This window comes from Paroedura picta, chromosome 11, assembly GCF_049243985.1.
Source record: "Paroedura picta isolate Pp20150507F chromosome 11, Ppicta_v3.0, whole genome shotgun sequence".
Classification (NCBI taxonomy): Eukaryota; Metazoa; Chordata; class Lepidosauria; order Squamata; family Gekkonidae; genus Paroedura; species Paroedura picta.
Window position 1 is genome coordinate 39,419,934 of NC_135379.1, and position 144,179 is coordinate 39,564,112.

A 144,179-nucleotide genomic window follows, 5' to 3' on the forward strand; every position below is an offset into this window, starting at 1 on the left:
TTTTTTAATGGTACACATAAAGTGCTCTAGCAGAAGATTAAGAGGGTTTCAGAAGACATTGCTTGCTTCTGAGCATCTGCAGAATGAAATTCGGGGATTTTGTAGAACCTCCCCCTCTTCAAATTTCTCGTTTGATCAAGGCGGAATTAATTTGAACACTCCAAAAAAGAGGGAAACAAAGGGATTGCTGGATTTCAGGGAGAAACTAAGTAGTTTGGGGGTAATGGTTCAGAGCAATGATCTCTAATCTGGAGAACCAGGTATGATTCTCTACTCCTCCACATGCAGCCAGCTGGGTGACCTTGGGCCAGTCGCAGTTCTTTCAGGGCACTCTCAGTAGACTTACCTACTTCACAGGGAGACTGTTGTGGGGAGAGGAGAGGTAGGCAATCGAAAGCCACTTTGAGACTCCTCTGGGTCATAAAATCCAGGGTACAGAATCAGCTGTTCTTCTAAAGAGGAAGAGAATTCTTACAAATGCTAATCAGAAGCTTGCACATTTTCACACTGCCCATGTTCTATGTGTTTTTGTATCTGTGGCTTGTTTGGCTTTGTTGCTTTATTTGCTAGCTTGGGCATTGTGCTTAATAATTTTCACTGATTTTGGTCAACTAATGATCTTCACTAATGTTTTCTTCACTGGTCAGTGTTGGACTCCTGGGGCAAAAGAGGACCCAGACTTTCAGGTGGCAGCTGTGAGTAATGAGAGGCGAATTTAGCCAAATTTTGTCACTTTCAGGAAGGGAAAGAGAGGGTTAAAGATGCCTTTGCGCATATTTTAGCTCATGTGGAAGACAGCAGTTAAGGTGAAACATAATGAGGCTGGGTTCCAAAATTCCTGTTCCTGAGGTCAGATTGAACCAGCGTTCATCATCTCTAATCAAGACAATTTCAGTAATGTGGTTGTGTTTAGTGTAAAGAAGAAATGTTTGTCCCATTCTAGACGGGGGCTAGCTTAGTCTGACCTTGACTGTTTAATCCCATAACATCTGTCTCATTGGGACGCGAGGCTAGAACACAGATGCTTGTCCTGTATTTACTCACATTTAATCCTGTGTTGTTTTAGTTAACATGATGCATAAACTCTTTGAACTCCACATAGTTTAAACTGCATCTTAGTGCCCTATTTTCACAGATACTCTAAACAGCAGTCTCGATAATTTATAACATCCTTTTTGAGGCAGGGCCATGTAGGAGAGCATTTGCTCTGTAAAATTCAATCTGGATAAATGTAGGGACTTTCATTCTGGTTGCAGTTAAACTTTGAAAGCAACAGGATTTGAAAGTGTTTGAAACAAAATTTGTTCCATTCATTTCAGTGGGATGTCATTGCAGCTCAGTATCCCTTGACTGAGACCATAAATTTGCAAAAATAGGACCAAACAGAGAAATTTGGCTTTCCAGTATTCAGTATGTACTTGCCGGGATGGATCAAGAAAAGAGAGGTCAAGAATAAAACTAAACAGTTTTAGGTATATATATTACATCCCCCCCCCCGATTCCCTTGAAATTTTGTAATTGTCATGCTTGGTTTAAAAAAAAATAACTGCTGGTTCACACCAGCGTTTATTACGTTTACAGAAAGAACAAGAACAATTGAGAGAATTTATACAGATTACAAAACCAGTATAGCTTTGCTATACTACTAATACAGATTTAACTATAGATACCATGTAAGATAGCCCCAATGTTCTTTGAATTCTTCTGTAGATCTGTTGTTGATCGAGCTGGTAAGTTTTACCATTTTCACTAAATCCCCTAGTTTTTCAATCCAATCTGTGATTATTGGAACATCTTCTTGTTTCCATCATCTTGCTGCTACCATCCTCACAGCCATAGTCGCATGGAAACAAGAAGTCTCCTGCTTTTCATGGCAGATTGTCTGGAATTACACTCAATAATATAAATTCAGGACAAAGCAGAAATTTGATATTTAACATTTTCTCCAAAATAGTATGAATCTTTACCCAGAATTTCTGAATTCTTACATAGCTACCACATATGGTAAAATGAACCTACCTTATCTTTACATTTCCAGCATTTGGGATCATAACCTCCAGATATAAGGCCCAATAGCTTAGGTGTTACATACCATCTATAAAGCATTTTATACCAGTTTTCCTTTGAGTGTTGACATTTCGTATGCTTAACCATTTTATTCGACATTAATTCCCACTCAATTCCATTGAGATAGTTTGTCCCAGATTAAGCATCCATTTCACCATACAGTGCTTGCACGCGAAAGCTCACGCCCTGAATAAATCTTTGTTGGTCTTAAAAGTGCTACTGGACTCTGATTTTTAACCTGTTTGACTTCAGTGTCGTATTTTAACAACTGCTTATATATCTGGCCCTGTAAATGTGGCTTCATTGAAAACAAAATTATTTCAAAGTCTGTTAGAGTCAGAATGGAGCCAGTCTGGTTCTGAAACTCAGATTTATATCTGGATACAATTTGAGGATATTCTAACCACGAAATGTTAAACCCGTCATTAATGAGTATATCAGAGCTTTTTAATTTTCCCGAGATCGTCAGCATGTCCTTGTGTCTAAGACAACCTATTTGTGATTGTTGGGATTTGTCAAAATATGTCTCTACAGGAGACTTTAGCAATGATGTTTTCGGAGTAAGTCTTTATTTGTATTTTTCCCAAAAGGACATTAAGTTCTTAGCCCAGAAGTTTAAGTCGGTCTTCCGCTTCTTTTTGTCTGTTGGTCGTAATCGATCATGGAATCCTTTTGTTAATCCATATTTTTTTCAGAAAGCCAACCCTCTGATTGGGTTTTAACCACACTGTTTATTTATTTATTATTTATTTCTTGGTTTTTTTACCCGCTACTATCCAGAAAATCGTCTCGCGGTGGTGTAAGAGTGCTCATTGAAATGAACAGGTAAATTTCTTTAAAAGTAAGTTCCTTTATTCATAGACATAATCATTACAAAGGCATAGACAGAAATGGCAAATCTTGAGAAAGACTCCTGTGATAACCCAAGCACACCTCATTTCCCCCTCCCTTGGGAAGATGATGGCCTGCGTTTCAAAGGAGCCCAAACATTTGGTGCAATCTAAAACTACAGAGGCGTGGGTGGGATAGGGAGGCTGGGGAGGATGAGCTAGACTATGGGAACCGAAGGCATGTTTGTCCTTGGGGCACCAAGCAGCTCAGGAACTGGGATGCATCACAGGCTGACAAGGCAGGACAATAAATCACAATTATCATGGCAGAATTCTGGGGGATTCTGACAGGGGAGTACAATAAAAAAACAAAACAAAAAAACCCCCCCAGATACATAAAACATTAAAAGTCATTAATCATGAAGAGTGCTTGCACCTGAAAGCTCACGCCTTGAATAAATCTTTGTTGGTCTTAAAGGTGCTACTGGACTCTGGTTTTATTGTGCTACTTCAGACCAACATGGCTACCCATTTGAATCCAATATACGCTGGCAGTGGCAGTGAGCTCATTTGCATATTTAAACTCTGAGGAGCCTTCTAGGCAGCAGAGCCCCCTCCCCATTAAATGGTCGGACCATCTCTGAATCAGTCTCACGCAGCTGTTGAGATGCAGTGCCCCAGGCCAAGCACAAACGAACCATTGGCACCACTGCAGTTGAGGCACCAGGTATAAAGTTTCTTGGCAGGTTTTCGGAGAACTGATTTATTTATATTTATTTATTTATTAGATTTCTTACCTGCTGCTCTCAGAGTTGACTCACTGTGGGTTACAGCAAGAATAAAACCCTGATACATAAAGTATAACAACCATAAAACCCAAATCCCAATCTATTCCAACGATGAGAAAAATAACACAGATTTTGCGGATGTTGCCACTAACAAAGTTACTTTGATATGGCAACTTTAATAATAAAGCCTTGATTACGTGTCTAATCTAAGGAGGCTTTCAATATGACTTCTGGTATGAAAAGCATACATTTCTAAAGTTTGGGGGAAAATGTTTGGGACAAAACAATGACATTTATACAACATTGCCAAAATCTTGTATGACAGCTTGTCCTTAGATCAGTGATACTCATTCAGTTGCTTGGGATCCATACATAGACTCTCTGGCATACCACCTGTGGTTCTTCTGAGCACCATTCATCAATGGGTTGTCTGTCCCATGTTTCAGGGAAGTAGGAAAGCTCCATGCCTGGTGGTGCTGAAGAAGCCCTGATGCAGGCTAGCCCAATTTCAATGGCAAATGTAAAGAAACTCTTCTGAATTTGATGCCCTGGTCAAATCATATTGACAGTCAAATTAAGAAGACCTTATATGGTAGTCCTTTTCTGATTCAAAAGATTAAGGGTCGGCTTTGTTGGCAGAGTTTGAATGTGCAGAGAGAGGGTAGAGTACCAGGCTGCTTAAAGAATAACATATTTTTTATTTATGAAGAGAAACAACTATGTATAGAAAAAGCGACACAGTCTGCAGTCATGCTGCTGGTGTTTATTTATTTATTTGATTTCTATACAGCCCTTCCATATGGCTCAGGGCGGTTTACGTACAACATCACAGGGGAGATACATGGAACGAATCAACATACAACATAGTCAAATACAACAATAACATTCCAACAGTGGTTCTTAACAACACAACTTCAGTGATCCCAACAACAACAATATAACAAGAACAGAAACTTAGCTAAAACCCCTAAAGAGGTCAGACTGGTTCAGGCCATGGAGGGGATGTCTGAGGGGCACCTGTGGTCAGTCTCAGACAAATGCATGATGGAGGAGCTTTCTTTTGCAGGCCGTGCAGAACTGTGGGAGTTCAGGCAGGGCCATGATCTCTTCAGGGAGCTCGTTCCACCAGGTGGGGGCCAGGACGAAAAAAGCTCTGGCCCTCGTTAAGGACCGACATGCTTGTTTGAGATCACCAGCCAGTTGGCGGTGATGGAGCGTAATGCTCTTTTGGGGTTGTAGGCGGAAAGACGGTCTCTTAGGTACACTGGGCCCAGACCGTGTATGGCCTTGAAGGTAAGAACCAAAACCTTAAGCCTGATCTGGAATTCAATTGGGAGCCACTTGAGTTGTTGAAATATAGGCCTGTTTCTCATGCAATTCATCAACTGTTCTGGAGGCAAACAGGGGGAAGTGTGTTCACAAAGCAGGACACTGGAGGAGATAATTTGAAAATTATCAGGAAAACCACCGTCAGGAAAATTATACTAACTATGCTGAATAAACATCTCCTCTGATGCCCCCTGCAGGACCCCCTTTATATTCCACTCATTTATGCACACTGCAGATCATAGAATCATAGAATCATAGAGTTGGAAGGAACCTCCAGGGCCATGTAGTCTAACCCCCTGATGATGCCCCCCCCCCAAAAAAAAACCTCTTCAACATCCCTGGCCAGTCTAGCCTGGAGGAAATTCACCTCCTGACCCCAAAGTGAAGATCAGCTTTCCGCTGGGCATGCAAGAACTGGCATATTGATCTTACATATTCCAACAGGCTTAACTCACAGAGAAAGTTCCCAGTAGGATGCTGCCATGGAGGTCCACCAGCAGCTAGGAACATGCACAATAGCTCTGCCACTTAGCTTCAGCAACACATCTGGCTTCAGAAGCCATCAGTATTGATTTACCTGTTGTCACTTTCTGTACTAACACAGGAGGATTGAGCCTGAGGTAAAGATTTACACGGAAAGATAGAGTTAAGAAAGATGGCCTTCTACCTCCTGGTGGTATGAGAAGAAGACACTCTTGTGGTGGTTGTTAGAAGGCTGCTGGAGATATTGCAGGCCCAGATTGTATATAGAACCTGTTGAGTTCCTTCACAAGAAGCAGTGATCGGTTCTTTGTGGAATTCGGAGGGATTTCCCTAAGATCCCATTATAAACAACACGGTGTTGGTGCCGCTGTCCATGTCTGAGATAGTGCTGGTCTCACTTCTACAGGGGCCATGCAATGAGGCCTACTCCAGGGCCATTGTAACCTTAGTCCATCCCTGCCGAGGAATTTGCCACAGCCTGCTTACTGACTTGTAGTAAACCAGTTTTATACAGTGGAAAGTGAACCATAGTGAGGTAATGTTGTTGAAGGAGTCAAATGAATCTATAGATATGGATTTGATCTAGAGTAAAATTTCCTTCAAACGACTCCATATTAAGTCTAATTGTACTCCCGGACAACCATTATAGGTAGCATTTTATAAAAACGTTATAAAAACGTTTCCTTTTGGGGAAAATAGTTTACACAAGAGTCTAAGTTCAGTCGGGGAGGGATTATCAGCCAAGGAGAATACTGTGCAGGGAATGTCTTGGGAGGAGTTACTCCCTGTTTCTAGGAAGAATAACTGTCCTCACACAGCTGGGCTGTTTCATGCTCCTGGAGAAGACAGATTGTGTGGACCGCTAGACATTGCTCAAATGGATCTTCAAGCAGTCAGTGAGTCCAACATGTCAAACTTCTTTCATTAGTAATTCACCATTGTTTAATTTGAGTTTTAGTCCAGAAAAATGTATCCTTCCCATAATTCCTTTTTTTTTTAATTGGAGACTTTTTCATAGTTTATCAGTATATCAACTCTCCTAGTGGATAAAGAAGTTTATCTCTGTCTCCAAGGAGAACAAGTGTGATGTACTGGTTAAATATTGGTGGACTTTAATCTGGAGAACTACTCCTCCACCTGCAGTGAACTGGGTGACCTTGGGTTAGCCAAAGTTCTGTTAGAGCTGTTCTTGCAAAACAGTTCTCTCAGAGCTCATTTAGCCCCACTTATACCACAGGGTGTGTGTTGTGGGGGAGGAAGGGGAAAGTGTAGTGAACAGTGGGGTATAAAAAGTCTGCTCTTTGTCTTCCATTCAAAGATGTCCCATCCTTATAGAATCTTTAGACTGGAGTTTCATAGCAAGTTCAGTGCAGTTCTTAGTCATGATTTATTCTAGAATTCAAATTAAACGTTGTCTAGAATGAAGGGATGGGGAAGAACAGAGACTTGCATGGAGTTGAAGTTTTGCACATCATTCTTTCAGGGTTCAAGGCTTAATAATTGCTTGACGGAGAAAGGCATCTCTGAAAAAAGTCAGACTGCAGGAGGAAGAGTGGGTCCAGGTAAGAGGAAGAGTCATAATTCAGCAGGATTTGAATTTGCCTCAGATAGGATGATACTCCTTGTTGTTCAGTTCACAGAAAATGAAATGAAGACTAGATGCAAATGTAAGCCATTCGTGACAACACATGATAACGCTAAATGTTACCTCTAAGATGTAGTCCCAGGTGCTTCCCATATCGCCCTTAGATGCAGTTTTGGAGGTACTGGGTGCACAATAACTATACTTCTTTTAGAGACAAAGCAGGGGTACTCAAAATCTAGTCAGCGTGGTTCCTCCCAAGAAATTGTTCTTAAAATTGCTAATCTCATAATTACTTGTTTTCACAGCTGAAAATATTAAATGTTTTTAAAAGTTGTTTTGTTGCAAAAGCTATTTTTGTGAGTAACATGGACTGTTACAAGGGTCACATGCAATCTAAGAAATGATTTTCTCATTTCTTTCGAAGGATGGGAATTTGGTTTTGAACAGTTGTGCAAAGTGTTTAAAATCAATTGTGAGATCGAATCATGGTGCCCAAATGTGTGTTTTTATCTGACTATTATGATGCAAAGAAGCATTGTCCATCTTGGTTATTGTACTGTTATGTATTTGTTACCCTTTGATTATGGAGGAAATTTCCTCTTCAAGAAAGGCAAACTCTACAATGTTGAGAACGAATAACACAGGTAGCTGCAGGGAACTACATGTCCAATGTCCCTGTCTATCAACAAGTGCCAATGAAAATGAGCATTATTCAGGTTTAGTTAACCTTAAGGACTTGGAAAATTAAGTATGGGTGTTAATCTCCCCTCACTGAAATTGATGGAATCTAAATTGATTTGCTTGGTTGATGCCTACGCACCGGGTATTGCTCTAGCAGAAACATAAAATATCTTCAACCGTGAAGCTGTCCCTTGAATAAGATTGTAATGCAGAGGAGTGCCGTGTTTGGCGTCTGACTTCAGCTTGCATCTCTGCCGCACTGCTGCAGGAGCCACTTAAGAAACTTTTGGAAATCGAACTTTAATAAGACGGTTCCCTATTTCGTGCATAACAGTCGTGTTGCTTTCAACTCTCGAAAAAAAATGTTCTTGCAGAATGGCGTGTTTATGAAAAACTACTTGAATGTGCAATCTCCCCAAACAGTGGGACCATCTGCCACCATCTTTTGAGTATGTATCAAAATGAACAATACCCTCAAAGTCTGGTGATACCACCAGCTCGTGTGTGTGTGTGTGTGTTTGAGGGGAGGAGATCTCATTTTTGCCTAGATTTTTATTTAATGAAGCTTTTGCTGTGAAATTTGAAGAAAAAGAGTTGGTGACCAGTTTGCACTGATGGAAGGATTCCTGCTTTCAGAGTGAAACATTCTGGAAGGCAAACTATAAACATGGGCTTTATTGTCAGCTTAGACTGGAAGAGAGCGGTGATGCCCAACCATCACAAGACAGCCACTGTTTGTTCACATACTAAAAATCCTCAGCTCTACTTCCTCTCCCTCCTCGTTTCTCCTCTAGCACCATGAGCCAAGTTTGAATTCTTTCTGGTTTAAAAGACTTGGACCGAACCAAAGTTAGTAGCGACATCTGAATATTGATGCTTCAATGAACCGGGAAATATATCTTGCACATAAACTGGGATTCTGCACGATGATTTAGAATCTTTGTTTGTGAGTGAGAAAGACGCCCAGTCATTGAGACTCGTGAATTATTGAATGTCACAACAAATTGTGGTTAGATCAAAGACTGTCTAAAGCAGGAAATCTTCGATCTTGGTTTGGTTTGGCAAGGGGGAGGAGAGGAAAGAGAGGGAGGGAGAGCATAGTAGCTGGAGGGCTGCTGACTCATTCACGTCAAGAACTTGGTCATGATAGCTGAGTGCAGTTTGTAAGTCAGCGTCTGAGTGTATTATACTTAGCACTCTTTTAGGGGAGTGTTTCCCATATTTCCCCTTGAAATCCCTAAAACAAACCTGTGACTGGGCGTTATCCTTATGTTGTGGGAGAGGGAGTGGCTTGCATGAGGTCACTGGGGCTGAATTTGTGCTACTTTTCAGGCTTTCCTCACTCTTTTTATTTATTTATTTGTTCTTTGATTTCTTACCCGCCACTCCCAAATAGCTCATGGCAGGTTACAACAGTCTGCATAAAATCCCCAATAAAACTCCCCTTAAAACACCAGACATAAAACACAAATAAAAAAAGATAAGATGAGGTGAGATGCGGCGGGAAAAAAAAACAATTGTATAACAATGTAATCCCATTTTCCCCAATACAATCTCAAAGAGGGAGGAGAGAAGAGGGGGCAGATGGAACCCGTGGCCACCATACACATAGCTCTATCCTGAATATTAATGTGTATCTTTAAAGACAGAAGGGAAGAAATAAATGCATGTGGTATTTGCCTGATGTGTGAAAAATAGGCACTTGTAGGGGCTTGTGCTGGGCTTCTGAATCAATGGATGGCAAAGTTGGAGGCTGAACGATAATCATATTTTCAGCCTACCTATGCCTTTGCAAAGCATTTGTCATTTGGGTATTTGTGACTTCATGACTGAGGGAAAATTTGGTTCAGAGGCTTTTTGATCCAAAGCTCAGCCTTTATGCCAACCCATTCACAGAGAAGAAGAAGAGAAGAGCTGTTGTGGTGTACCCTGCTTTTTAGGAGAAGAAGAACTGGTTCTTACATGCCACTTTTCTCTACCAGAAGGAGTCACAAAGTGGCTTACAATCGACTTCCCTTTCCTCTCCCCACAACAGACACCCTGTGAAGTGGGTGAGGCTGAGAGAGCCCTGATATCACTGCTTGGTCAGAATAGCTTAACAGTACCCAGTCAAGCCCAAGGTCCCCCAGCTGGTTGCATGTGGGGGAGTGCAGGATCGAACCTGGCTCGTCATATTAGAAGTCCGCACTCCTAACCATTACACCAAACTGGTGTTTACTACCTGAAGTTGTCTCAGAATGATCTACAGTCACCTATACTTCTCTCCATAGCAGGGGGGAGAATTCTGTGATAACCCTCTTTGGGTCCCCACTGGGGAGAAATTTATAAAATTTAAAACAATTGAGACTGAGGTGAGTAGTCAGCCATTTTATTCGACATCAGCTCACTTGTGTGGTCCTGAACTTTCCCGTCCACATTAATTGAATTACTCATCCAAGTTATTTTCCTGAAGTAATTGTTTTAACATTGTGGTTTTGAATGTTTATTCAATGGCATTCTTGCTCTGAAAGCAGTTCACAAATACCATGCGCATCAAATGTAATCCACAGCATAGACTGCAATAGAAAAAAAGCTGACTGGGGGAAAAAATTAAGTGCTTAGGATGGTGTGATACTGATTGCATTGCTTCACTAGCAAAATATAAGTGTGTCTTCACATGGATGTAGTTCTTTGAATGTTAATCACCTTGTATATAAAAAGAGGGTGAGATTGTGTCATTAATTCACTTTTTAATTATTAGACTTCCAGTGAAGTGTGGCAAAATCTCCATAATTAGCAAAGCTTGGTAATTAGCACCGTGGTAATTAGCAAAGCTCTGAATATAGATCTGCAACCCGTATCTATTTCACCAAGGTTTGTTGAAGCTGGTTATGGAAAAAATCGTGACAGTAGTTGGCTACCAAAAAGCTGAACAGATAGCCAGCAAGAACAGCATGGTTGAAGATAACAAGATCTCAGCCCCGGTATCCCAAGAGCATGCCACTGAACTGGAGTAGCTGAGCAGCTAAGAACACCCAGGAGGTTGCTGGTTCAAATATTATCTTTGTCATAAAATATTAGGTAACATTAAGTATACCACATGTCTCTAGGACTTTGACCTCCACTTCCAATCTGGGGATAGCAATATGGGCCTACTTGACTAGACTATTGCAAGGAAGTCAACAAGAAAAGTCTTCATCTGCTGGTGGAAGGCAGTGATAGAGGCAGACAGACAACTCTCCCTGAAAACTGGAGCTTCGTCGTTTTGGTGCCAGGAACAAAAAAAGGGCTTTACTTTGGGTCTTTGAATTGCTATCAAGCAGGCCCATGACTGGACCAGCAAAATTTCCCTTCAATGCATGCTTCCTGTACCTGGGGATTCCCCAGGATTACAACTCTTCTCCAGGCTATAGAGATACGTTCTCCCAGAGAAAATGGATGCTTTGGAGGGTGGACTCTGTGGCATTGTATCCTACAGAGACCCATCCCCAAATCTCTAGGAGTTTTCTTACCTGGGTCTGACAAGCCTCCCTCCCCCACATGACTAAGGAGGATCTGACAACCCTAATTTACAGTCAAGCAGCTAGAAGGTCCTGCATGTTCACGAATAGCTAAACATTAGCTGATGTTATTCGCTCCACATCTTGCTTGCCTCTTACATCGAATCACATTATCTATCTATCTATCTATCTATCTATCTATCTATCTATCTATCTATCTATCTATCTATCTATCTATCTATCTATCTATCATCTATCTATCTATCTATCTATCTATCTATCTATCTATCTATCTATCTATCTATCTATCTATCTATCTATCTATCTATCTATCTATCTATCTATCTATCTACCTACCTACCTACCTACCTACCTACCTACCTACCTACCTACCTACCTACCTATCATATTTATATACCGCCCTCCCTGAAGGCTCAGGGCGGTTTACATCAAACAGAGATAACTGTACAAATAACTCCGTATATAATAACATAATAACTATAACATTATGAACAATAGAACATTGGGGAGAACAATAACTCAACACTTACTGATTGCCCAGTAGGTTGGGTGAGCCTGCAATCCTAGTTGGAGGAGAAAGGCTGAGGGGGGACGATTAGTATCCAATTGACTCAGAAGATCAGATCTGAGGAGCTTCTGAAATGCACGAATCCTGTTTGTTTGCACGTGTGTTCCAGTGGTTTCACATCTGGCATTAACAAACATTGGGAGGGAGATACTGATCGTATGGCTCCCTATAAACAATTTTAACTTTTGTCTGAAGGGCTTCATTAGGCATGTTTACTTCTAAGACTGCTGTTTCCTTTCTATCAATTGCCAAAAATATTTGCTGTAAACGTTGTATTCACCAGCTGGTCTCATATGACCAAAACACCAAAAGCAGATCTTAACGACTCTCCTGCCTGGTTACTGAAAGGATTAACATATGCATGGTGTTAAGGTCCATCTACAACAAACACACTGCATAAGTCTTAGAAAGAAAGATGTAGACCATGAAAGTGAGTGCTATAATACATATGTGATAATCTTGAATATTTCCTTGAGACCCCTGTCTTTTGGACAAATCTGACCGGGAGCACATTTTTCAGTGTACCTAATGGGTGCCTGTTGTTTCTAATTATTTGACTTTATTTTATTTTATTGTCTAGGGGAGCATTCAGGATGGACAACTGGAACCAACTTTTCATCCTTGTGTTTTTGACCGCATTGTGCCCCATTGATGCGCAAACCACTGGTAATGAAGCATTCCTATTATTTCATCACCCAGTAAGATCAATGATACAAATAACAGAATTGCAGCCCTAGATTAGGTTTGCTTTGTCCTTGCTCATGTATATGTTCTTATACTTTCATTGTACCAGGAAAGGCAATATTCAGACTAGATTGATAGAAGGTCACCCTAAAGAATGGTAATAAAACAGATATGTCTAAAGAGTATTTTTAAAAGGGATTTGAAAACAATACATTGCTTACTAGATACTACCTTTTTATAACACCATTCTTTAATACTGTAATCTGGTTTATTGTCTCTATCATCCCGTAATCTACCATCAGCTTCAACCAAAAGTAACTGAAGGACATGCATAAATAAAGGTTTCTTGAGATAATATTATTCTGCCAATTCAAATAAATGGAGAACCACAAATGGAGAACCACCCTGCTGTGTTCTGTAAATTATGATAGCATTTAAGATAGGGTTTCATTGAAAACTGCTGGGAGAGCTAAAGTATTGGGATAAAAATCTTTTAAGTCTGAACTTTCTTGAATGGAATCTATTAATTTATTGACGCATTTATATCCTGCCATTCCATTGTGGCTCAAGATGACTCAGAATCCCAAGATTAAAATAAGTCCAATAAAACTCCAATTAATTCTCTTCCCCAAGAAAACAATTATAATTTATGCTCCATTAAGAGCCTTTGCAAATAAAATGACCTTACGTCATCTCCTAAAACCTTTTAAAGGCAGTGTCTCTGTTACCTCTCCAGGGAATCCATTCTGCATGGTGGGGGCCCCGATAGAGAAAGAGTAGTTCAGCAGTGGAATAGGCTGCCTAAGGAGGTGGTGAGCTCCCCCTCACTGGCAGTCTTCAAGCAAAGGTTGGATACACACTTTTCTTGGATGCTTTAGGATGCTTTGGGCTGATCCTGCGTTGAGCAGGGGGTTGGACTAGATGGCCTGTATGGCCCTTCCAACTCTATGATTCTATGATCCTGCATTGAGCAGGGGGTTGGACTAGATGGCCTGCATGGCCCCTTCCAACTCTATGATTCTGTGATTCTAGTTCAGCAGTGGAATAGGCTGCCTAAGGAGGTGGTGAGCTCCCCCTCACTGGCAGTCTTCAAGCAGCAGCTGGACAGACAATTTTCATGGATGCTTTAGGCTGATCCTGCATTGAACATGGGGTTGAACTGGATGCCCTTCCAACTCTATGATTCTGTGATTCTAATAGGATTTTTAAGCACAGAAGCTAAGGCAAAATTAAGGCAGGAAAACCTTTCACTAAAATGGCAACCTGAAAGTGGAAAAGCTCTACGAATCCTTACAATTTTAAAAGACACCTCCTGCCTGAAACTGACCAATAAACAGGGACCAACCAGTGGCACCCAGAAAGAAAGAAAGAAAGAAAGAAAGAAAGAAAGAAAGAAAGAAAGAAAGAAAGAAAGAAAGAAAGAAAGAATGTGGCAATATGGTTTTCTCATTAGTATGCAGAGTTATACTCTGCAATTTGGAGGAGAAACATTTGAGAAAAAAGATAGGTGCGGAGTGCAAACAGGATGCAAACAGGATGTGAATTAAAGGAAGCTGCGATTCAGTAGAATTGAAATTAAGCTGGATATATCTAGTATCAAATCAAATTTATTTACAAATTCAGACCAGAATTTGAAAGTATATTTAAAATATCAGGCAAAAACAGAAAGATATTTAAATATAGAAATGTGTTTCAGTTAACAGATATAAAAATTGTCGTGATTATGAGTTATCATTAAAACACCATTACTGAAGTAATGAGTCATTATAGCATTCAATTAGGTGGGGTGGGGATATTTATTGTCATATAATATTGTCATATATTTATTGTCATAAATATATATATATGCTACCCAATAACAGCAGGACAGAATTTACCAATGCAGATAGTATTTGCCTACTTTTATAATTTAGAATATACCAATTTACCAATGCAGATAGCTATTTACCTATCTACCAATGCAGAATTCACCAATCTACCAATGCAGAATTTACTAATGCAGATAGCGATTTGACTACTTTTATCATTTAGAAGTTTCTTAAACTTGTCCATTGAAGGAAGTCTTGGGTATCTATATAGATTGGCTGGATTAAATTGCCCCTTAGAACACATTTGCTAGTTTTTAACTGTCTGTTGGAATGAGGACATCATCTCTGTGAAAAGGGGATTTTCTTATAGCGGCACTCCAGAACAGCTGAACAGACCTCTCTGTTTGTCCCCAGCATGTCGCTGCTTCAGAATATGTTAGCTAGTATTGACTAATAGGTCTTGAAAGCTCTATCCGCCATAAATTAGGCTCTTAAAATTAATTAGTGGCTGCCATTTCCATAAGTCTACACAGCGTGTAATGTAGCACTTTCTTTTGCTTGTCCTGAAACTGCTCACTACCTTTATAGAAGAACTAGAGGTCAAGCCCATTGCATTCAGGAACACAACGGATGCTAGATTAGGGGGGTAGGGTTGAAAACTCTATGCATGGCCTCCCCCTCCCCACAGGATCTGGAAAGGCTGCAGGCAGCTGTTAGGGAACTCACCAGCAGGGACAGCTCTCACGCAGCAAGGAACTGCAGCCACTGAGCCTTGGAGGGAAATGGAAGGAGGAGGGGGTGGTCAAGGGTGTGGGATGGAAGGTGATTGGCTGGCCGCTGGACAGACAGGCAAGCTGGTTGGAGAAGGAGGCACTCGGGTGGGGCAGCCTGAGTGGGTGTTAAGCTCTGCATGGCACTTAAGCCATGAGACACACTCCTCCTCCAAGGCCTTACCAGAAATATATTATGTGGAACAGATGTTGTAACCTGTGCTTTCAGTCTGCAGGAAAACTTCGGTTGCAGACCTTGTGTTCCTGGTGGATGGATCATGGAGTATAAACCAGGAAAACTTCAGAACCATTCAAGACTTCCTGTACACCCTGGTTAATAACTTTGATATTGGTGAAGATAAAGTCCAGATTGGTCTGATTCAATACAGCGATCAACCCCGCAATGAGTTTTTCTTAAACACTTACCAGCGCAAAGAGGACATCTTATACAATATACAAAACTTGCATTACAAAGGCGGGGGGACTAAAACAGGGGAGAGTTTGCAGTTTATGCTGGACACTCAGTTCAATGAAATGGCTGGGAGCCGACGTAGCAAAGGCATCCCCCAGATTGCAGTGGTGATAACAGACGGGCAAGCTCAGGATAATATCTGTGAGCCAGCAGAGGCAGTCAAGAATGCGGGCATCACGCTTTATGCCATAGGCATCAAAGATGCTGTTTTGTCTGAGCTTCAGGAAATTGCTAGTGATCCAGATGAAAGGCATGTTTACAGTGTGGAAGATTTCGTGGCTCTTCAGGGTATCTCCCAAAATATACTTCAGGTGCTATGTACTACAGCAGAGGAAGCTGCTCAACTGATCAGCCAGGTTTCTCCAGGTAAATCCACAAGGGTCTGGGGGAATTGTATTCTCCTGCCCGCTCAGAGGCAAGGTGATAAACAGATCACAAACTCTGAGTTAATTGATCATTTACCTATACTTTGTCCCCTTGATCTGGTCGAGCCAGTTTGGTGTAGTGGTTAGGGAGTGTGGACTTCTAATCTGGTAAACTGGGTTTGATTCTGCGCTTCCCCACATGCAGCCAGTTGGGAGACCTTGGCAGAACTGATAAAGCTGTTCTGACAAAGCAATAATATCAGGGCTCTCTCAGCCTCACCTCCCTCATAGGATGTCTGTTGTGGGGAGAGGAAAGGGAAGGTGAATGTAAGCTGCTTTGAGACTCCTTTGGGTAGAGAAAAGTGGCATATAAGAACCAGCTCTTCTTCTTCTAGTTCCCTAGCCAGTATTAAAAAAGGGGGTTGGAACCAAACTAAATTTCCCACTGAAAGAAGGTACCTTTTCTGCCTCCTCCTGCAGCCTATTGATCTCACTGAAATGCTGCTTTTGCGGGGCAGAGGACGCCCAGGAACAGAATAAGGGACTTTCGGGGAAATGCAACAAGATGGGGGCATTGGAAGGAATTACACTTCCCTTTCAATTAGTGGAATTCTTGGCCTGGATCTAACTCCCTGTCTTTCAAACGATGCTAGTAATAATCAGATGTGAGATGAATGACCAATAAGGGTGTTTTCATAGCTTACCCTGAAAATGTCTTAGTTTTGGTTGTCTCTCTTGTGAACGTCAATAACACATGGCAGAAGTGGAACCAATTCAGCTTAAACCAAATGTGCCTTTTGGAAGACTCCTCTGCAGAAGTGCTCACGGATCTATTTGGGTGAAAGCAAAGCAAACAGGACAGGGATATCCATTTGCAGGATTAAAGCAAGCTCTTCTTCCTGTACCTTTCCTTAAAAGCCCACGTGAATGATCTCCAGTGCCACCGGTGACATTCCGAAAGCATTTCCATGGAGTGTCTTCCGCACAGCAACAGTCAATAAGTCTGTGTCATCTGGTGCAAGGCAGCATTGGCTGCTGTGTTGACCAGTGGTGAGATCTTGTACAACATAACAAGAGCCATTAAAGCATTGTTAGAATAATTGATTAGCATGGTGGCAGTTTGCAAATGAAGACACACTTGCTTTTTTGGTGTAAACACGGCCACAGCCCTTTATTGAATGCCTCCCCTAAAGAAGGGGGTTGGCTTGGCATGAGCGGGGGCCTGACCTCTCAGCCATCTGGCTGCTTAGCCTGAGGGTCCATAGATGTCTGTGGCCCGCTTCTTCCCAGCCCGGAGAGCAGGCCCTCGTCATCTGTCTCCCCCACCGGGGAGCGGCCATATTGGGGCCCACCAGGCGTCCACCTCAATTTGGTGCCCCTGGACTCCCAACCAGGTAGGCTGCGCTCGTATCCCTGCTGGCCTCGTTAAGGAGACCCCCACACCTCCAGAGCTTCCAGAGTGCAGACTGGAGCCCTGCCAACAGGCCCCTGCCATGCCTCCACAGAAGCTATGATGTAGACCCACAAACACAATGCCACATCCATAACCACAGGGCGGGAGGGAGGGGAACTGTTCCGGCTTAGGCCCTGGCCAAAGGGGACGCAGGCTGGGCTGTGTGGTGCCTTAACAAAGGCACCAGTACCCCGCCCCTTGCACATGTTGCTGGACAGTTTGCCCTCACTCGCCTGCGTCCTCCTTGGCCCACCCCCCACCGCAACAACAGCGGCTGCGTTGAATCCCGGGCACTAATTAGTGCTGGCACAATGAGTAACATTGCTCTTTTAAATAGGAAGTTGTGCTGGTGCGTGACTCTACTAAACTTAGCTGGGACAAGATGCTGTTGTGGCCTAAATGTAACCCCACCCAAGTTCTATTGACCAAGGAAAGGTCACTCCCCCCCCCCCCCGAATCCTGAAGTAAAAGGAATAAGGAGAGCTAGCATGGTGTAGTAGACTACTGTAATCTGGAAAGTTAGGTTTGATTCTTCTACGGGCTAGGGCAGGGGTAGTCAAACTGCGGCCCTCCAGATGTCCATGGACTACAATTCCCATGAGCCCCCTGCCAGCATTCGCTGGCAGGGGGCTCTTGGGAATTGTAGTCCATGGACATCTGGAGGGCCGCAGTTTGACTACCCCTGGGCTAGGGGATCTCAGGCTAGTCATGGTTCTCTTAGAGTTCTCTCAGCCCCCACTTACCTCACAGGGTGTCTGTTGGGAGAGGAAAGGTGCTTGTAAGCCATTTTGCAGCTCCTTCAGGTAATCAAAAGCAGGGTATAAAAAAAACTGGCTCTTCTTCTTAACAGCCTTTCCAATTGTTGCTTCTTTTTCTCATTTAGTGTGCAGAAAAGCCACTGTGGCTGACATTGTATTCCTGGTGGACAGTTCATCCAGTATGGATAAGGTTCATTTTCAGAAGGTGAAAGACCTCCTCACCATCCTGATCTCCGGTCTCGATGTTGGCAGTGACCAGGTTAGAATTGGTCTGGCTCAGTACAGCAATCAGACCTTCAATGAGTTTCTGCTTAATGAGCATTTGCTGAAAAGTGACATTCTGGAACGTATACGGAATTTGCACTTCCCAGGTGGCAAAACATACACAGGTGCTGCGCTGAATTCTATCAGGTCAGAATACTTCACTAAATCTGCTGGAAGCAGAATACAGGAAAACATCCCCCAGATGCTCATTCTCATCACAGATGGGAAATCTAGTGATAAAGTCAAAAGCCCAGCAAGCAAACTGAGGGCAAAAGGAATCTCTGTTTTTGTGGTGGGAATTGGTGACCACAACACTGCTCGGATCCAGGACATTGCCAGCAGTCCTCCTGATAAATTTGTGTTCCGTATTAGCAGTTTAGATATCTCTCAAGACGATTTGGATAGCCTCGCTGGAAATTTTCTCCAAATCATGTGCTTGGAAGTGGAGAGCCAAATTAAAAGTAAGTGGAATTGTTGTACATCTTGACATTTGGCAGTCACTTAGAGGAGCCTTTCTCAACCTTTTTACCAGGGGTAGTCAAACTGCGGCCCTCCAGATGTCCATGGACTACAATTCCCAGGAGCCCCTGCCAGCGAATGCTGGCAGGGCTCCTGGGAATTGTAGTCCATGGACATCTGGAGGGCCGCAGTTTGACTACCCCTGCTTTTTACCATTGAGAAACCACTGAAACATCCTTCAGGCTTCAAGAAACCCCAGAAGTGGTGTGATTGTGCAGAATATGGTTGGGAAGCAGAGCTGTGTACACACATACCGGGGCCCCTGCCCCTACCTACACCCCACTTTGGGAGGCGGAGGCAGGTTGATATGACCATATATAGTCATACAACCCAACAAATGTTTAGATTTTTTTTAATTCTAAGAAATTAATTAACTCCCACCCATTTGAGAAACCCTTCCAGAGCTGTCAAGAACCCCCTAGTTGAGAAAGCTTGACTTAGATGCTTCATCATGGTTAAGTTTACCGTGAGAATATGAAGCTCCAAAGAGGTCAGTTGCATTCAATGTTAGCCATGTTGTTTTCCATGATGCTGTTCATAAATAATGAGACTGAAGGAAGGACCGGCATTCAAAACACAGGGGGATAATTTTTAGGAAATAGACTGAATGTAAGCTCAAGGTGAAACACTTACCCTAATTGTATGGGCTGGGGCAGAATGCCCCATCACTGTTACATGTAAAGTAGTAAACCATGTCCAGGAATATAGCTATTTACCCTTACCATTTGTGCTCTGTGGATAAGCAAACAAAAATACCCAGGGGAGAAATCCTTTGCAAAAAACACAATTTGCCATTGAGTTCATGTAACATGCTAGGGTAAACAAAAATGTCCTATAAGGTTCCCCCCCCCGCCCCCCGAAACCCTGCCTGAAGACACCCTTTAAGGCAGGGGTAGTCAACCTGTGGTCCTCCAGATGTCCATGGACTACAATTCCCATGAGCCCCTGCCAGCATTAGCGGTTTAAGGTGAGAATAGGTGTGCAGGCTCCACACACACCCTGGCACAGAAACCACTAGAGAAGTCACGCTCAGGAGGGGTGAGGGGGAGCAAAGGAAGTCTATTAAGACAGGAGGGGAAATGCAGGGGACCCCTTCCAGAGCTCCCGTAGACTCCTGCCGGTCCCTGGACCCCTGGTTAGGAATCCCTGGTATAGACATTCCTTTCCCAATGTGAATGTCTGTGTGTTCACAGCAGCAATAGCTGAGATAATGGAGAATCCTTGTTCTGTCAAACTGCTAAACCGTGAAGGCCAATAGCTGACTTCTGACTGGCAACTACTGGGAACTGGATAATAAACGACAATTAGATAATAAACTCATGATTCTGTTGACCTCCCTTTAGGTTCTTACAGCTGGTCAGCCTGAGGTGGTGGTCCAGCTCTCCAAAGATCTTCTATTCTCACTGCTTTTTAAGTATAAATTCTCATCCAAAAGCTTTCAACATACTTTGGTAGTATGTTGAACAATCATTGTGTTTTCAGACATTCAAGGGGAATTATACATTTTAGCAATACCATGTGTACAGTTTGGCAATAACAATACTTTCAGTGAAAAAAATAGTCAGTAGATTTTTGAATGAAACAGAGGATTTGTAATCTCTTTTTCTACAGGTTATCTAGAACAGTATGGTGATGTTGTTTTCCTTGTGGACTCTTCTGGTGTTATGGAATCTACCTTTGAAAAAATAAAGACATCCATTGCCCAAATTGTTGAACGACTGGATGTTGGGGTTAACAAATTCAGAATTGGCTTTGCACAATACAGCGGAGAAGGACACGTGGAATTTCTGCTGAAGACTTATGAGAATAAAGACGATGTTCTCAGACACATCCAGCGCATCGTTCCCTTCCAGAGAGGCCCTCTGCAGACTGGAAGTGTCCTGAGATTTCTACGTGATGCTTATTTTACTGAAGAAGCTGGGAGTCGATTGAGCCAAGGAACTCCCCAATATATTGTGGTGGTCCCCTCAGCGACATCTGAAGATGACATCGCAGTAGCTGTTCAGGAGCTGAAAGTAGCAGGAGTAAATGTCATAACTCTGGATGTCTTAAATTCTGACAGGGAAGGATTGGCTATGTCTCCTCCCTCTGTCGGGGTTTCCCAAACCAACAATGAGCAGATCGGTCAATTTCATGTGCCTGTAGTGGAAGTTTTGGTTGGATCAACCTACCAACGGTTTGCGGATGATCTAGCTGCAAAGGCACCCAAAGGTATAGTTGCATTTATTGATAGAGAACGAAATTCATTCACACCCTTTCCTCTTCCAATGGTATAAATGTGTGAGGAATAGACGTGTGCATCAGGTTGAGTACATGAATTTGCCTGAATCAAAACGTTGATCCATCAAGGTCAACATCATCTACCCTGTCTGGCAGCGGCTCTCCAAGCTTAGTTGATGGACAATGCTGGACGGGAGCTTCCACCCAGCCACAGCCCCACCACACTGATGAACAGCATGATCCTGCACCTACTACGGCATTTGGGCTCAGGCACCTGGTCTCTGGGGATGGTGGTGGCTCCCATCAGCCTAGCATGGGGGTGAGGAGCACCCAGTGCTTCTGGGGGGACAGTGATTCTGGACCCCTATCCTGGCCTTTTGCATTACCCACTCTCTGTTGCCAGTCAATGCAGACAACATTGAGCTTGATGAGTCTGTGGTCTGACTCGGTACAGGTAAGCTTCACATGTCTGTTTTCAGAGTTATCACAGTTGAAACAGTCTGATGGCAATGGGTTGTTTCTAAATGGGTTTATGATTACTGTGGATCTTAATTAAAACTGGTGTATTTGACAGTTACTTTTGCTTCTTGAAATATGGTTTATCTATCTGACAACGGAGTTTGTTGCTGAACACGAAAATGGAAGAATGAAAGAAGATCTCTGATAGACCAGATCAGTGGTCCATTTAGTTCGGTGTCCAGTGTTATACAGTGGGTAGCCAGTTTCTCAGGAGGGCCAGCGACTGGCAAATAGGCCTCTGATGGCATTGGTATTCAGAGCATTACTGCCACTGTACTTGGAGGTTCCATTTAGTCACCATGGCTATGTGCTGTTGATAGACCGATCCTCTGTGAATCTGCTATTCCTCTTTTAAAGCTGACTGTGCCATTTAGCCACATTTTAACCACTTATCATGTAAAGTAGTGTTTCCTTTTGTCTGACCTGAATTTACTGCTATCAGTTTCACTGGATGCCGTTGAGTTCTACAATTTTGGGAGAGCGAGAATTTTTTTTCTTTGTCAGCTCTCTCCATGCTGTGCATAATTTTATAAGTCTCCTTCATGTCCCACCCCCATTAGTCATCTTTTCTCCAAACTGAAAAGTCTAAGATGGTTGCTTTAATCTGTACTTTTTCCATCTCTGCAAAGTCTTTTTTTTTTTGAGATACAGTGTCCAGAACTGCAGAACCATTCCAAATGAGGTCCTCTATTCTTGGAAGTTACTATTAATTTTGGAAGAGGAGCTTTTAGTAATATACTCAAGATGGATGCAGTTCACACACGCCAAAGACCTAATGTGCATGCACTTTGTGTTCCTGTACATTCACAAAGGAGCCCTCCCCCCCTACAGAGATTACAGGATCATGCACCTTGCCTGCTGTGTGATATATTAGAAGGCCCAATAAAACTGATGCTGATGCTGATGATGGTTATAGCAGGACTATAGCAATGTTTTGAAAATGCTCAGGAAGAGCAGATTGGGCTGCAGAAGCAGTACTGTCTTCTGCCTTCCAGATTAATCCCTGTGCATTATTCATTGACAGCAGCATGCCCTGGAGTGATAAAATCCCTCTGGTTTTCTGTTCTCTCTGTTGTTATGGAAAGATTGGCCATACCCAAGTAATTAAGGACTCAAAGTCTCTTGACCAGAGTTGTATCACATGACTCCCTCTACCAACTCTTCTTCCACCAGCGAAAGACTGCCTTCAACAAAGAAAGATTTTCTCTATAGAAAAAGTCACTCTCTTTTGATGGATGTCTTTTTCTCTTGAATTTCTCAATTAGAGGAAGTTTTTGCAGAAGGATCTAACCCATTCTTTTCCTACCTTCTTTGGCTTTTGTTCACAGTTTGTAACATTGCATCACTAGTGGACATCGCCTTCCTTGTGGATGAATCCAGTGCAGTTGGTGAAAAGAACTTCCAGCGGATCAAGGCTTTTCTGATCAGGTTTATTAATTCCTTGACTATTGGTCCCAATATGGTACAAGTTGCCTTGGTGCTCTACAGTGATAAGCCAACATTAAAATTCACTCTGGATACATTTGAAGACCGATTGGAGATTCTGAACTATCTGCTTAAGTTGCCATATAGTGGTGGGCAGCCATACACTGGTGCTGCTCTAGACTTCCTAAGGGAAAAGGTTTTCACGAAGGAGAAAGGTAGCAGGAGGGATCAAGGAGTACAGAAAGTGGCTGTGGTGATCACAGATAGCTACTCTGTTGATGAAATCAGAGAATCTGCATCCAAACTTCGGCGGGATGATGTCATCGTGTATGCTGTGGGCATCAAAAACTACCCAGAGAATACCCTGCTAAAGCAAATTGCATCTTACCCCCCGAGGAAACATGTCTTCAGTATGGATTTGTTTTTACAGCCATTGGAAGATAATTGGAAGATAACAGACCGACTTTGTTACGAGATTGTGGAACAAGCATTAGCAGTCCCTGCCTGGACCCGTAGCGTGAAAGAAGGTAAAGGATTTATGTCAATGTAACTCCCAGAATATCATCTAAATTAACTTGTGTCAACTCCAACTGATGGCTACCAGATGGCTCAGTGGGTTGACACAGTGATTTTCTCATATTTTGTGAGTGGTGATCTCTGCCAGTTTACATACTTTGTCCTTCCCATTTCATCCACCTTGAGCCTTCAGGGAGGGCGGTATATAAATTTAATAAATAAACAAATCTTTAAAACAACCTTGTTGGATAGGTTAGACTGAGAGTGTGTCACTGGCCAGAGGTTCAGTCAGTGAGCTTTCGTAAAATCATAGAATCACAGAGTTGAAAGGTGCCTCCAGGTTCATCTAGTCCAACCCCCCTGCACAATGTAAGAAACTTACAAGTATCTGCCCACCCACAGTGACCCCAGTTCCATTCCCAGATGATTCCCCCCCCCAAACCCCCTCCCCCCAAAAACCAGAATCCCTGGCCAGCCTACAACCCCACAGTGGTAATTTGCATTTCCCTGGACATGCAAGAAAGGGGACACAAGTGCAAAACATGGAAACAATCCTTTCTGCCCAACCACTCACAATCTATCTAAGCTTTTTGCCATTGGAGTGGATTTGTCCAGTCCTTTGACTTATTTATTTGTTTGTTTATTTATTTATTTATATTTATATACCGCCCTCCCCGAAGGCTCAAATATATGTTTATCTATCAAATATATGTGTGGCATTTGTGTAATGTACCCAGATCCTAAGACTGCCTGGCTGCCAGGCAAGAGACATTCAGAGGAGATTTGTCATTGCTTGCCCCCACATCACAACCCTAGTATTCCTTGAAGAAGAAGAAGAAGAAGAAGAGTTGGTTCTTATATGCCGCTTTTCTCTATCCGAAGGAGTCTCAAAGTGGCTTACACTCACCTTCCCTTTCCTCTCCCCACAACAGACACCCTGTGAGGTGGGTGAGGCTGAGAGAGCCCTGATATTACTGTTCAGTCAGAACAGCTTTATCAGTGCCATGGCAAGCCCAAGGTCCTCCAGCTGGCTGCATGTGGGGAAGTGCAGAACCAGCTCCCCAGACTAGAATTCCACTACACCAAACTGGCTCTCCTTGGAGGTCACGCTTACAAGTCCTAGCTAACCACACTGCGTTACACTGAATTTTGTGTAGAATCCATATAAAACAGAAGGATAATGGGGGCCATATAAAGAACAGCACAGGTAGGCAGAAAGTGAGGGGGGGATGTTGAATCCTTTTGCTGCTCATGTTCCCCCCCCAAAAAAAACCCCTGCTAGTTTTCTGTTGTTTTTCTCTTGATGGGACAACAAGACTGAAGGCCTTCCCTTGGGAAGGAAACTGCCTGGAAAGAAATTGTTTCAGGGAGGAAATTGTGTGGGGGAGGTGAAGAGTTGAACATTCCTCCTGCACCCCTTCTTGTATAATAACTATATCTTCTCCCCACGCACTGTTGGATATTTTGTGTAAAAGTAATGTTAGTTAGATGAGTTCATATATAAATGAAGACAAGGCAGTGTGATAATATAAAAAAGACTATTTTATTAGGTTAACATGGTAGGGAAAACTTGGAAATAAAATAAGAAAATATGTAGCTTCCTTCAGCTCATGATGGAGTTGTACAGTTCTCGCTGTTACATGGCTGAAGTCCAAGATGGATCTCTCTCTCTCTCTCTCTCTGCCCAAAGCAGAGACAGTTTTATTTCTGATATGTCTTTGTGAACTACAAATGGGTTCGAGGGGTTTGATTGGCTGGTTTGGCAGAGAGTTCTCATGTGGCTGTGTGTGGATGCTGTGACACAGTTTACTAATGCAGCAGGATTAACGTTTGCTTATATATTCCTACTGTTATGATGGTCAGTTCTTAGTCTGATGAAGGGTGCTTGCACTCGAAAGCTCATGCCTTGAATAAATCTTTGTTGGTCTTAAAGGTGCCATTGGATTCTGATTTTATTGTGCTACTTCAGACGAACACGGCTACTCATTTGAATCTGCCCAAAGCAATTCAAGGAACAAAAGCAGGAAGGGAATTGCTTCTCTTCTGGTTACTTGGGTGCATGCAAACAAGCGTGTATTAAATGGTGTCAACATTTCTGCATAGCAATAAACATCACATGACCCACATGGCTTGTTCCCATAGCAACAAGTGTTCAACAAACTGTTAACCCTTTTCCTGACATTCAGTGGCCGACTGTTCCTAAAAGACAAAGTCTAACACACACTCACAGTAGTCTAGACCAGGGGTAGTCAACCTGTGGCCCTCTAGATGTTCATAGACTACAATTCTCATGAGCCCCTGCCAGCAAATTTGTCAGTTTGCAAGTAGCTTTCTTGTTGTCCTGGAAATGTGACCAATATTTACAATCATCTCTTTAACGGCATCTCCCCACTTTTTTGCATGCTGACACTCAACATTAATTTTCAGTGCTGTAATAAATGACTATTGTCCAACCTTTCACTTCTTGTTTCTTCTGTCATTAGCCTGTGAGAACACCGACGAAGCAGACATTTATTTCCTGATTGATGGATCAGGCAGCATCCAAACAGAGAGCTTCAGAGACATGATCATGTTCATGAATGACATGGTCGACAATTTTCAGGTTGGCGCCGACAGAGTTCGATTTGGAGTCGTTCAGTACGGAGATGCTCCACAAAAGGAGTTTGCAATCGGCCAGTACGAAACAAAGGCGACATTAAAGAAAGCCATTGATGCGCTCTGGCAGCTGGGTGGTGGTACTAATACAGGAGATGCTTTGAAGTTCATGAAGGATCTGTTTCGGAAGGCTGCCAGGGACAACATTCCAAAGTACCTCATCCTTATTACAGACGGTGAATCTGATGACAGTGTGACTGAGCCAGCAGAGGAACTGCGAAGCGAAGGGATTAAGATATTTGCAATCGGCGTTGGGAATGCTAGTCAAGAGCAACTGGTTCAGATAACTGGAATGGAAAACCAGACGCATCTTGTGAATGCGTATGATGCACTAAACAACTTTGGACTTACTGTGGCACGTGACATCTGCACTTCTAATGGTAAGGAGTTTTCTTAAAACATGGACTTGCAAGCTCGGTGATAGCAAACCTCCGAAAACCTCCTTAGTCAACTGCCCCTTACAGAGAGGCAGTGATACTAGTGGAATTTTTTCACCAGTTGGACACTCACTTCTAGGCATGTAGCTGAAGGGAAGTCAAGGGAAGCATCTGTTTGCCTCATAAACCTGACCCTTTTGGGGAAGTAGTTACAACATGTATAAACCATCTTGTGGTCTAATATCACCCTTGGTACATTTGCTTTGTTCCTGCAGGGAGGTTCCAATTCCGAACATGATTCTCTAAGCAGGCATCCCCCATGGCACCCCAAGCTCTGTCACCTGGCATCTCTAGGCACATGAGTGCCTGCCAGCTGGCCAACTAGTCACTTGAGGTGTATGTACTCCTGCTGGGGTAATGCATCTGGCCCTAGGGAGGGATGCCCAGCCCACCAAAGGAGTGCCCAGCTTGGCCTGCCTAGAGCACCTAAAGACATTTGAGCTGGTCCTGTACAAAGGGACAAGCTTTTGTGATTTCTCTGTTGCTGCTGTGGCTGCCAATCCAGTACAGCAGCAATGAGGTGTTCAGGTGGCAGGTTTCCCCACATTTTTCCTGCTCCACTCTCTCAGTGACTTTCACCTCTGCCCTAGTCCCCTAGCAGCCGCTATCTTCCCCTCCCCGGTCTTTTTCATTTATTTGTTTCTTTTTAAAAGACAATGTTTTATTAGTCTGTGTATTGAATCAACTAAATTCTTAACTTTCTTTTTTTTTTAAAGTTAATCTCTATCCCTTTTCATATGCCTTTCTCCTTATATTTCCACAACAAAAGGGTCTAGAGATGTTTTTTCTTTAAACAAGAGCTGGAAATTCAGATAATCTGATACACAGACTGATACAATGTTATAAGGATTTCTAAGTGCCCAACTGTTCTATGGCATCCCTATTTGGATCAACGCTTTTAACCAAGCAGTCGAAAGTCTCCAGTCTGTCTTCCTTTGTAAAATCCTTGGGACCCCAAACTGTATCTCTTACGCAGTCCTATGTCCAGAAACCAGCCAAAGACTATTGGAAACCAGAGCATGGTTGTTAACAATCAAGTTCTGGCTTCACATTCATATTAGATCTGACCCCAATAGTCTAATTTCCCTCATGCTATCTGAACATGAGTCATCTGCTTGGTTAAGACACATTGAGGGAAACATAAAATCTATAGGGATATCTTTAGACTTCTTGTATCTGATATCTGAAAAGACTGCATTTAATTCAATTAAACACAGACTGTTAGACATAGAACTGCAGGAACTTAGCAGTAAAGCTAGAAACGTTTGCTCGCCATTGAGCTTGGGGATCTCACCAAGCTCTCAGCCCCTAGCTGCGTACTTCTACCATTTAATCATCCCACAACAGCATAGAGCATTCATGTTAGCTATAACTAATGCTCTACCTTCTGCTGTTCTATATGGGAGATTTCAACAGATCCCGTATTCAGCTAGGCTGTGCCCATGTGGACAATGCTGCATAGAATCAATTGCACACGTTTTCTTCCATTGTCCATTTTATTCTTCGATCCGAGCCAAATTTCTTAACTCACTGCTGTGTAAAAGAGAACTGCATTCGGATGAACGAAAGACTCCGTTTCTTTTGACATCCCAGAACCCTGATATAATTGAACCAGTTGCAAAGTTTCTATATCTTGCCATGAGAAATTGTGAATGTATTATGTCTAAAGCATGATCTTTGCCTTTGTTCTCACTAACAGTGGATCCTTTTGCACTTTCCCTTCTTATATTGTACTTTTATATGCTATTAAATGCTTGTTGTTGTTGTTGTATAAGGATTTAATAATATTTGTTTACTAGTTAAAACAAAAAGCCCCCCCTCTCCGGTAGCAGCCAGGGAATAGCCACCATGGGGTATTGGCTGACCAGAAAAATCTGAACTTTCTATGAGTACAATGATAATCCAGGGTTTGCTGTGATCCCCCCCCCCAAAAAAATTTCAGAGCAAAGCAGGTTCGTGAAGTATCAGAGAAATACCAAGGAAATATCAGAAATAAATGTACCACAATGCCATGGGGAAGCAGAGGGGGGGGGGAGAGATCCTGTTTAGAAGAGATAAATTAATGCTGTATAAAAAGTAAAAGTACTCGATAAGAAGACCCCATTAACTGCAATGAATTGAGCCATTCACACCCATATTTGTCCACTGCTATGATTTTAGTATTTGGGGAGGAAATATTTACTGCATTGATTTAACACACTTTTTATTAACTTTCAGCATGTAAGACCTTGATAGCTGACATTGTTTTCCTAATTGACACGTCTGAAAGTATGAGAAGGAAACAGTTTCTTTTGACAAAGGACTTCATCCAGGGGATTATAGACCAATCTGATATCGGTCCTGATAAGATTCAGATTGGACTTATCCAGTACAGCGCTGATTCAAAAGTCGAGTTCCATCTCAACAAGTACAAGAACAAGGATGATTTGAACAATGCAATATCTACAATGCAGCAGTTAAAGCAAGGGACCAACACAGGGAAAGCTCTAACGGATGCCTCTGATTGCTTTGACGTATCTAACGGAGGGCGGCCATATGTCAAACAGCATCTCATAGTGGTCACGGATGGAGAATCTAATGATAATGTAACAGAACCTGCTAGAAGGCTCAGAGAAAAAGGAATCATCCTCCATGCTGTTGGAATAATTGAAGCAGATTATGATGAGCTTAGAGAAATTGCTGGAACACCAGAGCGTGTGTATATTGAGGAAAAATATGAATCCCTCCCCTATTTGGAAAAGACAGTACTCTTTCACGCTTGCAACCCTAATGGAAGTAAGTATCATCAATGTTTGACTAGGATAACAGGGTGGAAAGGAAAACAAGTATTTCTTAGTCATTTCTAAGAATATTGGCTGAAGAAGCTTCTCTTGCTAAGATGGTCTTGTAAGACCTTAAATCTTATCTTTGACTTTTTCCCATTCCATATACATTTGTTTACTACACTTTGCCAATTTTATGCCAATAAGGTACTCTAAATCTGAATCCGAATCTGAATCTACTACACTTTGCCATGATTTAATAATTTTCTATTGAATACAGATAAGAATTCTTATAATTTTTTTCATATCACTTATCATTTTGCTTCATTACATTTACTCCCAACTGCTGTTAATTTTCCTAATTTTTCATATTCAATAGCATAATTTTAGTCTTATTTTTTGTCTTATTTTTATTTATATCCAGAATATAGTCCAAATCTATAAATTTGGTCCATTGCAAACTTCATACCATGAAAAGTTTTCGTAACCAAAGTAACTTCTTATTTTATTTTTTTCTTCACTGTTGTCCATTCCAATAATGCTTTAATTTTTTGATTTTTAGAAAATATTTTTATTTGGTTTAAAAAATAACAGAAAGAATAATGAGCAATTACAAATAGTGACACATCCCTCCAACCCTCCCCATCTTGGAGTATAGGTGGTTTCTTAGTAGACCAGTTGTAGAGGTCATCCATATAAAAATGCCATTGTTCTTGGTAATCTTCAGGCAATTTTCTATTGACTATTGAGGTGAATTTTGCCATTTTCCATAACTCAGCCACCTTATCCAGCCATAATGGAATAGTTGGTGTCTCCGGGGACTTCCATATCTTAGCTAATATTAACCTCGTTGCCGTTGTAGCATAGAAGAAGTAAGTTCTGGCTTAAACAGGTAGTACTTTGGGACAAACACTTAACAACATAAATTCAGGTATCAAGGGGAACTTAATTTTAAACATCACTTCCAATAAACCATGCACTTTTGACCAAAATGTATAAACTTTTTCACACCTCGACCACATATGGAAAAAGGATCCCACTTTTTGTTTACATTTCCAGCAATCATCATTATAACACTTGGGCATTTTAGCAATTCCTTTAGGGGTTATATACCATTTATAGAACATCTTATACCAATTTTCTCTAAAAATTTGGTTATTTGTTAATTTAGGAATCTTTTAAAATATTTTTTTTATTTTTATATAGATATAGAAAAGAACAAGGACATAATATATTGGATTAGAAGAAGAAGAAGAAGAGTTGGTTCTTATATGCCACTTTTCCCTACCCAAAGGAGGCTCAAAGTGGCTTACAGTCGCCTTTCCATTCCTCTCCCCACAACAGACACCCTGTGGGGTGGGTGAGGCTGAGAGAGCCCTGATATCACTGCTCAGTCAGAACAGTTTTATCAGTGCCGTGGCGAGCCCAAGGTCAACCAGCTGGTTGCATGTGGGGAAGTGCAGAATCGAACCCGGCATGCCAGATTAGAAGTCCACACTCCTAACCACTACACCAAACTACAATATCACCCCTCCCTCTACCCCCAAGGTCCCCATTTGCTTGAAATTTCATTTTGCCAAATATTCCAAATATATCTGTTGCCTGTAAATATAAAAACAAAGCAACAACAAAAAAAGCCCACTTTTACATAACATTTCCAACATTTACAATCAACCTTGGGTATTACAAAAAGTACCCTTAAATGTGAACCAAGGCCTATCCTTAAGCTAGGAAATCAACTGGCTCCTGCACTTGTTCACAATAGCATATTTTTATGTACTTAACATTAAATGTTTCTTATAAAACAATATGAACTTTAACCCAGTATTTATAAAAAAAAGAAATGAAAAAAGGAAAAACCCACTTTATTGTGACATTTCCAGCTCCTGAATTCTTCAATTCAGATCATTTTTATACTTTAACCCAATATTTATTTTTTAAAGGAAAAAAGGAAAAGCCCACTCTTTCTCCAATATGATGTCTTGACCTTAGCCCAAAATTTATTTTCTCACATAAGAATTCCACAGTTCTTGCGATTCTTCAGCTAATTTTCTGTTGGCTATAGATGTAACCTTGTTGCAGTGATCACATAGAGAACTAGGTTTTTAACACAACCAAAGAGCCTTCCTGACAGATATTTAAAACCATATTTCCAGGTTTAAATTAGATACTTAACATAGAACATTTCTTGTAGAACCGTGTGAACTTTGGCCCTATAACTATACACTAATTAAAAGAGAGAGGGGGGGACCCCCCCACACTTTATCATGACATTTCCAAGCATTTACAATTATATTGCCTTAAAAGTGTACAGAAAAAGAATAAATAAAAGATTTCAAACATGTTGTTCCCCCTACCCTTTGCTTCTCCTTTCTCTTCCCCAATCTTCTTAAGGGGGTCTCATATCGAGGCTTGCTGCACCTTGCTGTTCCCATAGACTTATATTCTGTCCAGTTAGACTTCGGCGTAGAAAGTGCAGTTGTACTCTTTTCCATAGAATATTCGCCGATGGATCTTGAAGTAGTTGCACCTCCTGGACCCCAATCCACAATGTATCAGTACGATTTTTTCCCCTGAGATGCTCCTTTAAATCGATTACTTTCAAAACAGATCCATTTATCTTTTGGTTGATTCTTGTGTACTGTTGCTTTGAAATAGCTGTATGCCTTTTTAAAAAGGGTATCCTTATCTAGGGAGTTATGTTTTCTGTGGGGCTCCAACTCCCCCTTTTACATCTCCAAAATTTCAGATTTCTCTTCTGCTGATGATTTCCAACCTTGATTAGAGCTGTCATCAACCACTGTTTTTGGTCCATCAATCCTGTTAAAAACTTCCTCCTTGCCATCTTGGATCTCCTTGAAAATATTCTTAAGCAAACCTTCTGTAAATGATTGAAATCTTGGGTTTGTTTCTCTGTTAGATGGGCCATTCTTTTTAACATAGACATGTTTTAGGCTTATAAGTCACCAGCCAAGCTCAGACAGCCAGGAGAGGTCCTCCCTCAAAGAGTTTTGACAACGTTGCTTAGAAAGTCACGGAGCTTCAGGAAAGGTATTGCATGAATGCCTTATCAAGGAAATCTCTGTGAAATAATAAACCAGACTGGTTTAATGTTTTCTTGTTTTTCACTGTTATTAGTATATCTCACCTTCCCCCTGAAGTTAAAAGAGAAAAAAAATAACTGGCAGGAATGGTTTTTTGGAGGAGGTAACTTCACTGCTGCTTCTTGATAACAGAGCAGGGGGAGGTATGCGAAAACAATTTAAAGTCACTGGAGAATTACTCACTCTTAGATGTTTGTAGTCAGAGATTAATCTCCATGGAAATTCTGAAGACTCTTCCAGGCAGCTCAGGGAGTGATAGAAGAAAAACAGTCATAAAAAATAATAATATGAGAAGATAGAAAAGTTCAAACATGGCGAATGGCTTCTTCGTGGCCCGGAACACAAACAGCTTGATATCAGAATTGGCCCCACGAGTTCCCAAGAACTTCTTGAGTAGAAAATTGGGGAGGTTTGCACACCTCGCCCCTTTCTGCCGATTGTAGCTGCAAATCGACCCCTGTTAGGTTCCAGAGTTCACTGGATAGTGAAATGCTCAAGAAGCCATTTTATCTGCCCATCTTAATTTAGGAATCTTAACCCATAAATATTTCCAATCTTCCATAGTAATATTAGTCTCCAAATTCTGCATCCATTTAATCATACATGTCTTAATCTGCTCTGTTTCTGTGTCAAATCTCAGTAACATATAGATTTGGCCTTGTGGTTTAGCTTGGAGTAGAATATTCTCAAATTCCAGTGGCGGCACTCCACTTTTGAGGTAAATTCAGATTTGAACCTGGAAAATAATTGAACAAAAAGCAAACAAACAAACAGCAACAAAAACAGAACACAGTATTTTAATTTTTTTCTTATTCTGGTGGATAATATTTTCACAACTAAAATAAACAATAAAGGTGAGATTGGGCATTCTTGTTTAGCTCTTGTTGAGCTCTTTTTCCAATTTCAATTTTATCTAAAATTCTTGCATAGTGTTTTGTATATATACTTCGTATCCATCTTAAAAAATTGTCACCACACTGTAGGTTTTTAAAGACGTCTATCAAAAATGTCCAAGAAATGTTATCAAATGTTTTTTCAGCATCAAGGAAATATAAAAACAGTATTTTATTTTCTTTGAATATTCAATAGTGTATACTATATATCTTTCATATATGTTTGGGGGGCAAAACCCATTTGATCCTTATTTCTCATCTCTGGGATACATCTTTTTAGACTTTCAGCCATAATTGTTGTGAAAATATTATAATTCAGATTTAAAAGTGAGATAGGTCTATATGGTTGTGGTAATAAGGAAACATTGCTTTCTTTGTGGATCAAAGTTATATTTGCATCCTGCCAGGTAGATGGCAAGCTCTGTATCTCTTGAATTTCATTCATAACTTTTTACAAAGGGAGAGTTAAGATTCCATAGAATAAAAGAGTTGGAAGGGACGTCCTGGGTCATCTAGTCTAAAAGATTTCTTCAAAAGATTAATAATAAGTTGCAGTAGAACCATGTGGACCAGGTGCTTTATCACTTTTGAGTTTTTTAATAGCACAATTTATTTCTTGCACTGTTATTTTCTGATCTAAGATTTTTGTCTGTGTTCAGGGGAAATACGATGTATGAGAAAAGGCAGAATATTTTAAATCACGTCTATATCAGAATTTTAAAAATTGTCATGAAGTTTTTTTTTTATTTGAATAGGAAAAGCAGACAATTTTACGTTATGATGTTATCAGAATTTAGAGAATTATTATTAAGTGATAAGAAGAATGGATGTAAACGGAGAATGTAACGAACAGTACTATAATGCAAGGTTTATTATAAGTGGTGTCTTTATTTCTTCTTTTTCCCCCTAAAATAAAATAAAATCTATATCAGAATAAATAAATAACAGTGCCATTTTGTTTTTCCCACTGTAGAATGTAAAATAACTGAAGCTGCTGATATCATCTTTGTAATGCATACATCAAGATCCATTGCAGAATTGCAGTTCCAGAGTATACAGCTGCTCATGGAGGCCATTGTGAATAACACAGAGGTTGGAAAAAACAAGGTCCAATTCGGGGCCATTGCCTTTCATGAAGTTCCTTTCGAGCAATTCCCTCTGAATAAATACTCCAACAAGACCCAAATCAGGGAAGCTGTTAATAACATGGTTCCTTGGGGAGGGCAGGCCTTCACGGCCAAAGCTTTGAATTTTGCACGAGAAAGGTTTGGTGCAGACTACAGTGGCCGGACCTCTTTGTTTGGCATCACACAGTTCCTGGTGCTTATCACTGATGAGCTGACTGCACCAGCCGACAGACTCGATCTCCCTGCAGCATTGCAGGCTTTGAAGGAGGAAAGAATCAAGATTGTTGCCATCGGGACAGAGGCTGCAGATGAAAAGGAACTCAAAGAAATGGTTGGCGATGAAGGAAAAGCATTTTTTGTTTCCAATTACAGCATGCTGGGAAGCTTACACCAAAACATAAGCCATGTTCTATGTGACAGATCAAAACCGGGTAAGCTGGTAGTTATGAAATGGGTTTTGTAAGCATACACACCTAGTGGATAAGTGGTGTGGGTAAGGCACTGTTGTAAGCAAAACAGTCAGAGCCTGAAAAGGCTGAAAGTTGTTTCCGGTTATTTACATCATCACAAAATATTCCTCTTTCTCCACTTCACATTTTAATTGAGGTGCTAAATGACCTAGGATCCCCACTATCTAGGTGTCTGCAATAATGTTATTTTGCAGTTTCTGCAAAACATCTGGATTGGGTTGTGTTTCATGTCCAGGAATAAGCCCAACTTCATAATACCTTAACACCCCCACCCTGCCCAACTTGCCCTTGCCTCTTAAACTCTGCAGCTCTGTGAAATAGGCTTTTGCTGCTGTCCAAGAATCCCTCAAAAGTCTTGGTCTGATTATTGTAATTCTGAATGTGAATTTCCAGCTCTAGGCAGGCCAGGCTGGTCCGACAAAATAAGCAGGAATCATGGTAGCTGGGAATTCCCAGGTAGCTGGGAATTCCCTCAAGAGGGAACCCACAGCCCACTCTATGTGGTCAGAGGGTAAGAGCAATGCTATTTCTTTTCTTAGTTGTCCTGATTTCAGCCCCTTTCTGACACACTTCATAAATGTCCCTGGTTATGCTTCAAAGCTAAGCACATTTGGGTCTAATGCAGTGGTTTTCAACCTGGGGGTCGGGACTAGGGTTGGGCACTCTGGCGTCCAAAGTGGCCATTAGTGCCCGAAGCAGCCAGTGCCATGCCATGCTGTGTGTGTGTGTGGGGGGGAGGCATTGTGTCTGCGCTTCCCTTACCTCCCGCGTCAGGGCGCTGGATGCTTCGGGTGCTAATGGCCACTTCAGACGCCGAAGTGCCCAACCGTAGTCAGGACCCCTTTAGGGGTCGAGCGACCTTTTCACAGGGCTCACAGCAGGGTCAGCAGCTTGGGGGGGGGGGTATCACCGCCACTGTTGCCGCTTCTCCTGAAGGTGCCCACCAATTTATATACAATTTATATACAATTCATATACAATCAGTAACAACGGATCTTCACACCATTGGTCAGTTTTGGTTTAATTTCTGTGCAAGAACACTTGCATAATTTTATGGTGGGGGGCCACCAAAACACGAGGAACTGAATTAAAGGGTCACGGCATTAGGAAGGTAGAGAACCACTGGTCTAGTGAGTGACTGGATAAGAGACCTGAGAATCCTATATAAAGCATGCTGGGTACCATGAAGAATGAAAAGTAGTATATAAATACAAGGACGGTGAGTGAAAATGAAAAGGATTGCAATGGAGAAAACCTCTCAGGGGAGAGAACACAACTGCTCCCCTGCTATAGACTTCATTAGAGTAAAGCTATTGCCCCATGTCATATACACAACATGATCTGGACAGGGTGTGGGGAGTTAATTCAAACATGTGGCTCCCCAGTCAGAAAGCCCTACAGGTTTTTCTTAGGGTACAAGCTATGCAAATGAAACTGCTAGGAAGATGGAACTCATCAATTTAATTTAGTTTCTGATGTCTCTTGTTTGCTTGTAATTGCTGAAGGCAAACACCAAATCAAACACCTTGAGAAAGGACACAGTGAGCAAAACCAAACCAAACCCCACAAGTCCCAGGTTGCAATCCTACTGAATTCTATAGGATTCTTCTCAAGTAACAGCCCTGCTTTTTAGACGTAAGTCTCAAACTCAACCAAACTTTCTTCCCCAGGAAAAAAGGTTGAGATTTGTTGCCTTTGTCTTCTGCAACGCCTGGTTCTAGGGATGTCAGCCTTTAGGTAGGACCTGGGGATCCCCCAGAATGATAGCTTATCTCCAGACTATACAGATCGGTTCCCTTGGAGAAAACAGATGCTTTGGAGGGTAGACTGTATGGCATTGTACTCCTCTGAGGTTGCCTGTCCTCTCCAGTCTCCATTTCCAAATCTCAAGGAGATTCCTAATCCAGATCTGACACCTCTATCTACCCCCCCCACCTCCCCAATCCCCTGACAGTGACTAGGAAGAACCTGGCAATTCTAGCCAGTTCACATATGAATTCTTAATGAGGAACCCATCAAGGTAAAGTGAATATTTCTCTCCACAGTTTGTGAAATTCCGCAGGCAGACCTTGTGTTTCTGATGGATGGATCAGGAAGCATAAAACCAAAGCATTTCACAACGATGAAGGAGTTCATGATGAAGATAGTGGACAGCTTGGTCATTGCGCAGAACAAAGTCCGCATTGGGGTTGTCCAGTACAGCAGTATTCCTCGGAAAGAATTTTATCTCAATGAATTCTATGATGAGACTAGGGTCAAGAAGCAAATTAAAAGCATCGTCCAATTAAATTCAACCACCTACACTGGCAAGGCACTCCATTTTGTCAAGGGCATCTTCGAGCCTGCCAATGGGGGCCGTAAGAACCAGGGAGTGCCACAGACCCTCATTGTCATGACCGATGGATGCTCCAAAGACCCCGTGAATAAAGCGGCCGTTGCACTGAGGGAGTATGGGATCAATATTTTCACAATAGGGATCGGAGAAAATGTTTCTGGCTCCTTTGAGCTGAATCAGATTGCTGGCAGCCCCAAGAGAGTATTCAGGGTCAATGACTTCAGTGAACTGGAAACGATCACGAAGACGATCACCGAGGAAGTCTGTGTTTCAGATCAGCCACAAGGTGAGTCAGAGTAGTATTTTTTCCGTGAACAGATAATGTACGTTATCTGACTCCTTTGCACAACCATGTGGGGTGCCACAGGAAGCGGTACTCTCCCCCACTTTGTTTAACATCTATATGAATACTAGCTGCAAAGCCCATTCATAAGCCCTTTGAAAGGCCACCCCCAGGCCCCCATGCAAGCGGGCAAGGAGGGAGGATGGGAGGTGGAGAGAAAGAGCCCTGATTGGCTCTATTCCATCTCGGACAGGGAAGTACAGTCTCCACCCCCAGAACAATGGATAAGGATATGATAACATGACTTTGAGCAAGATGAAAGGGAATAAGAACTGCACAATCTAGATTTGGCAAAACAGGTCAGGGCAATGCCTCAGCAGGCCATAGGTGAACCTGACACAGAGATCAGGCCAGCAAGAGCTCCGAACCACCCAAGGGACACTTGGTAGTCCAAATACAAATCCATACATAGCTCAGCTGGGAAGGAAGGCGCAGACAGAAATAGCTCTTAGCCAGCTGGGCAACTATTCTTGTTTCCTTATCCACCTGACACTGCTGATAGTGCTAGGCCTCCAAGCCACTGGATGGATACTACAGGACAAGATACAGTTAGGAATATGCTGCAGCTGCCCAATGGATCAAATACCCCCAGTTTCATTCCAGGTTGGGTAAAAGGTGTGTGTGTGTGTGGGAGATGGGGGCCTGTTCTTCCCTCCTGGTATGGCCTCAATCTGAATCAGGCCCATGTAGAATGTTAGAAGGATGTTCCCCATACCTTCAATGTGGCTTTGGGGGAAAGGGGACTATTGGAACAAGAAGCTGTCTTGTTTACGAATGTCACTTGTAGTATGGTCTGAAAAAAACGGAGGATGAGCAGGACCTTGGGTTTTTGGGGGTTTTTTTTCAATTGATTCTGGCTGGAGTTCCACAAAAGCCTGCTTTGGCAGCTGGGAAAGGCTGTTTCTCTGTTACAAACCTGAAAGTTGTTAGGTCAGCAGTTTAGTAAGCTACAAACAGAACTGTTCTGACAAATGCGCTGTCCAAATGTTTTGAAAAAGACATGGAGCCAGAAGCAGCAAAGTCTGTCTTTTTAGTGGGGAACGTTACAAACAGAAGAAGTCTGGTTCACAGCTAATGCAACAGCAGCTCCTAGCGTAACCTCCATAGCACTCGACTGAGGGCCTTCAGAGGAGGAATTCTGATTGTCTTAATAGTAACTTCAACATTTCAAAGCTGTGTTTAGCACAGTGACATTTCAAAGGAAGATAGCGTCTGGAAATATTTTCTTACTTTCTTACTTACATAGCTCAGCTTCAGTCGTGCAGTGAAGATCTCTGGGCTGCGGTGACAGCAACTGCAGTTTCTGAAGCATTTCACACACACACCACAGCCAATCCAATCTACAGTGGGTAGAACCAGAAGCCCTGCTGGGCAACCCCCCCCCCCCGCCCACTTAGCTGGGAGACAAGGAGATGGAGAAGTCAAGGGAAGATGGAGAAGGGTTACTGCAACGTCTGTGGGGACAGCAAAGTAGCCGGGTGGGTGACTGTATCCACACTCAGATCATAGCTGACAGGGACCATTTCTGCATTGGGAGACATACCTCGTTTTAATCCTGCTTTGGATTCCCTTTGGATGCTGTGCATTGACTCCAGGCTTTCCGCATTTGGGCTTTCCTCCCCTCATTTCCCAGGCTGAAATTCGCCATATATGCTTTCCGTATCTGAGTTGGAATGAGCCTCCCATCTGACTTTGATCCCTTCCCCTTTTCCAAAAATGCTTGTTTTCCAAAACGGTGCCTGCTTGCACCCTTCTTTTTGTTGCGCCCCTTAATTCAACCATTCTGTGCCCTCCATTGCCTTCCCTCCAAAATGTACTGAAAGTAGTATTTTTTTAACAAAACCCCTAGGTTATCATGTTACAATGCCACTGTGCAAGATTGCTTTTTTAACACTTAGAAACAGTGCTGTGACCTGATCACCTCTTTTTTTAAAAAAAAAGGGCAGATTTTTTGGATTGGAGGGAGAAGGAGGAAGGGAGAGGGAGGGAGGATGGGGATGGGAATGAGAATGAGGACAGGAGTGTTCCCAAATGACTCAAAATGGTGGGAGTGGGGAAAAACCTGAATGCAACCATTTCCCCATTGGGCATCCCTGACTTAGATTCCACCTTGACAGATGAAATTGTTGTGACTGGGAATTTCTAAAATGTGCGGTAAGTCAGAAGTCAATTCGGGACTGTACCTGGAAAAGTGGATTTTAATGTGGAAATGTATGGAAAAGTCGGCCCTTTAAAAATGCAAATCTGAATGCTATCATAGTGTGGAATCGGTCAGAGACAAAGCTCAATAAACTCTTTTTTGCATAGACTCACCTCCATTGGTGCTTCTTGCTAGGGATCCTGGCGCACTATAACCCCGCTCTCCAAAGATCCCACAATGACCCGCTCACTTTATAAAAACAAAGTGTCCGTGAAAAATCTCCGTAAAGTTATTTTCAGCACGTACCAGTTAAGAATAGGTTAGTCTTTAAACAAACAGTGCTTGTTTAAATGTATAGATTCAAATGGGTAGCCGTGTTGGTCTGAAGTAGCACAATAAAATCAGACTCCAGTAGCACCTTTGAGTCCAACAAAGATTTATTCAGGGCGTGAGCTTTTGAGTGCAAGCACTGTTATCTATTGTACATATCTGGCATATTTAAAAGCTCAAAGATCCAAACAGCGACTTTAGATGCACCAAGTTTTCAGACATGTGATGCGTGTATGACATGCTATTTAAGAGACTTTCTTCATACAGTTTTTGGAGAAGTTGAAGCATAGAAATATGAGCAGTGGTGGCCAAGAACTTTCTGGAACCAGAACTTGCTTCCTAGAACAAAAATCTTTCATGGGCTTTTAAGAAGACAAATAGGGAATGCCAAACTCCCCCCCCCCCTTGCCTCTGGTGACTGAACAATCCAAATCTTGATTGCTTTAAAAAAAAAATCAGCCCTAACATTTGTTGCTCTGCTGTGAACTTCCAAATCGGTTCCTGCCACAAGATGACACAGCCATGCAGAACGTATGGAAACGTCAAGTCAAGGAGTGTTGCTTGATTGACAAATGCTCTCTGGGTGCAAGCAGATGTGTCAAAGGCTTTGGATCTCTACACATTTGTGAAGGGCAAATGGCACGAACCCCTCATTCTGATCACAACAGTGCTTAGAGAGGAGAGGGCGTTTCAGAGCCTGCTTAGTGTTGCTGATGGAAACCAGGTTTCCTGCACTACTGTTAGCATTTTAAAAGGAAATAAACATGGCCTCCCCTCTTAAAATGCTAATAATGGGAGCCAAGCTACAGTTGAGGAAAACTGGGCAGGAGATGGTTAAACCCCCTCACTTCCTCCTTGTGTGACCACTGTCTGAATTGAAGCACACTCAGTTTGGCTTACACTGATGAGCGATAAAACAAGATCGAAAGCTCACGCCTTGAATAAATCTTTGTCAGTCTTAAAGGGGCCACTGGACTCTGATTCTGTTTTGCTTTGCTGCTTCAGACCACTACGGCTACCCACTTGAATCTATACTGATGGGTGATGTTTCACCATGTGGATGCGATTCCACACATGCTGAATAATGCACTTTCAGTCCATTTCAGCAGTCATTTGCCAGTGGATTTTACTGTTTCAAGTGGACTGGAAGTTCATTATTCAGAATAGGTGAAAATGCCTCTGTTTATGCCCTGAGACATTTTGTCATAACTGTAGCCTGTAGAGTGAGAGACCAATTTTCCTTTTGTAGTACAGAATACTAGTAATAGTATCTGGCTGTATTAAATACATTTGATTTGATTAGTAATAGTAATAATAATTTTATTCTTATTTCCTGCCCTTCCCTACTTGGCTCCGGGTGAGTAACATCAAGTTTAAAACAATCATCTTTAACCGCCCCTGCGGTTAAATAAAGCCCTAAGGGCTATTGGGGAGGAGTTAGGGAGGGCTCTGTCCGTGATAAAAACTCAGAGGGGCAAATCAGGAGCCGCAAAGCGGCTCCTGATTCGCCCCTCCAAGTGCCACTCACAGGCCACTCAAGGGCCAAGCGGCCAATGGGGAGGTGCGCGAAGTGCCTTCCCCATTGGCCCCTCACAAGGACAGACCAAAATTCCATTCACCCAGCCCAGTCTGGCTGCCAGTCTGCTCCTGACCACTGCAGGGAGAGGAGGTCAGCTGGGCTGCCAAGGGGGATGAGAACAGAGGCTGCACCAGCCCTTTTTGTCCCAAGGCTGTCCAAACTGTCATGTCTAACAGCAAATTGCCTCAGAACCCTGACAGAGCTGGCCGGAGGCTGCAGAGTGCTCCCCTTCCCCCCCTTCAGGCATGCTGCGAAGGAGCCTCTGACAGGCCCTAACTGAGGGGAGGGAGGCATTTTCCTTTAGAGAGCAATGCAGGGGAGCCTGAGGGCCTTCCTTTTGAGGGGGGGGAACGTTCCCCTTCTGCCAAACAGTTGCCTGACAGGGAGGCCACAGAAAAGCCCCTTCTCACTTAAAATACTGCTCTGCCTGGAGGTTAGACACAGCCAAGCCATGTGTCTTTCTTCTTTGCAACTCTCTGCAGATTTGAAGTCACTGCACAGCATTATTCTGCAGAAGAAACTGGCTCTTTTGTCTCCTGTTTCATCTGCACAACAACCCTGTGCAGTAGACCTCAAGTCTTTCAATTCAACAACAACTTGTGTGGGAGGCCTTAAATATTTCTTCTCTACCACAACCCTGTCCAAAGTAGTCCTTTCTGCCTAGGAAGCTGATCTTTATACTCTGCAGGTGAGCTGTAATCCCAGGAGCATTCCAGGCCCCACCTGGAGGTTGGCTACCCATGGGTTGGAAATATTCCTGGAGGTTTGGAGGTGGGACTTCAAAATCCTACAATGCCTCAGAGTCCAGCCTTCAGAGGAGGCATTTTTGCCAGCAGTTGGGAGAGAGTGGTGCAGGAGTGTCCCTCCTGGCCTATGGGTTATGGCTAGCCCTTACCAGCAACTGTTTGTATTCTGGGGTGCAGACAGGCAGACCAGAATCAGTCCTATGAGCTTGGAAAGTGCAGGAAGTTCTAAATAAATATTTACAGCCTGAAACTGTAAATAGAGAACAAGTAAATGTCTGGAGATACACGGTAACTGTAATGTCTTATTGGCCTGGCAAATAACCTTGGCCTGGCAAATAAAAAAACAGTATAAAAAACCTTACTAAGGTCAAGACTGCTGTGCACAGAGAGTCTTCCTCTTAGGGTTGCCAGCTTCCCTGTGAGGCTCGCTACCCCACCTCCCTCATGGGGATTCTGCTATGGGTAGAGAAAGGGCAGACGATTGGAAAATGCTTTGAGACACATGAGGGCTGATGAGTCACTGGGGGCCATTCCCAGTTCTCTCAGATCTCTCACAACCCCACATACCTCACAGGTTGACTATTGTCAATTGTCGATTTGGTTAATTGGTTGATCTGATTAATTTGTTAATTGGTTAATTGGCTGATTGGCTGGCTGATTGGCTAATTGGCTAATTGGTTAATTGGTTAATTGGTTAATTGGTTAATTGGTTGAATGGCTGAATGGCTGAATGGCTGATTGGCTGATTTGCTGATTGGTTGATTGGTTAATTGACTAATTGGTTAATTGTCTAATTGGTTAATTGGTTAATTGGCTGATTGGTACTTATAAGTTGCCCCTATTGAGCCTGTCATCTTGGGGTGGCATACAACATCTGTAACTGCTCTGTGGAGGCAATATAAATAAAATGCTAAGGGCCCTTGGGGTGGAACCTGTCTGTGATGGGGAAGGGAGCCCATTGGCCCCTTCCCCCCCAGAATGACAAGCGGAGAGCTCAATTGGCAGGCACATTGTCATTCCAAGGAGAAGGCACCAATCACCAGCTGAGCACAGCACGGTTGGTGATTGGACCCTTGGCCTCGGCCTGATGAGTCAGGAGGCATGAAGAGCCTCCCAACCCGCCCACCCCCCCACATCTACCACCTTCCCCCCAGGCAGCCATGACCAGGCTGCTTACCGCGAGGACACGCAGGCACCCGGCCCAACCTGCTAGAGGTGGCGGGGGGGGGGCTTTGCCCCCCACCAAGGGGACAGGCCTGACGTGTCGCTGATGCCGCAGCCCTGTCCCGTTCCTACCCTGAAGCCCTGCAGCTGTCTGGCAGCAGCCCGGCCCCGCCACAGGGACAGCCCTGCCACATCACTGACACAGCAGCCCTGTCTCTTTGCATACCCCAAACACCCGCAGGTGCCCGCCAGCCAGCCGCAAGACTCGCCACTGACCCCAAACAACACACAAACGTGGGAGTCGATGCCAACACTGGTAGGCAGCCAACCCTCTCGACCCCACATGCTTCCTCCACCCCACAACCCACCCCTGCACTCTGCTGCTGGTTCCCCACCCCCAAACACCTTGCCCCACACTTCTCTACCCCTAGCTCTTCCCCCCTCACTACTCACCCCCCACACCTGCCCAGCGGCCCCTTCTTTCCACTCCTGCCGCGTCCCCTTCCATTGCACCTATCTGCCTGCCTGCCTGCCTACCTCCCTGCCTGCCTACCTCCCTCTCCTTCCTTCCTTCCTTCCTTCCTTCCTTCCTTCCTTCCTTCCTTCCTTCCTTCCTTCCTTCCTTCCGTTCTCTCTCTCTCTGCCTCTTTTTCTCCTTCTCCATTTCTTTCTTTCTTTCTTTCTTTCTTTCTTTCTTTCTTTCTTTCTTTCTTTCTTTCTTTCTTTCTTTCTTTCTTTCTTTCTTTCTTTCTTTCTTTCTTTCTTTCTTTCTTTCTTTCTACCCATCTATCCATCCAACCCTTAATCTCCTTTCTTGCTCCCATCCATCCATTTCTCTTCTGCTTTTCTTTCTTCCATTCTTTCTTCCAATGCTTACGCTCCTATCTCCCCTTCTCTGTCTCTGTCTCTGTCTCCCTTTCTCTATGCCTGGCTGCCTGCCTACCTTCCTTTCCTCCCTCCACCCACTGCCCACTAGCGCCCGCTGTATTTTCTATACAGCGGGCTTAATTTCTAGTTACAAATAAATTACATATACAATTTCATTTAGGCTTCAAAATTGCTTTTAAAGCCACCTCCTTGTTTGTCAGTGTTTGGAACGCCTGGTTAGAAGGACTGGTTAGGACAGGTCTTTGTACCTGCAGGGGTGGTGCTAGGTGGTTCTGGGATGTACTTTTCCTGGGCTTTGAGAATTAAAAGCACCTTCTAGTTTTGTGCTCCACTTGCAACATTCACTCCATTGGAATTCAACATCAGTTCTTCTTTTGATAAAAAAGCAGGAGGTTAGACCAACGTTCATCAGCATCTTAGTCCCCTGGCGTTAAAGTACAGAGGGCCAGACTGTCCACAAATACAAATAGATGGATCCTTGAAATGCTGTCAGTTTATATTAATTAAATACTCAGATCCTTCTAATTCTGAATGCTCAGCATGTCATTTGTACTTAGGGATGCCAGATCTCCTGGTACAAGGACCCACCTCCCCGCTACAGATCAGAAGGCTGGTTAGTGTGTGTGTGGAAATATACTGAAAAAGAGAAAATTCTCCCAGGTGCAGTGATGCATCTACATGAAGTGGGATGTCAGGGGGAGGGGGTGTCCTGGTATTCGGGCAAAAACTCTATGGTAGAAGTCAAATCTGCCATAGAGTTTTTGCCCAAATACCAGAGTGTCACCCCGGCATCCCAGAAGTGAAGCATCAGGTTCAGGTCACATGGCCAGTGACCTATGCATGTGCCTGTAATTTGGATGCTTCTGGTGCTTGTTGCTTCTGGTGAGTCCCCTCTCTATCCCCCCGCCAATTGCTAGGAGGGACCTGGCAACCCTATTTACACTGCAAAGGCCAACTGGGGAGATTGCAATGAAATATTACATGTTATAATTACACAGACCCCCCCCCCCTTCTTTACAGGCTGTGATATCGATATTGCTATAGCAGTTGATAGTTCCACAGAGGCACCGCTGATGCGTTTAAGGCAGACCATGCAAGCCCAACTGTCCATCCTGGCTTCCATAACCGATATCAGTTGCCTCGTTGAGCCTCCTGTGCGTGTCAGGTTTAGTTACCATGTGTTTGCTGAAAATGGTCAGTCCTTGTTTGAATCCAGCTTTGAAGCGTACAATGAAGAAATCATTCAGAAATTCCTGGCTAAGCAAACCACAACAAACACTTACTTGACCAGAAGCTTCCTAGATGCCTTTTGGGACAGATCGCTCAAGCCGGTCACTGCTAAAGTGAAGGTAATTGTATGATGGGGAAAGTTTCAAATAATGAGCCTGTAGCTTAGAATGAGTTTTAAGTCATTCCCTGTTTTGTTCCAGGCATACTAAGTCACAATCTCAGATAGGCTAAATAAATTATCATAGGTCAAATAAGGTCATCATCCTGTGTTCCCCATGGGAATAATAAATATTGTTTCAAGGAAAAAGGAAATTTCTCGGTTCCCCCATCTCAAATAGCAACCAAGCTGTTCAGGAATGTCAGTCATGTACCAACAGCTGGTAAAACAATCTACCAAGAACCTGTCCTAGTATTACTCGGGTGGCCTTTTCAGGTTTGGTGAGTCCATCTCTCTAATGAACCACTGTTGCAAACAAGGCATCCTCGGCTCCCTTGCCTGAATATTCTGTCCAGCCGTGATGCATAACCCAACAGTTGCAGCTGCTTGGTGACCACTCCATAAATCTCCCAGCCAGGCTTGGTACAGGATGGCACTTCAACAGGGAAACTGATCTCTATAGTGTGGACATGAGATATCATTCAGGGACATTCCCCAGACCCCATCTGGAGGCTGGCTATTCGCAGTACACCTGCTGCACTGGGCCTGATGGATCATGACTTATGTAGACTGGGCCGCAGTACCACCCAGAACTGCTTCGAGGCACTGGGTCAAGGTTTCTAGTCATTTTTTAATCGATGCAATTAAATTAATTAACTAGAGGGCTGCCATCTTTATTCTTTATTAATTGGACCAAAACCATTGGGTTGAAATTAATTCAAAAGAATGTTCGTCTAAAACTCCTTTGGAAGTTTTAAGCAGAGGCTAGATAGTAATCTGACAGAAGTGCTGACTTTAGGCAGATGGTGAGTGGGTGGGCAGGAAGGGATGTGCCAGTGTTTGTCTCTTGTGGCCCTCCCTTGCATTCCCAGGGAACTGCTGATTGCCACTGTGGGATGGTAGATGAATTTCCTCCAGGCCAGGCTGGATTTTGGAGATTTTGGGTGTTGGTGGTGGGGAATCACTTGGGTATGAAATTGGGGTCACTGTGGGTAGGCAGGTAGTTGTGAGTTCCTGCATTGTGTAGGGGGTTGAATTAGATGACCCTGGAGATCCCTTCCAGCTCTAGGATTCTATTATTCCATGATATCTTCTTTAGTTTTCATAAGGCATAGGAGGGAAAGGAACAGAGAAAGCTAGCTGCCAAGGAAAGATAATATCAGCATGATCCTCTCCAACTTTGTCTCCTTGTCCCTGGGAAAGCCCTCAGAATTGTTTGCAATCCAAACCTGTTTTAAGTAGGGTTAACTTTTATGGGATGAGTTTAATAAGCAGTGAATGATTTGAGAAAGTGCCCAGTAGGACAGTGATGCATGGGTTGGTTGGTGCTTTGTCATGTAAGGTATGTATTTTATCCCATCCTTACCACAAATGTTTCATTGCAGGTCCTCGTAGTGTTTACAGATGGAGCAGATGATAGTATACAAAACCTCAAAGCAACGTCAGACTCTCTTCGCAGAAAAGGTAAATGGACATGCAATAACGTTGCTTCGGCATGGTTCCAGAGTCATCATGCGTTTATTTGCAGGGAAGAGAAGGGCCAGACAAGGGAAAAGTCTGCTTTGTTATTTTTCTCCTACCCGTTATCGATGTACGTACACAGAGCTTCGTATTAAATGCAGTAATCTCAAATTGATTTTTCTGTTCTGATTTTTAAAAATGAACTAAGTCCTACCTTTCTAAGTAAGTGTTCAAAGTGGTTTACAAATTGTTTTACATACAGTGTATTTTATATGCACAGATTAATTACAGGACAAGTGAATGAATGACAAGAATGCAAACGGAGCTAGTTTTACAGTGGTCTTTCCAGAAAATCATGGAATATTGGAATTGCCATGTAGCCCCCCTCCCTCCACATGGTTTACCTTTAGTAGGCTACATGCCTGCTCCTTCCATGGATCTGCACTTTGTTGTTTTTTTTTGGGGGGGGGTGGCTCTCAGCCACCCTCCCTTCTCTGCCTCCTGTTTGGTTCCCAGGTTGTTTTGCTCCTCTGTAATGTTATCTGTACTTACTTCTCTGTTTCGTTTGAAGGTCAAATTCTCCTGTCAGCTCATTGGCATCTGGGGGTCAGCTCTCTGCTCTGTTTTTACTTTGAAAATAAGAACCCATGTTCTGTGGGAAAGAAGTGTCGTGCACAAATTGTGTGAATATGGGGAAGGGGGATTGTCTATATGAACCCCAGTTTACTCTTAACAACTCATTCCTAGCAATGCCTTGCTACCGCAAAGTAACCTGTAGTGCTCCCTGTGGCCATGAATAAATAGCTTTTTGGACTGTTGAGAGCAAAGCACCAGGCTGCTTAACGAATAGAACAGGTATTATTCAGAAGAGAAACAACAATGTTCAGAAGAGACCTAATTATTTAGTTAGCTGTTGTCTGCAGTCATTCTTTTGTTCAACTGTTGTTCTGGAGCCAAGCAGGGAGGAAGTGTGCTCAAAAAACAGGAAGTTTCCTGTTGAGCCAATCCAGACACTGGAGGAGAGCATTTGAAAATCATCAGGAAGTTCTTGTCCTATCCATGCTCAATATACATCTCCTCCGATGCCCTCTGCAGGGAATCCTTTATCTTATGCTCAGTTATGCACACTGCAGACCTTGCTTCTTCTAGCAGTTGCATGATAATTTTGTAGTGTGATTATTTACAAATTAGAGGCACTTCTTAGAGGCCCAGGGACAAGCATGCCTAAAAAAGGTAAAGGTATCCCCTGTGCAAGCACTGGGTCATGTCTGACCCTTGGGGTGATGCCCTCTAGCATTTTCAGCATGCCTACTCAGCTCTAATTTCAGGGAGCAGATGCAAAGGACCATTGAGACTCAGAAAGGAAAATTAGAGAATCCAGCTACTATGGAAAGTACCCAGGAAAAACTGAGAAGGCAGCTATTTTTTTTAAAGAGTATCTACTACAAATAAATGCAATCCAACTTTTATGAAGTGTTACTTGCCAAATGTGCTTGTAAATGAAGGGTACGTTTTTTCTGTACAGCTGCCTATTCTGGTATCAGGGACCCTTTCTTCTCTGAAGGAAAGCACAGAAGTGGTTGAGGAGCAATAGGGCGACTAGGAGAACTGCATCAGAAAGCACCGCAGTAGGACGATCCATTCCAATTCTACAGGAAATTTCATTCTTACCTTTCATCAAGCTGACTCTGTCTGGTGAACAACATGTATAATTTGATGTGGAAAATAAATTTCCTATCATGTTTTGCTTGCTAAGGAAGGAAATCAAGTATCCCCTTTCTTCCTGCAGGGCTTGATATGCTTTTAATGGTTGGCCTGGAAAATGTTGAGAACTATGCTGAACTTCAGAAAATGGAATTTGGTAGAGGATTTGGGTACTGGGAACCACTACGCATCGGAAATCCATTACTTCCAGGCATCTTATGGAGACAACTTGTAAGTTTCTGTATGGATGGAGGAGTGAAAAGGGAATTCTGTGTTTTTGATCGTGTTTAGTAGGTGATATAGCCAATGAGTTGGTGTTCATTGTTTTGCAGGACACTGTTGCAGAACGCAAATGCTGCCAGGTTTGCTGCAAATGCTTTGGAGATGATGGACAGGGGGGCACTCGTGGACTTCCTGGAATAAAGGTAAGACTAGGGAACGGTAACAGGATTTAAGGTATCAATGTCCACACTGTATGCTAAGGGAGGCTGAAGCCAGCATGTGGGATACATCCACTACTCATATGTCCTGAAATACAGAAGGCTCCTAGAGTGTCTCGCTTTCAGGGAAACAATAACTTGGCTCTGCAGCAGCTTCTTAAAGGGGCCGGTGCCTGATTTCAGTGACCCCCTGTGGGGAAGCAGCATTGCGGGGCCAGGCAGGACTTTTGTCAAAAGCCTCGGGACGTTGGACATTTTTCTAGAAGGTGTGATTGTCCTGCAAACAGCGGAACGAATGGGCAGCTTACTTTAAATGTGGATTAATTAAATGTTCTCTGCATCACTGATGAATAGCCTCACGGAGAAGCCATGTTTTCAGTCCTGTGTGCTTGACTGAGAAAAATAAAAGAGCGGCTGCGAATAAAAGCTCAGCCAGCAGTCGATGCCGCGGAGGGCCCAGCCACACAAAGGAAGAGGTGCTGGCTGCACAGGCCCATTGGGGTGCGTGCCTGGCTGGGTGCACATGGCACCAATGCACAAGGTAGGGCTTAGGCGCCTTTATAGGCGCCATGTGCAGGACATCAGCCTCTTTGACTCACTCACTGTCTGAACAGCTCCCTTCCCACCCGCCCAGATTGTTCTTGGTTGTTGGTTCTTTTGTTCTAATTTCATTTTCTTCATTGCAGCAGTGATTTAAGGGCACAGAAATGAGTTTGGGTAGGATCCAGTCTGCGCACTGGATTCTTGTGGGAGAGGGGTCTCTTAAGAGACCGGCAGAAGTGAGCACAGCTGTCCCGGCTGGGGCAGACCAGGGGCTCTGTGCCAGGCAGTGAGTGAGGCCAAATGAGGTGGGCACCCCATTGGCCCTCATGTCTCACTGCCTCCTTACGGTGAGGTATCCAGGAGCTAGGGACTGACCTTCCCGGCTGGGAAGGGACGGATCCGAATGGCTCCTGGAGCCCAAGTGAGAAGCAGATGGACAGCTGCAACCGGGGTTCACTCATTTTCTATGCTGTGCCCGCCCTCATTAGTGGTGAGGGGCATTTTCAATAAACGCTGTGGCCTTATTATCGCCCAAAGAAATATGAATCGCGTCTTCCTTTGCCGGATGCCATTCTGCCAGTCAAATAAAAAGCAAGCCAAAGTGATCGGAGCCATCCTGCCGAGGCTTCTCATATTACTTTCGCCGTACTTGTATGCATTAGAAAGAAATGTATGGAATCCTCCAAAACAGAAATGTGCAATAAGGATCACAAGTCCAGCTCCAATTGGCATATATCTTTTCTTTCCAAGTATTCCAGGAGTGTAAGTCAATCTGTTTTCCTTGTTAACGTTGGCAATTTGAGAAGTACATGATTATTTTCAAAGCCTTCTGTGGGCAGCTGTTTATGCCTTGAATAAGGAGTGAGGGGACAATCCAGTCAAAACACAGAGCTAGGACGGGAGGGAAAACTGACCCAGGCCTCCAGTTAGAAAGAAAGATGGGAGTGCAATGGCATGTACCATTCACACTGTAATCATCGATTTGCAGGCTGCAGAAGAAAATCTCAAATGTATAATTCATTATTATTCAGAGAAATCAACAGAAATCCAGGGTTTACAGAAAAGTATAAACAAATCCCTGTCCCCCTCCTCACATTGGACACAAGTATGTTTCCCCTAATGAGCCTCTTGTGGCGCAGAGTGGTAAGCGGCAGAAATGCTGTCTGAAGCTGTTTGCCCATGAGGTTGGGAGTTCAATCCCAGCAGCTGGCTCAATGTGGACTCGGCCTTCCATCCTTCCAAGGTTGGTAAAATGAGTACCCAGCTTGCTGGGGGGTAAAACGTTAATGACTGGGGAAGGCACTGGCAAATCACCCCATATTGAGTCTGCCAAGAAAACGCTAGAGGGCGTCACCCCAAGGGTCAGACATGACTCGGTGCTTGCACAGGGGATACCTTTACCTTTACCTTTTAGGTTCCCCCTGCCACCACCAGAGGGTAAAGAACATTGATGTTAGAAGCAACTGGTTAATGAAGTTATTATTTCTGTAATAGGCAGGGTCAGCAGAAGCTGCTTATCCACCCAAGTGCTTTAATTCACGCTACCCTAGCTCAGCCCATGCTCTGCTAGCTGCTCCATGCTGTGCTATCAACATTGGGAAATACCTCTGCACCCCACTTTTGACCCCAATTTTTATATTTTTCTCTATAGCCATAATTTTTCTTTAAAAAATTCAAGTAAATTTAGATTTGCAAACCTGATCTCATCAGATCTTGGAAGCTAAGCAGGGTTGGCCCTGTCTGATTGGCCCTGGCTAGAATGTGGATGGGAGACCTTCAAGGAACCTCCAAGGAACATGGGGCGTTCACGACACAGAAGCAGTAGGCAAGCCACTTCCAGCTGTCTCTTGCCTGGCTACTAGAAAAAAATTCCTAGGATCTTCCGGCTATCCGACACACATGCCCTACAACAGTGGTCCCCAACCACCGGGCCGTAGCCCGGTTCTGGGCTGCGAAGGCCCCAGCACCAGGCCGCGGCTCCCTCTCCCTGCCCACCCCCGCAGTGGGAAACTTCCCAGGCCGCAAGCAAATCGACCACCAAAGTGGCGGATTAGCTTGCAGCCCAGCAAGTTTCTTTTTGCGGGAGGGGGGAGAGGGAAGCGCGGTCACCAGCGAAAACGCGCATGCGCGGCAGGTCCATGCATGCGCATTTGTGCCATGCATGGCTGCAAACACGCATGCACATCACCTTCACGCATTCACGCATTTGTGGCAGGTCCACGCATGCACGTTTGTAGCCACACATGGTGCAAACACGCATGCACAGACCTGCCACACATGCGCGTTTAAACATGGGCTGCCGTGCGTGCTGGATCACCCTCCCCCCCACCAGTCCGCAGCCTAATAAAGGTTGTGGACCACTGCCTTACAAGAAATATATAACTCCACACTGTGAATTCCTCAAGGCTGGAGTCTATATCAACAGTAAAACTATAACAATTTCCGGATCCCGATCTCCTTGTTTTCTGATTCCATTCCTTTTACTACAGTGTTTGTCTATCAGAATGTGAATGAATTGAAATTTCAATGATTTTTCCAGGCAGCTGCTGATTTCACTATCTAACTGGGGTTTTATGATGGTTCTTATTTCTGCATGCCAAATGAAAGATGAGGTATTTATTTATTCATGTCCTACCCGTGGCCATATTGCTCTTGAAGAGGCTTCCAACAAATGTTGCAATGAAACAACAGTAATCAGCAGAAACCCTCAGTAGACTGAATAAATATCAGCAGTAAAATCTAAGAACACACAATAAAAACAGAGGAATTGATGCAGGGAGGAAGTTCCATTGTCTACAGGAATGTGGAATGCCGTTCCCTTTGAGGTTCACTTGGCACCTACTTTTTTATTTTAGGTGCCAGGTCAATCTGTTTATTCAGCCTTTGAATTAACGGATTGATCTTCGAAAATCAGTTTAGAGTGTGTTTTTAGTCCTGCAATTGTTACATTCATTCAGTGCTCAATGATCTTTTTAAAAAGTTCCTTGCTCTTTTTTTTTTTTAAATGCTTGGTTGTAATTTACAATTTTTAATGGTATGGATTGCTACATTATTATGCAAGCTGATCCAAGAGAAGTGGCATAAACATTCCCCAAATCAATAGAGGCCCCAAGAAGGGACTGTGTCAAGAGCCAGCAGCTGGGGCCACTTGCAGCAGAGCCTTTGCTGCAGAAGGTGGGAGATGTATACTGTTGACAGTATCTCACAACACCCAGTGCTACAGATCTCATCGGCAAGCTGCAATCTTACTGACTTAAATTTCTGATCTCCCACTTTCTTTTCAGGGAAGGACTGGCTTGAAAGGATCCCCTGGCCACCCTGGTGAGGAAGGAGGAAGCGTAAGTATCACTTGGTTTGATGGGTCAGTTATATATTATATATCCTGGTCCCCTTTTTAAAAAGTGCCTGGTTGTGCCCTTGGACACTGGCATCAAACAATCAGAGCACCTGTGAAGACATACAGAGGAGAGGAAATACTATAACCTCATTGTCTCCCACTTCATTGCTTTTTCTACCTGGCTTCACAGTTCCCTTCTCCAGCTTTCCCGGTCAGCCAGTTTCCCCTCTTCCCCTGAGAGGGTCGCTTTGTGTGCATGTATAATTTTTCCATATAAATGCACAGGCATCCCAAGTTACATTTTAACCCTCCAGGAGAGAGAGAGACTCTGGAAGAGTCTATATTAGGCCAGACCATCCCCAGGTTGAACCATTCTCATTTTCTGATGCCCATGATGCACCGTTGGGGGATTAGTTAGCTGGGAGGTGGGGGAGGTAAGTTATATTTTTAATGGGGTCATTATAATTGTCATGTGGGGTTTCATTCTGTAACCCCCCGCAAGACGGTTCGCTAATAACAGTGGGTAACACATTCAATAATAATAACAACAACAACAACAGCAACCTATTATTATTATTATTATTATTATTATTATTATTATTATTATTATTATTATTATTATTATTATTATTATTATTATTAAATTTATATCCCGCCTCCCCCCGGAGGCTCGAGGCGGGTCACATAAAAACCAATCCCCTAAAACAATAAAAGCACAATAAAACATAATACAATTAATACAAACGTTACGACAAGAATGGTGGCAAAATTCAATATAGCTAACCCAATTCCACACCCCCTAAGAAGGGAAAGGGAGGGGGCAGATGACAGACGCAACCGTCACATTTGTGAGGGGGGCTAGATCTATTAATGTTTTACAATACATTTATTTCTGCAAACCTGGCCCATCTGCCAGGTAAGCATATACCCTAGCCCTGGGGATCCTGTCACCTTTCCCCCTTCCTGATTTTTTTAGTTTGCGCAAGAGGTCCACCCAGGGCTGTTAGATATATGCTGTGGTTCATAACATGGATGAAATGTGGATGCTTCTTTTGAATGTTGTCATGCCTTGGAGTATGAGCCACGAAGTCTACAATCTAAACAGGATTTTAGGCATTGTTAAAGATGGCCTTAAGCATGTAACCCCTAGACAACAGGGGAATAGTCATACTAACCTGCCTCGCAGGGCTTTTGTTAGGATTGTAGAAATAATTTACAGGAAGTGCTTTGAACACACAGCAATGCATTTATTCATTAAAATATTGCTACCTCTTCTTTTTCCCCAATATGGCCACTCAAGGATATTAATCCCCCCCAAACACTAGCGTTACCAACTTCCAGACATGGCCTGGAGTTTTCCTGGAACTGCAATGGAGCTCCAGACTACAGAGATTAGATCCCCTGCAGGAAATGGCATCATCAGGGGGTGGACTCTCTCACATCACATCCCTCCTGAGCTTCCTGACCTTCCCAGGTACAGCCTGGAATCTCACAAGCCAGGGCTGAATTAAAAATTGTATTATGTGTTCCTTTACTTTTAATTCATCGCTACAAAGGACAGTTCCTGATGCAATAAAAGGTGTCCCACTTTTCCTAGTCATGCGGTAGACTCAGCAGATGAAAGTGCTCCAGGTAAAATGCAACAATACCTGTGGATCCTCTGCTTTGTACTGAAGGCCAAGGGCTAAGAACCCGCAGGAGCAGTGGTGCCTAAATGCTTGTTGGTCTCTCTTTCTTCATTAGGGAGAACGTGGTCCACCAGGTTTCACTGGGAAACAAGGAGATGGAGGTTGCCCTGGGGACCAGGGTATGAAGGCAAGTGGATGGCCTTGTGTGTAATTCTTTCCCCCTCAGGTGTATCCAGACCAGTGTTTGGGTCATAACCTTTTCCATTTTCAGGGGGCTACCCTGGTGTTAATCTTTTAACCATTCTCAATACAAAGGTGTTTCTTCCTTGAAAGGTGATGGGCTCGGGGCTTTATTTCTCCCTGGGCATTTCACAGGGGGTAGACCATAAAACCTTTTCTATAAAGGTAATGGGCTCTATACTGTAACAGGCTGATTCAGGAAGGTGCTTTTTAAAGGGAAAGAGACAGTGGGACTGCATACTGGAAGTATTTGTTTGCTGCAGGTATAACCCTGTTGCCCCTGCATTGTTTTCGACATATGTGTTTTTTATCTGTATTTATCTGTATTTTATCTGTGTATTGTGTAATAGTTTATGCTTGTTCAGGTCTCTGCAATCTTGGTCTTAGTGCCCACTGCTTATTAGATGCTTATTAGATGTCTCACTGTATTGATTGTATAGACCGCGAGTCTCAAAGAGAAAGATAGACTATCTGTAAACTGCTCCGCAGGAGCAGTAAAAATAATTGAGTAAGGGCATTGTGGGAGGAGAAAGTGGCGGGGTGAGTCTGGGATAAAAACTTGAGGGGCCAATCAGGAGCCGCGAAGGGGCTCCTGATTGGTCCCCCCAAGTGTCCCTCCGGGGCCAAGGGGCCAACCAGGAGCCGCACAGCATGTGGCTCCTAATTGGCCCCCTGGCCTGTCCTGGACTCAGAGGTGAGGGGGCCGGGTAAAGAGGCTTTGCTGCCGGGAAAGAGGCGGCGGGCCTGCTCCATTCCTGGCGCTGAAACCTGGAACTCGGGGAGGAGGGGGTGCGGAAAAGGCTTTGGCATGGCGAAAGGACGCAGCGGCTCTGCTCCTTCGCCGAAGCCGGGACCTTGGCGGGGGAGGGGGGAAGGCTTCAGTGCCGCAAAAGAAGCAGGGCCTGCTCCTTTCACTGTGCCGAAGCTGGGCCCTCGGGGTGGGGGGGAGGCAGCAGGGCTGGTCCACCAGAGGGCGCTGCCAGGAGGCCTCCAAGGCTGCCAGGGCCAGCGGCATCCATGCTAGCACCCATTGTATTTCAATATACAATGGGCTTTAAATCTAGTAGATATTATAAAGAATTAATGTAGAATGGGTCCTGACATATCTGAGATAAGGAGGATACCCTTTAGATGGAATCATGAAGTAGGCAGGTGAAGCTTCAAATCCATGATGGGAAGAAGGATCTGTGTGGCTCAGGTGTTGTACCTGTTGAATAAAATTGGAGTTGCTGAGCAAGGCCCCTTAGAACTACAATGCAGAGTCTGAATATACTATGGATCCCCCCTTATTGGCTTATGTGAATCTGTATCATGAGAAGATGTCATGATAATAAATGTCTAATAATAAATAAAATAAAACAAAACATGAGAATCCACTGCTATAATAGGTATTAGCTTAGAGAAGCTAAATAAAAGGCCAATTTCTGTTGGAGGGAATCGACCCTGTACTTTTCTTCATTACATTTGAATTACATTTCTTTGTATAATTCCTGTATTTCATGACTCTCTGAAGCCTGTTTTTTTTAATAGCCTCACATAAAAATATCTGCTTTGGGAAGGACCTACTGCATATATCTCATAGGTTCTAGTCCACAAAAGCTTATAGTGGAATAAAATCTTGATAGACATTTTAAGGTGTCACTTACCTGTAGTTCTGCTGTAGTGGACTAATACTTCTGGAATTATTGCATAAAATCTAGAACTGGATGTACACCTTCTGGTTCCCCCTCATTATGCTGGTTCCCCCTCATTATGTTTGAATATTTTAAGGTTCCCTCTTTGTATTCATTGAGTGCAGTGGCATAGGATTGAGTCCTGCTGGCTTCATTCCATTCTCCTCCATTCCACAGGCATCACTTATATTGTGGATGGGCATTGCAAGCTTCAGTATTGGGGGCATAAAAGAGATTTGTTTGTGTGTTGCATTTTCAGTTTCCTGTTAGCACTTCAGAAAGATAATCAATATTTGGATTATGGCACAACTCACTCACAGCATGTTTTCTTTAAATTGCAGGGAACAAGAGGATATCGAGGAACTAAAGTATGTTGTCCTTTAATATGTGGAATATATATGTCACACAACTGTATGCTTAAAGCTTTCCCCTTAGAACCTTGTGAAAAAGGAAGCTGACACTATCTGGAAAGTCCAGTTTAGATGAGTTTTTAATGTAGTTTAATAGTATTAAGATGGTTAGATGAGATCCTTTAAGCTATCGAATAATGTTTGTGGCCACTCCGACTAGTGATTTGAAATAGCATTGACCAATGACTGTACTTTGCAGGCTAACCAGCCAGCATCTGTGCAACCATAGGCAAAATGCCCCCTGTTCTTCACTTATTTCTCTAATGGATTAAATATTTCTCTAATGGATTTAAAATATTTTAAAATTCTGCTCCCCCCAACCCCAGTAGAGACCCAACACAATTTACAGCCAACAAAAGGGTAGAATTAGAACTGATCCAGGTATACCCATAAATCCATGAAGCTGCCATATACCAAATCATACCACTAGTCCATCATGCTTGGTATTGCCTCCATTGACTAAGATCTCAAATGAACTTCTTTCACATTCCCTACTCCTTATTCCTTTATAACTGGACATGCTGGTGACTGAACTGGACCCTTTTGCATGCCAAAGCGATGCTCTCCCATGGAACTATGACCACACCCACTACAGAATATTACCCTGTGGACAGATACACTAAACAGCCAGGGGAAAAACAATCTGTGTGCTCTTTAGAGCAGAGAAATTGTGTACCAAACAGTATCTAGAGAGTGCTCTAAAGAACTTTATCACATGCATTCTTTTTAACATTCTTTCAACAGGGTGAAAATGGTAATGACGGTCTTGATGGGATAGATGGAGAAGAGGTATTGTCCATGCAGAATGTGGCGTTGATAATGAATGGTTCAAATGAGTTGGGGGATGATGGTTCAAAGAAGTGCATAACTTTAAAGAGCAACAAAACCAAACAATAAAAAGCTTTAAAACAGCCAAAGTGCCTACTCATCATGCAAAACAGAGCTCTTCCACGAGGCGTTTTTCTGAGGCCAGGAGGTGGTCCTGGGGATTAAGATCGGGCTCCCCTCTCCCCTTAGGATCAGGGTCAGTATTAGACCGGCCTGACTCAACAGGTCCCCAGTGACATCATCCCAATTTTCAATCGGCCGTCTCTGGCCCACCCACCGGGCTCGTGTGGGATATAAATTTAAATTGTGTGTTGCCATAGATTGGTTTGAGTTTAAAGTGGTATTTAATGAAATTTTAATGGGGGTTTTATTGTTATTGTATGTATAGATTGTATATTGAAATTGTAAACTGCTGCAAGCCAGTCTTGGGAGCGGTGCTCATACAATTCCAACTATAAATAAGTAAATAAATTACAGTCATGTATTCAAATCTCATAACTATTTGAAAACTGCTCACCCAGAGAGAACTTCAGACTCATAATCTCCAGGAGAGAACTTCAGACTCATAAACTTCAGAGAACTTCAGACTCATAATCTCCAGGAACTCATCTGTCCTGGACTTCCGAAAGGCATAGGCTGCGTTTCTATGAAAAGTGTGTTCTGTTCCTTAGAATAAATGCCTAAAATGTATTCATTATCAAGTCAATGAACCTTTTTTTTTCCTTTTGGCGATCTAGGGAGAACGAGGAGTTCCTGGATCACTTGGACAGAAAGGCAACAGTGGACGAAGGGTAAAATTGATTAAATATTTCAATCCTCGATGGAAAGTCCAATAGTTTGGGGCCTGTGGGCCAAATCTCTGGTTCTTCTGAAACTGCTGCATAGGTTTTTGTGTTAAGATTTGGATTGGATAGAAAGGTCGTTTATATATATATGACCTAGCTGGGCTGGGTCAGCTTTTCTCTAAGGGCATTACATGTATTTGTAGAGAGTTGAGCATGTTTAAAGTTCTTTGAAAACAAAAAGATAAATTCTGTTTCTTTGTTGGATTCTTGCTATACTGGAATAAAATCTGAGGATGCAAAGGATTATAGTGAATAATATGAGGTACTCATCATGTTTTAACCTCTCTTTTTTTTCCCACTGATGAAGGGAACAAAAGGCCCCAGAGGAGTGCCAGGTGAACATGGACCAAGTGGTTTAAGAGGATACAATGTGAGTAATGGTGCCTGTTATGACCACAAGTTGTACTTTCCCTCTACTTCTTTGTGTTTGGCCAGATGACTGTAATAGCGAATAAGCCCATCAATGTCTTCTAGCCTCTGAAACTCAGTGCTAGGAGGCAAAATGATGGGTAGACCTCTCATTTCTGTGTCTTGGTTGTTGGCCCTCCAGTGCAACTGGTTGTCCACTGTGTGAAACTAGATGCTGGTCTAGATGGACCATTGATCTGATCTAATGGGATTTTTCTTATATTCTTATGCTTAATTGATCCTCAAGATGAAGCTCTCTTTCCAGTTCACAGTCCATATGCTTATGATATGTGTACATTACAATGGAAGGACTGCCAGCTCTGGGTGGGGAAACATCGAGAGATTTTGGGGAGGTTGGTTTGGAGAACTGAGCACGGTACAGTGCCGTAGAATCCACCCTCCAAAGCAGCCATTTTATCCAGGGGAACAGATCTCTGACACCTGGAGATGAATTGTAACAGCAGGAAATCTCCAGGCCCCTGGTGAACTTAACTGTGGCACAGTGATACAGTAGGGGCCTTGCAAATAGAAGTCCCAAGGTTCAGTCCCTGGCTCCTCTAGTTAAAAGGATCTCAGTTATGTGTTTTGGAAAGGCCTCTAACTCAGGGGTAGTCAACCAGTGGTCCTCCAGATGTCCATGGACTACAATTCTCATGAGCCCCTGCCAACGTTTGCTGGCAGGGGCTCATGGGAATTGTAGTCCATGGACATCTGGAGGACCGCAGGTTGACTACCCCTGCTCTAACTGACTGAAATCCTAGAGAGCTGCTACCTGTTAGAGTAAAGAGTGCTGAGTTATATGTTAAAGGCAACACAAATGTATTGATGTGAGAAAATTTCACCCAGTTTGTTCCTGGAGGTCACCGGAAACTGAACATACACTGGGGTTCCAGTAACGCGAGCACAACTGCTTTTCTAAAAGATGTGACTTCAAAAAACATTTTAGGTCCAAACCTTTCTGAAGACCTCTAACTAGATTCACTCTCATCCGATTAAATTATACCCCCAGTCATCAAGCCAACCACTCAGGTTTCATGCCTGAGTTTCAGAGCTGTAAAGAATGGGCGGTATAAAAATCCAAATAAATAAGTAAGTAAATAAATAAATAAATAAATAAATAAATAGCCAGCCATCAGTGTTATTTCCTTTTGCTGGTTCAGGGAAAACACAGTAACTTTGGTTTGTGGGCCCATATCCAAATATCCTTTTCTGTGATCCATATCTTTTTGCAGGGCTAGCAAAGTAGATGCTGAAACAGACTCTGTTTGTTTGTTTTCAGGGATATCCTGCAGTTGACAATGATGTCGTTGGTCCTCTGGGTGACAGTGGAAAACCAGGGCGACGGGTATTTAAATCTCTAAAAATTGTACAGAGCAAATAAATTCCCAATAAAAGAGACCTCTTTTACAAGGCTGAATATTGTTTGCCGTTGACAGTGAAACAGTTGTTCATATATCCATGTTAACCTTTGTTTGGGTGCTCATAGCTTTGCATCAGAAGTCAAAGGGACCACTAGAGCCATTTTAACTGGGATCCAGCAAACAAAAATGAATATCACCTGTACGTTGTTAAAGAGCAGGAAGACTGAAGATTGTAAGTCAGCATTCCTGTAGGTCCATCAGTTGGCTGAGAAACCAAGAACAATTTAAGCCAACAGTGAGGCAAGGACTGAGAAGCCCTGCAAGTGGCAACTGTGTTAAGTTGCATTCTGAATATGACTGCTAGAAAGCAAGAGGCATGCCAACGTGTTGATCCATAGATCCATTTGATTCTGGCAGATCTGTTGGATCACTTGGGCAAACAGTGCTTGCCAAGAGCTTCTGAAGAGAGAAAAGTTTATGTTGTTTTGAGTCCTTAAGGTCAGGCAGCTCAACTACATTTGGATATAGTTGGGTGCAATGAAGCCTTGGGATGGATGGGACTATGCATCTTGAATGACAATCATCACAGAAGATCACAAGACTAGTCATGTTGTCTGGGTAAGAAACAAATAATAATTAAACAATTTTATTGTGACATTGCAGGGGGATCCAGGAGCTGATGGCAGGCAAGGAGGACGAGGAGCCCAAGGGGCAAATGTAAGCAGTTGTTATTTTAGAGAGAGCATACAAGAAAGAGAACCAAATGTTGTAGCTCATTTTATACTGACATATTATTCCCTTTTTTGTTTGATTGTTTTATGGTTGTTGAGCAACCTAAACATTTGACAAAGGTCACCGATCTCAAGGTTAGAAAGTTTGATCTGTGGCAAAATGTTTACTTCACAAAATTAACAGTTTGATCCTAAGTAGAGTAACTCCCTTCTAAATCCATTACAGTGAATAGGCTTAGAAGAGTGTAACTCTGCTTAGGAATGCATGGTTGATTTATCAAGAAATTACTGCTTGTGCTAGCTGTAATGGACAGTGAATAGTTAGTGCTTTAGTCAGTCCTGGTCTGAAAACCCTGAGTGACAGGAAATTCAAATGGAATTCTACAGTCAAGAATGTCAATTAGAAGGGCAATTAAAAATGACAGTTGAGTGTGCAGGAAAGTTAAGCAGAGTGAAAGGATCAAGAAAGATCCTGAGTTAGGGAAGTAGAACAAGTGGTCTTTCTCTGAGATAAGTAGCTCCTAGCAGAGTGATCCCTATCAAATGGTTAAGAGCAGTTAACTTTTCTGAATGTTTCTTCATTTACCTTTGAGACAAAGAAGCTTACGCTTGTTTATTTTAGCAGAAATTTCCAAGAAATCTCTCTCCTCAAAGATCTGCCTGTATAACAAAACAGCTACTTGTTTATGACAAACCAACTATTGCTTATAGTTGCCTATTCTTCTAAGTCCTAAACCTGATAGCTACCTGACCCTTTCTCCTTAAAACTGAAATAAAGCAGTTTAGTAGTTTTGAAGTACTGTCAGCCTCTTGTCAGACAAATACAAAAGAAAGATTTTATTTGGTTTCTCTGTTTCCTTGACTGGGTCAGCAGATACCTGTATACATTAAACCAACTGGGTGAGACATACAGAGAAACAAAGAAGAAAAAGGTCTTCTGATCCAAGAAAAAGAGAAAGGGACCCAAAAGGAAATGTTTTCACGCCACAAGGCCTTTAACTGTTCAGCTGGTAGAAGCGTTAGTTAGTTTTCCCAGTTGGAGAGCTGCTTTCCCCTTGTGTCTTATCAACATGTTCCAACTTGTCATAAACTGGAAAACATTTTGACAAATTGGTGGCACCTCCTTTAAACAAAGGACCTTCAAGAATGGGAGAAGTAGATATCCCAACGCTTAAACAGGGCAATAGTGTGTGACATTTCACATAGACATATGGTTTTGAATGCTAATGTTTGTTCCAGTTCAGGATGTAACAATTGTTTTATCCCCCTCACATAGGGTCCCAGTGGCTTCAGAGGCCATCCTGGCTTAAAGGTCAGTAATCCCTGTATATACCTGTTGTCAAAGTATTGTTATCTGGTGGTTCCCTGTGTCCTGATGATGAAGTGTGTGCTTTATTTAAGGGATATGAGATGGTTGGTGGGATGGAGGGGAAGGTTATTCTAGACAGGATTACTGTGGGCCTGCTCTGTGAACTGGGGCAGGCTCAGGATTCTAGGTAGAAGTTGTTGATGTTTTGCTGGAGCCTCTCTAGTCCAGATCATGAAGATAATTATCAATATACCTCAATATTCTCCAACAGGGAATTGGAGCTGAAGAATAAGAAATGAGGAAGCGTTGCTCTCAAGTCAGCCATAAATATGTGTGCAAATTAAATGACAAACTGTCCCCAAATTTGGAGTAATTGTGGATGAGGGCATTGTAGCAAGGATGCTAAGCTAATAATGGTTTCAAGGTTGTTGTGGTTATTTTTTAAAGATAGTGTTGGATTACAGATTACAACTGGGCAATAATTACATAATTCCTTCCTATAGTAGACTGTAAGCCGTGGTAGTTGTAAATGTTTGGAACTGTCCATTCTTCTTAGCTTTTCATGTTGTATTTGACAGGGTTTACCAGGAGAAGATGGGGAACAAGGTCATATTGGTGAACCTGGATTACAAGGCCAACGGGTACTTTACTTTACAAGCTTTGTGGAATATCATTATTTAATATAACATGGAGCATGTTATATTCATGCCATAGGGTAGGTTGTAGTGAATTCTCCAGTGGATAAGCGTGATTGACTCCAGTGGATAAGCGTGATTGACATCCAGGGGTCAATCAGGGACAGATCATGTGATATTTCCTTGGGAGCACTCTAGCTACTATTGAAGGAGGAAGGGGATTTGTTGCCTTTAGTGAAGAGCAATAGAAGGTGGCAAATGGGAATAACGGGAACCAGTCTCACAGGATGATGTAAGGCTGCTAAGTGGTACTTGGTGTGAGTGCAAGTAATGATAGCACTCATTGATTCTGGGATCTGCTATCCACTGTGAGCATGTGTGTTAGGAACCTCAGTGGCCTCCACCTCTGTCTCTCTTCAGGCCTGCTAGGAAATGCTCTTCTGCATTTAGTGATAGACAGTAGCTTACTAAATAATAATAACCCAGAACATCATCATGCAATCTTCACCTTAATGTAAGCCAGGTTGACGGGGGGGGGGGGGGGTTTGCCTGTTGCATCTTCCTCCTCTATCATCCCACTATGCTGTGTACATGCCCATGCTTCACTAGCTGCCTTCTGGGGTTGCCAGCAACCTCCCCAATTGTTCTTGTCCTTTGCAGGGTAGGGAATTGACCAGCATTTACTTGGGATTCCTGAGTGCTGAGGCGATTGGGAATAAAAGCCTAGTCTATCCTTGTGCCTAATACATCTGTTCTACTCTCTTCTTTCACCAGGGTACCCCAGGCAGACAAGGTGTTCCGGGACTTCCAGGAGTACAAGGTTTACCAGGCCCCCAAGTAGGTTTTAACATTGAATGTCTACAACAAGCCCTTCTAAACTGATCTATGGTTCTTCATCAGACAAAAATGGAATAGTACAAGGTGACAGGTACCAAGGAAACTGAAAACTACATTAGTAACTTGGCCTTGAAATCCATTTTCCTTGCCCAGCTGTCTATCTGCCTTCTTGGTTTTTAAACTAATTTTTCTTATACTGCCATAGCTTCTGTGATTCGTTTATAGTCTTGAATGTTTTTTGTGTGATCACTTTGCTCAGGATCATATTACATATTACATCTGTAGCTTGGTAGTCTACAGTTGCAGTTCCTCACATTCCCTTTACAGCTACACACATGGGTTTTTAATTTTAGAATATGAAGCACTTTAAAAATACCTTTGAGTTTCTTGCACTATTTTAATGCATGTGTGAAGGTGTAGCAGAAAGCAGAGACAATTTGTTTTTAATTAAGCTTGCATTTCAGTCAATATAGGCTGATTTACAAGAGGCAGCCTTCCTTTCCCTTTCCTCATGTCCCATGGTTATATAGTCCAGTTCCGATTTTGTTGACTTAGTGTATGACATTTTTGAAAGTCCATCCCTTCTATGGACTGCTTGAATTCCAGACGCTATCTAGCATTTAATTCAGGAAGTATCAGAGAACATATTGAATGGCATGAAAGATCAGGATTATGGAAAAGTAACACCATTTAATAATTTAACAAAGTTTGTATTCTGATGATCATTAATGTGTGTTTCCTTTGGGGAAGTCTACCTCTTACTTCATCTTTGTTGACATATTAGGGGGGGGGACCCTTGGCTTTTGCTTCTAATGTTGGTATTAAACAGATTGTATTCACCATTCATCCTTTCCTTATGAGACCGTATTTGTTCCACCAAACTTTTATCTGCACAAGAAACTCCCCACCCCCGGACTGTTTAGGTTCTGAACAAGTCATCAAAACCCTCTTTTCACCAAATATGGATTGTGGGCATTAGATTGACTATAAATTTTTAAAAAATTAAATATTCATTCTGTGAGAGGATTTTTCCATGAGTCATGAACATGACTTCAGTTCCAGTTGTTATAACTTTCTTTGTAGTGCTCTGTTCAATATCATTACTAGACTCCTCGATCATATGATAGATAAACCATAAAAGCTATTTGATTGCTTGCTAACAATTTCCGTGGTCAGGAAAGTTATTAGAGATGAAATACAAAAAAAAGGTGTGTGTGCTTTGAACAGAGGAGTTGCTTTTTCTTAATGTGACTCTCAATATGTGTTTCTGATTGGAGGGTCGTCCAGGATATATGGGACCACTTGGATCTCAAGGGAACTCAGGACATAGAGGACCAAAGGTAGGCACCCCTGGTTTCAACAATCCCCCTTGCCATTTCGGCAAGCCATTTGAAGATGTCCGATTTAAAGTAAAAACCTTTGTCATACATATCAATTGATCATGGCGGTAAATATTGGCAGATGGGGGATACATACCCTTGATTTCATAAGTATAGGAGGAAACAAGAATTTTGGTTTACCCATACTCCATTTAGTCTGTCAACACAACACTGTGGGGTATGTTAAACTGAGAGAGAGCGATGGGACCAAGCTCACCTAGTATATTGGAATATGCATTATCTGTACTGTGCATGATTCAACAATTTATGAAATATATCCCACAGGAGCTTCAGAGGATATATATAAGCGTATTTAGATAGGAACTTGTTGGTATTTGTAAACAATCTCCCCCTATGCCGTGATTGGCTCAATTGGAGACCTCCTTTAAGCATACTTCCTGCCTGGTTGCCCCCAGAAGAAGAACAGTTAGTCAGTTAGACTTCTAGGAGTCTCTCCCCCCCCCCTCTTTGCAAAGTTATTTCAATTCTCAACAAATTGAAGAGAATAAAATTACCTATGTCTTCTTGGGGTCCCCATTGGGAGAAAAGTAGGATAAAAATGAATAAATACAATTTGGGCTGCTTGTTTATTCAACTTGCCTGTCACAGGCTATCCATGAAGTTCATCATCACTTCTGTTTTAGAGACGGTGAACTTGTTCCTCAATGGTGTTAGTTCAGGCTGCCTACGAGGGCTCATATGATAGAATGTCCCTGCATGAAAGGAGATTCATACCCACAGAAAACAAGCATGTCAAAAAGAAGCCTAGGCTAGAACCTTTCCATCTAATAACTAATTTTCTTTGGGGGAAGGAATATTTGTATGGTGCAGCAATCATTCCTATTAGCTTCATAGCTCAGTGAGGACTTGGCTATAGACACCTAGACCGTTTATGCACTGGAGGTTTCATGCCGAGCTGCAGGCTGGAGTTCTAGTCATAGCAGGTTGCCCCACCGCTTCCTGCACCCACATGGGAAAGCTTTTGGCCTGGTGCACCTCATCTGCCCCTGATTTGTGCTCCTGCACGGGAGCTGGGGCAGAGAAGTTCCCAGTACATAAACGATCTTACAAACGGGTCAGTAGCAATTTATGGTATTTGGTTGCTAATTTCTCTCTCATCCCATGAAAGGGTGAACAGGGTGATCCTGGAGAAAATGGCCACTCAGGACCATCTGGATCAAGGGGCTTGCCTGTGAGTTTTGATTTTCTCTTTCTGAGTTTCTTACTTGAATCTTATTTGAGTTTTTTTTAAGACAACCTTTGTGACACTGAGTTGATTCAAGAACTGTTGCCTCATTTAATTTTCCTCCATTGTATTAAAATCACAATTCTAGTAGTTATTGTCATTTTTATTATCATCATTGTTATTAACATGGATTATTCTTGTTTTCAGTAACATTTTCAAATTCACTTCAAAAGGAAAGATGTATTTCCTGAGCATGGAATGTATAGCTCTGCTTCAGTTCTTCATTAAAAGGGATAGGGAGAGCAGAATTTCTCATGTTAAAAATCATCTGCCAAATTTGCTAAATAATGGATGGCAAAACTCAAGTCTCACTAAAGAAACTTGAACTTTAGCAGCTGTCTTTGAGTTGGAACTGAAATTAAAATGTCATTCTCGACACCTGGATTTCATATTTTTTTTCTCAGTATCAAAACATGCACATATGACTCCAGTACATTACAACTTTAATATAAACATTCTTAGGAAGATGATTGTACCAATGGAACAAACATGTCCTTCCTTTAGGTACTCTAGGGAATCGCAAAATATGAAGAAAAACAGATGAATCAAACAGGGAATTCTTAGCTTTTGCAGGCCTTGTTCTTCCATGGCCATAGCTATTTCTTCAAAAATACACCTCTTGACCCTGCACACACTCCATTCAGGAGGGTTTGCTGTACAGCCCTGTTATGTTTTTGGCATCCTGTGGTTACATTTAACCAACCATTCATTTTTCTGGTTTTTGTAGGGACTGGATGGTAAAGATGACTATGGAGCGCGAGGAAAGAAAGGTGCAAAGGTGAGGCAATTCTACCCTTGAGTGGTACCATCAGGTTTATAATCAACAGTGCTGCAGTCAGAACTGGGAGGTACAATCTATACGGAATACTGCTTTAAAAAGTTGCACAGAAATACATGGGAGTGTTCAATTTTAAATTTTATTTTATGGGACTTGTGTGGAATGATTTCCTGTCGGATTATACTTCAGATGGTTGATGATTGAATACTCACTGCCATTCCGCACCCAGAAAATGAAGTGAAAGGGTTATCTCTTGTACATGCTTTTTTTAAACGTCTTAAATGATGTCATCAGCATCCAGCAGCAAACCGGCAGCTACATCCTCCATTGTAAAGCACCAGCTGGAGAATCCACAAAACTGGATTTCCCCAACTATGTTGCACAAATGGGAGGTTGCGCAACTAGCAACCACTAGCAAAATAGCTGTGCATAACCAAAGTGGCCAGAAGTAGCGTGATCTCCATCTCCAGTGCCCGCCCTCGTGCCTGCCTCCCTTCTCCCTTCTCCCTGGAATGGGGCTTTTCTTCTTTTGGTAGCAAGCTGTCTGGAGCGACAAATACGCGTTGCTTGATCCAGTTGGCACACAAAGCATGTCTCTCACCCCCCCCCCCCCATAGAAATCGGGAAAATAATTACTTTTGTTGATCTTAAAGTCTCATAATTAAAAAATGGGGTGGCATTAAAATATGCACTATGCATCTATGATTAGATGCATCTATGATTAGAGGCATAGGCATAGCAACGGAGAATTTTTACCTTAAGAAAAAAGAGATTCCTTGCATTGCTTTCCCTTTAAAACCGAGAGAAAGGTGATTGGCTGGCTGCCATGATTGACAGGCGGGGGGAGGCTTGCAGGTATAGCGAGTCCCTCTCCTCCGCCATTTTCATCAGCTGTGCAGAGTGCCAAGAAGCATGAGAAAGCAGGAAAAGAAAGCAAAAGCGCGAGGAGGTGAGAAATGGCGGAGGGCGCGATTTTTAATACCGCTAAGCAATTGCGCTGGCTTAACGCTATGTTCTTGGATGTGTGTAATGGCCCTCATTCACACCCATGCACATCTGGGCATTCATTTTCCAGCTGGGGATTTCAATTTGAACCTGCTCTTGGACTATAAACATGTGATGAAAAAAATATAATAATTTTAAAACGATGTTCACTGTTTTTCAAAGTTGTTTCAAAGATATGAATTAAAGCATGGGGATAAAATTAGTTTCATGTTTCCCTAAAACCAGGGGCAACCCGGATTTTCTGGATACCCTGGATACCAGGTACACTTAAATGATTAATTTTTGTTTCCTATAAGTATTGTCTTGAATGTTGTACATCTTTCCTTGATAGTAAAATATCACTTCCTTTGCTAGGGAGAAGATGGTGATGTAGGCGTCCTAGGAGATAAAGGCATCAAAGGAATTAGAGGACAGGTAATGATGTTAAACATTTCTGGCTATCTTTGAGTAGAAATGAAAGATTCAGAGAATGCTAGTTTTAACAGTACCAAAATGGACATAGAGAGGTGTAACCGTGCTTTTAATGGCACTGTAAAGTCATGTTTAAGATTTCAGCTGGTGCAGCTGTCTCAGTGGACCTTGGACCCAGGCGTACCTGGAAATGACATCATGACATTTTTAATGGCAGCCTCCAAGTGGGGCTGGTGGAGTCTCCTGGAATTCCAGTTGATCTCCAGATTGCAGAGATCAGTTACCCTGGAGAACTGGCTGCTTTGGAGGGCGGACGCTAAGACACTATATCTGCTCTTTGCTCTCCCCTACTCCAAATATCCAGGCATTTCTCATCTCAGCATTGGCAGCCACCTCCCCATGTGTTCCTTTTCTCCCCTCTCCCATTTCCTGGCAAGACTAGCCCAGGTAAACGCCATGGGGAAGGAGGCAGGTTTGAGGAACAGGCACCTGGCACTTATTAGGTCTTTTCAGAAAGTAGGTGGGGCCTTTTAAAATGTTTACAGTGTTTATAATGCTGACAGTGGCTTTGTGTAATGTACTTTCCCGACAGCAGGGTGAGATTTTTTTAATATAGCAGGATTTGGTTCTGACTAAACACAGTTGGGCTGCATGGCTCTAACTGGAACTTTTAATGCACCTAACTGGAACTTTTCTGGTCTCCCAAGGATGGAGACTTTTGGGGAAGGGTTGCCAACCCTGAGTTAAGAAATTCCTGGAGATCTGGGGTGGAGCCTGGGAAGGGCAGAGTCTGAGGAAAGGAAGGAGCTCAGCAGGGATAGGATCCCACCCAGCCCACTTTCTGAAGCTGTTGTTTTCTTCAGGAAACAGGGTTGGCCCTGGTAAGCAGTGGGGTGGAGACCCCCAAGAAAGACCAGGGTTGCTAATACCCAGAGGCAGACAATAGCAAGTGACCTTGGAATATCTCTTGCTAGGAAAATGCAGCTGCAGCAGGAAGAGTCAGACTGCTGCCCCTCTAATGTCCTCACATTTCTCTCTGCCCGCTTCCTGCCCTCAAATTCCTGCCCGCTGCCCATGGCGAAGCATTCCAACTCAATTTGGAAACCCCTAGGCCAGATAGGGCTCTTCTTATGTTATCTTATAAAGTCTGAAACAACTTTCAGAAACTTTCAGAAACTTATAAAGTCTGAAACAACTTTCAGAAACTGATTCTTAATGATCTCTTTGCATTTTTTTAGACTCAAGGTGGCATGCCAGGAGAACAGGGTGATCCAGGAGCCAGAGGACCACCTGGAATAAGGGTAACATGGATTTAAAAGACACACAAAATGTATCTAATATTGAAATCTGTGGCTGGATATGTCTTACTGTTCGACTATACAAATTCCAGTCCATCCGGCCCCCCTCTGATCACTGTGAACACAATTAAGGACTAAACTTGAACACAATTAAGGACTAAACAGATCTCAGAAGCTAAGCAGGGTCAACCCTGGTTAGTATTTGGATGGGCGACCATCAAGGAAGTGCAGGGTCTATACACAGAGTCAGGCCATGGCAAATCACCTCTGAATATCTCTTGCGTTGAAAACCCCGCAGGGTCAATGTAAGTCAGCTGCAACTTGATAGCAAAGGAATATTAATCAGAAGAAGTTCATATTATCAGCAAGATCCAGGAAGTAGACAATTCCTGCCAGATTCCTCCCCTGTAGATCCTTAATTTGCCCCTTAATGTCTCCTTGGGGATGGTGGCGCCAATGAACTATGGTGGGGCATAGGAGGTAGACAATTTCCAATGAAGTGTCTTCCATTAATAGAAATCCTTAGTCTGGATCCAACCTGATTTTTTTATTCCGTATAACCTATAAACCACTTTATATTCTGTGCAGACTCAGGTGACAAAACTGTTGAATATCCAATTAAGACTGCATATAAGGAATTGTACTATTTAATGTTTTCCTGTGTAAAAGCTCCTGTCAGGCAGTAAACTGTGTTCCCAAGAAAAGCTGCATTTGGCAAGATTTTTACATGGAGGAGCATTCAAAAATATGATACTAAATTTGCAGTTTGAAACAGTACATCCCGAATTTCCCATACCTCATTCACCTCTTGCAAAATGTAAAGAACACCTTTAATTTTGTACTCCTATGTTTTCATTAGAAGCTAGACAAATAATTTCCACTGTATATAAATTCAAAGGCATAGTTTAGTCCCTGCTAACCATTACGGTTAACCAAAGTCTCCCAGGCCTTTTCTACATGACTGATTAGGCTCTGATGTCCATTTGTTTGCATCCCCCCCCCATCCTGCGTGGAATTGAGCCCCTTCAGGGCTGGCCCGACTTACCCCTCAGTTGTCCCACATGAAGGGAACTCTCAGAAATCCACGTTCCATTTTTTTGATGCAGGATCCAATGGAGTGTATGTTGTGGCTGGGAAATGTCAGGTCATCCTGATATTCCCAGCCATCCCACCCCCCCCCCCAGGATCCCCCCCCCCCCGCAGCATCACTTCTGTCATTTACACCAGCAACCTCCCCTGTCCCTTTTTTAAAAAGAAGGCTGGTTGTGTTACAATGCAATTCCAGTATAACAATATTTTTTGGGGGGCGGGGGGGGGAGCCGGTGAAGAGCAGCATGCTGTGCAGGGAAGCCTTGGCCCTAATCCTGTTGTTGTTTTTAGACATGATTATTGTGCTATGATGCTGCACTGTTTTAACAAGCAAGGACTTTTTTTTTCTTCCTGGAGGACTGAAAATAAGAAAAGCCAAGACACTGTGTATAAATTTCTTTTTCAAAAACCAAGTACAGCAAATAAATGATCGACAATTAAAAAAAAAGAAAGGCAGTCCCTCGGTTGTCGCACACGGACACAAATCTGGGGGCAAATGGGAGGTGGGTGGGAAGTGGGGCAAGGGCTCTTCCATGCAGATGTGGGAAAAGATCAGGAGAACCACCCCCCGGCAAAAAAAAAACAACAGGGGTCATTGTGACATAATGGTTGGGTGAATCTTCCATATGCAAATGCTCCAGATAGTATCATTGTCTTTGCATTTCTACCCAGGTGTTAAGGGAGAACTGTACTACCTGTTAAATGTGAATGTCTTATAAACTGGCCATCTGTGTTCACCACCTGTGAAGTAACAGCACAGAAAATTAATTGAGGCATGGAGCATGATGGGTGCTAGTCATGTTGTTTTAAAAATCATATTTGAAACTTGATATCTCTGTTTTACAATAGATATTACAGTGCAGTGTAATAGTTTGATTTTATAAGTTTATACTTAATATATTTTTTAGGGTCAAAAAGGACCAAAAAACCCAGTAACTATGGAGGTATGTATAGACTCCTTTCTCACTACCAGTTCAAACTACTTATTAGATTAATTGCTAAATGACCATTCTAATTAGTGGGATTCTTAATTGCTAAATCTGAAAATGGGAAAATATAGAAGGAATAGCACTGCAGCTACTTAGGAACAGGCAGACTGACAAGGCAATGGCATTTGGTGGCGTGAAGAGGGTAAGGCAACTGGGCAGTCAGTCAGTAGGAGGAGAACCTAGAGGTAATTTTGCTTGGACAAGGCATGAGGGTTGGAGAACATCAGGCAAACAGAGGCACCCAGACTGCAAGGGGAACTATGGAACCGCAGAGCAGGCATTGGAAGAAAAGCAGTGTCCTACCTGAGGTTGCTAGGTGGAACCAGGCTGGTGGTGAAAAGATGTGGGGATGTCGTTTGGAGCACCCTGTTGTGCTGACATCCCATAAAAATGACACCAGCATGTCAAAGATGTTGGGGGCAATGCTCTGGTTTTGGGGCAAACCTCTATGGTAAAGTTTTGTCCCCAAACCAGAGTGGGTGTTGTGCCTGCTCCCCCCACCCAAAACTTGCAGAGCTGCTGTTGATGTGTGGAATCTGCTGTAGAGCTGCAAACAGCCACTCTGCAAGTTTGGGGTGAGAGGAGTGTATGTGACAATGGCAGGAGGCGTCTGTGGGCAGCAGAGCTGCAAATGGAGGCTTTGCAAGTTTGGGGGGATTTCCCTTGCTTTCTTGAAGTGGGGTGAGGGGCCAAAATGGGGATCCCCAGGTCCCATTGGGAGGGTTGACATCCGTGGTCCCACCCCAACGCATTCAGGATTAGGGTACCTCATATATGTAAGTAATCATGGTAGCTACAATTTGCAATCATTCAAGAAAATAATGAGCCTGTCTTCTCCTTCTCCCCAAGGGCTTTACGCGGGCTGGGACCCACATACCTGAGGGACCGCCTATCGCTCTATGCTCCCCGCAGGGCTCTGCGCTCTGCGAGTGAGAATCTCCTGGTCATTCCTGGCCCTAGGGAAGCACGCCTAGCCTCGACCAGGGCCAGGGCCAGGGCCAGGGCCTCTTCGGTGGAACGAGCTCCTGGGAGAGCTGTGGGCCCTGCGGGACCTTTCAACATTCCGCAGGGCCTGCAAGATGGAGCTCTTCCGCCAGGTTTATGGTTGAGGCTGGGACTGCCATAGTACATCAACTGCTCTCCCCCGGGCTTCTTCTTGAACATCGTTGACCTCTTTCTCCTTCCCCCCCCTTTTAGGAAGGGGGTTTTATTATTGCGCCGCCATGTTGTGATGGTTTTAAGTCTTTTAATGGGAGTTTTAATGGGGTTTTAAGACATTGTAACCCGCCACGAGCCAGTTGGGAGTGGCGGGAAATAAATCGGGGGGGGGGGAACAGTGTGGGTTTTTTTATGCTGTTATAAGGGAAATGCTTCTGCCTAGCAAAAGTGAAACTAATAGAGGCAGAGACTGCAATAATGAAAGGAACCAGAACACAAAGAAAGAAAATCATGATGTGTGTGTTTGTTTTCATGGGGGAATTGGGCTGTTCAGCTGGGGCATTGTAGTAATCTATAATTACAAAGGATTCCATTTTCATAATTATTGTAAATAATAATAATGAAAGAAACACACAAGTTTACTATTTACGCCAGGAGTCCACGAGGTGATATTTGTGGGCACCAGGGTGTCCACCAATATCATGCCCACGTAAGTTTTTAAAAAGTGTGAGGGGCTGTTCCTCAGCAAGGCTTTTTGTTGGCTGTGCAGATTTTGCAAAATGTTGCTTTGCCAGCAGCCACCACCACACAAGTATCTTTGCTGTGCGACTGAAGGTAAGCTGTGGATGGCTCTGCCTCCTGAGGCAGACACTTTGTGTTGGGATTCCTGTGCCTACAGTCTCAAAAAGGTTGAGGACCCCCTGATCTAGGTTGTAAAATAGTGGAGTAACAACTAATTATCAGCTGCAGTTGGAAAACTGACATGACATTTTCAGTGGGAGCTCTATTAAGTAATTAGACCTTTAATAATTTTTGCTTTCCCCTTTTTACCCATAGCCTTGTGAACTTGTTAACCTTGCCAGAAAAAATTGCCGTAAGTACAGAGCTACTATGGTGAATTCTTCCCTCCCTCACACACAGGACTTTCCCTTTATTTCTTCTTTCTTGTTGAGAAGCCCTTATATCTATTTTCTTATTTTTTGTTGGTCTATGGCTGTCCCACCCTTTTACATTATTATATACTTTGATATTATTACATTATTATATACTTTGCACTCATTTCTCATGCTAGCAAAGTTATGCTCAAAATCCTACAAGCTAGGCTCCAGCAATATGTGGACCGAGAACTTCCAGAAGTACAGGCAGGATTTCGAAGAGGCAGAGTTAAGTGAGGGAACTCAGAACTGAATCTAAACATAAAATGTGATTTAGCTCTTTGTGCTATTGTAGCACAAAAGTAGACTTTCAGTAGGTGTGAAACAAATGCAGACATGCAGTCTGAAAGCTCTGCCTATGAGGCTGGGAGTTCAATTCCAGCAGCTGGCTCAAGGTTGACTCAGCCTTCCATCCTTCCAAGGTCGGTAAAATGATTACCCAGCTTACTGGGGGGTAAACGGTAATGACTGGGGAAGGCACTGGCAAACCACCACGTATTGAGTTTGCCATGAAAACGCTAGAGGGCGTCACCCCAAGGGTCAGACATGACTCGGTGCTTGCACAGGGGATACCTTTACCTTATTAGGTATTATGTGTATTTGTATATGAAATGTATAAAACAGAAATAACAATTGAAATTAAAACAGTTTTTTATACCCCATCTAGCTTGCTGTTTAGGTAAGCAGATTTTATGAAAATTTCTATTATTATACCAAAAAAAAAAAAAAAACCATAATGTCTACATGCTGGAAATTCCCTGACACATTTATTTTGTTCCAAGGTAAAAACCAGTGTCCAGTATATCCAATGGAAGTGGTGTTTGCCCTTGATATGTCTCAAAATGTTACCCAAGGATCCTTTCGAAGGATGAAAGACATTGTGAGGTCTTTGTTGAGAAGTATAACCATTAGCAGAAGCAATTGCCCAACTGGAGCCCGTGTGTCAGTTGTGTCATACAACTCTCATACAAAACACCTCATCCGGTTCTCTGAATACCAGCGGGATAAGCTTCTAATGGAGGCTGTTGAGAGAATACCACTGGAGAGGTCCTCGGGCAGACGGAACATTGGGGAAGCCATGAGATTCGTTGCCAGGAATGTTTTAAAACGACATCGACGTGGTGTACTCATGAGGAAAGTTGCAGTATTTCTCACCGCTGGCCCATCACAGGATGCCACCTCCATCAACACAGCCATGCTGGAATTCAGCGCACTCGATATCACACCTGTGGTGATTGCCCTCCAAGAAGTACCTAATGTCAGACAGGCTTTTTTGGTAAGTAGACTACCTTAAAAAAGAAATCATCATGTAGATCAGGGGTAGTCAAACTGCAGCCCTCCAAATGTCCATGGACTACAATTCCCAGGACCCCCTGCCAGCAAATGCTGGCAGGGCCTTTTGGGAATTGTAGTCCATGGACATCTGGAGGGCCGCAGTTTGACTACCCCTGATGTAGATAGAGGACAACGGTTAATGTGTTCTAAACCAATGGCAATTTAAAGAACAGTTCAGCTCTTTGCTTATATGATCTGTCACAACGGAGGGGTTGATAAACGTATTTTTCGTTAGTACGGAAATATGCCTGCACGTAAAAGCTACACTGTCAAGAAGAAGGCTAGAATACAAGGTGTCCTATTGACATCCAGTTTTCTCTGTGACTGGGTTTCATTTTTAAAAATAATTTTAGGAGCCATGAGTAATCTCAAGTTGTTCTGCTCATAAACAGATGTGCTACACAATTGACTATTAATTAAGATGACCAGATTTTAACATTGGTAAAGCAGGACACCATTGACCGGGGGGGGGGGGGGAGGGGTTCTTGATTAAAATTTTGTCTATATGGAGCAACAAAAAGTTTCATAGAACGCATAGAACACAAAAATAGTATTGTAATATATATTTTTAAATTTCAACTTAAGTACAATTTACCAGATGCCCCCAGATGTCCCTTCAAAAGTGGGACAATCTGGTCACCTTACTATTAATGTCAATCAAGCCTCTGATGTATGATTTTCAAGAGAATCCTAGGTATGATAGACACCCTCCTTTTTTTTCTGGTACCTGAAAAACAAATTCACAGGGCTATTTATTTGTTTGTTTGTTTACTTACTGTATTTATACACCGCCCACCCCAAAGGCTCAGGGCGGTTTACATGAAACAAGAAACGATACAGGTAACTCCATTTGTAGTAATAACAAGGTGGTAACAACAATAACATTAACAATAACATTAAAGAACGGTGGAACTGCAAAGAGCATCAGTTCAACTCATACTGAGACCCAGTGGGTGGGGCGAATTTGTAGTGGTTGTCGTAGGAGGGAGGCTTGGGGGCCAATGGGAAGTGGTGGCTTAGGTCGACCTCAACCAAATGCCTGGCGGAGGAGCTCTCTTTTGCAGGCTCTATGGAACTGTTCAGGAACAGTTTAAGAACAGTTTCCTTAGAGTAAACCCCATTAAATAGACATCAGTATAGACCTATACAAGAGCCTCTTGTGGTGCAGAGTGGTAAGGCAGCAGACATGCAGTCTGAAGCTCTGTCCATGAGGCTGGGAGTTCGATCCCAGCAGCCGGCTCAAGGTTGACTCAGCCTTCCATCCTTCCGAGGTCGGTAAAATGAGTACCCAGCTTGCTGCTGGGGGGTAAACGGTAATGACTGGGGAAGGCACTGGCAAACCACCCCATATTGAATCTGCCATGAAAATGCTAAAGGGCGTCACCCCAAGGGTCAGATATGACCCAGTGCTTGCACAGGGGATACCTTTACCTTTACCTTTACCGACCTATAACGGCCCAAGTTTCCATAGATTTAGACCACAATTAGACTCGTCTCATGAGGTGAAATCCTAATACTTCCCTGTGAGCATGCTTTACTGAACAGCTCATGTGGCTACCCATCTGGAAGACCCATGTAGATAGCATAATAACATGAAAATCAATTAATATATACATTTAATGCTAGGGCTTCAAAATCGCAGTTTTAGCTAAGAGTATGAGACAGAAATAATTCAGTGGCTCATGCTGGCTTGTTATCACATAGTACAAAACAGTGTGCCATATTCTGAGTTCTCCAGAACATCAGTCTGGGTGTTTTTAAAAAGGGAGGGTAAGAAAAATTTGGGTTTCTTATATGAAGTCTTCCTTGGATCTATAATGAATTATTCTGACAGTTCTTCCTTGCAGTACATATCAACATGCATATGTGAGTTCTCAGCAAAAGTTTTATATTGATATATGCCATTAGCATTTGACAGCTAACAATTTTGCAGGAGGGATTAACATTTGCCAGGATCAGCCCACTTGGCAGGGAGCCAGTATGTACACCTGACTCCCTGAGGTGTTGGGAATCTCATTAAGGGACCAGCTGGTAAAAGTGCAGCTGATCCTGCTGGGTGGCCAAGGGCTGGAAGCCAAACAACCGAGGGAGCCAAATGAGATGGGCATCCGTTGGCTCTTGGTAAGGTTGGAGAGCCTCAGAGAGCCTCAGAGGCAAAGGCCAGATTGGCCTTCCTGGCTGGGAAAAGGTGGTTCCAGGATGCCTCTAGGCTCCATGTTGAGTGCAGCCAGACGGTTGTAGGGTGCAGATCTCCTCCCAGGTGCCCCAAATTGGGCCAACCCTCTGTTATGTGTTGGATGGAATAAAAGGCTGTGGCCATGTTAATGCCATTCCTGAGAGTTGCGTTTTATTTGGCATCAGTGCCAGCCTGCAAATCAATTGGCAATTTCAGACAGATGACTTTCATTAGTGTTTAGTAAAGTGTTTACTCATTTAACTAACTCAGACTAAACATCCAATGGAGGAAGGGAACCAAATAGGAGGGGAAATGAATTTCAAAATTAGTGGTCAGTTTAGACACTGAAATCAGAACATTATAATTTTGAATTAAATTCCAGTGGCAAAATCTAAGTTGCAACTTTTTGGGTGCCTTGTCTAGGCCATAAGTTTAACCATGTATTCACTAATTTAGAAGAAGAAGAAGAGTTGGTTCTTATATGCTGCTTTTCCCTACCCGAAGGAGGCTCAAAGCAGCTTACATTCGCCTTCCCTTTCCTCTCCCCACAACAGACACCCTGTGGGGTGGATGAGACCTGATATCACTGCTCGGTCAGAACAGTTTTATCAGTGCCGTTGCGAGCCCAAGGTCACCCAGCTGGCTGCATGTGGGGGAGCGCAGAATCGAACCTGGCATGCCAGATTAGAAGTCCGCACTCCTAACCACTACACCATACTGGCTCTTTATAATGTCAGAAGATAACTGTGCTATGACCAGAAGGGGTCACTAATTAAACAGTACATGGGTTAAATGCAGGAACAGACAAGGGAACAGAGATGGCAGATCAAAAGGAGTCAGCTTTTAATTTTTTTGTTCCAGATGTAAGCTTAATGTCTGATCCCTGAGGAATACATTGTAGCAACTTAATATCCCCTATACAATTTCCCTGGGAAATGTTTAGACCAGATCTCCAGAGTAGGATAAACAGCTGTTTTACATTTCTGAAGAAAAATCTCCATCCAGTCATCATCTAATCAGTGGAGTAGCAGCCCGGTTTGGTCAAGGGGTTGATAGGATGGGTTTCTTTTCCTTGTTTATGCTGATGTCAGATGTTGGACCTAAAGACACTTGGAAGGATTAAGCCATGTCCAATTGGCCATTTGTGTTTACTTTCGAAAAAATAATCATGCTGAAGGAAAATCCAAACATCTGTGCAGCATGAATCAATCCAAAATAGTCCTGTGATAATGAAAATAACATGGTTCTTCAAAATAGAAATTCTACCATTAATAATTTCAAAGTAATGTTAATCTCTCAGTAAATGCCGTGTAAAATATACTTGGTTCTTTTAAATTATTTTTTAAATTTTATTTGCAGTTATTATTCAGTAAAAAAGCTGAGTAAAAGCTTTACAAATTCACCTCCGTTTCTATAAACAAATCATATAGGTGTTATTAAATCCGTCTCGCTGTGCTAGTCAAAACTACATTTCATGTATTAATGCATCTGACTTTTTGCCTTGCAGCATAAGTAGGCTTTTATACTCAACTGAAGTGATTTCTTTCAGTTTCTCCAACCACTCCACATTATTTGGAGTTACCTTATTTGGTATCTTTGAAAGTTTAAAGTTTAAAACCTTCTGTCAAATGAAAAGTGTGCTCACGTGTTTGTTGCTTTATACAGTTTGTAGGAAAAGGCACTCCCATCTCCCGGAAGCTTGGGGGCAGGAGCGGAGGAGGAACCTTCTTCCTAACGCTATTTTGAGAACGCACATGTCTTTTGCGGATGTGTTGCAGGTTGTTTTCAGGAGTCAAGCACCTTTTTAAGGGGGAATCCACTTTTTACGATTCCCCCGCAACATGATGCGGGAGTGTTGCTGGAGCTGGAGTGCTGCGGTTTGTGTACGATGTCGTGCATAATGTCAGAAATGTAGGGTTTACAAAGTGTTACAATTCAGCTACATTTAAATTGTGCAGAATGGACCTGAGTATATCCCCCAAAGAGCTCTCCACTCAGTGAATGCAAACTTGCTAGTAGTCCCTTGCCCTAAAGAAGTGAGGCTGGCCTCGACCAGAACCAGTGCTTTTCGGCCCTCTCTCCCGCCTGGTGGAAGGAGTTGCCAGCAGAGATCCAGATCCTTCCAGAATTCCCAAAGTTCCAAAGGGCTTATAAAATGGCACTCTACCACCAGGTATATGGTTGAAGCCAATGCCAGCACTTGAGATCATTAATTGCCCTCCCCTGGACCTAGACCTTATACACCTCCCCCATCTGAATCCTGGGGAATATATTTTAATTTTGAATTCATTGGACCCCAGAATTATGGGGCCTGCGACAGAGCGGTCTTATCTCATTGAGGAGTGTATAGAGAATAAATGCTTTAAAATAAATTTAGGAAAATGTATATATGGTTTTAATGATGTTAGCCACCCCAAGATCATTGTTGGAGGAGGGTGGCCTAAAAAAATCACACAAATAAATAAAATTTTAAAATGCAACATAATAGTATTTTTTTATTTGTGCTATGTCTTTCTCTTCAAAATTAACAGTATTTAATTTGTGTTATGACCAGGTACCACAGTAATAGATTTTTCTAATGTTCCCTGTTCACAGGAAAATTCCCCTTCCTCTTTAATATGGTAGGTTTCGGGAGCCATAGTTGGAAGCATTGTTTTGCTGTTTTCCTGTTTCCATGTCCAACAATGAGTCTCAGAGCAAGTCCCTGTTTATAAGGTCACTTACCTTGTGAGAAAAGAGCACTGGGTACTTCCAGTGCCTCTTAAAATAAACAGTTTATCTACAAATGTACAAGATGAACAGATGGGAAACAAACAGGCACAAGTCATTATTAATCCTAGGGCTTTTCCCCCACCTCCCCTCTGTCCATGAATCAGGTTGTATTTTTTTCCTGGCCAGAAATTGCTGAGAAATCTTTTCCAACAATCTCCAGAACTAGATTCTGACTTTTCCTTTTCATCTGTCCACCTTTAAATGGCAAAGTTTTCTAAGTTCTCACTTGGACAGATGGGCCATGACACATATTATATGGGTCTGGAATAACTAGAAGCTGTCAAAAGCACTGGTTAGAGCCTGTTGTCAACCATCCAATGCCAAATTATACAGATGTCTAAAAAAGACAAGGCAATATGCAGGGCCGGATTTACATGAAAAGAGGCCCTAGGCTATTCCACTTATGTGGCCCTTTCACCTCCCATTTTTAAGTTTGTGAATTACATGAGAGATAATAAAATACATCATTACTGTGATATATATCAATATGTTCAATGAAACATGTGATTGGTGTAATAGTGTAATTTTAATTTTGCTAACAATTTGAATATAGGCCCCTCTTGATCTTGAGGCCCTAGGCTGAAGCCTGGTTAGCCTACAGGAAAATCTAGCCCTGGCAATATGTACAGTCAAGAAACCTCTTGCTGGCACTGTGTCTGTCCACAACTGAACCAAAGTTTTGCATGTGCTTAATTCTAATTGCTTGGAAGTGGTGGCTGGATGGCTCAGGCAGAGTCACCTGAAACTCAACCCCTCCAAGACAGAGGTCCTGAGGTTGGGCAGAAGAGGGCAGAATCAGGTCTTCCCTGCCTTGATGGGGTGCAACTAACACCTGCACCAGCCGCCAGGAATTTGGGCATGATCTTTGATGCCTCCCTGTCTATGAAGGCTCAGATTACGAAGGTAGCCCAGATGGCATTTTTCCATCTGCACCAGGCTTGGCTACTAGCACCCTACCTGTCCTCTGAACACTTGGCCACAGTGATCCATGCAACGGTCACTTCCAGATTAGACTTCTGTAAATTGCTCTACGCAGGCCTGCCTTTGGCCTTGACCCAGAAATTGCAGCTGGTACAAAATGCAGCTTTGAGGGTCCTCACTAGAACACCCTGGAGGGCCCATATCCAGTTAGTGCGACGGCAGCTGCACTGGTTACCAATTTGCTTCCGGATCAGGTTCTAGGTTTTAGCTTTAAGGCTGTATGTGGCCTGGGTCCCATCTATCTGAGGGACCTCTTATCTGCTTATGCCCCTCCCCGCAGGGGTCTTCACTCTGTGGGTACCAATTTGCTGGTTGTCCTGGGACCCCAGGATATACACCAGGGCCTTTTCAGCCTTGGTCCCAGCCTGGTCCAATGAGCTCCCAGAATTGAGGACCCTGATAGAACTCTCTGAGTTCTGCAGGGCCTGCAAAACAGAGATCTTCCGACAGGCTTTTGGTTGAGTCCTGGGCAGTGACTGGAGTTGTGAACTGTGGTTCTCCCTAATTTTAATTTAATTTATATTAACAGCTACACTCCCTGGTCATCCTGCTTAGTGACCATCGGTGGGGCCCATTGGCTGCACAGTGGGACCGGAAATATCTGGGGTCGATTACTGCCATCATCTGTTGTTTGTCGTTGATGTTTAAGTTGTTGGGGTTTTATGGGGATTTTATTGTATTTTATCTGACTTTATGAATCACCGCGAGACGAACCCTCGTGAGTGGCGGTATATAAATTGTAAAATACATAAATAAAATAAAAATAATATTGAAATCAAAGGGCTGCACTGTGCTGTTGAGAACAGGCAGTAACACTTCTATGCCCTAAAGAATTGGTGCAAGTTGAAAAATGGGAACAGTCTTAATATTTTACATTCAGAGATTCAACAGTTAGAATGGCAATTCAAAATGCATCTGTAATGTTTTGATCCTGGAATGCAACATAGAGGTCACCCTGAAGAACAGTGTTTGTTTGTTTGTTTGTTTGTTTGTTTGTTTGTTCGTTCGTTTGTTCGTTCGTTCATTACATATGTGTACCGCTCTCCCCTAAGGCTCAGGGTGGTTCACATAGAACATAAACAAGTTGCCTTGGTTGTGATCTATTGCATCAGAAAACCTGAAGGCCTGTCACATTTTAGTTCTTTTCTTTTGTGTCTAATCTATGCTTGCATTTAATTAGGTAGATGACACTGGTCGATTCCGACTGCTCATTTTGCATTCCGAGGAGGAATTGGAGTTGGGATATTGGAATTTGTGGTTGCTCTCCAGAGTGTCACATTGTGCACTCTGCTTTGGTAAGCCCACTTCTTTTATTACTAGTGTTAAATCAGATACATAGATATATGTTTGTTTCATATAGGAAGGACAATTTTTGTTAATTTCCAAAATGAAAGGACAGCCCCATCTGGAAGTTGGGTGAATTTATTATTGCAAGAGTGGTTAATAGAGCAGAGTCTGCCCAGCCATAGAAACATGATACTGAGTGTAGTAAATAAAAATCTGAAGAAGTATATTTATTTATTATTTATTTATCAGCTAATCTGGCATCATGTGTATAGGAGTATGGCAGTACTGTATCTACAGGAGACATGTGCATCCACAGATCCACAAGCAGTGAGAGGACAAAGCAAGGCATCCCATTCAAGGAGACAGCACAGAGTTATGTAGTGCCCCCCCCCCCAATGTCCAAGCATGCTGGGTTGTTTACTCCAACATTTATGGCATCTAAGGTCCATCAATGAATATCTTTACTGGGGAGTGCCTCTGATATATTCATGTTCCTTTAGGTGGGACACCATAGGTACTTTCTGCCTAGGACACAGGAAGTCTTCTGCTTAAACTGCCAGGAGATCAATGCAGCAGAGGCATGACCATTAGCAGACAAATGAAAATAAATGAATGAAAAATGAATGAATGGCCACCATTCACTCCATTCATTTCCACAATCAAAACAAAAGGGGAAATCTTATGATGAATGTGGAATTAATGGAAAAGTCTCTTTTGCTTAATTCATTTTTAATTCATTGCCCATTAGCAATGCAAAGCAATGTGATGAAGGCCGGAACAATATTTAGAGTTCTCAGAAAGGCTATAGGAACAGAGAAAGTGTAAGAGCAGTGCTGCTGACAAACTGAAAAGCTGAGGAATTTCTTCAGAATTCCCTCTCCAGTTTAACTGTTCCTTACTTTAATGCCTGTTACTGCTATCCCTTTTAAGAAATTAAGATCCTTTTTGAATTCACTCTTCCAATATTCTAGAACTTCTTTGTGTGTACCCTCTGTTCTCTGGAGTCTTAAAAAGCCATGTTTATGGGGAAGATTATTTCTGTCCGAGCTGCTACTGCTTTATTTCTGCTACCAAGCTGCATATGTGCTGAACTTCACTGTACATTCCAAATTATCGAACTGTTCATAGAACGTTGTGTTTATACAGATCTGAGTTCTGATCCAAGTAAATTGTGATTTTGGGGAGAATCATTAATGTTCTACCAATTAGCCTGGCCATTTTTTTGAAAACATAAAGCTTTATTATTATTATTATTATTATTATTATGAAGAAGAAGAAGAGTTGGTTCTTATATGCCACTTTTCTCTACCCGAAGGAGGCTCAAAGCGGTTTACAGTCGCCTTCCCTTTCCTCTCCCCACAACAGACACCCTATGAGGTAGCTGAGGCTGAGAGAGCCCTGATATCACTGCTCGGTAAGAACAGCTTTATCAGTGCCGTGGGGAGCCCAAGGTCACCCAGCTGACTGCATGTGGGGGAGTGTAGAATCGAACCTGGCATGCCAGATTAGAAATCCGCATTCCTAACCACCAAACTGGCTCGAACTGGCAAAATATTGTGTATGTATGAGAGAGAGAGAGAGAGAGAGAGAGAGAGAGAGAGAGAGAGAGAGAGAGCCATTCAAAATAATGTGCTAGAAATATTTTTAGAGATGAGCAATGTATAAATAATGTGTAAATTCATCTCATTATTTACAGTTAATTTTGCCTCATTTCCTCCCCCCAGATAGGTGTAATCCGGACCCAGAATGTGAGGTGATACTTGCTCCTCCTCCCATTTCAATAGATATGGACATAACTTATATCATAGACAGCTCTCGTAATGTCGGAAGTGAGGAATTCGAGATAATGAAGGAATTTGTGAGCAACACAGTGGATCACTTTGTGATTTCCCCCCAGCCAATACTACTGGATGGAGGGGCAAGGGTGGCTTTGGTGCAACAGGCTCCACGGAACTTCACACGCACGGCAAGGGCAAGCCCAGTGTATGAAGAATTCAATTTAATCCAATACAACAATAAAGAGTTGATGAAAAGGCACATCCGGGAATCTGTTCACCAACTAGAAGGTCCATCAGCTATTGGTCATGCTATAGAGTGGACAATTAAGAATGTGTTTTTGGAAGCCCCCAATCCAAGAAAGCACAAGGTCATATTTACAATACTTGGGAGCAAGACGAGTTCCTGGGACAGAGAAAAACTTAGGGAATTGGCACTAGGAGCCAAATGCCAAGGGTTCACCATGGTCACATTGGCACTTGGAAGTGGAGTTGATGATACAGAGATAATCGAACTCTCCAGTGTCCCAACAGAGCAACATCTCTTGCAGCTGGGCCGGGTTGGTGAACTTGAGCTGCCGTATGCACTGCAATTTAGCCGAGCCTTCTTAAATCTTTTAAAATGTAAGTGATGTTTAGTTTTGTTTGCTTTCTCTAAAGGAACTAATCATTTTTCTCTATTAGTGATTAATTGTGTCCCTTTCCCTGGGCCCACTTTCTTATTAATGAAATCCTAAACACCAATTTATTATGAAATTTGTTTTTCTTGGTGCAGGTTGTAATTCTAAAGACATGCCACATTTGCGTTAGGTTGTTCTCCCTCTGGATAGGAGGACATCTGAAAGATGGGTTTTCCGATCAACTTATCAAGGAGACAGGAGCAAAGGAAAAAGGCACCCTCCTTCAACTTCTGTCATGTGTCCTGATTTAACCCCAGTCTTTCACTTGCCTCTGTACAGGGCAGGCAGCATAATGTGAGCTCTGCGTGTTTTTCATAGAATACTTGAGTTTTTTTCAACTCTAAGGGCCATTCTGCACCAGGATCAATGTTGCAAATTGGTTTTGGAATGAAAAAACGCCATTTTAAATAGTGGAATTCGTCGTTATGCATACCTGCCTTTGTAGTGGAATCCAGTTGCATTTCTATCGTTTCCCACAGGTTTCCGGTCTCGGCAAAAATCGCTATCCAGGAAGCGATATTTGCTGAGCTTTGTCCCGCCCCTGGCCGTCAATCAAACGAGCAGCCAATGGGCGGCCATTATCATGCTCCCGAAAAGCCCCTTTCCCTTTAAGGCAGGTTAAAAAAACACACACACACGTTGCAACGAATCTGCATTGATTCATTGCAATGGAGAGACCCATCTAGCTAGCAGGTGGCGTGAGAGCTGCCATTTTATCGTTGCCACGCTCCCCTCGAGTGAAAAAATAATCCACCCCACCCCCCCGTGCACGGGTGCGATTTTTGGCCGAAAATAAAGGGAAAATAAACCAGCAAACAGGACTGTGTAGTGCTTGGTGACTTAAAACAGAGGGACTGCAGCCGGGGAAGCCTCGCTGCGTGAATGAAGTCTCGCCGGTTCGTTGCTCTCCGCTCGGTCCGAGAAAAAAAAATGGCGATCGCTTCACCGGAAGATCAGAGGAGAGAGCCAGGGGGGTGGACTTTGCTGAAACCGCAACAATGGTAACACACAGAACTTTTCCGCTAGTGTTGAAGATAGGTTGCAAGAGTGTAGCGCTTTCCAGAGGGTGAATCCACTTTTTGGGATTTCCCTGAAAGCGCTACAACGAAGCGCTTTTTGCGGATCGGTTTCAGGAGTGTGGCAGATTGTCTACGACGTTGTGCATAACCGCATTTTTGTAGCTATTACAATTTGCCACACTCCTGCTACAAGGAGTGCATTCTGTGCAGAATGGACCTAAGTGCTTTTCCATACGTGCAAAATGTAGCTGGACAGCCTTCGAATGTTGGTGGCATATTCAGGCCCATGCCACATGACGTCGCCAACATCCCAGCTTGCAATTTCACCATTTTAAAATCGCTATATGGTAAATCCAGGAAAGTGGATCTACCACCCTAAAATGCATGAGCCACCAGTGAGCAACCAGTGAACAACCAGTGAAAAGACCGTATGGAGGGGGAAACACACTGTAGTCTAGGTAGCTGTGTCCCACCCTTGCACCCACCCTTCCCTTCCTTCCATTTCTGCAGTCTCGCTGCCCAAGTGCCTCCTTCCCTCCCTTCCCTTGTATCACAGCCCCATCCCTTTTACTCCTCTTCCCCCCCGCACCCTGCTGGTCCACCTGCCTGCCACTCAGAAAATGGCAGAAAAGCCTCTCCATGACCACATGTAAGAAAATCAGCTTACCAAAGAGAAAGGTCCAGCCAATGCCTGCTGCACAAGTTTCCACATGCAGGGAGTTATGTATGTCAACATCAGTTTGACGATTTTTTTAAAATCGTTGAACTCCTGCCCTCTTTCTCTCTAAGCAATTCCAAAGCAGGGGTGGTGCCACCCGAGCTGCCTCCTCTCCCCCCCCTGCAAGCACACACATGCACACACACTCGCCAGCAGAAGATGCTTTCTTACGATGCTTCACTGCCTGAGTGGCAGTCATTCTTAATTTTCTGCAGGAAGGTCTGACATAGGGCTTAAAATTGGCTTCTCTTCCACGGTAGTTAGCAGCTATTTCCATGGTAATGCCTCAAATAGAAGGAGTTAAGCTCTCCACACATCATTCAGATGTCCTCCTGATTCCAGAGAAGGACCCTTTTTGGTAAATTTCCAATGGTCATTTTTCACATATCCCCAGATGTGACTGCAACAGCTGCTTTTGCTAATTGTTGCTTTGTAGTTCAGTTGCTATGAATTTGCTCAACTGGTCTCAAGTTCAAAAAGGTTTTATTTGCCATGAATAGCTAATATGAATCCTAACCACACTGACTAGGAGTAAGTTATTTGCACTGATTTTAGTGGAACTTTCAAGAAAATGTGTTTGCAAATTCAATATATTTACTTGAATGTAACTCTTGTTGATTTCCATTGGAATTTTCCTCTAAGTATGCTGAAGGCCATCTGCTTATGCTTTTTCTTGTGGTATATGAAATAGACTTCTACCAAATGGCCTCAAAAGACATTACAGAGTTTCTGGCTTCTGCTTCAAAAAAGCACCTGAGCATCAGTATGGCAGAAGCAACAGTTTATGAACCAACGAGACCTTGGCATCAGCTTCAGTCTGTGGTTTCAGAGCACATTATGGGTTTTAGAACAGATGGTGGAACAAGTCCCAAGTCAAGTTCGTCAAGATTCAGTACCGGAATTTCAATTTGCAGAGCCCCATTCAATGATTAACCCCACCATAAATGTGAACTCCCCTCACCCACCTAATCTTATTTAGTAGGTTTATGGTCGGGTTATATTTTCAAGAGTGCTAATGCTGGATTTTTGTTTTGCTTTCATTTGTATATATCATGAGAACTCAGTGCTTTCCTCATGAATAAACCAGTTTCTGTCCTATTATACATAAACAATTAATTGATATTCAACATTTTAAAATATTTTGCTATTTTGCTTTCCATTCCCCTTTCTTATTCCCACAGGGCAAATGAATCCTTACCCTCCTTCAGACCTCCAGGAAGAATGTGAAAAGCTGGATCGAGGTGACACTCAGCAGCGAATAGCTAGGACAGATAGGTAAAGAGAGCTGTTCCTTTTCTGTTACTTGTATTAAGGAACAGGAACTATGTTAATTTTAGCAGATGTTAAAGAATGCCTATGCTGGGCAATAAAGGGGTTAAGGTAGGGTGAATGCTGACTGTGTCCTTCTGTATGCTGGAGTAGGGGTGGCCAAATTGTGGCTCTCCAGATGGGCTTGGGCTCTCCAGATGGCCTTGTGGCTCTCCAGATGGCCAGGTTGCTGGCAGGGGCTCATGGTAATTGTAATCCATGGCCACCTGACATGCATGCTCCTTGTTTAAAAGCCTACTGTTCACACACAAGCACTCTTTGAGCTCCAGTTACCATTTCCAACATCTCACAAATCCATCCAGACATAAATAGAGTTCAAAACACCATGAATCCCAAAAGGAGATGGGGAATGCTGTATCTGTATTGTGGCATTACTGCATATCAATGTGGAAGTGCCTTTAAAATAATAATAATAATTTTAGGGCTCGGGGGGGGGGGAGTTTCAGTCCATGCGAGAATTCCTGTGCTGTGATTGGTGGTTTGCTGTGATTGACAAGCCAAGGAGCCTGGGAGGGGGAGAAGTTTGCTTTGCTTTCCTTTGCAGCCTTGTCGGGAGGCAAAAAGCTGCGATGGGGTAGAGGGAACATGTGGGAGGGGTCTTCCAACAGGAGGGCTGCAAATGTGAGGTTTACCGTCCTGCATTTGCAAGCCAGAGGCCACTCACGTTTTAGCCCTCTGTGCGAAAAAGTTCTCATTATATCCTGTAATGAAACTATCTCCTCCTACAGTATATCCCGTAATGAAACCATCCCCCCATCTCTCCCTACCTGTACTTTCCCTCTTTTAGAATTCACTTCCCTGAATTGGATTACAGTGACATTTTGCAAAAAACAGAGGCACCCAATCACGATAAGCAACAAACTGTCATGAAAACCACCAAAGAACCAATCAAGTACACAGAACAGTTTGAGTATGCTTATGATTATACGCATGATGAATATGCCACAGAGCTCAATTTTCTCACCAGCAAAGGAACATGGAATGAGGAGCCTGCTGAGCAAGGTATGTTATGGGGGATAGTATCCTTGATCCCGTATATGTACTTATTTATTCACAACTCCACTCTGCCTTGCCAGAACCTTGGTGTGGATTGCAACATCCAGACTGACTTCTTGTCAGCATTTTCATAGGTTTACTCATTCCTGGGGCTAGCATATTTTTACTTTACAGAAAACACAATTCAGGTGTCATTAATCAGAAGTGCTTTTGTCCCCCCCCCATATATCCATACATCCCCTGAAAAAGGGGGGATGGGTGGCATAAATAACATATACAGATGTAGATATGTAAATTTATATGCCCTGGATCAGTGGTCCCCAACCTTTTTATCACCGAGGACCACTCAACACCGGGGACCACTCACTGGAGACTACCCAACGCCTTTTACTGAGGCCCGGTGGGGGGGTAGTTTACTCCTCTACTCTCAACCACTGCCCTAGCGCTCTCTGATCGCTATGGTAATGTTTAAACATCCCTTCAAAATAAGATACAGACACGCCATACAGACACGCCACAACAATGAAGTGTATTGTAAAGGGCTGGGGCGGGGGATGAAGTAAAGGGCCGGGGGGGGGGGCGGGAGAAGGCATCCTTCAGGGCCCACCTCCAATTAGTCAAAGGACCACATGTGGTCCGCGGCCCACAGGCTGGGGATCGCTACCCTGGATCATACACAACATCACGTCAGTGGTGAGATGTATGTGTGCAAGGCTGCTGTCCCATTATGTGTAGAGGTTTGTCTATTTGGTGATTACGGTGATTAGAGCAACTAGCCGTGAAATACTGATAGCTCCTTTGAAAAGGACCTAAACATTGTCCTTGCCAGCTCAATTTAATTGACCAATGATTTATTACATTCACAAAAGAGCAAGTCCTCTCCCACTCTTAGTAAACCAAATGTGATTTTGGTCATCTCAAAATTAATTACAACTTTTTGCAGAATCTCTCGAGTGGGAAAATTCCATGAGGTTGTTTTTCGTTTCAGGCAGTGTACCCATTTAGATCGAAGGGATTGAGGCTACAACTGAAAAATCTGATAAGCCGCTATTGTGCTTTTTAATGTGTGGTTCCAGGAACCCCTATGTGTGTCTCTGGACTTGTCTTATGGGCAGAGTTCAGCCAAGTCTCTTTGGAGGCAATGACATGATGTTAAAATGTCCCATTAAGATTCTTAAGTGTGATCTGGGACATAGTTCATGACCTCTTATTCCTAATGAGCCTTGTCCATCGTTGTGGGATAAATTAACGGACTTAAAGTTGTCCATTTTAAACTTGCCAACAGACACAATAGTGAGTCTACCATCAACAAAGTATACAAATTAATAGATTGTATTACAGAACTGAATTACAATAGTACGTATCTATGTGCTCTATGAGTTTGTTCTTCCATGGCACTTGAACTGTCTTTCCATCAAAAGATACCCTCATATTTGTATAAGTTGATGGCATTAAAGTTCCAGCAAGCCTTTAGGTTGGTATGCACGGACTCTTTACCTTCCGTGGTGTTGAATGGAAGATTCCACAAGTAGGATTGAGACTATAGCTCATATTTTATTTGATTGTCCCCTGAGAGCAGAAGCCAGGAATTCATTCTGCCTCCCCTTTCATCTATTTCTGATGCTTGTATGAATGTTGAATCTACAATTACCTAGCTTCTTTCAAATGATGATTCTTTTTGAGTGGTGAGGTTTTTTACAACTTTGTTCTTCTAATATATGATGGTTGCTGTTTCAGCCCATGTGGCTTTTTAACAGGAGGAAAGAAAAGGAAAAAAAATAGCCATGCTGGTCTGCAGGAGACCACTTAGATTGCAGACCTTAGAGACCAACAAGATTTTCCCGGTATAAGCTTTAAGACTCAAATCTCCCTTTGTCAAATATAAGTAGAAATGGAGATCTCCAACCATTACTGCACGGGAGGTGTTGTGCCATGCTGGTGCCTGGTTTTTGGTTCAGGGCTGGTTACTCCAAGTCTTCCCATGAACACACAGGGTAGCATTTGGTCTGCTTCTGCCTGTCTACCCTGGATTTTCGCTACAGCACAAGGTAGCCAATGGACAGGAAGTTGGAACTTCTCGCTGTTTGTTTACATCATCAATCATTGTGATGTGGTGAGATCTCCCCAATCACCTTCCAGAGCCATTTGATTGCCCCCCGCCAAATCCGAAATATATATTTTTTAATTACCAGGATTACGTTGTAATGCAAAACCATTACAACAAACACAAGGGAATAAAAAATGGGCTGTGCCATTCCCCCACACATACACATGCAGACCATCCCAAGTCTCACTAAAACCAACAAAACCGAACGTAGGCTTTGGTGGTTTTGTTTTGTTTGCTATTTAGTTATGTTGGAATTACGTTGTAACGTAATCTGACTTTTTTTTTTAAAGGATGTGAGGGTAGATGATGGAAGTGATGATCGGAGGGGAAGGGAGGAGCAATGCGGCCTGATTTTCTGCAGACACACAGCCCAGGCCCAACATATGTCCTATTGAAGCCTGGGGCAAAAGAGGGAATGCCACATTCTCTTGCCATGGGGGAACTGAGGGCTTGAGCCACACCAGGCAAAGGGCTGCCTTGGACTGGCCCTGATGTCATCAGAAAGTGGGAATTTGGCCCAATCCGAAATGAGCGGTGAGACAGGCTCAATTCCTCTTGCGGAAATGGTCTCTGAGTCTTTATATGCCATTTGGAAGGGATATTGTAAAGAAGGATCCCAGGATATATTGTATATTGTATCTGCTTGACTGTAGCAGAGGGGAAATCCTTGTGGGCCAAAAATTAGCATCTGTAGTGAGGCAGGATCCTTTGATTGCTGGCTCAACACAATCAAAGCCGATACAGGGATGACCATGAACCAACAAAAAGAAGCAGTCAGAGACAGAGGCTCATAGTGAAGACTTTCCTATAGAATTGCCGAGGGTCGCACACAACTAGGGTTGGGCACTTCGGCATCCAAAGCGACTGTTCGCGCCCAATGCAGCCAGCGCAGTGCCGGGGGGGGGGGGGGGCACGGCATCAGTACACTGGTGGGCAGGTGCACACACACAGGCTCAGAGCTCCTCCTCTGCCACGGCACGGCGCTGGCCACATCAGGTGCGAACGGCCACTTTGGACGCCGAAGTGCCCAACTGTATACCTGACGGATAACATCATCATCAGCAAGGCAGGAGATGATCCTTATCATAGGCGTTTTATTCAATACTACCCCAAACTTTCAGTTTTCAAGTTGGAAAAATGGGATAAAAGGGCCTTGAGGCAAATAGGCCTCAGAATTCTTCTGTTCCGCTCCACCCCAGGCATTCCCATCTCTAGCTGTAAGTAGGAAATATATCTCAAGTACGACTTAATACATTTTGCTCTATGGACAAGTAATTAGTTTCATTCTGTCAGAAAGAATAGCAGTTTACCATAAATGCCCTGCTACAAGCAGATGTTTTAGTCAACTTTAGTCAAATATCTGCTCTTGATTTGGGAGACATGTCATTATGCATGTCATTTTGACCATTCCATATCAGAAATGAAGGCTGAAACTTGACTGTTCATTTACACAGAAATTCCTGTGAATCAGTGATTCATTGGGGAAGAGTTAGCGCAGTCCTTCTATCAAAGTGATTTTTATGTTGGACCAAAACGATCAGTCTGCTGCGCTTGTTTCTTTTTAAAATCCTCTGCAGACATTCTCTGGCAGACACTTTTAAAAAACAAACTATTTGACTGTTTTGCCTGGCTTAAGAATGGACTGAACGGTTGACAAGCCTTGCAGCATTGGCTAAAATTTAGGATGACTTTCTAGAGAGCCAGTTCGGTGTAGTGGTTAGGAGTGCGGACTTCTAACCTGGCGAGCTGGGTTCGATTCTGCACTCCCCCACATGCAGCCAGCTGGGTGACCTTGGGCTCGCCACTGCACTGATAAAGCTGTTCTGACTGAGCGTAATATCAGGGCTCTCTCAGCCTCACCGAGTGTCTGTTGTGGGGAGAGGAATGAAAAGGTGACTGTAAGCCGCTTTGAGCCTCCTTCGGGTAGGGAAAAGCGGCATATAAAAACCAACTTCTTCGTCTTCTTCGTCTTCTTCGTCTTCTATTTGAGACATTTAGTATAAAGAACTCAGATTCCAAACAGGAACATATAAAAACACTTGGAGAAGTCACCATCATTCTTCAAGCAGCAATGGCTTTATCACTACATTATAACGAACGTCCTGGTGTTCATAAATAGATAAAACGAAGATTGGAGTAAAACACAGTTCCCCATACCTATGTGAGCCTGTGGCCAGTATTATACTATTAATATATATAAGGACTTGTCACTGATGAAAGAATCTCACTGAAAACGGATATTACCTGGATTCCATTTTGACAGAAGTCCTAAAGAATAAAGAAACAAGGAAAACTACAAAAATAGGACATTTTTCTTTTTTTTAATTTATTATATTGCCAGTGGATAGGTCTGTTTCTCTCTGTTTGGTTAAATTCTGAACTATGCCTGTGCCGTGCTTCACCATTTTTGGAAATAAATAGAGAATAGACAAATCATGACAAAACTTTACTTCATTAAGTATGGACCCATTTTATTTTATTTTCAGATGCTTGCTTTGTGGATATGGACAGTGGGGCATGTGAAGATTACAGGCTGAAATGGTATTACCACCAAGGACGAGACATGTGCTTCCAGTTCTGGTATGGTGGCTGTGGAGGGAATAAAAACAGATTTGAAACTCAGAAAGAATGTGAAATTTTATGCAGGAAATCAGCCTAGTGTGGCCGAAGTCAGGCATGAACAGCAGTTAGTTGTGGACTCTCAATTGGGGAAAGAAAAAAGTAAGCCAAAATAAAGCTTTTCAAATTCAAGTCAAGCAGGTTTGCATGTTTGTGGAACTGTAGGGAAATGTAGACTTGTATCTGTTTCAGTTTTTTAAACAACCAAGAGTCTTGTGGCATCTTAAAGACTAGCAGGTTTATTTGGGCTTAGCCTTTCTAGCCTATGGAAGCTTGGTTTTTTTTTCCCTTTTCTTTAGGAAGTTACAAAACTCTCTCAAATGGTTTAACACAGCTACCTTTTAGTTTGATTTTTTTGTAGTATCTTAGTAGCCACTTGATTTGAGGTTAAAGCCACTTGATTTGAGGAAAACCGAAGTTCTCTGGCTGCTGAAGAATATTGTTTAACAGGGATAACCAGCTAATAAAATGAACACTAATATGTGCATCTTGCCCAGAGGAGGAAAACTGTAGGACAATTTGTACTTTGGCTCCGGGTTGCCACCGGTACAACTGATCAGAACTGCTTTGCTTTTCATGACATGAAGAATGATAGTACTGAATGAAAGTTTGATGCCATCCTAATCTCAGCATTTTTTTAAAGAAATAAACACAATATATCTGAAGAAGAGTTTTCCTGAAATAATATGCTGGGGATATTTTCTAGCGTGACAAAAATTCCTTTTTGTCTTGGTGTCTATCCAGCCTTTCGGAGGAAAATATTATTTATTTATCATAGAATTCCATGTGAATCTTCCAAGGAATTCAAAGCAAAAAGCTCAGGATACTCTTTTTATCTCCATAATAACCCTGTGAAAGTGGTTAGATTGAGAAAAAAAATGTTGACCAAGATCATCTTAGTGACCATCTTGGCCAGGTGACAATCCTAGAAACTGGATTTCCTACATCAAAGCTCTTATCACCACATCACACTCCTCACAGCATACCAGCAGGAAAACAATGGGTTGAATTTGGCCAGCTTTTTCACTCAATATCACCTCTATGGTCCCATGCAGATTTTGTCCATGCAGCTAATTTCTAGCATTCTTTTGGGGTCAAAGAGGGCCTCTTCATTCATCAGTGAAAATACTTGTTGGATTCAACCCATTTCTATTTTCTTGTATTTACCAAAAGTCCGTGTTCTACATTTGTCCCTTGATCAAGCAACTCCATGCACATTGGGAGACCTACTTGTGTATGGACTAGCCTTATTGCGTTGTATTGACATGTTAATTGATGCAATCCATTGTATTTTGATGTCTTGAAAATTAATAAAAACTTTGTTCCTGCACATGCAAATTTTGATTTTGTTTGCTTCTCATATTTTATTTAATTTAGAATGTGTAGACTGATTTTTTCCAGTGTACTTAAACATTAGTATTATGTCATTTTCTATGATTACTGATCAGTTGGTATGCAAATGTTAAAATCTTTCTTTGGCAATAAGCAATAAACTTAAATGTCACCAACAGGTTAGGCTAGTCTTTTTTGACGTTATGACTGTGGAGAAGTCCCTGAAATAATTTTTCAAGCACCCCCCAGAAGTGACATTTTCAATTTGAGGTCCTGTAGGGAATTGTAGTAAAAAGAGAAATTCCCTTCTCTTCCTGTCTGCCCCTGCTACTTCGTTCTATCTCTAGTTGCTTAAATCAGGGGTAGTCAACCTGTGTTCCTCCAGATGTCCATGGACATCTGGAGGAACACAGATTGACTACTCCTGGCTTAAATGTCTTCCTCTCTTTGCCCTGATTTTGTTTTTTCCCCCTCCATATTTTTTCTTCTCCAAGTTATGTACCTTCCTGGATTTTTTTCCTTCTTTTTTTTCACCCTCCTATTATATGACAGCCTTCCCACTGTCCCAAGGATCTTATCTATTGTATGAGCATATCAAACCCCCATAGCCTATCAATATATCCCCCACCCTTTTTGCTGTCAAGTCTAGAGATTAGTATAAACTGGCTTAAGGACATTTATTAGTGATGAATTAAGGCTGGTCTGTGGTTGGTGAATGGCAGCCTGGCTATGAACATGCATTCACTTTTAAGGATGGCGACTGTAAGCCGCTTTGAGCCTCCATTGGGTAGAGAAAAGTGGCATATAAAAACCCACTCTTCTTCTTCTTCTTCTTCTTCTTCTTCTTCTTCTTCTTCTTCTTCTTCTTCTTCTTCTTCCAAGGAATTTTATGGAGATTAATGGGTTCATGGGAGCAAAAGGCAGGGGTTCAAACCCCTGCTTTTTCCTCCCCATGATAGTCTCCAAAAATCTCTGCAGAAGCAGGCAAAAGATTGGAAACAGTTGAGCTGCAGGGACAGCCTACTTCCAAGGCACAGCTGTTTACAGCCTGAAACAACTGAGCCACCAGGAGCATACTGTTTGCCCCCCCCCCCAGTTATTTTGGGCATGAACCTCATGAACCTGGTTCAGTTCATATGTGAGCCAATTAGGTTAATGGGGTTTCTGGTTTGGTTCATGGCTCGGCCACAAATGGAACTGCATTTTTGTGTCCATCCTTAGTCAAGTCACAGCTGACTTATGGCTATTCTATAGGATTTTCAGGCAAGAGCTGTTCAGAGGATTTGCTGTTGCCTGCCTCCTCATCATGACCTTGCTATTCCTTGGTGGTCTCCCTCCAAAGTATTGACCAGGGCCATCCTTGCTTAGTTTCTGAGATCTGATGATATCAGGGTAGCCTTGGCTGTCCAGGACTGGACACATCCTGTATATCCATCATTGAAGTAGATTTTATAAGAAAGTAAACAAACATGTAGCATTCATCCTAGCCTAGAGAAATCACTAGCTTGGAAAAATTTAATTTGCTTTTCATCCCTACTGCATTTCCCCAAATGTTAAAATAATATGACCAGAGGATTATATCAACATACTTTAGGTCTATGTCAAAACACTCCCAGAAAAACTTGAATTTCTTTAAATTCCAGTAAGGGGGCTCTTATCAGTATTATCTAGACAGGGGTCACTCAGCTGAATCTGAATGTTTAGGAAAAAAACAAGCATATCCAGTTGACAAAAGTTGAAAGCCATGGTCCAAATTATCAGCATTCAATCACTAGTGGAAAGAGTTTCCAGTGATCTACAGCTAGATGAAATGTCTTATCTAACTCATTAATGAACATGCAGTAAGTTCCCTCTGTGCAGCACATCCACAATCTTTCATGTTACCATAGTGTCTGGAAATAAATTGCATCCTGTCAGATGTAAAATGAGGCTCAGAATATCTTCATAAACTGATTTAATTGTTAAGATATATAAAAGTTGTGCCAGCCCTTAAGATCCCCTGCACGAATTTGGATATCCGGGATATACTTGCGTCAGTTTATTAGGTGTTAAATACCAGTTGTCCATAATCCTGGCAACAGTTTCTTTTTGATCAGAAGCAATAGATTCTGCTTAACATGATAAAGTATCAGTCTCCAGGTATTTACAGTAATTTTTAACATTTGGCTTTTAACAAATGATAAAGCTGGAGGTTAACATATAAGCATTCAGATATCAAAACTTGAAAAACTTCCTTTGATAATGTTGTAAGAAATGAGCAATGCATTGTCTGCTTTAATTCTAATACCATATTTCCTGACTGAAGTGAATGTAACTTTGGGAGGTCTGTTAGTCTCCATTAATCTGGCCTGGAAGAGGTGAGATTGGCCTCGTCCAGGGCCAGGGCTTTTGGGGCTGTGGCTCCAGCCTAGTGGAATGCTCTTCCTGAGGAGGTCACAGCCCTCTGGGACCTTCAATCATTCCAGAGGGATTGCAAGACAGGCCTCTGGCTGAGGCCAGAAAGTTAACATCGAAGATTGCTAGCCTCCCTACACTGGCAGCTTAAAACTTCCCACCTATTCCCACCCTCCACAAAGTCCTGGTCAACCTGCCCACCCCCTGCGATTGGTGGAATAAGTCACAGTAGCCACTCCCAGGGGAGGGCAATGAGAGGAGGGAATCCAGGATCTTCTGGCCCTAGCCTCAACCAAAGGCCTGATGGAAGAGCTCCATCTTACAGGCCCTGCTGAATATTTTGTGACCTGCCCTGAGCCAACCAGGAAGGAAAGGTTATAAAAATAAAGATTTATTTATCTACCCAATTCAGGTTGGTAGCTGTGTTGGTCCGAAGCAACAGAACAAAAATTGAGTCCAGTGTCACCTTTAAGACCTGGTCAACAGTGTTCAACAGATGCTTTGCAAGTGCTTGAGCAACTGGGATTCTGGGAGCTGTCATAGAACTTATATCTCACTCTTGTGCAAGTTCTTGTGAATCTGCCTCTGGAACAGCACGAGAGGTTGCTTTCCTTCCCCTCATAGTTCTTTGGCTCTAACCCATAATTACTGCAGATAAATCTTATCTCATTAAACAAATCCACATGGTGTAAAAGATGTGGCTTATGCGGGGATGTCATATCAAGTAATGACTGTAGGAGATATAAATAAACCCAGCTGTCCATAGGAACAAAGATAATTGGCTGCTTTGATAAGGCCCAGCTGTTGGGCAAAGACCTGAAGTATTCAGAAGTAGACCTGTTCCAAACAAGGTTATCTGAGAAACTGCTAATTTATGTATTTATTTATTTACATCTTTTATAGTTTGCCTTTCTCCCCACCGTGGCTTAAATTGTTTTCTTCCCCTCCAGTTTATCCTTGTGGAGACTACTTCCAACAGAGAGCCACTTGCATTGGAGGAAGGCTTCTTAGATTAGAAGAAGGCTTCAAGCTTACACCATAGGGAAGGATGGGGTATAAATATTTTAGTTAAATAAACTGCTCAGATGAGTAGGATCCATACCACTCATTGATGCCTTTAGTTCAGGATCCATTTTACTGGCTTTCATATTTACCTCTTGAGCCTGTGACCAGTCAACTTTTTCCACCAAGTTCAAACTCTGCCTCACAGCTTGGGGGTACTTACAGAACCAAAAGAGGTGAGTGGACAGAAGAATGGAGAGGAATAGGTTGTTCCACCTAGTCATATGGAATGATGACCTAGTTGCCCTAGGCAAGCCCAGATAAATGAATCCTTGACACTGCGGAAATCTCATAGAATATATGATTTAATTACACACTGTTACAACATAAGATAGTTTGGTTCAGTCAAGGTATTTTCCTCCAGAATACTCCGTTATCCATCCACTTTCATTCCCACAGTGACATTACCCTCTAACTTAATGACATTTCCTTAGTAGAACTGACTCTTCTCATCCCAATGAAGGGACAGAGGGTCCATCTACATAATACATCCATGATGCGATCTCCACAGGAACTTGTAGGCATAAGCCAGCTGCTGCAGTTTTCTATTTTATTTTACTTATTTGTATTTAGATGTATTATTTATCATTTAGGTTTATAGGCCACCCCTCTTGAACCCATCATCTTAGGATTCTTATTCCTTAATTCTTGTTTTTACCTCACCTAGGCAGACTCAGGGCAGCTGAGGTGATTACGTGGCAGATGTAACAAATAATTTGGACCTAAGTCTGCTTCTGATGTACCTCTTTCCAGCCCCAAGTCTCCTTGTACTTAGAAATATGCTGACATGAAAACTCCCCATGGCATGCCTCCTCCACATCCTCAAATGTCCCTGCTTCCTCAGCATGGGAAGTTCCCAGGAATGCCTCTACCTTCTTTCTTGGGTAATGTGGCTGTATGCTGTATGCTTTCTTGGCTGTATGCTGACTTGGCCTGAATTCCCCCCAACAGTTTCCATTCCCAGGAAAAGTGTTTTGTCCTTTTTATTTTTGTGTCTTATATCAAGAACCACTCTAATTCTCTGCAAACATACTGAGCGTCTGTTTACCATGGGTTTCAAGCTTGCTTGCTTTACCTGGTCCTCCCCCACATGTCCCTTTTTCTGGATCTCATTTGTATCACTGCCTGAACCTCAGTCTGAATCCTCCTTTGACTCCCTTGTCAAACTTTCCTAATGGAACTCTAATTCTCCCGTTTGTGTAGGTCAAAGGTGTGCCTGGATTATCAGCTGCCTAGAAGCTGCCCACCGCAGAAACCTTCCTCATACAGAAGAGGAAATGTAATATCTTTCTCTTTGCTCTCCTTCCTCTTTCTGTCATTGTTCCAACTTCCACAAATATTTATACTGTGCAAATAGTATATATAGTTTGTGGGCATTGGGACTATTGAGGACATTTTGATGTTTGGAGCTGTAATGTACTTAATTACTAATTTGTGGCATAACTGTGGCATCAGCCTGTTTAACAAACTATCCCCGATTAGTCCATTATATTCCAGCTAGTTTCATTTTTGGGCCTCCCTCAGAGGTTTCTCTTAAAGATCTCACAATGTTTGGCCATCTCTCCTTTTCTCTTAGTCATGTTGAAAGAGCCTTATGTACATAAAGTTGTACATGTATTTGCTCTCCTCTGACCTGTTCCTTTCTGTTCCGTTCCCTCTCCTCAAATTGTAGAGATTTAACTACTAATGAAGTTCTAATTAGGTCAAATGGCCGACCTATATTGGCTTATTGTCATAATGAAAGTACTAAGAAAACTGTTGGGCCTTCAACCTTTATGATATGCTGCCAATCTTGGCTGAGGCTTAGCATGTTTTTGCTGGCACAAGACATCTAGTATTCGGTACATCCTGAAACCTTTTTGCTTAGGTTGAGTTAAATTTGGTTTGACACTTCCATTGATATAATGGATTCCAGATGAAGCTGTGATCACACAGTGAAATATTCTTGTCACAGGGACCATCTTTTTAACACGTTCTCTTAAAAACATGTTCCAAACATATTGAAAGGACCATTCAGTTTCCAGAAAGCTATCTTAGCTCACAAGTCTTGCATGGAACAAAGGAGACCCAGATAAAGATTTAGTAGTATTTTGACAGACAACAGTGACCAATTCTTAGGTCTGTTCATTTTGAAGTGCAGAGGGACAGAACATTTTGATTATTATTTTTGGCACTGAGGTTTGGGAACCACAGATTACAAAGAATACAAAGAACCACAGATTACAAAGTTAGGAGAAACTTTGTGATTGTCCCAGGGAAAACAACTTAAATTTACTACCCTACACCCAAGTTCAATATGAAACAGCGAAACCAGCAAACCAGGCATTTTGTATTTTATGGACTTTGGTACAGAATCAGTGATCACTGAAGTTCTTTAGGATGAAAATCCCATTAGAGGATCCAGCATAATAACCCCTTTGCTCAGGGAACCTGTTCTCTGAAGAGTGTGGCTAGAGTCTTCCCATAAATTCTTCTAGGGTTGACAGAGACTCCTATGATGTAAACATATTCTTGTTACAGGGCATTGTTATCTACACATTTCTTGATTGGACTGTTTACTTTTATCCTAAAACACTATAAAACACATTCTTTTCTACATACATAGTGGGATATTTATTTTATAAGGTAACAGAATGACTGGAACATTTGACCCTTCCCTTGGCCACTAATTCTGATTTTGGAGATGCTGTTTTTTGGGGACATGCCTTTGGGCACTTTTCACAGTCCTCTGACCTAGCAACATTAGAAGTTTGGATGAAGCCATCCTTGGATAACATCAGGTTCTCTCAGTTGTAAGGCGTGCATTTCCCCAGGTGTTTTCAAGAGACAGTACATTGTCTGCTACGTGAACTGCAGGAGACATTAACCAGAGCTATTTTTATGACTCTCCAAGGGTAACTCACACCCATGCTTCTGTCTCACTGTCTTGTGTTGCTACTGTTTTGCTTGCCCTTTTCTATCCTGTAGCTTAATTAGGTCAGTACAGTTACTTAAAAAAAAGAAAAAAGAAAAGACTTTTATTGAAGATTTTGAAATGCAACATAGAAACAAAGAAGATAAGGTACAAGTGAAAGAAGAAAAAGGAAAAGAAGTTTCTGATTTTATCCATGATTAATATAAATCATGTTGATTGTTGTGGGTTTCCCCTCTTGCTTTGAGAGCCTTTGACAATTCATCAATCAAGGTATTCGACTATGATAGTACAAAAGGAATAAAAATACTCTTTTTTTCTGTACACGCATATTCCCCCTTCCCCCCAGTCCTCAAAACCACAAACTATAATTTCATTGTTGTTCATATCACACAGAAAGTCTATAAGAAGTTTCCAGATAACTACAAATACTGTAGTTGTCTTTTCTCTCATTAAAGCAGAGAGCTTTCTGAGCATATAACAGTCTTGCTGCTGCAAATAAAGTTCCTTTTTGATTATGTTTCTGTTCCGTCTCTTCTCCCTTCCCTGCGAGATTTACTGCATCAGGATAGTGAATGTCTATACACTCGTTTCAAAAAATCACTACCCTGGAATCCCTGATCCAGTTCTATATTTGTAGAGAGTGCCTACCCTGACACAAACTCAGTCAATACAAGTGCGATAGTGGAGTCAGAATTCTTGTTTTGCATCCTGACAATGATGCCAGAAAGCAACAATACAGTAAATGAAATAATCCAGCAGATGTTTCTGATTATCACCGCTGGCAGATGACATGGCAAAACTGCTAAAGCATTCAAAGGTGTTAACAACAAGGGTAGAGGACATGGCAGCTTCCTGTTTTTTAAACATTAAAGTAAATCCATCTGGCCCACTTATATGCACGACAAAGGGTTGGGATGATGTTAAAGAGACAGGCCAGTTCAAAACAAGATCCAAAACAAGAGTGTTCACTCGCCAGGGTATGAGAGCCCCAAGTATTGTTAGATAGTGAAAGCATAAAGCTTAATGCGGAATGAAATGAAACAAGCAAATATAAGAGGAAGTTAATGAGGTGAAGGGATATGATATTTATACCTATAATGAGTTGGTTTCTAAGATTCTACATCATGGGAATCCAGTTGTTCTACTATGGACCAATACAGCTACCTTCTGTAACTATAGAGAATTAAGAAATCCAGGTCCCTTTTCAGTTCTTGTTAATGAATTCTCCTTCATCAGTTTTGCTGGGTTCTCCCACCCCCCTTCTCCTAGCAAATCAGGAAGTCATATTTCAGTGCCACATCCCCAACCCAGACTTCCTGCTTTTTAAACATTAAAGTAATTGTTCTGATCATGGGCCTTCTCGTGTGGCTTGATTAGACGTGATGTTTCTGCAAAGCTCCCAGAAATATGCTTTTACGTAGACATATCTATATTTTTAGTATTAGTTTGTCTTGGGTTACATGTATCCTCATCTATTGTCAAAACTGTCTTGTAAACATAATGCAGGCATTTCATTTTACAATATTTTTAAAAAGTTCTGTTCTTTTAATTTTATTACACATTACAAAAAACATATGTTTCTTCTTAGATGTTTTGCGCTGTATCCAACAGGATGTCAGGAACTCCTGATGTCCTGCCACCTTTGGAAGAGATGTAGAAGGCCATGATCAAAACATAATTAGGACCACTTTTTATTGGGTTATAAACATATTAATGTGGATATAGTCAGAAGGCAGCAAAGAGAAAGTTACAAACATATTACAAATCTGGAAGAATTCCACTGAGATGAAAGCGTGCATGTGTAAAACCCAGAGTGGGTTTTCCTGGGCTACTTCTCCAAGTCTCATGCTCTCCTACTTTCATATGCAGCTGTGGCAGCCTGTTGAGGCAGCATTAAGGTTTTCTCCATGAGAACTATTAAACAGTTGTGGGAGCAGATCTATGTCCAATTGGCCATATGTGTTACTTCTGTCAGTTGTCTGCCCATACCATGTCAGGTTTTGCTTCCACATGGTTTGCCCCCCCAGTGGTCACTTTGACCTTTCATAGCTGTTTCTAGGGCTTTCTACAAGCAAATCAGCAGAAATAAAATCTGAGCAAAAACCCAAAAGACAAGCATGAATGCTTTACAAAACACAAAGGTACTTCTACAATTTTTTGAAGTGGGACCCATTTCTTTATTTTTGGGGACACACAGTCCAATTCTGCATGGAGGCGTAAAATGTATACCACCTCCTGCTTGCAAACATGCAATAATAAACTGCATGTTTGCATGCTTCCTGACGGGAGATCTGCCATCTCATTGTGGCTTTTTACCTCCCAACGAGGTGGCAGAGAAGCAGGAAACATGGACAACCCAAAGATTACTCCTAGCTCCTCAGGTTGTCAATCAACGCAAGCCACCAATCCCTTCACAGCATGGTTTTGGGCACTCAAACATCCACCCCCCCCAAGTTCCAAAATTCATTTTAAAAACCTTACACTTCCTCATTGCTAAGGGATCATGCCACAACAATAAAGCATTTCTTTAGAAATCTTTTTGGGATTCTTTGTATAATGGTCTGTCTCTATGTTCGGGTAGACTTGTGATAGTCTGACCATGGTAATTAGGCCCTGATGGTTGTGTGTTCACAATGAAGATTTAAAACACAGAGCACCAACACTAAACTAAGGGCTGCTTCATCCCCCCCCCCCCATTTCCCCATTCTGTTGTTACAGAAAACACAACAGGAATGTGTTTTAGATTGGGTTGCTGCCCAATTCCAATATTACTGTGCACACTGAAGAGAACATCTTATTTTAACTGAGGCTACGTGGCTTTGTGGTCCTATAGCTATGTGGACCATGCAATTAAAAAAAATCAAAATGGGGATGGGAAGGCAGGTGTGAGGGTGGGCACAATGCTATCGAGACTGTTGCATGATTTTGTTTTCACACAGGCTTGCCCGTTTGTCCCCTGATTTGCAGTGCAACAAGAAAGGGGAAATGGGATTTTGCAATTTCCCTCATTGTGGACCAAACTGGATGAAAACCCATGCTGCCAACGGCTGCCAACGTCATGAAGAAGCAGCACTAAAACCTGCAAGCAATGAGAGGCTGTGCAGGGGCAAATTTCTTGTGTGGAATTGGTCACAAAGTAACTTTGTTACTTTTAGTTTCAGGTGGGTAACTATATTGGTCTGCAATAGAAGAGCAAGATTTCCAGGGCATATGCTTTTGACAGTCAAAACTACCTTCCTCAGGTACAAGTAGGAATGGTGCTCACCTGAGTTCAAATGTCCTAGTCAGAAAGTGGAAAGAGATTACAAATAAGGGAGTCAGTATACAAAGTTACATCTAAACCTCATACTGCCTTAACTCAGAGATAAGCTGGCATAGTGTCCTGTCAACACTGCAGTGCTGTAAGACTTGTGCTAATTGTGCTAGTCTATGAGCCATAAACGAGATGTGCTAAGAGAAAAGCAGTGCTTAGTCAGACTGGATGAACAGCAGATCAGTAGTAACTTATCTTATTGATGAAAAGAGAAGCTGTTTTTTTTATACCCCACTTTTCACTGCCCGAAGGAGTCCCAAGTGTCTTACAAAGACCTTTCCCTTCCTCTCTGCACAACAGACGCCTGTAAAGTAGGTGGGCTGAGAGAGCTCTAACAGGACTGTTCTGTGAGAACTGTGACTAGCCCAGGGTCATATGGAGGAGCAGAAATTAAAGTCCACTGCTTTTAATCACTAAACCACGCAGTGGAATAGCGGTATGGGAAGTTGCTAAGCAAAATCTGGATGCCCAATCAACATGAGCAGCCCATCCCATGTCTCAAATGTAGGAAGATTCCACTAGATATTCTGTCCCCGATTGTATTACATTGAGTGAAGTAATTCCTTACTAATAGAGTGCTACTAGCAACTTTGTAAGACCCATAAACACTTGATGATTTGTAAAGATTGCCACTGAGGAAAGCACTGAAAATGTGGTTGATATAACTGGTACACATTTTGGCAATTTTTCCACTGGATATTCACATTCATTGTTTGCACTGTGTGAGAAGTGTATCCTTAAACTGGTTCTAGTGCTACAAGCCCTGCAAATCCATAAACCACTCCTGCCTAGGGAATATGGCAACCCTAAAAGATAATGAGAGAATCTACCTTGTGCAACATATTCTGTTCCACATGCCATTGGTTTTCGGGAGTACTTGTATGGTATACCCCTGAAAATATTGCTTTTCTTATAAGGGATTTATTATTATTATTATTATTATTATTTATTTGATTTGTATGACCGCCGCTCTCGGAAACCGGCTCGCGGCGGTTCACAACATTTTAATACAAATACAATATATTAACCATTAAAATTCCCCATTATTTAGATAATAGCTCTTAGCCATGATGCGTGAATGTCAACCTCCTTATTCATAAACAGCAGGCAAACATTTTGAGTAGCATATAGATCAATAGAGGGTATGTTTTAACCCATCACAAGACTAGGCTGAGCTTTCTCCTCTTTAGAGCTTGTTAAGTACTTACCTTATTTCCCTTGTATGATGATGAAGAAGAAGAAGAAGAAGAAGAAGAAGAAGAAGAAGAAGAAGAAGAAGAAGAAGAAGAAGAAGAAGAAGAAGAGTGGGTTCTTATATGCCGCTTTTCTCTACCCGAAGGAGTCTCAAAGCGGCTTATGATCGCCTTCCCTTTCCTCTCCCCACAACAGACACAACAGGGAGGTGAGGCTGAGAGAGCCCTACTATTCCTGCTCAGTCAGAGCAGTTTTCTCAATGCTGTAGTGAGCCCAAGGTCACCCAGTTGGCTGCATGCAAAGGAGGAGTGGGAATCAAACCCGGTTCACCAGATTAGAAGTCTGCACTCCTAACCACTACACCAAGTTGGCTGTGCCTGTAAGTTCTTATATCCAAAATATTCTCAGCTGCTGGAAAGTGTGATAATTTGTGCAATTCAGTTGTCGTAGTAAAGTTTACTGAATGCAACTCTGTGTGTGGGACTGGCTTATTGCCCCAACTGTGCAAACAACTTAGAAGAAGGTTGAAAAAGTTTAGAGGAATTGTAAAGGGCTTCCAGGAAAAGTTGTCTTTTTGGCAATTATCTTCCTGTCCTGCCTCCTGGTCTATTCTATTAGCTACCCTTATGCATTCATTGGCTATATTGCCCCTTGCAATTGACTAATGTAAAGGAACACCATATAATGGGGATTCCTCTCACTGGTTAAGAGCCTTTGACAATCATATCTTCCCCCTCTAATTTAGTGTTTTTATCTATTTAACGTTTGGGTAATGTTGACAGCCCTGGAATTTCAGGACAGTCTAAGCTGAGGGGGAAAATCAGCAAGCAAGGGCAATGTAACCCTTTATATTCTGTTCTCAATGTAGATTTTGTGATTTAAATGTATTTGTAATAATGCACAGGTTATTATACTGCATTTACAGATTTAGAGCAGTCACATCATGTGGTTCAGTACGGTGTAGGCGCAGAGTACCAAATTCCTGCCCTCTCTGTCTAGTGGATTGTGGGGGTAGACTGGGACAGCCACTTCCCAAATTTCATATGACTGTTACTTGGATAAAATGGGAGGAGGGTGGGGATGATGCACACTGTTCTGGGTTATTGGAAGAACGTTGCAATACAGATAGGATTTATCCAACAGTGGAGTCAGAAGAAATAGTCTCATGGTCGCTCTTCCTCCTCTGCAAAATGAAACCCAGCTCCACCACAACCCCCCATCTAAAAATTGGCTTAGATTGCAGCATTGTGTTGCCTCTACATTGTGAATCGGTCTGTAACTGTACTAAGCATAGTAAGTCCTTACATTCCCTTAAAAGTGCTTGCAATGGCCGTAATGCAACTATTACTTCTAAAAAAAAAACGTCCTCACTGCACGTACAATATCAAGGGACATAGAAGGCAAGGCCCTCTAAAGTACTGAGCACATTTTCTATGTTTCCTCATTCTGCAGTCAAGAAATCCAACAAAGGAAAAGGAGAAACCTTGCCACCTTATAATGCCTTTGTAAATGAACATTAATGTCCAAAAGCTCTGTCCATGGTGGCCCAGGCTACCTTGGTCTCATCAAGTCTTGGAAGCTAAGCAAAATCAGGCCTGGTTATTACTTGGATGGGAGACTACCAAGGAATTCTAGGGTTGCTATGCAGGGGCAGCCAATAGCAGGCCACCCCTATTCATCTCTTACCTTAAAAACTCTACGTTGGATGTGACTTGATGGCACTTTCCACCACTTGCTGATCCTAGCAACAAAACCTAGATCAAACATCTGGATAAATTATTTGATGAGCAGTCCACTCTTTAGAAACATAGGAATATCTGATATATCCCACTGAATGAGAAGTATCAAAATATTCCATAACTCAGAGGTTTGAACCAAAGTGATCAACACAGCAGCGGTGAACAATTTCAAATCAAGTGGTGGTTGTGTTCTACAGCTCAAACACCCACCATTTCTCAGATGCCTGGAGATGATCTACAGCATCTTAAGGTTCTCTCTTAACATACATCTTCAGATGGACATTAATGGCTCCATGACATTTGTTTCCAAGGACAGTTTCATGTAAACTCTGCAAGGTGTAGATATAAGACATGGTTGTGATCTCCCTCCAAGGTGTTTGTTGGACAATCCAACTCCATCATGACTCAAGAAGACTTGGAACCCAGTACGCCAGCATAGTGTAGTGGTTAAGAGTGATGTCTTCTGCTCTGGTGAGCTGAATTTGATTCCCGCTCCTCCTCTGCATGCAGCCAACTGGGTGATCTTCGGCTCAAAGCAGCACTGATAAAGCTGTTCTGACCAAGCAGTAATATCAGGGCTCTTTCAGCATCACTGGGGGTCTGTTGTGGGGAAAAGACGGGAAGGCGATTGTAAGCCACTTTGAGACTCCTTCAATCAGTGAAAAGCGGGGTATAAAAACCACCCCTCCTTCTAAGTTAGATAGCCTTTTAGCCCATTACTGCTTTAAAAACAAACAAACTCCAAGGTCAAGCATTCCTTTGCAGTGAGGGAATGTGTTACCTTCCACATTCAGTGATTGTCTCTTATAAAAGTTTTGTTTGCGTTATGGTTACTTACAGTGCAATCTTAAATACAGCCAGACTCTTCTAAGTCCCCTGAAGAAAGTGGCCTTAGAAGACTGTAAGTCTGCTTGGGATCACACTGAAGGCCTCTTTGTGCGTGACTCTGTCTGGTGTGCCAGAATGCGAAGGAACATTCAGGGTCCGTGTTGTTCTGCTTAAATAGCACATGGGCCAACATGACAGCATGACACCAACATAGCAATTTAACAAATTATTGCGGTGCTGGGAAAAATCAAGTATATATAGTGGATACTGACACATATTCAATAGGTAACTGTCCTGTTATGTAGTGGAAGAGTCTTGCAGATTGGCATTCTTGAAAATACTGACTTAGGCTGAGCTGTAATGGATCTGTCCTTAGGGAAATCAGAAGCAAGAGTGCCAGCAACTGGGATCCCAAGGGCTGCTTTATGCATACCCAGAGGCTTAGATATTATTTATATCCCATTTTTCACCCCACTGGGGACCCAAAGTGGCTACCATCATTTGCCTTGCATCCGTTTTATCATTACAACAAACCCTTTGAGGTAGGCGAGGCTTAGAGAGTATGACTGGCCAAGGTCAGCTAGTAAACTTCCTTGGCAGAGTGAGGATTCAAAACTGGCCTGTCTGTCCGTCCGTCCGTCCGTCCACCCATCCATCCATCCGATTTGTAGTCCACCACTCCCATGCAGTGGCTCATGGTAGATAACAGCTTATAATACCCACAAAAAATCCCTTTAAAATCCCATTAAAAATAAACCAAATAACCCACCCATAGTGGCAATGGGTTCATCCAGCATTTTAACCACTACTGGTTTGCCGGGGGTATTTTTAATTGTTGTACAACCTGACTCTGCTCCCCAGGAAAGTCTGCTGAATTTGAAAGAGGATTGGTCAAGAAATTCAAGTTTAATATCTCAGCAGGGTATGCGAAACAAGTTGTGAAATCTTTGGATCCTTTCCCAGCTTTCTGAGCCTGTGCCCAGACTGTGAACTTGTCACTGAAAACTCCAATGTTGAGAAGCATTCTTGTATCTTTTCTAGTTTGCTTACTGATACATTTCCTCGAGCCAAATATTGCTTACTTCTTGTTGCTGCCTCCAGAGATATGGCCCACTTTTTAACTTTACTTTTACTACTTCTTCCTAAGAAATGTATATTCCCTTCAGTTTTTAACATGCAGTCTCCAGACAGCTAGTTCTGTGTCCCATGACTTGTCGGAAACAAGCTGCTGATTGGAATGGATAGGTCCATGGGAAAGCATTTCCTGAGTAAACGTTCAGAGCTATGGAACCAATTTAGTGGTCAGCTACACAGTTGCTGGATTTGGCACCTATTTTCCTGAGAAGGATTTGACCCTTAGGTCTTAAATACTGTATTCCAAAAACACTGGAAGCTCAAAAACATGCAGCCAAAACATGGAGAATTGCTCAGAGATGTATGAATGGCCTGGACAGTAGGTGGAATGTGGCTACATTACATCTTTTGTGATTCAAGCTAGGAGGAATTGTCCATTAGGGCTTCCAAGAAAATTCCCAGCAAGCTGATGGCCACCCCACTCTGACTTAAAAGTGCCTTCATAAAAGGCATGTTTAAGTTAGAGCTTCACTATCCCTTTAACCCTACATAGATAAGATATAAAAGGGCTTGATAAACTCCATTGGAGTTCAAGTGACTATGATCTTCAACACTGCCTAATAGTATAGGTGCTCCCAAGAATGTCAGCTGGAAAAGAAACTAAATTTGGTCTGAGCAACAGTGAGTATGAAAGATAACGTTGGCTCCCCTTCACTAATGTCCCTGAGAGTGGGATGAATTGTTTGTCCCAATTCCTTTGCACAAAGTTCAAGGCCGCTGTCATTATTCTTCTCTCCTCCTTTTTTCTTGGGAAATTCCGAAGAGCTACTGGGAAAACTCCTTCTCACTTGTGGGAACATCTGTGGCTTCCCTTCTTATGTTATGGTGTCAGTGGTCCAGTTTACACCAGAACAGTACAAAAGAAATAAAATACAGTGTATACCTGCCAAAACACACTACTCAGACACACACACACACACACACACACACACACACACACACACAGGTATGTATGTAAATATATTATTTTAAAAATGGAGGTAAAAATTAGAACAAATAATTGTCAAGAGCTAAACAAGAATGGTTTTTGGTCAGTTAAATAGTTTTTAGATGAATGGCATCTTCTCAATCTCATTTCTCATAACACAACACTTCAGCTCAAACAAAATTTAACCACAGATTTAATAATATTTGGAAATTCATCAGGCAGTAGTTCATTAACTATAACCCTGTTGTTTAATACAGTTTGTCCTGACCTCTGCTCCACCAAAGGATGGATGAACTTAGCTTAAGCCTCAACATGGAAAGGACAGCTCAGAAAAAAAGCTCTGTAGGTCTTCTACTTGACCATATTTACAGGGGCATAATCTAGCCAGGCTAAAAGCTCTTCAGTGACTATTACTTTCTATAGTAAACAAAAAATAAGAGTATATCTTTTACTGTCCTAAAGGTGGGGCAACAGGTGAGGTCTGCTCTTTGTTTTTTTATTTGTTTTAGTTGAGTCCCTACTTATTGAAAGCTTGTGAAACCAGCTAGATTGAAAGCTGTCCTTTAAAATTAAGGATAATAGGCCATTGGGGTTGAAAATAAGCTTAAGCCAAAGATGGACAGAGAAAAGTGTAACCCTCGTCTCAACTTTCAGCAGTCCAGTCTCCATTTGGACGAAGGACTTTTGACACACATCTGGGAATTGTAAAACTGTTCTCAAAAACTTTGCTTATATCCATTTAAGTGGAGTTAAGCAGGTGGCTGGGGGTATATGCTTAGGAACATACTGTAAAGTGGTTGGGTTAGATCAGGCTTTATCAGCCAGGGTTTCATGAAACCCTGGGGTTTCTGGGTGGCTCTGAAAGTGTTTCCCCAATGGGTGGGAGTTAATTATTTTTTAATATATTTAAAACATTTGTTAAGCATTTATCAAGTGATATGACCATATATGGTCATGTCGACCCCTCCCAAAATGGCCTGGAGGGGGAGGGAAGGGGAGGGTCCCTGGGTAGGCATGGATGGGAATATGCTTCCTAACCATCTTCTGCATGATTGCACCACTTCTGTGGTTTCTCAAAGCCTGAAGAATGTTTTAGGGGGTTCTTAATATTTAAAAAGTTGAGAAAAGCTGTACTAGAATCTTGGCCTAATAGACTTTGAGAGTGGCTGGGACACACTGGACATCCCAAAGGATCATCATCATCATCATCATCACCACCATCACCATCACCATCATATTTCTTCTTCTTCTTCTCATTATTATTATTATTATTATTATTATTATTATTATTATTATTATTATTATTATTATTATTCTGAAGGAATTTAAGAATGTTATGTGCAGATCTAGCTTCAGTATCTGCTAGATGGTTCAAGCCTGCAGGATGATTCCTAGGCATTTGAAACATTTCACCTGTTCTATACTGTGCTTATTTATGGACTGTTTTCTAGATTTTTGGAAAGTGCCCAAAGCCATTATTTGGTGTTTGTTGCCAATGTGGGAACCCCTGCCCCATAATTCCAAATAATGTAAGGTAGAAGAGGGAGTGCAGATTGCAATCTGCCAACTAGCATTGGTTCCAGGAAGACTGATACAGTCTTTGTTGGATTTGGAACCATGTGGGGAGGAATGTGTTTCAGCAAGCAAAGTAGGACAGTCAACGTGGAAGGTGTGGGCATGCTGGTCTTCCTCAAAAGGTGCTGGTAAGAACAGGGGGAGGGGACTCTGATTCCAGACAACCTCCTTGAACCATGAGAAGAGTTAACAAGATCTCAGCCCAGCTCTCTGCCCCAAAGCCAGGACATTAGGAAAAAAAAAAACACTTGAGCAATTAGCCACAGGAAAAATATTACCAGAGCCATGAATGAAGACTAGCACTGAAGAAAAGACACCTTCTACTGTGAGCCAGTTGAACTCACATTCCTCTTTCCCTGATTTATAGTTCTTCGGAAGATCCTGGGTTCATGACAGAACCAAGCTGTTGAGCGTTAATCCGTCTTTAATTGGGTAATAAAAATAATTTGCTTATTTTCAGATGTAAACTTAATCCAACATGTGTACATACCAAAAGAATTTACTTCACAATGGGGTAGTTGGAGGGCAGCTCTCAAAAATTCCAGAGGGGCAAAATAGGAGGAAGAGGGCTTCAACCACAACCCATATGAGAGCTGGGCCAAGGTTTTGGCCCCCCAAAAGTGTGCTGTTGGAATATAATGTCTGCCCTTTGTTCCTAAAAACTTGATGAAGTGGTGGGTAGAGTTTTGTTCTATGAGAAGCTTTCCTAGCCCCTGAGGTGGAAAAAATACATACTTAAAACTGGCCATTTGCTCAGTTTTGTGGCCATTTATAATCCATGTCTGAATTTAGGACAAGGGATGGGTGATTAGTTTCAGATAAACCAAAAATAGCCCAAATCAATGCTCATGTGGGTACTTTTCAGAGTGGGGTGGCTGCCACTCAGGAGGGAAAAGAAGCTGGGCACCAACATGGGACCACTAGCCCAGCCTCTAAGCCTGTCCCCAACTGCCCACACCTATCAGAGTGGCAGTGGGACAGCGGGCCACATCAGCCATGAGCCAATCACCCCAAACAGCATGAAACCTCTGTGGCTGGGACAGCCCTCCCCCGTGAGCCTTCTGGGCCACATGGAGCTCTCTTTCATCCCTGCCACCTCTCACCACCGCAAACTGCAGCCGCTTTCAAATGATGGCTGCACTTAATGTCATTGTCTACATGTAGATGATCATCAGAGATCATAACCAACATTGTAGGACTGCTCAACTAAATTCTGTGAAGAGAGAACTGTATCCAAAACCTGATATGTTTTGGAATATGGATGTATAACTGTCTGCCCTTTTAAGGTTACAGGTCAAGGTAATACCAGAATGGAGCAATCCAATGAAATAAGATTGACAGCGTATTTTGGGCTCTAAGGAGACCAGTTATTGGACAATGTTCACCTCTTAGATGGAGGAGATACATCCATTTCACTGGAAACAGAAGAATGTGCCTTAGAGTCTATTTTAAAATAATAGTAAGGAGAAAAAAGGGTATTTAACAATACTGTTATTTGATGTTCGATAGACCTAGTACCTGATTGTCCTGGTTTCTCTAGGAAATTCTGTGCTGCCAGCAAAACATATGGAACAATTGCTTGACCTCAGTAATAGCATCAGTATCACATGTCACTGTCTAAAGGCCAAACCACATCTAATCAGGAGTCTGGGCTAACTCTTCTGATGTCTGGTAGAAATTAATTTGTCCCCCCCCCCCCCCGTTATTTCTGGAATGTACTCAGGAAGGCCTTCTGCAGAGCCCAGGGCTATCGCAAAAGTAGCACAAAGAGTGGATTCATAAACACTTACATGATCTGGCATTAGCAAAAGTACTCCCTTTTCCCTGTAAGCATTATATGTTTTCAATTTTCTTTAAAGGACACACCATAGAAAAACAATGAATAGCCTTGCAGCACCTTGAAAACCAATTACTGACCCACAAAAGTTGGTTTTGTAGCTGCATTTCATGAGGTGCATCTAGTTCACAGAAACTTATGTTACAACAAATGTGTTGGTTTCCAATGTACTCTAAGTAGGAGAAGTGTAAGGATTCGTGGAACCTGGAGCACCAGAACCAGTTTAAGGGTTTGTGGGGCCCTAGCAGAGTACAATTGTAGTGAGAGCAGCCAGACTGGGGACTGGGGACCCCGCACAGTGGAAAGGGGTGTCACTCCAAGTGTCCTTAAAGAGGGAAAGGGAGGGAGGAGAGAGGCTATGGCCTGATCCATGGGGGGGGGGGCACCATGCAGGACCCCTGGAAGTGTGGGTCCCATAGCGTGTACTACATGGATAAGCTGGCCCTGGCTCCAAGAAGTCTTTCTTTCTTTCTTTCTTTCTTTCTTTCTTTCTTTCTTTCTTTCTTTCTTTCTTTCTTTCTTTCTTTCTTTCTTTCTTTCTTTCTTTCTTTCTTTCTTTCTGCTGTATCAGATATCCCACTTAACTGGTCTTTGAAACGTTACAAAATTTGAAGGATTTTAGCTCTCTTCAGAGGGATTTGGGCAGGCTTCTAGTTCCTCCTCGTGCTCCCTGCATCAACAGAAACATGTGCATACTGACCCCAGTTTTTTCTGCTATAATACTTGTGATTCTATGTGTGCAGATTAGTGTGCCCAGATTCCAGTCAATGCATAGAGGAGTCAGACTTGAGGAGTCAGTTAGTTGCTGTGATTATCATCCCCCCTTTATAGTGAACTAGTAATATAGCCCGCTGTATGACGAATACAGCGGGTGCTAGCAACTTACAGTTTGGCGTGTCCCCAGGCGGCGGCTCTCTGGGGCGGCGGCTCTCTGGGGCGGTGGCTCTCTGGGGCATCAGGCAGGGAGCCCCCGGCAGCTGCGCTCCGTGCAACTGCCGGGGACTCCCTGGGGCAGCGGCCTGACGCGGCGAGAGGCGAGAGGCGCGAAGCACCTCTCGCTGCATCAGGCCGGGAGCAACTGCGAGCCGTGCTGTGCGCGGCTCGCAGTTGCTGGGGCTGGGAATCAGAGGGACCAATCGGCAGGCCGATTGTCTGTCCAGAGGAAGGGTCCAATCCAGACCCTTCCTCATCACGGACACATCCCGCCCCAGAACCCCTTAGCGTTTTATTTAGTCCGCGGCGCCGCAGGCGGTGTTTAGATGTCTGCAAAAGGGCTGTTTTTGAAACATTAGGAAGTCAACACACAAGTGATTTGACCTTTGCATTAAAATTTGCATGCTTCCTAAATGCATTTCCTCTGGTGGATACACTACAGCAAGGACCGCCTCACAGTTTCCCTTTCAGGCTGCAAGTTGGGAAAGAGTCAGAGACTGAGGGAAAGGGCATATTCCTGGGCCCATTCCACACACACTGGATAATGCACTTCCAGTGTGCTTTTGCAGCTGGATTTTCCTGTGCAGAACAGGAAAATCTGCTTCTAAAGTGCATTGAAAGCACATTATCTACTGTGTGCAGAATGGGCCCTAGCATGGGCCCTGCTGGAGGTGCTATTGAGTAAATTGCCCAAAAACCCATGGGAGAACATTTGCTGTGGTTATTTCATAATAACCAGAGGTATATGTGCTGCTAAACCATAATCACAGGTGAGCTGAACAAGAAGAAGGGGTGGGAATCTCTTTGCTAAAAGTCATCCTTGAAAACAACTGCCCTCTACTTCTGCAGTTGCAGAGATCATGTCTCTGGTTATACCTCATAAATTGCAGATGAGAAAGAAGGAAATGTGGGAAAGATGTGGAAGGCAAGGAAAAAGCATTGCAACACCTACACATTTGTACTGGATGTTCCCACAGTTTCTGCTTGTCAAGTTTATGTGGATGTTTTTCAGCTTGTGCAACCTAAGAACACAGATAAAATCCTTGGAGAGGTGAGATCTACGGCATGTCAGATTGGTCCTTGCCCATCCTGGCTTACTAAAGCTGTGTCCTTATGCGTTTCTTGTGAGGTAATATGTAGTTGAAAGTGAGACAAGAATAACAATGCAGGTCTTTATTAACAAAACTGCTTGCATCTTCTCAGTTTACCTTGCTAGGGGAAAATTGGCATAACCTGAGTTGAAAAAATATCCCCCAAATCCCTTACTGATATTACTGGGGCGTTATTTAAGCCAATTACAGATCAAATAATCTGATCAGCTACCACCTGAGCTTGAATAAAAGCCATCCCCCATGCCAGCTTTCATTCATTCATTCATTCATTCATTCATTCATTCATTCATTCATTCATTCATTCATTCATTCATTCATTCATTCAATTTATATACCACCCTCCCCAAAGACTATATATTCAGCTGTACCAAAGAGAGCCCAGTCCTAGATGACATGATTTGATACTCTCAGCTGGCTTCAGGATCTGCATGGGGTGAGGAGGTCTCTTGCCACTGCATGCAAACCTGAGAGGATCAGCTTGAGGCTGCAGGAGTGGAGAGCTCCCTGCTGCTGGGGTTGGCAAGAAATATAGCAGAAAAATGGGATCTGTGTGCACACATTTCTGTCAATGCATGGAACCTGAGCATGAGGAGGAACTAGCAACCAGTCAAAATCCCTCTGCAGAGGGCTAAAAAACTTCAGTTATTAATTGTGAAGTTTCAAAGGCCACAGCAAAATGTTTTGGAGCACATTTCAGAGCATTTCTCATAATATAAGCTTCTGTGGATGTGGATGGGATGCACTTCATGAAATGCACCTACAAAAACCTTTGTGGGACACTAATTACTAATTGGTCTTCAAAGAGCCTCTTGTGGCGCAGAGTGGTAAGGCAGCAGACATGCAGTCTGAAAGCTCTGCCCATGAGGCTGGGAGTTCAATCTCAGCAGCCGGCTCAAGGTTGACTCAGCCTTCCATCCTTCCGAGGTCGGTAAAATGAGGACCCAGCTTGCTGGGGGGTAAACGGTAATGACTGGGGAAGGCACTGGCAAACCACCCTGTATTGAGTCTGCGAAGAAAATGCTGGAGGGCGTCACCCCAAGGGTCAGACATGACCCAGTGGTTGCACAGGGGATACCTTTACCTTTACCTTTAATTGGTCTTCAAGGTGCTGCAAGGCTCTTTGTTGTTTTTATCACGTGTTCTTTTGGGACCTAGCATTTGACGTTTACTGCTCCAATGTTTTACCATTTACCTTGGGCTTTGGTTTGTTTCCAAGTACAGATCATAATGCTGGTTCTGATGTTTAAACTTATTGTGACCTGAGGCCATGATACCCACAGGACTGCATTCTCCACTGTTAGCCATCCCATTCACTCATCACCACAGACCCTTGTTCCGTCTTCCTCCACTATCTTATGAATAACATTTCCCATGAGCTGGTTCATCTGTCTGCAGGCTCTGGAATTCCCTTTCCTGGGAATTTTATCACCTCATCCCTTTTGTCCTTCTGACCCATGGTGATGATTCTGCTGTTTAGGAAGGCATTTGGAAACTTGGCAAATTAGTCTGCCCGCCAGCTGCTGCAGATTGTGCCTGATTGCTATTTAGTTTTTATTCCCACTTATACATTTTTAAAGGCTCATATAAACGTTTTTTTTTAAAGTCTGATATAAACTTTTTAAAAAGTTTTATGAAATTGGTATTTTTATTGTGTGTGCATGTTTTTATTAGCTTTTTTGAGTGCCCTAGAGATAGAAAGGCAAGGTAAAACAGTTTACTAAACAATCATTCAATAAATGTTTCTAGTTTTTAAAAAGTTATTAACTGGTGTGCTCTGTTTGGCTATCATAACGGATATAGCCCAGAGCTTATTCATCAGCCGGACTTACAACAAAATGGTAAAAAAAGGTCAGCTTTCCAAATTTAACCAATGCTGTACAGAATCAGTCCTTATACATGCACGCACTTTATGTAAATTTGTTGTTGTTAGGTGCAAAGTTGTGTCCGACCCATCGCGACCCCATGGACAATGATCCTCCAGGCCTTCCTGTCCTCTACCATTCCCCGGAGTCCAGTTAAATTTGCACCTACTGCTTCAGTGACTCCATCCAGCCACCTCATTCTCTGTCGTCCCCTTCTTCTTTTGCCCTCAATCGCTCCCAGCATTAGGCTCTTCTCCAGGGAGTCCTTCCTTCTCATGAGGTGGCCAAAGTATTTGAGTTTCATCTTCAGGATCTGGCCTTCTAAGGAGCAGTCAGGGCTGATCTCCTCTAGGACTGACTGGTTTGTTCGCCTTGCAGTCCAAGGGACTCGCAAGAGTCTTCTCCAGCACCAGAGTTCAAAAGCCTCAATTCTTTGATGCTCGGCCTTCCTTATGATCCAACTTTCGCAGCCATACATTGCAATTGGGAATACCATAGCCTTGACTAAACGCACTTTTGTTGACAGGGTGATGTCTCTGCTTTTTAGGATGCTGTCTAGATTTGCCATAGCTTTCCTCCCCAGGAGCAAGCATCTTTTAATTTCTTTGCTGCAGTCCCCATCTGCAGTGATCTTGGAGCCCAGGAAAATAAAATCTGTCACTATCTCCATTTCTTCCCCATCTATTTGCCAGGAATTGAGAGGGCCGGATGCCATGATCTTTGTTTTCTTGATGTTGAGTTTCAAGCCAACTTTTGCACTCTCCTCCTTCACCCGCATCAACCGGCTTTTTAGTTCATCTTCGCTTTCTGCCACTAGAGTGGTATCATCTGCATATTGTATTTATGTAAATACAAGTCTATAAATAAATAACTAAATGTGATCATTTAATCATTTAAAACAAATTTTATGATGACTTTCCATCTAATTGAGGGTCCCCAAGGTGCCAAACAATCAAACAAGCATTAGTTATATATATATACACACAAAACCATTTAAAAACAATTCAACAAAACATATGAGCAAATAACCTGGAGGGGAAAGGGAGTGTAAAAACAAACAAACAGAAAAGACTGAAAACAAAAAACAGGGAGGACAAATCTCCCAGAAGAGGGAATTCTCTGATTTTGGCATTGCAGTCACGCTACCCTTTCTCAGGTAGCTACAAAACTGGCCTCAGATAGACCTATTCTGCACGGCGGTGGCCATGCTGTGCTGTTGTTGGTTCCTTGCAGTGGAATAGTTAGCCCTTCCACTTCCCAGGTCCTCATGGGGGAAGATTTTCCCCACTGGACCTGGTCTGCCCTGGATTACTGCCTCCACATGAGGCAGATGGAGAGGAGGGGTTTCACTGTGGTTTGCAGCAAAAGGGTGTGTGTTATTTTCACAAAAGTGAGATTTTATTACCTCTCATTCCCACCCTTGTGGAATTTTTTTTAATCCCCCAGGTTTTGTTCCTTCTGGGACATCATAGGCAGGGAAGGAGTCGGGCCTGGAAGGCCAGACTCTTCCCCTTCCACACAGGCCTGGCCTGGGATAGGCACTGTTGGTGCCTGTGGTGGCAAAAGGGAACGTGGAAATATCCACATTCAGTTGCCGCAGGGCAACAGAAGGCCTAAAGCAGGCCAGGACCAGGATGGGGCTGGGACAGTGCTGATGTCATGTGGAAATGGGAATTAGCCCCACAGTCATATGAGTGCTAACCCGGGTTTTTCATCCCATGCAGAAAAGGTCATAGTATGTGTGTAGGGAATCTGAAGTAGGCCCTCCATGACTATAGTGATTTGGTTGGTTCATATGGGCATAGGTTTGGTAGGTTCGTATGGGAGTAAGATATGCCGGCTCCAAATCATATAGCATAGGCTGGACCTAGTGGGATATGGGAGATGAACCAATGAAGGTTAGTGTGGAGAGCAGTTTTTACCTTCAGCACTCAGCATTCTTCAGTGCAACACTTTTGTTTTCTTTGTAGGCGTTTATAGGATAAGGGGGACAATTTGAGATACCACTGGGACAATACCACTGGGCTATTCCTCACTAAACAACAAGTGTGATAAACTTGTTGAGAAAATCATATTTCCTTCAGAGTTTTCCAGTCCTTTTCTCTGCGTATTCCCATGATTCAATTGTTCCCTTCAATTGTTGCCTTCAATAAATTTGATTAATGTGAAACTTGATTGTTCATCTCTTAGTTGTACTTCTCTGAGCTTTATAGTACGGCTACTAGTAATCAAGCCCGCTGCAGGGGAATGCAGCGGGCGCTAGGTCCTGACCTGAGTCGTCGGCGGGCTGGTCCGCGGCGGGGTGGTCCGCGGCGGCGAGCTTCAATCGTTGGCGGCGGGCTGATGCGGCGAGAGGCGCTTTGCGCCTCTTGCCGCGCCAGCCCGCCAGGCAGGGAACTTCGCGCGACTGCCGGGGGCTCCCTCGGGCGGCGGCCTGACGCGGCGAGAGGCGCTTTGCGCCTCTCGCCGCGTCAGGCCGGGAGGAACTGCGCGGCTCGCAGTTCCTGGAGCTGGGTTCCTGGAGCTGGGAATCAGCGGGCTGGTCGGCGGCGGCGGGCTGGTCGGCGGCGGGCTGGTCGGCAGCGGCGAGCTTCAATCGTTGGCGGCAGGCTTACGCGGCGAGAGGCGCTTTGCGCCTCTCGCCGCGTCAGCCCGCCAGGCAGGGAACCCCCGGCAGCCGCGCTTCGCGCGACTGCCAGGGGCTCCCTGGGTCGGTGGCCTGACGTGGCAAGAGGCGCAAAGTGCCTCTCGCCGCGTCAGGCCAGGAGGAACTGCGAGCCGCGCTGTGCGCGGCTCGCAGTTCCTGGAGCTGGGAATCGGAGGGACCAATCGGCAGGTGCAAAGCGCCTGCCGATTGGTCCCTCCGATTGTCTGTCGTGAGGAAGGGTCCAATCCGGACCCTTTCTCATCACGGACACATCCCGCCTCGGCAGGCCTTACCGAATTATTTAGTCCGTGGCGCCCGTGGTGCCACGGGCGGTTTAAAGATGAATATGCAGTACTGAGGGGAATAAAGGGAATATTAAATGCCAAAGACAGGATAGAACTGTTCTTTTACCTTCGATACATCAGAGATCTTGAGAAATAAGTTCCATGGATTGAAATAAGCATGGCTGCAACTTACCAAAGGCCATGGTTAGCGGACCAGGAGATGGGTCAGCAGCTGGAAGGAAGGAGGCAAGAGGTGTTCTGGCACCATTAAGGTAGAGCAGAGAGAGTGCCCAGGGTCAGCCAGGGTCCCGTAGTATGCAACTCAGTGGTATGATACCTGATGGTTTGTAGGGGTGGGGAGGCCAAGTAGAGGAGGGCTGTTTATTGAACCCCACGCTGGCCACTGGAATGTTTTTGGCTCACAACAATCTGCCCACTCACATATCCCTTTATTTGGGTGGTTAAGGGGACAAGAGTTGGGCCATGTGTAAAGTTTTGTAATGGGTAGGAAAAGTGTTTTTCTGTTACAGTTGGCTGGTTGGTGGTTTGGGTATTGGAATGGATCCATTGGGGGGGAGAAGCCTGTGTGCTGGAACCCCCTAATGAAGGGTCCCCATAAGGGGCCTTGGGGATGATGAGCCACAGCAGTGGGCCCAGGTGGGGGCTTCTGGCTGGCTCATATCACCAGGTGGTGATGGGTGGGACCATGGAGACACTGGCACACATGTGTCTTGGTAACTGGTTTTCCAACAAGTAAGCTGGAAACAGGATTATCCAGCAGCAGGCAAGTCGCTTAATGGAAAGGATCTGTCCTGATGCTGCCCCATCACTCCCTTCGGTTTGTACTTAATAAACAAGCTGTGACCTTCTTTGTGGCCATAAAAGTAAGTTTTCTGTGTTCATTCTTCCACCATCTCACCCATATCCCTCCTTGGCACGCAAACAAGGATCTTCAAAATCTGGGTTTATAAGCAGTTTATTTACCATGAACCCTACTTGTAAAACTCTAAAAGTTAAACAAAGCAATGTTTATATACACATAACAAAATCTGTTTCTTTGTCCCCCAGTTGCCCACCCATTCCTGAAATGAAGACACAACTGATCAGCTAAGTAACAATGGATCTGAACACTTATCGAGCACTCCCAGCCATTAGCGTGCATTGTACTATGTACTGGGATGCTTAAAGGCATTCCAGCATTATGGACAATTCAAGGCTGGAGCAATTATTATTCCACCACCCTCACTCTGTGCTGGACAGCACTAGGGTTCAGCTGCAAGGGGCTCCCTTCCCCAACCTCCCTAGATCTGGACACCCACTGTCTTGGGATACTTCCCCCAAACATGAGAACCTAAAGGGTGACACGGCTCACCGTAATTCTTGAACTCAAGAAAGTTACCTGCACTACTCTATGTAACCCACCACAGCTGGCTTGTCAGAGAGTGGCAGGTAATAAACAAACAAATGTGTAGCCCCCATTGCTGACCTCGTTGCTCTCTGCAGTATTGCCAGCTCAGGGGTTTTGCGACCGCATTGATCTTGCCTAGTGTTCCTTTGAAAATATGATGGTATTTCTGGTTCTTTTAATTTCAGGGAGATTTTGCAATTCAGAAGCAGCTGCTGCCCATTAAGAATCCAAGCAATCATGATTTGCCTTGTTAGAAAGAACTGGTGCCAGACTTGATGGTGGAACAATTTCTTGGGTCTTGAACTCAGTCACTTGATTCCTCCCAGTAATCCAGAGCAGAGGAGAAAGGGAGAACAACTCTTCTGTTGTTAAAATGCAGAATTAGCTGATTCTTCTCCCCAAACTTAAATTCAAATGAATGTTGCATCAGTCAGCCATCAGTGGCTCAAAAGAGGTGAGACTGGCCTGGTGGGATGCTCTTCCTGGGGAGATCTGGGTCCTCTGGCTTGCAAGACAGAGCTGTTCTGCCAGGTCTATGGTTGAGGGCAGGATTTTAACATTAAAGACGGCTAGCCTCCCTGCAAGAGAACCCCCCACATATAAGCAAAACTGATCGGCTATCATAACCTAAAGACCTCCAGGGTCACTTTAGGAGGCCGCTTTTAAATAATTTATAATTATATATTATTATTATTATGCAGAACTGAATTGTCTGTTTTATTATGCTGTAACCCTGAGTTATCTGAGAAGGGCTGGTTATAAAAATAAAGTTTCATTAATGTATTATTTAATTTCTGTTTCTGATAGTCTAGCAAATGCAGCAATGGGCAAACGTAAGTATAGAAATCACTGTTGGTATTGACCACTATTAATGCACTGGAAGGGGGAAAGTCTGATAATTAAATTTAAAACAATTAAGCATTGTACCATGACCTGGATAGTCCAGGTAGCCCAGTCCTGTCAGATCTCTCAAGCATAGCAGGATTGGCGCTAGTATTTGGATGGGAGACCTCCAAGGTTGTGATGGAGAGGCAGGCAATGGCAAACCACATCTGAACATCTCTTTCCTTGAAAACCCCCTTGTTTAAATCCTCATTTAGCCATTGAGGAATGGTCTTTATTCATAAAATTATGTTTTTCTATGTGTCTAGAACCCTATCTGACTCACTTTCCCATTCTTTGCGTTCTTGCAGAATATCAAAATCAATACCATGCAAAGGCTGCTATGAATTATAAGAACATAATAGAAGCCTTATTGGATCAGGCCAATGGCCCAGAGTTGTACTTTGTTGACCTTTGGACTGACACCAGACGCAAATGTCTTCTCATGTCTGCTTGTGAACTGCTTGTTAACTCTTGTGTTTGTATTTATGGCAATTCACAGATGTTGATTACTGTCTTAAACCAGTCTCAGCTATTATCACACAGTCTAGCCAGCTCTTCCTGACAATTCAACTCTCTCTACCTATATGTAAGGATTGAGGCTATTTGGTTTCATAGTATTGATGAAGTGTGTATACACACAAAAGCTCATAACTTGAATACAACTTGGTTGGTCTTAAAGGTGCTCCTGGACTTCAACTTATTGGGACACCTGCTTAGCATGCAGAAAGTTCCAGGTTCAATCCCCAGCATTTTCAGTTAAAGGATTTACAGGATCTAGCAGTCAGTGATGTGAAAGACCGCTACCCAAATCTGTATTGAATTGCTGCCAAAAGTCAATACTGTTTCTGATGAACCAAAAAACTGATTCAGTATAAATAAGCTTCATGTATACACGTCTTCAGAAGTCAACTAGGGTGTAAACTGGAATAAACAAAGTAAATGCAGACTCTGCCTAGGTCTAACCTGTGTAAAAAGAGTAGTAAAATCCAGGGCCATCCTATCTTTGATGATGTCACCATGTACAGTCAATTTCTAAATATAAGAATTTGGCACTAACGGTGAAATAGGAGCTAGAAAATTTTGAAAAATTTTGAAAAATAGTTTCTGACCACTGGGAGATTTCTGGTGAAATGAAAGATATGGAATAAGATGATGAAATAGGAGCTATAACATTCTGGCACTCTAAAAATCAACAGGAAACTAAAGCAAGGTCTTTGAACTTAGACTGAAGCTTGCTGTCTTGTTATCAGAAAAGAATTGGCGCTTAAAACATTTTTCAACACAGTTTATTTCAACTATTATGTATGGACTCCTTGAGCAATTAATTCCCATGTAATAATTTTCACCCAGAAATTAACTGTTTGGGTTCTTCTGTGCGGGACATAGCAATGTTTCCATGCTGAGGGCTTCAGAGGAGATACAGGAAATTATGGGCCAGTCAGCCTAATATCGATACTGGGTAAGTTGGTGGACTCCAATATTAAAGATAGAACTAGTAGGCACATTGATGAACAAAAGCTACTGAGGAAACATTAACATGGAGTCTGCAAGGGTGATCTTGTCTCAGTAATCTTTTAGAGGTCTTTGAGGGAGTGAACAAACATATTTAACAGGGGTTGGATTAGATGGCCTGCATGGCCCCGTCCAACTCTTCTATGAGGATATGGGTGACCCAGTAGATGTTCTTTTCTGTTCTTTACTTAGACTACTAGAAAGCTTTTGATAAAGTTCCTCATCGAAGGCTCCTAAGTAAACTCAGCAGTCATGGCCTAGAGAAGAAGAAGAGAAGAAGAAAAGTTGGTTCTTATATGCCGCTTTTCCCTACCCGAAGGAGGCTCAAAGCAGCTTACAGTCACTTTCCCATTCCTATCCCCACAACAGACACCCTGTGAGTTGGGTGAGGCTGATAGAGCCCTGATATCACCGCTTGGTCAGAACAGCTTTATCAGTGCCGTGGTGAGCCCAAGGTCACCCAGCTGGTTGCATGTGGGGGAGCGCAGAATCGAACCTGGCATGCCAGATTAGAAGTCCACACTCCTAACCACTACACTAACCTCTACACCTAACCACTACACCAAACTGGCTCTCCAGAACAGTCCTCTTGTGGAATAAGAACAGGTTAATTAACAGGAAGCAGAAAGTAAGTATAAATGGGCAGATTTCACAGTGGACAGGGGTAAGCAGTAGGGCACCACAGGCTTCCACAGTAGGTCTGGTGCTTTTCAACTTGTTCACTGATGACTTGGAGTTGAGGGCCTTTCCGCACAAGGACCAATGTTGCCAGTTGGTTCCAGAAAGTGGAAACGCTATTTTTAAAAGTGCAATCTCGGTGTTATGCATACCTGCCTTTGTGGTGGAATCCAGTAGCGTTTCAATCGTTTCCCACGGGTTTTCGGTCTCACAAAAATCGCTAGAAAGGAAGCAATTTTTTCTGTGCTTTGTCCCGCCCCTGGCCATCAATCAAATGAACAGCCAATGGGCGGTTGTTATCATGCTCCCAAAAAGGCTCTTTCCCTTTAATAACAGGTTAAAAAAAAAAAAGAAAAACACACATTGCAACGAATATGCCTTGATTCCTCCTAACGTAGACTCATCTAGCTGGTGTGTGAGCTGGCGAGTCATCGTTACCATGCTCCCCTGAGTGAAAAGAAAAATCCCCCCCCCGAACGGGCGCGATTTTCAGCCGAAAATAAAGGGAACTTGCAAATGGGGCTGTGTTGTGCTTGGTGACTTAGGGGAGCTTCAAAGCACTTCTGTGTAGGGACTGTAGCCGGAGAAGCCTCGCTGGGTGAATGAAGCCTCACTGGTTTGTTGCTTTCTGCTCGCTCTGAGAAAAAAAAAATGGCGATCGCTTCACTGGAAGTTCGGAGGAGAGAGCCAGGGGGAGGGACTTGGCTGGAACTGCAACAATGGGAACACACAGGTCTTTTTCGCTAGTGTTGCAGATTGTTTGCAAGAGTGTAGCGCTTTTCGGAGGGTGAATCCACTTTTCCCGATTTCCCTTTAAGCGCTACAACGAATTGCTTTTTGTGGGACTGTTTCAGGAGTGTGGCAGATTGTGTGTGATGTTTTGCGGAACTGCAATTTAGTAGCATTTACAATTTGCAAGCCTTCTGCTACATTAAAGTCGTGCGGAATGGCCCTGAGAGTAAGCAATGAAGTGGCTAAGTTTGCAGATGACACAAAGTCGTTCCGGTTGATGAGAACCAGGGAGGACTGTGAGGAGCTTGAGGGATCTATTGAGATTGGGAAAGTGGGTGTCAATGTGGCAAATGAGGTTCAGTGTGGGCAAGTTCAAAGTAATGCACACTGGAGTAAAATATCCTAATTATAAATACATGTTGATGGAGTTTGATCTGGCAGTAACAGACCAAGAGAGATCCTGGAGTTGTGGTAGATAACTCATGGAAGACGTTGACTGCAATATAAAAGTCAAATGCTGGGCTGGGGATTATTATTGAAAACCAATCAGCCATTATCATAATGCCCTTTTATGGTGTGGCCTTATTTGAAATACTGCATAAAGTTCTGGGCACCATACCTCAAGAAAGGTATTGCTTTGGAAAAGATGCAGAAAAGGGCAACTGAAAAGGTTAAGGTGGAGGACTAAAGGGCTCTTTAGATTTGAGAAATGACACCTGAGAGGTGACATGATAGAGGCTTACAAAATTATGCATGGGCTAGAGAAGGCAGAGAATTACTTTTCTCCCTTTCTCACAATGCAAGAACTTGTGGGCACTCAATGAAATGAATGAGCTTAGAATAGAAAAAAAGGAAATACTTCTTCACTCAAGGAGTCATTCTGTGGAATTCACCACCACAGGAAATGGTGGCAGCTACAGGCATAGAAAGCTTCAAGAGGAGACGGAGTAAAAATATGGAATAGAAGTCCCTGAATGGTTATTAACCACAAGATATTCATTCATTCATTCATTCATTCATTCATTCATTCATTCATTCATTCATTCATTCATTCATTCATTCATCCATCCATCCATCCATCCATCCATCCATCCATCCATCCACCCACCCACCCACCCACCCACCCATCCATCCATCCACCCACCCACCCACCCACCCATCCATCCATCCATCCATCCATCCATCCATCCATCCATCCATCCATCCATCCATCCATCCATCCATCCATCCATTCAATTGATTTCTATACCACTATTCCATATGGCTCAGTATTGATGAATACTATGCCTGGGCAGTGATGCTCTGTACTCTAGGTGCTTTAGCGGGGGGGGGGGGGGAGAGTGAGAGGGTTTCTGGAGTTATGGCCTCACTTTTGGACCTCCTGATGGCACCTAGGTTTTGGCCAAGGTGTAACACAGAGTCCTTCCCCAGCTTTTCTTCCTCAACTTTTCTTGGTCCTTCCCCAGCTTTTCTTGATGGGACATTATTATTGCAATAAAGCCAAACTTTGAAGGTTTTTCTGTGTGATTGAGCAAGGTCTTATAGTATCTTTGGCTTCTCCTGTCTTTCCCAAGGAAAGGAAACCCTGGAGAGCTGAGTGTCCTTAGTAAGAGATAGCCCTGGAGATGTCTTATACAGAGCATGGATAAATGCCCTTCACCCAGATATTTCTTTAAGATGGTGACTGGTGTTGTTGAGACAGAGAATCTCTTCACCAAGATTTAATTTTATTCAATTTATTTTGAACCATCCACCAAGCTAAAAAGCTCAGGAAATAATAAAATAACTGAACTATCAGAAATAGAAGGCACATAGATGTTGGAATGGGACTGAGGACATTTTGGAGAAATTTTATTAACCTCCTAATTTATTGACTCTGAATAGTGTGAGGGAGGGGAGGGGAAGGGAGGCCACACTGGGTCCTCAAACCTGCTGCCATTGCCAGGACTTAGTGTGGCCTTGGGTGCCACACAGGCACAGGCCCTGGCAGCTGCAAGGGCCATATTACTGGAGGAAACTACCGTCCTTCCCCCACCTTCCAAAGACTGTCCTGGGACTGTTACCGGCAACTGACTGAAGGTTGGTTAGGTGGCATAGCCCCTTTGTGGTAAATAGCAGGTGGAAAGGATTGTTTTGAAATATCAACACTCCCCCCACCCCATTTGAGATCTTTCCACCTTATCTCAGCAAGTGCAATCAGCAAGGACACCTTGATGGGGTCAGCTCCAGATACAGTGCTGCCATAAATCTGTCTAGGCAGCCTGATGACCCGAAGGAGCTGAATGAGTGATCTTTTTGAATGGCCCGGACTTTACTGGAAGAACGTGTCAGTAAACTCCCAGGAATAGCCAGCAACCAGCTGTCCAATGTTTATCTTCATCTGAATCCTCAAATACAGTGAGCATTGAGGATGAGGATGAGGAAGGTTGAGGGAGTAAGGAACCGAAGAGTGATCCAAAGACAACCGGGGATCCAGTGGAAACTGCAGTAGCCTGCGAGATGAAATTCAGGCTGTGCTGGGCTTTTGAACAACCAAAAACCTCAACTGCAGCTGTTTGTTGCCATCTAGTGGCTGTCTAAGGTCTTGACAAGTAAAGAACCTGAGAATCCTCTCCTTCAGTTCCAAAATTTGTTACCACAGAGATCTAGCTTCCTCTTCTATACAAGTAATCAGTGATATGGCCCAAATCCTTCCCAACCACTGCCAGTGATGATGACCCTGAATGTGGGGAGAGAAGACCTAAGAGTTTCCATTAAAATGGAAGATCAGTGTGAAATTTCCCCAGAGATGGGATTAGATACTGATGGGGGTGGCAAGGGAGGATAGGCTTCAATTCTATTATTTTTTACTTTTGAACTTGGTATTAAATTAGATTAGTTCCTTGGAGGATAGTAGACTTAAAGTGGGTAGGGGGTGGTGAATCTGAGTAATTAAAAGTATTTCTGAAATTAGTAAGTTTTTGCTGGAGATCTGAATGGCAAATGACACTGGCTTGATGCACCATCTGGTTGGGTGGGTGATGTAACAGGAGGGAGTACAACTGGGTCAGGGATCCAAACAATAGGAGGGCATAGCAGATACAGCAGTGGGAGGAGATTAGACAAGAGAAGAGGAGGGAGATATCATTGGCCAATGGGAAATGGGCCATGGCTTCCCCTTCTAATCGCCATCTCATCACCAGAAATGTGGGGATGGATGTTAGAGTAGTTAGCCCATTTCTGACACTGATGCTGTGCAATGCCACATTGATTAATAAGAAATCCCCAACTATGCAGGCATACTTTGCTGAGCACAAGGTTGACTTGGCATGTGTGATCAAAACCTGGGTGAGAGAGGGTGAAACAGTTGCATTGAAAGAACTGCCACCAAGGTTTTCAGTCCTCCATCAGTCCCAAATTTTGGGCTGAGGGGGCGGGCTAGCAATGCTGGTCTGGAAGACTTACTCACTTGAGGCACTTCTGGTACCAAAGATCCCAGACATTGAAAGTGTAAGCCTAGGTTTGGATTTGGTCATCTGCTTGGTGTACCACTGTCCTAACACACCACCAAATGCCCTGTTGGGCCTCCTGGAGTGGGCCTTTCTGTTCCCCAGACTGCTAGTTCTGGATGACTTTAATGCCCATGCAGAGCTGCCAGCCTCAGGGCATGGCCTTGACCAGTGGCCCCCAACCTTTTTATCACTGGGGACCACTCAACGCTTGACAATTTTACTGAGGCCCGGTGGGGGGGTAGTTTACTCCTCTACTCGCAACCACTGCCCTAACGCTCTCTGATCGCTATGGTAATGTTTAAACATCCCTTCAAAATAAGATACAGACACGTCACAACAATGAACATAAGGAACATTTTATTTTCATGGAAATTTTAACTCATGACAATGACAAATCAATGGGAACCCTGAGCTTGTTTCTCTGCAACACCCAAAGTGTGTTGTAAAGGGCTGGGGGGGGGGAGAAGGCGTCTTTTGCGGCCCACCTCCAATTAGTCGACGGACCACATGTGGTCCGTGGCCCACAGGTTGGGGATCGCTAGCCTAGACCAAGTTTGGCCATAAAGATGCTCAAGCTCTCACAGGTTGTTACTGGTATGACCCATCAGGCAAGCCTCACCCTGGATTTGATTGTACAAGGATAGATGTGGATCTGGTTGCAGTAAACACTGTTCCATGATTAGACCACTGTTCTTTGAAGGCCTGGCTCTGTATACCACCCCCTCTCTGTATAAGTGGAGGGCATATTTTGGCCTGCTCACACAGCTTTATGGGTCCAGATGATTTCTTGAATGCTCTGTTGGACTCAATAACTCTTGTTGACTGGCTAGATCCACTGAGGCCACACTGTCTGGTAGTTTGCACAGGGCATCTCACTGGCAACAGCACAATGTGGGAGTCAGACTGGGACCAGTGATAGAAGTAACTCTGCCAGAATCGGCTCTGAATCCAGTACCAGTGGCATGGCTCAGGAGCCACACAGTGCCCAGTGAAGTCACCCAGCCTGGGAGCCCAGCCAGTTATCCTGCTGGCAGCCAAGCTGTATAGACTGTTAGTCCCTGGAAAACAAGTGAGCAGAAGATTTTGCATCTTTCCGGTCTTTAGAAAGGAACCTACAGTTGTACAAACATATCCCCCCCCCCCCCGGTGTTATTTTCTAAGGTGTCTTGCCAAGTTCTCCAGATGTTTCTCCAAGAAGATCCCTTGCCAGGGAGTTACTGTGTTATTTGGCTAATAAGATCAAGCTTGTGATAAGAAGCAGCATGAAGAGGAAAACTAAGTGACGTGAGAGGGGCTGGGGTGAGGGGAGAGATAAGATATCAGCCTTCTGAACAGCATTTAAAAATTGGAAAGAACAATGTCCTCCTCTGGCAAGCTGTAAACACCACATTTATAGGAAGAAATCATCTCTGAAATTGAAAGTGATTTATTTTTGTTTAAAAGAAGAAGGGAAGAGAGCCTCTAAGAATTCATGCCATGCACAATATAGGCTCCACCTTTGCCACTTGTGTGTGTGTGTTGTTGTTTTTTTTACCGTGGGTTAATAACCTATGACGCAATGGAAAGAGGAGAGTTGTCTGGGGAGGATGCTGCTCACTATGTGTAGCTTTGGGATCCTTGATCTGGCAGTTCACTCTGCTAACTGCTGCCTTGTGAAAAGATTTATTGGATGTTGCTGTCAGAGCTGCACATAAAAGGGTCGGTCTTCCCTGAGGCCACTTTGCAAGAGATGAAGCAAGGAACATCTTGTTAGTTGGTAAGTGTCTTCTTTTGCTGCTTACCAAAGACTGTTCAAATGTTTCAGGTTTAGTCCCTGTTGACATGTTTTAAAGCGATCTGCTAGACCAGGGAACTTCTCCTAAAGTGCAAATAACATTTTGCACAGATGGAGAGGGATTTGTTTCAATGCACATCAAATGATGGCAAAGGTACGAAGGTCTCAGTCTTTACAAATGTTGCGGTCTCTGTGTATACCCGCTTGAATTGAATCCCCGCTCTTAATTTCTGATGCTTGTTGCAAATGTTTGTTTTCAGGATAATTACTCCATCCTCATGGAACGGTAACCATATGTGCTTGCTGGTTTAATCCAAACTATTCACATCCCATCTTTTCAGCACATGACAACTTTCCTTACCTTTACCACTACTGTTCATCTATATGACACTTGCCTACAGAGGTAAAGAAAAACATATCCATACAAATGTATTCACTCCAAGTAAAGTCTGAGGAAGAGTGCTTGCACTCGAAAGCTCACGCCTTGAATAAATCTTTGTTGGTCTTAAAGGTGCTACTGGACTCTGATTTTATTGTGCTACTTCAGACCAACATGGCTACTCATTTGAATCTCACTTTTTAAGTGTTATTTCCCCCCCCCCCCAAAAAAAAGGGAATTTAAGCATGAGTTAGTTGATCACTTATTTTGCCCCCCATTGATGGACCTTAAAAGTTTTGGTGAAAACCACCACAGAAATCTGGTTAAGAAGGAAGCCTAGAGGCATTTTACAATGAATAAGGGTAGGACCAATCTGCTTTTCCTAGCTTTTAGAAGACATTACAGATTCTCCCCGCTCATCAGTTTCTAGGAGGTACACTGTTAAATTCTGAATATTTTCCCCTTAGAAGATATATCCTTCTAATTTACGTCAAATTAGAAGACTGTAACTGTGTATAGGATTGTATGGTTGTCTTCTCTCATACACACATACACACTTTTTAAAAACTAGATAATAAACTAGACAGGACACAAAACATAGAAGACGCTTTGCTCCTAATTTTGTTTATTGCATTATTGAGTAAAGCCAATTAACTAGGGAAGGATTGCCAATGAAATGTAACATCAAAACACCCATGCAATAGATACAGCCAGAGAAAACACACTGAAGGAAGGCTATCTGTTATCTACTTCCCCTTATAATGATAAGCAAATTGTTTGCATTGACTGACGGACATTTACCATAGACATACAATTTTCACTCTGCATCAAAATTTAATTTTTGATATCATCATAACAGTATTTTGTTATTTCATAGTCTACTGTCTTTAGTTTTTCCTCTCCATGGGCTATAAATACAAGGTTAATATATATTCTTTTCTATATTACAATTGTTAACTACAGTGTATGTGCTTTTATAAAGTATGGGAATGTAGAGGAACTTGATGCAGCTAAAAAGGCCAAATTCCATTGGAATTGCTGGATTAAGTTAATCACAACTGACTTTAGCTGGATCATGTCAGAGATGTTTGTAGTAAAATAATCTGTATGTGTTTTGTTGTAAGTAAAGCCTATGTAGGAATCAAAGCATTAACTCTTGAAAGTTCACTGTACTTGATTATTATTTTTAAAATCTGTTGGATATTTTTGAATATAATTCAGAGTAATTGAAACTGATGACTTAAAGCTCTTTTTTTGAGGGAGGTACAAACAATCCCGCTTTCCCTTGCAAAACAGAAACTAATTCCATTTATCTATTTAAAACAATAAAGTAAACCATCTATATTGTTCCAGCTGAAACTTTTATATATACACTAAAACATCTGTAAAACAGTATATAAAAGCAGGTGCAGATGATAAAATTCAGGCAAAATATAACAGCAATATCATTTTCCATGTTCTGTGTAGTTTAATGCTTAGAGTGTTGTAAGAGGATCTGGACTGGGAGACCCAAGTTCAAATCCCCATGGTGCCATGAAGCTGAGGGCCAGATTAGATGTTACATTGCACATGAATTCACCAGCAGGACTTGTAGCTGCGGGTTCCAGATAGCAACTCCACTTAGAAGTTCCAGAGAGGCCCAATTTCCAGAGAGCCAGTTTGGTGCAGTAGTTAGAAGTGTGGGCTTCTAATCTGGCATGCCAGGTTCGATTCTGCGCTCCCCCACATGCAGCCAGCTGGGTGACCTTGGGCTCGCCACAGCACTGATAAAACTGTTCTGACTGAGCAGTAATATCAGGGCTCTCTCAGCCTCACCTTCCTCACAGGGTGTCTGTAGTGGGGGAGGAATGGGAAGGTAACTGTAAGCCGCTTTGAGCCTCCTTCGGGTAGGGAAAAGCGGCATATAAGAACCAACTCTTCTTCTTCTTCTTCTTCTTCTTCTTCTTCTTCTTCTTCTTCTTCTTCTTCTTCTTCTTCTTCTTCTTCTTCTAATTAGAACCAAGTATAGATGAAGGGAATCTTGCCTTGCTTTGAACAGGAGTCAAAATGACTTCTGGGGATGTTGTTTGCCCTGGCAGGGAGCTGCATATCCACTTGTATGTGCACCTTCTGGGATGTTTTGACACAAGAATATGGTATGGGGGAAGGAGAAGGAACCATCTTAGTGATTCTAGGGTCCAAGTCAGGATGGAGCCACCCCCTGTGGGACAAAGCAAGGGCAACCACTCACTAGTGGTTGAGGTGGGTGGAACCAGCCACCAGAACCCGGCTGGCTTAGCCCTAAATGGGATAAGCATGTACACCTGACAGAGTGTAGAAAGCTACCTGAGCCCCAGAGTGGATAGGGACAAATGCTGCAGTGGTGGGTAAGGCAGGGTATGAACTGGCTCATGAATTGGCTAATGAATTTTGTTTGGTTTCTGGTTCACCAAGTCAAGTTCATGACAAATCATGAACTTTGACGCTGCTTCTAGAGGTTTGTTTCAGTTCACCAATGGGTCCATTTCCAGACAGACAAGATATTTACCAAACTTCAAACCAAAGGAGGTGAGGAAGTTTCCCTGTGAGTTTGGTGTCACTGATTTGCTCCTGAGCCATTCTGGGGATGCCACGAACCACTAACCACACTGAATTTTCCTGATTCATGCTCATCCCTAGTGGTGGGGATCTGCATGCAGGTCTCTTGACAGTCAGGACCCCCCATATCAGGCCCCAGGGCCACTGCCTGATTGTATGTTTGTGTATTAAGTGCCTTCAAGTCACTTCTGAATTATGGTGACCCCAAGAATCAATGCCCTCCAAAACACCCTACTGTGAACAGCCCTATTGGGTAAGACCAACCCTGGGAAGGAGCATTGCTCCAGTGGAAGAGGCTCTGCTAGCATAAGAGGCAGGAAGGGCAATTTTTGCCTGATTCTCCTCACTATACTCCTCTTCTACATTGTCTGGCCTCTGTATCCTAAATGGGACCCCTGTCTCCCGATATAACCTTTTAGGCATGCCCAGGGGGTTGCTGGGGAAAAGGATAAAAATGTGCCAAAGGACCCAACTAAGTGTATATAAACTTGCACATAGATATGGAAAATTAATAAAACATCAAAGTAATTAGATAGCGTGTTCAGAAGTTGCATTTTAATTTGAAACTGAACCACAGGAGTCAGGATATGTTCACACCATTGGTTTCCTCAGATTTTGTTTTTGTTTTGTTTTGCTGTTTAGTTGAACCTTGTTCCTGGGCCCAAACATGCTTGTTTGTACTGCATGCATGCAACAATTGGCACAGCTATAACAAGGGGCAAGAGAGGCACACAGGGTGTGTGAAAGAGCAGTGCTCTTTGAAGTGACAGGTTGGGACATTGTGCATTCGTTTTCCAGGAACCAATAGAAGATACGAATTTGGAGGTTTTCACCCACTTGGAATGTTTTGGAGGCATACAGATAATTGGCTCCCTATAGTAGATTTCAGTTTCAAAGAAACCAAATTAACGTTTGGCAAGAAGAGAAGCAATACCTCACAAATTACATAGCATAACATTTTGAAACTGATGACCAAGTTCCATTACAGGAAAAAAGATATTAATGGATAGATTTCAAACTATAATCAGCATATATAAACCAGCTGTTGTATGTACTAGTTTTTGAACAAAAAAGAACATGACAGCTAGAACAGAAGAATGCTGAGGTAAATAAAATTTACTATGAGACTGAAAAGAAGAAGAAGAGTTGGTTCTTATATGCTGTTTTTCTCTACCCGAAGGAGCCTCAAAGCTACTTACAGCTCCCTTCTGTTTCCTCTCCCCACAACAGACATCCTGTGAGGGAGGTGAAGCTGAGAGAGCCCTGATATTACTGCTAGGTCAGAACAGCTCTATCAGTGCTATGGCGAGCCTAAGGTCACCCAGCTGGCTGCATGTGGGGGAGTGCAGAATCGAACCCGGCTCACCAGATTAGAAGTCCGCACTCCTAACTACACCAAGATGGCTGTTAAAGAGTTTCAAAAATTGACGCTAAACAAATAAATGGGTAAAATCCTGCTGGGCTAACGCATTGGTTCCTTGGTGTCAACTCATCAATCATCTATTATATGTGCTAAAAATCCCCAGATTTGTATTCATACAGATATTTGTTTTCAGTGATTGGAGTTTCATTCACTGCTGAAGAGACCCCATTCATAAAGTGGGTCTGCTAGACACCATGTCACTATATCAGCCCTTGATTCCATTTCAGAAGAGGATGTATAAGCATAAGGATCAAATTAAGTTTCTCTTGACAGACATGTTCCCAACTGTAACTCTGGAGGTAGCCATGCTTATATTGATATCTATGTCTTTTAGGAAAACTTTTGTTTCCAAAGCAGACTACAGAGGATGATGTAGAAATGTAAAAATGTAAAAGGTAAAGGTATCCCTGTGCAAACATCAGGTCATGTCTGACCCTTGGGGGTGACGCCCTCTAGCGTTTTCATGGCAGACTCAATACGGGGTGATTTGCCAGTGCCTTCCCCAGTCATTACCGTTTACCCCCCAGCAAGCTGGGTACTCATTTTACCAACCTCGGAAGGATGGAAGGCTGAGTTGACCTTGAGCCGGCTGCTGGGATTGAACTCCCAGCCTCATGGGCAAAGCTTCCAGACAACATTTCTGCAGCCTTACCACTCTGCACCACAAGAGGCTCATAAATGTACAAATATACAATTGTATTTTATTTTAAACTTTATTTTAAACTTTCGTATTAAGTTTGAAATCTTTTAATCTGAATTTAGTCTGTTAATTTTTTTGTTTGAATTGTTTAAGGCCATCGGCAGTCTGGGCCTGGGGTACCTAAGGCAGGAGTAGTCATCCTGTGGTCTTCCAGATGTCTGCTGGCAGGGGATCATGGGAATTGTAGTCCATGGACATTTGGAGGACCACAGGTTGACTACCCCTGACCTAAGGGATCACCTCTTGGCCTATGTTCCCCGAAGAGCATTGCTCTCCATGAATTCCAACTGGTTGGTAGTCCTTAGTCCCAAGGAAGTATGTCTGGCCTCAACCAGGGCCAGGACATGCTCAGTCCAGGCCCTCACTGGTGGGATGAGCTCCTGAAGGAGATAAAGGCCCTGTTGGGGCTGACTCAGTTCCAAAAGGCCTGCAAGACAGAGCTCTTCCGCCAAGCTTTTGGTTGGGGTCAGTGATCCTATAAATCAGTTGGTGCCTCCCCTGGATAACCCTCCATGGAGAACTACTACTGGCAGTTTATATCTGAAAGAAATTGCATAGTTGCACTGAGATGTTTGTAGTTTGCAATTTTATGATTTGTCTATATTTTATTATTATGGACTACTGTTGTTTACCCACCTGAGCCACTAGGGAGTGTGGTTCATAAATAGAAGAAAGAAGAAGAGTTGATTCTTTATAGGCCACTTATCTCTACCCAAAGTGATATCAGAGCAGCTTACAATAACCTTCCCTTTCCTCTCCCCCACAACAGACAACCTGTGAGGGAGGTGAGGCTGAGAGAGCCCGGATATTACTGCTTGATCAGAACAGTATATGAATGAATGAATGAATGAATGAATGAATGAATGAATGAATGAATGAATGAATGAATGAATGAATGAATGAATGAATGAATGGATGGATGGGTGGGTGGATGGGTGGGTGGGTGGATGGGTGGGTGGATGTTGTATTTTATGGCATAAGGCTATGACAATAATAAACTTATTACTGTAATAAACTTACTACCATGTCTCTCTGCTGAAAAGCTTGGAGGTGATAAATGATTCAGAATGTGCTAGATTTTACTTGCAACACTGAGCTAGTTTCAACTGATTTTCTGCTCCAGCTGCAAACTCATTTGAGGTATAAAGCTGTAATGTTGCCGGCAGCAACTGGATTTTTTATTATTTTTATTTTATTTTTTTTGTTATTCCTAGGTCCATATCTTGGATCATCAGTACCCAAACAGAAGATGTTTCTGATTTTGTTCCTCATTGTTCTCGGGACACAGACTTCTATAACACAGAAACCTGGTACTCTAATATTCTTTTGAAAACATATCAAGTAATTTTTCACATGATGTTAATATCAGTAGTTCCATGGGTGTAATTGTAAACTCCCTTGGAGATGGCTTTTGTAGTTTTTTTCTTGTGATGTTCTTTTAGAATGCTGTCTGCATTTGTGCCAAGGGTTCTTTTTTAAAGTATATTCTTTATTTAAACAGTTCCACATTGTAGTTGGTTGGATCCTACAACCTTAGGGTTGCCAGGCAGTACCTGGCTACTGGTGGGAGGATTGGAGGGGTGCAAAATCATGAGACAATTCTTTTTTTTTTTAATGCAGCCTTGTATACTTACTGAAAGTACTTACAAAATATGACGATTGAGTTTTCCTCGATTCCTAGAGCCACCTTTGTCACTTCCAAAAGTACATGAAACTGAATTTTTAAAAAAGTTTTCCACCAGGGGTTTAGCAGTCATAGTTTTTCTGCTAACACAGAAGGAAAGAGAGTTGATCTTCTCTGATTCTACTGTCCTCTACAATCATATACCATATGGCTTCCCCCTGTTATTGCGATAGATTTTTGATCTAAATGGGCCCCTTCTTCCTCCTCTACCAGCAGAAAAAGGATTCAACCCAGGGCTTTTCTTGTGATGGTACTCACTAATACTGAGTACCAATGCTGGGGGGGGGGGGAGGCTCTCCAAAATTCTAAAGGGGGAATTAGTGGGAATCTGTACTTTTTATTTCTATTGGATTTTTTCTTTTACAAAAAAAAACACTGATCAAACCAAATCTTTTTATTGTCTGAATATGTCTGTGTTGAGATTATGCACTCACTTGAGTTCTCTGGTTTTTTTCAGCCTTTGAGTCTACAGATGTTGTCCTCTTGATTGACAGTTCAAATGCCCTTGGCAGAAAGTCTTTCCCATCTGTGAAATCATTTGTTAACAGAGTAATCAACAGTCTGCCAGTAGGCCCAAACAAATATCGTATTGCTCTTGCCCAGTACAGTGATGATGTGCACATTGAATTCCAGCTGGATGAGTATAAAGGCAAAACCCCCATGTTAAACCACCTTAAAAAGAATGTTCTGTACAGGGGTGGGTCTTTAAGAACTGGGAATGCCATACAAAAGGCCCATGAAATGTTTTCCAGAGTCCCAAGAACAGACAGAAACCAAGTTGTGGTGGTCACAATTTCAGGTCTTTCAGAAGATGACGTGAAAGGACCTGCTAAAAGACTGCAGGATGATGGGATCAAAATAATAGCTTTAGGGACACAGGAGGCATCCGTTCAGGAACTACAATCAGTGGCTACACAACATTTTTTCTATAACTTTGGTACAGCAAAAGATCTGGCAACATTTTCTCAAAATGTATCCACAGTTATTGGAGACGCTATACAAGCTGATAATTCTGTGATCATCTCGACTCCTAGTCCACCAAGAGTACCTGTAAATGATAGCAAAATATCCCCGCAAGGTAAGGAAAGCAATACATTACAATCACAATAAGGTGGTGGTGGGGGCTAGAGTTATCTTAGCAGCCCCATAGTCAAAACCTCACCCATACCCATGGTAAGAGGAAGTCAGGACGTCTGCAAATTTTAGGAAACCAGAACGGCAAGCATTGCGAGCAAATCAGTAGGGAGTGGCCCCAAAAGACCAACACAACCTCATTTAACTCTAGGAGTAACTTCTTTCAGATGTGGAGAAAGAAGAGGCAAAGAGGGTCAAATTCATTCAAGGAAGACTATTTAAAACCACAATATTTGAAACTCAGACAGGAAAGGTGAGGAAAAGTACAAACAGATATAAAAAATATGGCAAACAAACAACGGAGCAGAAGCAGTAAAAGGTGAGGAGGATTCCTTTAAGTGATGGAAGGCTAGTCTGAATAAGGTCAATAAAAGGGTGCACAGGTCTTGGCAAATTACATGCAAGTTGGTGATTAAACAGGTAAAAAGGGACAATGAGCAAAATATTGCAAAAATTTAGACCCGTAATAAAAATTTATTCCAATACATTAGTAGTGGGAATCCAGCCAGAAGGGCAAGGGGACCCTTGAATGGACTAAGGGGGTAGAAGGAGGATTACAAAAAGATGGTATAGAAATGGAAGAGATACCAAGTGATTCTTTTTTTTTTTTGGCCTCTGTTTTCATTGTGGAAGATGGGAGGTACTTGTCCCATCCAGAACTGCCGATTTCAGGAGGGATATTGAAACACCTGAATCGGATTGAGGTGACAAGTCCTACAACTGATGGGCAAATTGAAAACTGACATATCACCAGGCCCAGCTGACATATACCCCAAGAGTTCTGAAAGAACTCAATGTGAACCTCGGGGTCTCCTGACAAAAATATGCAGCCTATCACTAAAATCTGCCTCCATTCCTGGGGAGTGGAAGGGAGTTCTTGTTTTATAAAGGTTCCAGAAGAAAAGGGAGTTTTAAGAGATGGGGTTTGGGTACTGGAAAGAGTGTACCAGCCTTCTGGAAACTGAAATAGTCAGAGAAAGCTGGTGGTCCCAATGGTGGACTTGCTGATGACAACTTGGTTTTGGGTACTGTGTGGGACACGGAGTGTTGGACTAGAGGTGTCATTGGCCCGATACAACATGACTTCTCTTGTGTTCTCACTTACTAATGCTACAATGCATGTGAGCTCCATGTGAAGCATGACTTAAGAAGGGCTTGGGTATTTTTCGACATGTGGAACAAAGCAGATTCAGGCCCTTTTCAGGGAAGCCATTGCATTGTGCTTCTGTCCTGCACCCCATGCAGTAATGGTTGTTTAAAAAGTCTGCAGGTGGAATTGCCATTCCAGTGCCATTGAAAGGGAAGGAGGATCTCCCCCTTACTTGTAAACACCTGTGGAGAGTGGCAGGATACACTCTTCCCATTCACTTCTTAGGGTATGTCCATTGACAGGAGAAAGAGGATGCACAGATTGACACAGATTGGGCAGGAAGCTGTTCCTGTTGGCTGCAGAGAAAAGGACGTGCAGTAATGGGTTTAAACTACAAGTACAACGATATAGGCTAGATATCAGGGAAAAAAATTTCACAGTCAGAGTAGTTCAGCAGTGGAATAGGCTGCCTAAGGAGGTGGTGAGCTCCCCCTCACTGGCAGTCTTCAAGCGAAGGTTGGATACACACTTTTCTTGGATGTTTTAGGATACTTTGGGCTGATCCTGCATTGAGCAGGGGGTTGGACTAGATGGCCTGTATGGCCCTTTCCAACTCTATGATTCTATGATTCTATAATTCTATGATACATACATCTTTGCAAAGTCTTATCAAATAAATAGCCCCAACCCAGTTACTAATATGTGCCATTTCCTCCCAGTTCCACAGTGTCTACGCGATTCAGTTGCAGATATTGTATTTCTGGTGGATGAAGGCTTTTCACCTGAAAACACCCGCTACGTTGAGTCATTCCTGAGTGACACAATAAAATCTCTTGATGTGAAGGAAGGATGTATACAGACTGGCCTCGTGACCTACAGCACTGAGCCACAAGTAGTATCATTACTAAAGACCGAAACAAACAAAACGGATCTTCTGCAGAAAATTCAGAGCTTGTCACCAAGGGCAGGGAAATCAAACTTGGGTGCTGCCATTAATATTGCCAGGAAAAGAGTTTTTGATCAACGTACCGGGAGCCGAAAGACTCAAGGAGTGGAACAGATAGCCACTGTAGTCACCCACAGACCTGCAGATGACAACTTAACTGAGGTAGCTACCCTTCTTAGACAGGATGGAGTGACTGTGTTTGCCATCGGGGTCGAAAGAGCTAACATTACCCAGTTAACTGAGATCGTATCATATCCACCCGAACGAAACGTAATGAGATCTCCCACATTTTCTGACCTGCCAAGTCAGACCAAGACTTTCCAAAAGAAACTCTTCAACCAAATACAGCACACACTTTACGTCCAATCTGAAAGACGACTACAACTCCAAACAGGTAAAGCCTTTCATATGAGAATTCAGTTAATAACCTGTAATTAAGCTTTCTGTTCCTTGTTTTGTTCTTAAAATCCAACTGGCCTGAGCATGTTTAATTTTTTACATTTGCTCTATACCTTTCCTTGAAGAAAAGTCAGTAACTTGGCCAGTCTACAGTTTCCTTGTTTCACTGGCAAAACTTGCTAAGAATGTACGATAATGTCTCTTTCAGTCCTTCCTCTGTAAAAGAAATCTCATTTCTTTCATTCCCCCTCATTTTCCTATCCATATCAACATTTCAAAATGTCTCCTCCAGATGTTTTCTTTCTCCTCCATAACTGGGAATGTCAATTCTCTCGTTCTGGGTATCCCTTTTAATCTGTTTGAAATAGCCTATGGGCGAACATCGCATCAAAATCACAAGATGTCATAGTCCCACTGTATACTGCATTGGTCAGACTTCCCCTGGAATACTGTGTGCAGTTCTGGAGGTCTCACTTCAAAAAGGACATGGACAAAATTGAGAGGATTCAGAGGCAAGTGATGAGGATGATCTGGAGCCTGGGGACCAAGCCCTATAAGGAAAGGCTGAGGGACTTGTGGGTGTTCAGCCTGGAGAAGAGGAGGTTGAGAGGGGACATGATTGCTGTCTTCAAGAATCTGAAAGGTTGTCACTTAGACCATTTATGTACTGGGAACTTCACTGCCCCGGCTTCTGTGCAGGAGCACAAATTGGGGGCGGATGAGGTACACCAGGCCAAATGCTCCCCCATGTGGGTGCAGGAAGAGATGGGGCTACCTGCTATGACTAAAACTGCAGCCTGCAGCCTGGCATGAAACCTCCAGTGCATAAATGGTCTTAGAGGAAGGCAGGGAAAGGTTCCTATTGACAGTAGATAAGACCTGCAGTAATGGATTTAAACTACATGTAGAACAGTACCGGCAAGATATCGGGGGTAGGGAATTCACAGTAGATCAGCAGTGGGATTGGTTACCTATTGTTTCTAGCTGCACTTTGAAGGGCCTGTCTAAGGAAAAACTGTCTAAGGAAAAACACCACTTTATAGTTCCCTGCAGTGGTGGCAAAACTTTGGTTCTCCAGATATCCATGGACTACAATTACCATGAACCTTTACCAGCATTATACCATAAGGGACTTATGGTAATTGTAGTCTATGGATATCTGGAGACCCATGGCTTGGCCACCACTGCTTTATAAACTTTTTCACTGGCTTGATCAGGTTTGAGTGATATCCAATAGGGTTATACAGTTAGATACTGCCGAGACTAAGGGCCTTTTCGCACGAGGATCTTTGTTGCAAATTGTTTGCGGAATGAAAAATCGCCATTTAAAATAGTGGAATTCGTCGTTATGCATACCTGCCTTTGTAGTGGAATCAGTTGCGTTTTTTAGCGTTTCCCTCAGGCTTCCGGTCTCGTCAGAAATCGCTAGAAAGGAAGCGCTATTGCCAAGCTCGTCCCGCCCCTGGCTGTCAAGCAGCCAATGGGCAGCCGTTAGCATGCTCCCAAACAGCCCCTTTCCCTTTAAGAAAGGTTTAAAAAAAAAAAAACCGACCCATAGCAACGAATCTAGGTAGATTCGTTGCTACGGAGAGACCCATCCAGCTGCCTAATGTGAGCTGTCGTTTGATTGTATGATCGTTTGCACGCTGCCTCGAGTGATAAAAAAAAATTCCCCCCCCCTCTCACGGGCCCGATTTTTGGCTGAATTTATGTGTAAAAAATAAAGGGACTTTATTTCAGCAAACGGGCTTTTAAGTGGTTTGTGCTTAGTGACTAAAGGTGAAGGACTGAAGCCAGGGAAGCCTCTAAACAGAAAGAGGCTCGCCGGTGCGTTTATCCCCGC

General features: G+C 42.9%; 2 protein-coding genes across 5 annotated transcripts in view; both read left to right on the top strand.

The window, feature by feature from the left end:
• The first annotated feature begins 6,312 nt into the window (after positions 1-6,312).
• LOC143820505 (collagen alpha-4(VI) chain-like) lies at positions 6,313-95,073 on the top strand. Of its 4 annotated transcripts, XM_077303431.1 has the most exons (41): positions 6,313-6,393; positions 6,981-7,059; positions 12,412-12,497; positions 15,323-15,931; positions 18,267-18,866; positions 20,536-21,135; positions 22,992-23,615; positions 26,088-26,639; positions 28,914-29,471; positions 34,429-35,013; positions 37,098-37,673; positions 45,598-45,926; positions 47,350-47,428; positions 49,215-49,360; positions 49,462-49,554; positions 53,397-53,450; positions 55,193-55,264; positions 57,332-57,358; positions 58,145-58,189; positions 58,966-59,019; positions 59,381-59,443; positions 60,761-60,826; positions 61,506-61,559; positions 62,850-62,885; positions 63,461-63,523; positions 64,292-64,354; positions 65,632-65,694; positions 66,863-66,925; positions 67,707-67,757; positions 68,988-69,023; positions 69,117-69,176; positions 70,412-70,474; positions 72,469-72,504; positions 74,545-74,581; positions 75,310-75,321; positions 75,425-75,918; positions 83,087-83,201; positions 84,918-85,592; positions 88,567-88,660; positions 89,502-89,716; positions 94,304-95,073. In XM_077303431.1, exons 3-41 carry the CDS (start codon positions 12,425-12,427, stop codon positions 94,474-94,476), a joined length of 8,208 nt encoding a protein of 2,735 aa, XP_077159546.1. In that variant the 5' UTR covers positions 6,313-6,393; positions 6,981-7,059; positions 12,412-12,424; the 3' UTR covers positions 94,477-95,073. The 4 variants fall into 4 exon arrangements, with proteins under 4 accessions (XP_077159546.1, XP_077159547.1, XP_077159548.1 ...); XM_077303432.1 differs by lacking the exon at positions 75,310-75,321; XM_077303433.1 differs by lacking the exon at positions 15,323-15,931.
• Positions 95,074-126,953: 31,880 nt separating this feature from the next.
• LOC143820171 (collagen alpha-6(VI) chain-like) overlaps positions 126,954-144,179 on the top strand; it is a 71,098-nt gene continuing 53,872 nt past the window's right edge. The window contains exons 1-5 of the mRNA XM_077302637.1: positions 126,954-127,116; positions 131,945-131,986; positions 138,298-138,393; positions 139,225-139,845; positions 141,711-142,331. Of these exons, the coding sequence (XP_077158752.1) occupies positions 126,954-127,116; positions 131,945-131,986; positions 138,298-138,393; positions 139,225-139,845; positions 141,711-142,331 (1,543 nt within the window). The remainder of the gene's footprint in view (positions 127,117-131,944; positions 131,987-138,297; positions 138,394-139,224; positions 139,846-141,710; positions 142,332-144,179) is intronic.

Coding starts and splice junctions, on each gene's coding strand:
- LOC143820505 (XM_077303431.1), top strand. CDS start 12,425: ATGGACAACTGGAACCAACTTTTCATCCTTGTGTTTTTGACCGCATTG. Junction 49,555..53,396: donor GTGGACTTCCTGGAATAAAG/GTAAGACTAGGG, acceptor CTTTCTTTTCAG/GGAAGGACTGGCTTGAAAGG. Junction 57,359..58,144: donor GAGGATATCGAGGAACTAAA/GTATGTTGTCCT, acceptor TTCTTTCAACAG/GGTGAAAATGGTAATGACGG.